This window comes from Phalacrocorax carbo, chromosome 12 (genome assembly GCF_963921805.1).
Source record: "Phalacrocorax carbo chromosome 12, bPhaCar2.1, whole genome shotgun sequence".
In the NCBI taxonomy this organism is placed as follows: Eukaryota; Metazoa; Chordata; class Aves; order Suliformes; family Phalacrocoracidae; genus Phalacrocorax; species Phalacrocorax carbo.
Window position 1 is genome coordinate 2,373,994 of NC_087524.1, and position 137,638 is coordinate 2,511,631.

The 137,638-nt window shown below is 41.2% G+C and overlaps 3 protein-coding genes across 3 annotated transcripts; all 3 read right to left on the bottom strand.

The window, feature by feature from the left end:
- Positions 1-286: 286 nt before the first annotated feature.
- Positions 287-25,493, bottom strand: RBP3 (retinol binding protein 3). Its single transcript, XM_009507916.2, has 4 exons — positions 14,899-25,493; positions 7,196-7,386; positions 4,302-4,444; positions 287-2,431 (listed from the first exon to the last, which is right to left on the bottom strand). The coding sequence occupies exons 1-4, from the start codon at positions 17,944-17,946 to the stop codon at positions 2,103-2,105; spliced, it is 3,711 nt and encodes a 1,236-aa protein (XP_009506211.2). The 5' UTR covers positions 17,947-25,493; the 3' UTR covers positions 287-2,102.
- Positions 25,494-28,322: 2,829 nt separating this feature from the next.
- GDF2 (growth differentiation factor 2) lies at positions 28,323-31,648 on the bottom strand. The gene is made up of 2 exons (XM_009507917.2): positions 31,116-31,648; positions 28,323-29,510 (listed from the first exon to the last, which is right to left on the bottom strand). The coding sequence occupies exons 1-2, from the start codon at positions 31,459-31,461 to the stop codon at positions 28,570-28,572; spliced, it is 1,287 nt and encodes a 428-aa protein (XP_009506212.2). The 5' UTR covers positions 31,462-31,648; the 3' UTR covers positions 28,323-28,569.
- Positions 31,649-36,447: 4,799 nt separating this feature from the next.
- Positions 36,448-50,208, bottom strand: GDF10 (growth differentiation factor 10). The gene is made up of 3 exons (XM_064463721.1): positions 49,505-50,208; positions 43,202-44,109; positions 36,448-37,464 (listed from the first exon to the last, which is right to left on the bottom strand). Exons 1-3 carry the CDS (start codon positions 49,800-49,802, stop codon positions 37,273-37,275), a joined length of 1,398 nt encoding a protein of 465 aa, XP_064319791.1. The 5' UTR covers positions 49,803-50,208; the 3' UTR covers positions 36,448-37,272.
- Positions 50,209-137,638: the final 87,430 nt, after the last annotated feature.

Genomic DNA, 137,638 nt, shown 5'->3' on the forward strand with positions numbered 1-137,638 from the left:
ACCAGCAAATGCATCTTCATTGTTTGTTTTCTCAACTGGATTCCAATTTCTAGACATATTTTTTATTCATAAGTACTTACCATATTACTACAGGAAGAAATCATTCACTATTTGTGCCCATATGGTATATCTTTTGGCCCTTGAATGGACGGCTGAAGTTTTTCAATGTTTGGTTTAACAACTACTATTGTTTGTACATGACGGCACAACTGATTGTGTTTAGGAAAACAAAGCAATATATCTGGATCATTTAGATATTAAAGAGGCTTAAAAGACATCAGAAGAAATACATTAGTGTGTTTACTCATTCACTGACTACTCCACTCTTTTCCATATTAAGCATCTTTAATATTCTTCATATATATATCACTTTACACAAAATTCTGTGTGAGTTTTAATTCATTTAAATATTTTCCACAACATTGAGAAGTTCAACAACTAGCTAGTGCATAAAAATCAGAATATGAAAATCACTCAAAAGAGTCCAGGTTAGTGATCACACTGAGTGTAGTTGGTAAGACAAACAAGCAGTAAAAAAGATGGAAAGTTTATTTCCTTGTTAAAATTATTTTCCTGTAAATACTGAAAGAGATTCTCTGCGGTCAGATGTTCAAACACGATTTATAAAAAACCAGCAGTAACTTACAAATAAGTGAGCAAACAGCAATGTGTAACAAATACAGACTGGCTAAATTCAGGGGGACCATTTTCCTAAGTTGCTTCACAGGTGGCATTTTGTAGAGATGAGAAATTCTGAGATCTAGATTAGAGGTATATGCGTTTCTAAATCATTACAAAGACAGATGGTTAGATAAGAATTGTAAGAAAGACAAGGAATGTTGTTCATTGATTAAGCTCACGTCAGTAACTCTGTTAGTTGCCCTGGAATACACTATTACTTAGTAAGTAGCTGGTTGGTAAGGTGTGTCTTTTGGCCAGGACACACAGCAATCTGTTTTTAGCCTTAAGTTAAAAACATATGATTCTTTTCCCTGACTCTTGATCTGAGCAGTGGGTGAAAGAGTCAACGTACTGCCTTTCTCCTGCTCACTCCCCATCCCTCTGCCAGATACTAGGGGAGAAGCAGGCATGCACCTAAGAAATACCAGGAGTCTCTGCAACCCTGACAGGCTGGGAATGGTTATTTTTGGTACATCTAAATGATGACATGGAGAAGAGACTTAATTTAGCTCTTGCAGTTTGGAAAACAGAATCTCCCAACTACTGTTAATTCTCCTTTAAGACATATGAATAGGAACCTACACAGTTTCCAATGGAGCAGAGGTGCCTTTTCCATCTTTGCAGAAATGCTCTGAGTTGGTTCACATGCCTTCGATATTGACAGCTGGGATTTTCTAAGGGACCGAAGGAAATCTCTGTGATTTGGAGCTAAATCTTAAAGAACAGATGCTGCAACAACTAACATTTACATTTGACCATAGGAGAGGAATCCAGAAGCCCCAGTGAATTATCCAATCATCTACGCCAATCCCAGAAAGAGCTGGCTTCCATACAATGGGCTAAAAACGTCAGCACGTTGCAAATGGGAGTCACGCTGAGCTATGTACAGGGAACCGACCACTGACCGTAGAGATTGAAATGAAGTTCCCACTTCTTTCTAGGGTTTACATCTGGGGAGGTAGCTTGCTTTCCCTAAGAACCTGGTTACTAGAAATCTCACATAAAAGGTGAGACTCCATTGTGAAGCCTCCCTCAGCTGATAGGAACTCAAATCCACTTCTGCTGCCCAGAACAGCACCATTGCTGATGCTTGTGAATTATTCTGGGTAGCAAAAGGGCCTTGCAACTTCTGTTGGAACTGGGCTCTTGTGCAGCAAACAGCCCATGGTTTACTGAGCCAGACGGATAACAAAAGGAGGAACACCTGTAGCATGCCCATACCCTCACATGTACATATGCACACATATACACTCAGTGAGATTTTTGGGGTCCCAATTTTAGATTAGTTACTTAAATTATGGCTATATCCTGCTCTGAGTTCCCAAACCCATTATTGGTTCAGCTCCTGAGAGTTTAAGTCCCTTGGGCTCCTCTGAAAGTTACAGCCTACCTTTTTTCCAGGGCCATGTTCTCCCACTGAGCTATCTAGAACTGTGCAGGTGAGCACTGAGCATCTCTTTTGCTTTCATGAGTGCTGTATCAGCTGGTGTTTCCATGTGAGGAGGCACCCCCTTCCCTTCCCAAGAAGTGCCCTCTGCAGAGATGACTGATCTGGAGGTGGGGATGATGATGTAGAAGCTGGTATTGTCTACTTGATGTGTCTGTGGGGAATGGCAGCCACCACTGGTCTGTTCCCCAATGATGAGAGCTCTGCCCAGTCTCTTCATTATGTATACAAACTCTTCGGCAGCCCCAGCCGTCACAGCACTGGTGAGGATTATTAGCCCCTTCTGAGAGCCATACCTCTCGCCTACCAGAAAGGACAGAAAGCATCAGAAAATGCATCCATTTTCAGAGATTTATTTGCACGATGGAGCATGAGAAGCCAGGGTAAAACATATTTCATTAATTATTTTATTATCACTATTAACAACCAAAGAAGTTTGAAAAATTTACTTTGTACCTATGATAGTATTAAAGCACTTTTTACACTAGCCTAGCCTCTACACTGTAAAAAAGACTCACCCTATGTGATGCTCTTGTGCCATTACTTTCTGGTTATGAGCTCCAGCAGCTGGTTATGAGCTCCAGCAGCTGGCCAGCCAGCTCATGGTTACTACTGCTGGGTCTTCTGTGGCTTTGACTTTTACAGGAGATCTAGATCGCGTCAAAGGAGTGGGATAGGCAGGTGAGGAAAGCAATATTTTCCACTGCCCCAGTAGGAATACTCAAAGCTCAGCCAGCAGCATCTTCAGTTTCACTCTCATCTCTGCTCTGGGAATATGGCTGTCATAGAGCTTGGACTGCAAACTATGCACGCAGCATTTTATGAAATTATAATTTCAGTGGTTTCCCACAGGCTTTTTACAGTCTATAAATGGAAGATGTTTCATGGCTTTTGTCCCAAGCCCTTCAACAAATATCCCTTTATTATTAGGATCTGAGCCAAGTTACCTCATTTTCTTACATAAACCAGCTGACAGAAGTAGGAGGAATTTTGCACCTTATTTTCAATATGTCCGAACACACCAGATACTTTTTTGAGAGTTTAGTTCCTTTGAAAATGTGTCCAGTGCATCATAACTGGGACTCGATAACTTGAAAACTACTCTAAACTGCTCTAAAAATGTCATTCTTTAAGTTACAGTATGACATATAATTCTCACGCTGAACTGTAAGAGAGGGGCCAATAGCATGGTAATTAATTTTCACACTGTCTTTGCTCTTTTCATTTCATTATAGATGTAATATCCATCAGAAGACCCTTTTCACAGTATATATATAAAATATAGGACCAGACCCAGCTCCTTTGAAGTTAATACGAGTCTGGCTGTTCTCTTTGATGGGAACTGGAATATGTCCATAGTAATCATATCCCTTAGCACAGCCCACCTCTGACTGCCTGGGAAAATAGATGGACCCTGAAGCCTGCGACAAAGTTTAACCACCTCAGCATGCTCCAAGCCAATAACTGCAGACACCATTGTGACACCTTTTTTGGTACTGTTCTAGCTTTAAAGGGGAAAAGAATTGAAATGGATGTTTAAGGCTTCTTAGCGCTCTAACTGCACTTTATGAGCATTGAAGAGCCCTGTTTCTGGATGTTGCAGCCCCCCTTCAACTTCTATGAACAGTGGGATGGGGGTGTGTGTGTGACACATTGCCAAATGCTCCAAACTCACTCAGATGTGCAAAATGTAGTGCTTTTTATTCTCTTGCATTGTCTGGACAAATGGGGCTATTGTGGGTGTTTTCTTCTACTGAAATAGTGGCTTACACAGGTAGGAAGTGAGGAGCTACATAGAAAACTATGTGTGAGTATTGGAAGAGATATTACCAGAGTTTTAGGCAGCATGGGATCTATTTTTAATTTTGGCAGCTTTCAAAAGCAACAAGTCACAACTGCTGTACACAGTATTCAGCTAAACTTCTGGGGACCAGTTTACAGACTTCTGTGCCTAACATACACCATTCCTATGAGCGATAAACTGTTATTTATAAACGGCATTGAGGGACATGGCTGAAATGCACATTTTGGTTTTACACTCTCTGCACAGCTTGAGCTAATCATGGCAGGTGCTTTCACCAAATGAGTTGTGATGTCTAACGGCTCACTTTAAAATACACAAGGAAGGACATCTGAAATGAAAAGCTACCCTAAAAATAAATTGTCATTTTACCTTTGAGCTGTGGCTGGGTCCATATTTCCTTTACTGAGTCACTGGGTCTGTCATAAACTTTGTCCAAGAGAATTTGGTGTCCTTCATCAAAGAAGTATGAGCATAGGATTGCTATGGAAGTGGTGGAGCCTCCAATATTGTACCTTTTCAAAAATTAAAAATATTAAGGAAACAATGGAAGATTTGTGGCAGCAGTAAATTTCCCTTCCAAGCATTGTTCCTTAACAACTGAAGGGGCTTATGGCTACATTTTGATACATTTACATTCATTCTTCCCTATCAGCATTTGCACATTTATCAGAGAAACAAAATCCTGTCTAAGAGTCTTGGACTGTTATTGCCCACAACTGACTTCAAAAGCAAACATAAAACCGAATGGTCTATTTTTTTCTTGATTTAACCTGGAAAAAATTCAGAAAGAAAGCAAAGACTTAATCTGCAGAGAAACATCAAATTCTTGTTATTCTTTTACTCTGAATAACCCATGCTGTTAACCGACATAGGCAGCATGAGTAAATACCTAAACCCTGATATATAAATGTAGATCCCAATGTAAACAACATATGTTTGTAGAACCAATGTGTTCTTATTTCCTGCTGCACACAATGAGAATACTTGGTGTTTGGCACCTTATAAGATCATGCCATTTCTTTTTGTGTCTAAAGGTTTTGTTAGCTGCTTCATTTAGGCCAGTCACGTTTGAAAACTTTGGTAGTTTCATTTCATATCGTCCTGTGAAGATTAAATTCACTGAAGAGCCTCGGTGTCATTTGAGAGCCCTGCTATGAATACACACTATGGAACACCATGTTATTTTTTGTCTGTCACTTCTCACTCATACTAGAGCACATACAGCCCTTGAAGTGTTTGTGCCTTGCTCACTAGTAGGAGACAGATACGGTGCTTTCCTGTAGCTGACGTTAGGAGTGCCTGGCACAGACATTCCAGCAAAAACCTGCTAGAAAATGAGTTTTCCTTAGTCCAGCCCATAACTAAGTTTATTTCAGCTCCAGAAAAGGATTAGACAATTCAGGAAGCCTCTGTCCCAAAGAGTGAAGCTGCCTCTTCGTCCTGTGGCACTGGGAGCTGTATGCCGCATTCCCACTGTGACTGGCTAGAATTGAAATAAGCCTCTCTAGTGTGTCCTGGATAGTGCTGTGGTGCCAGGAGGTCCTGCTGCTGCTGCACAGCCCATCAGGCAGCTAGACGCAGCAGAGCTCGGTTTCCTGTGGCTGCCATCATATAGTGAGTGGCAAGCAGGCAGCTAGAGCAATGCCGGAGAGCTCTTCTGGGGACTCTTGCATCTAGGACTGTGAAAGTGCAGAAACTTTAGCCAGTAATAATGACTGAGCAGTTGTTAGAGTTGTAGCTTACTCTTGGAGGCAAGTACTTCCTTCATTACAGACTTCCTGTGTGACATTGGGGAAGCTGTTTAGTTTATCAGTGTCTCCTCTCAATGCTGTGAAGGTTAAAAATATGAAGTTCATGAGTGGTGCAGCTGTTCCAGGGAGGGAAACTTGTCAGATAAGAAACATTATTCATTATGGTTAATCCCATGCAAAACAGAAATTATCAGCCTTGCCTTAAAATCATAAGGTTGGTTTAGGGAGAATTTCAGAAGATAAAACCTTTGGGGTTCTCTTTTATGTACCTTCAGAGACTGAGTCTTGGGTGTGCACTCAAAGGGCTGGAAAGACATTAAATATTAAAAAACCGCAAAGCAACCCAAGGAAAGAACTATAATGAGACCTTTTGGTACCTGTGACATGTTTTATTGCCGCTGACCCCGATCTGAGTTTTAGCTTGGGAAAAAAATGGGGCAAGAAGGAGGGAAGCCCCAGTCCCATCTCAAGTCTGTTGGAAGATGGTGGTGCCTTTGCTGAATTTGAACTCAGGCATGGGTGTGTTTTGTTGGTTGCTGCCCTGCTTCCTCTGCGCTTACATAGTGAAATCTCTCTCTGCTCTCATCACTGTGCTTATCTTTTCCTGCACGCGCCGCAAATACCAGAATAACATTAAGATTACCAAATACAGAGAGCGCCATGACGGCAATGGACACGGCACGTTGTTCTAGCATTAAAAACAAGTTCTTACAAAAGCCTTCTTTTCTTTAGTTGATGTTTGTAATATTCTGGGCTCACAAACATTAGCTCTGGACCAAAACAAGGGGATGATTTATCTAAATATGATCTGGGAAATGAACAGTTGTGATATTCAACTACTTTGATAGCTGGCAACAAATGGATGCCATCTTCTGGCACAAAAGATTTGGAGCATTGTTGACATACTGGAGTGTTCAACAGAACCCTAAGTTAAGAGCAGGCATATGACACTGTAGCTTGCTGTGGCACGGTCTAGGAGCGCTACAGTACCTTTGAACCAACAGTACCTTTAAGCCACCTTTGTGCTCTGTGCACAAGGGTCATTCTGTACAGGCCTGATTGCCTGGGATAATTTAGCACTGCAGATATGACAAACTAGATGTTGTAACACAGCCTTACGCATGGTCTGGTTTTTTGACTGTTCAATCACTTGACCACTGCCTGCAGTAAAAGATTTAATTAAGCCATATATATATAATTAATACAAGGCACACGCAGAGTTAGATCAGAAAGAAATCAGAGAAAGAAAACAGATGTGACATCCAGGATCGCGTTCTGTAACATATTCCCTATATTTGCCTATTTAGTTCTAAACATCTCAAGTGATGGTACAATTTATCTTGAGATATACTTCCAGACTGTTATTGTTTTCCTTGGCTGTTTTCCTTTTCTCATTTAATCCCAGCAATGTTAGCCTGTAAACAGGACAGTAAGCCATGTAAAGCTAATTCACTGTTACAAATAAAATGCTGTTTTGAAAGAGCTTTGGTTATTTGCCATTCAAAGGTTTACCTCATGTCTATGATTAATGCATCTGTGTGAACAATTTTCTTCCAAACAAGCTCTACCAGTAGGTCGGACACCTGGGTTAGAAGTTCACAGTCTCCAAACATATCGAATCTCAGATAGCCGATGTTGTTTTCAAATACATTTGTGTGGAATGAAAATTTAATCAGATCTTCAAATACTTCTGGGGAAGGCATCTGAAAGAGTTTGGAAAAACAAAACAAATCATTTGCTGGCACTGATAGCTTGGCACAAAATAATTATGTGGGTCAAGTTTAGTCCAGGTGGGACATATGTGAGGGATGTGACCAGGTCTGAAGAACATAATGAATTATATTAAGATTTTTGCATATTAAACACAGATTAGCATTTTTCCCAGTATAGGATGCATCAATACCATGCCCAGAATCTGGATCAGGTCCCTGTTTATCAGGGCCCCGTTTATTTTTCAAAAATACAGGAATTTACTTGGACAAAAGAGGCTGAGAAGGCTACAAGAACCATCCCCTGGCCTGCAGCATAGGCCACTATTCCAGGCCTACCACCCAAGCCCACTAGTTTCCTTTAGCAGTTCTTTCTAAATAAGGCACTTGGGACTTTTAAAATCTCTTGATTGGCCTCAGCTGACAAACAGCTGCTGGCTGTAGGTGAGGTTGGCCCCAGCCCCTCTTAATGAGCCAGTCCCTGTGACAATGAGGAATCTGATGTGTTGGGCATGTGCTAGGGTATTCGTGAGGTAGGTGTGTTAAATCTCTTGTATGGTGGCCATGTGCCTGGAGTCTCACATGTTAGGCTGTGATTAATTTCACTTTGTTTATCTTATGTTATTAAACAGCAGAATTTGTTTTAATAGCAATGCGTAGCCAACTAATAAAGCTATCCTAGTAACCCCTACGTGCATTGGAGTCATAGCCTGCTCCTACTGCCAAACTTATGTTTTGCATACATGTGTCTGAAAATGGGAGACTCTCCTTCAGCTTAAGGAGATAAAGCTTTGGGATATATCTGACTTATGTGACCTTCAGCAATTTGGCCTCTTCTCCTCAGGGTTGCTGCGAAAACGATGTTATACTTGCTTTTTAATCAGTTGCCCTGTGCCATAGCTTGGCCCCAGGTAATCCGTACTTTTATACCCAAAAGAACAAGGAGTCAGCAGTGAACTATGTGCTAAAAGGTGCTCTCCCAACCTGCAACGTGCCACAGAATTTAGGAGGCATTTGGGCTTTCTGTAACTGTATAGGAGTCCAACAATCTCCTGCCCTACGTGAAATGCTCTGGCCTGGGGTTGCGCTCCTGCCAAAAGCAGGTCTGCCACAGTAGAAAGAGGCTTTCCAAGGTGTGTGAATGCAGCTGTACTTGACACAGCTCAAGTATATACCTGGGGGAATATTACCCACCGTATCATGCTTCTGGCTGCCCTGGGTTGCTTCATCATTCAGTGCCTTCTGTATGCCAAAATTGCCAAAATTTCAAATATTAATTTAAAGCCCTGTTGGCCAGTAGTTTTTGATCTGATGGTGAGAGAAAACTCTACTGAGTCCTTTTCTGTACACTTTTTTTCTCACTGTACCTTGTGAAAATAACCACTGTATCTGGACTGTAAACATATCATTCCAGCACTACTGAGTTTGTCATTTCCAATCCACTTCCCAGTGACAGCAATGCTACTTGATCTGCCTACTGTACTTTGACTAACAAATCACAGTTTTGAAGAATATATCCAGCATGCATTGCATTGTTCTGACAGAGCTTATATCTAGTCGAGAGGTACTGGTCCCCCCAGGAGAAAAAAATCATCACTCATTTGTAACATCAACAAATAAAATTGATGTGCTACTCTCAGCCGCTTACTAATGATGTTTTAGCTGAACACACATATTTCTTAACTCTGTTTCCAAAAATAATTGATAGATGCATACCCATAAGCATGTTGATTAAGATTTTTTTTTTATACTTGTTCTTTTATTGTTCTGCATCACATCTTTGTTCACTGGGGCCTTCAGTACTTGCTAGCAGTGTTGCTAACTCTTGGAAATTCATTACAGAATCAAAGGGGGGCAGGATGCTCTTAAAGGCTCAGGTATCATGGGGTAAAATTAATATGCAAGGATGTCAAAGAAATTCTTCTTCATCTTCATGGCTGCAGGAAAAGGTATGAAAATGTATCTGTTCGAATGGCTCTAAGACCAGAAGTCAGACGAAAGGCACTCAGAATGTAATTTTGGGGGGTGGAGCCTCCTAATTTTTAAGCAAAAGAGGGGACGAAGCTGGGACAGACAGAAGAGAGAGAGAGAAGAGTTACTGTCCTGGCAAACTGCAGGTTCTTGACACTGGCACATGGGCCATATGCTGCTGGTACCTAAGGAGGTGAGTCTAGCTTCAGAGAACAGCAACACTCTCTCCTTTGCAAGGCAGGGTTCTTTTTGCAGGCCAAGGACAAATTGGGACAGGATGCAGCTGAGAGTAAGATCCTGCTGCTCAGTCAGAAAATGTTTACATAAAAATGACTTGATGGTTAAATATAAACCTTCAGGTGCCTTACTAAGAACACTATAAGCAATGTGGCTAGACTAAAAGACCTCCAAGTTAACACCACTTAAGCCAAGGAAGAATTGTTTTTCTTTAACTATATAGGGTGTCCAGCCCTATTCTGCAGTCTCCTTCCACAAGTGAGCAGCTTAACAGGAGCAAGTAATGTGACACAGAGTGGGACCTAGAATGCTGCCCTGGGACTCATGCATGGAGGCTCATCACTGGTTCTGCTACTGACACATACCCCAACCACGGGCAAACTACCTTTCCAATTGTGCCTCTCTTCCCCCTTCTCTCCCCTTTCACCTACCCTTTAAGTTGGTTTGTTGATTTATATGGAAACTGTATTTCCGTAGCTAGTTTTGTGCTCACCATTGTAATGTAACTCTGATTTCCATTAAGGTTGTTCTGTCAACTGCCAGCTATTAAAATATTATCAGCCAACACCCTTGTGCCATTGCAAATCCTGAGATTGGTTTAAGAACCATGAGATCTTGGGGGCTGGGGTTGCACTTTTCTTTCTTAGAATAACATTTGGGCTCCTTGTGTACCCTCACAGGCTGGAATTGAACTATCCATCCTAGTAGGTCCCCCAGCTCAAGGTCTGAGCAGGATCAGCTATATTGCTGAGAGACGATTCTCACTTGCTCTTAAAAAAGCCCATATCACTGGGTGATTTCCAGGCAATCCAGCCTAGTACGTCACTAGCCTTACTATTACAAAGATGTTTTTAACATCTAGTGTAAACAGCCCAAGTTCACTACTTTCTAGTGTTTAAGTGCATTACTTCTTGGCCTATTCACCATAGACAAGGGAACACATTATTCTCTTCATATTAGAAACAGCCTCTTACATATCTGAAGACTGTTTTCATGTCTCCTCTCAGTTTTCTTCTCTCTGGAATAAACAATTCAAATCTTTTAAACTTTTTCAAGATGACTCTTATTCAGTCTTCTCCTTACTCCTGTTCCTCTTTTCTGCAGTCTCCCTACTTGAGGCACATCCTTCCAGAAAAGCATTGCCCAAGACTGTGCACAGTATACTTTAGCTGAATTTTCCTGAGCTGAATGTAGCAGAAGACTTCACGTCTTACTGATTATATTCCTCCTTATCCATGCCAGCTTGATTATTATTATTTTTTACTGCAGCAACTTGTCTCTATTGACTTGTTTTCAGCTTATGAACTCTGAAGAAGCCATATACTTTTTCGCCAGACTCCCCCTAAACAAGCTGTTTCCTCCCAGAGTTGTGCAGTCAATTACTCTCACCCTAGAAACTGTGTAAGAACCTTCCATGTGTTCTTATTTAATGTCATCCTGCTTTTCACGGATCATTTCTCCAGTTTTTCCAGAACTGTAGCTTTGAATTCTAATCTGCCCTCCATGGCACCAAGACAGCCAGGATGGGAGGGTTACCACAATCAAAAGCTGAAACCCTCTGGGACAGTGCTCTGGAAAGGATTAAAAGAGGTTATTTAAGGCTCTCAGTCCCTATTGAGGGAGTGCAGGGCAGAGCGAGAGCTGTACTCCACAAAGGGTGGCACTCCACAGCAGTGTGTAAGCCTGCTCTGACAATACACAGCTTGTAACATACTCACTGCAAGCCAGTGAGCAGTTATTTTCTAGTCAATGCCCTGGAAGAAGATTACATTTGAAAGGAAAATTTGAAAACACAACTCATGGCTAAATTTTGATTTTCATCGAAGTCCCATTGAAAATCCTTAAAACTAATGGCCAAATCTACTGTAACATTAATGACAATGCAAAAGAAATGAGCACAAATGGATCTCTTTGGTGGGCTTGTAACTGCAAACATAGCTGCATTGACCTTGAGTATCAGGATCAGAAGATGAAAGGTTCTAGAAAAAGAAAAAAAGCAATAAACAAAGTGTCATCTTCTGTCTTGCACCAAATAAAAGAAGCAAGCATGAATTGCAAAAGATGAAGAGTCAATGAGAGTTGAACAGAAGACATTTTTTGGCTTGCATAAACTTGCATAGTTCCACTGACTTTACTGATGTTATGTTGATATAAAACAGCATCATATGGGCCCACAACAACTCTTTTCCACCTGTTAGCAATAGATGTAGCAATTTGATTATCTAGCTTGACAATTTGAGGCTGAGCATTTTGATTTCACTCATTAATAAAGGGACATAAACAAACAATAGTCCTTTCTAGTGAAACGTCTGTAACTGTTGCCTCCTCCAGCAAGGACAATACTTTGCTATAGATGCATATTATTCATCTGGGAAAAGGCAGACTTCAAATGCAAGAACAATTTCCGTTTAGAAAGTATTCCTTTTTGTCTGATAATAATTTTCAGCTACTTATCTAAAACATTAATACAAAAATTCTCTTAGGTGTGAAGACTGCTTTAAAAGTATTTGGGCAATATCAAGGGGCCAAAAGAGTCATTCAGGGAGGCTCCTGTCACTTAAAATTGACACAACACATTGCCAAAATCAGGCAGCAGTTTTTCGATGGATAGTCTACAATACTCAGATACCAATGAACACAAATTTTTCAGCATGGAAAGGAAGGTATGACTGGAGAGGAAGAGAAGCAAACTGAAGAATAAGCAGCAGGCTTTACTGAACTGCACATCAGCAAGTTTACAGAGCTCTGCCTTGCAAGCAAAATGCTATTTTCTGAATCTCAAACAATATATGCAACATTTGCCTCTGGGAAGTCTGACTTTGGAAAGTGGCATTTATGCAGCAGACAACTCCAGCTAGCATTGACCTTGCTGCTGTCATACAAGAGATGCATTCACTATCCTGTATTATGCTTCAGCAGTTATTCTAGTGTAGCAGATGCAAAGGTCTACTTGCATTTCACTTGCCTGTCTCCTATGTCCCATCCCATCCTTCCTGCCGTTATTCATCATCACTTTCATTTAATTGTGTTGGATCTGCTTCACTGTCAAGGTCATTATCAAGAAAATCCCACTGTCAAGGGAAAGGGAGGCTTGGAGGTTAGGTAGCACAAGAGAAAAACTAACTCTTAGGTTTTTGAGGAATAAATGTGATACAGATTAAAAGAGCCACTACATCCAAGTATAGGACTGTAACAAAAAAAAAAAAAAAAATTACAAATGCAATTAGTGGCACCGTATAAGCTTCGCTGTTACCTGAAGGCTCTCTGGGGTATTGGTATGGTGTATTCCTGAAATATTTCCCAGAAAGCATCCCTCCTGGCTCTGCAAAAGCAAGGCAGGAAATGAAGGTACTGTTGCTGCCCAGTGCTCTGTGGAATAGGTGAGTTTTCTTTTACCTCTATCACAAAGCAAAGCCTTTACTTCAGTGACTTCAGCGTCTTCATTCACTCACCCTCTTTTGCCTTAAAATGTCTTAACATTGCTCTCTTGCCTTTCTGCCTCCCAATTTCCTCAAGCACTATAAGGGAACATGTACAGCGTTGGAAACTATTTTAGCCTCGTAAGAGTCCTGTGCTTCTCCTCTGCTATTTAAACATTATTTCCCGTGAAGAAATCTCAGCTTTATCCCAATTTTCATCCACACTGATGTGATTTCCTTCTTATGGATGTATCCCCTGACCTCTTCAATCATTTTGCTTGACAAAGAACTGAGGTAAACAGAGGCGTTAGTTAGTATAATGGCATTTCCTCACTCGCTCTATCAGGATCAGAATTTCATGTCATGTGACAAGTAAGATATTTGTCCTGTACATCCTGTTCTCAACATTCAAGGTAAGTAGGGTTTGAACAAGTAAAAATAGCCAACCATATGCATTAACAGTTTCAGCAGTGACTAATTTGCAAGATGGGCCTACTTTGAAGAATGGAAAGAAATTATGATGTACGACTAATGATATGTTGCTAATAATTTAGCAGGGAGCTCTGTCAAAAACATCTTTAGAGTGAAACTTGCTACACCCAACGAATGCAGGAGGGAAAGAGAGTGATAGAACAGAAAAGTCATTTAATTAGTTATTTCCATTTAAGCTTACAGGCAAGAATGGGGCCAGCATCTCTTGGTTAACAAACCTGAAAAAAATGCCCTCCCCTGGCAATGCTTAGACTTTGTCCTTGACCTTAGTGTTTGAGATAATACCACAGAGGTCATGCCCACTTTAAAACATGCATGCCAAAAGCTTCTCAGGGTGGAAGCCCACAGATTTCCTCCCCCAGGAAACATTTAATAGTTACCTGACACTTGGTATACTCTGGTTCATTGCAAAGGCAAATGCATTCTCTTCAAAAAGTAATTTTATGAGTCCCTGGAGAAAAGCCGTCTCTGGTAGCCATGCTAGAGCAGTAGCCAGAAAGTAACTAACTCCATCCAAGAAGGGGATCAGGTTATCCTAGCCCTCCCTTTAATTTGAAGATGGAATTTTAACAAGTGCTCCTGGGATCTCCCTCCCGCACAACAATGAGCAAGGAAGATTGCCAAGGCAGATGAGTGTATAAATACCCAGGCTCAGAACAAAACACAGACTGTTATGCAAACCACACAGCAAAAGTAGATTATTAAAAATCAGTTTCTCCCTGGGGTCACCTAACTTCTACCCAGATACTTCTTGCAAAGTATTTCTAGGTCACTGGGAAACTGTCTGATGCTGAGCATGAGATACAATCAGAACAACTTTCTGCTGTCACTACCAAAGGAGTTGCTTGTTATTCTGGTGTAACAGAAGTCAGGTACAGCAATTTTATTTAGAAAAATTCATCACAGAGTATGTGGCTGCATGTTTTGCGGGTGTATGCGTTTACTCTGATCCAACCAAATTTTTCTTAAATTACAGAGTCTGTTTGTAACCAGTGGGTTTCTGCATTTATTTATTACAGCTTGAAAAGCCATAGCACTGAAAGAGCGGGGATCACAGAGACAATGAGATATCTTCCCTCTAACCATGAAGCCCTGCATATTTGCTTGTGGCAGATGGCAACTGAAAGAGATTCACAGCCTGAAGGTTGTTCCCAAAATGCATGCAAGCAAAACTACCAGGTACTACCACAAGCTACTACCCTGACTTGCCTCAGCGTCAGAGAGCGCTCAGCCTCCAAAACCCACTATTCCACTAGCACTGGCTTCATTTCTGGGTACAGTTAAATCCTGGAGGGTTTACGATATCGGCTAGAAACAAGATAAGGTATCTGACTCAGTGCTCTCATTCTAGCTGGCATCAGTATAGCTGGGTACAAGAGAACCATACCTGTTTTGGCATGATCCCTGGGATGCTGTCCTTGGCGTGTTCAGGGACGTAGAGTAATTTCAGGTGCTCATCATCAGAAAAAGCCTGTAAGTTGGCAGTCACCTTCCTGGCCAGCTCCTCTTCTGTATTAATCCTTTTATAACTGTCTTTGTTGATGTTCTTGGTGAGGTCGGATGCTATAACAGACCCAATGTCCATAAAGGCATAATTATCTGCCACAAGCTTGCCTACAGTTTGCAGTGTCTGTGGCACCTGGGCACGCAGGTTGGCAATGCGCTGAGCCACAGCCATGGCTTCACTGGCCTGGATGGTGATGTGTGGCTCCACCCCAGACACGCTCCATACTTTGCCAGTGACTGGGCTGAGCACCACTTGGCTGGGGATGGAGGCATACAGGGAACTGTTACCAACACGATAAATGCCCACTGAGAGGGAACCACCTACTGTGGGCTCACCAATAACTGTGGCCCGGTGTAGATCTTTCATAGAACGAGTGAAAGCTTCTGCTGCTGAGCCACTCATATGACTTGTTAGGATGTAGATGTCCTTGAGGGAGCCGTATCTCTTGCCGGTGACTTGGGGGAGAGTCCACACCTCTGTGCTGCGGGAGGTACTACGGTCGAAGACAGTGTAGAGGTGTTGCCGAGGCTCAGGCTCAAAGAAATAGGAACAAAGGATCGGGATGGCAGTGGAGTAGCCACCTGTGTTGTACCTCATGTCAATAATCATGGCATCTGTGTCCACCAGCTTGTTCCAAACCATCTGCACCAGCTGGGGCCCAATGGTCTTCACTGTTTCTGCCTCAGCCATCATATCAAAGCGAAGGTAGCCCAGGTTGCCTGGCAATATCTCAATTTTGAAAAGTGCCTCAATTATGTAGCTCAGTTCCTCAGGGCTGGGAATGATGTTGGGAAAATGTTCTTCTGGTGTTGGTTCCACATGGCTGTGGAAGACATGAAGCCGATGGTCCCCTGAGGCCTCCTGCAAGTCACTGGTAAGCTGGGAAGCCAATGTCTCAAAGTCTACAGCTGACCGATAACCTCCTTGGGCCTGTTTGGTGCTGAGCATAGTACTGACCTTACCAGCCACTTCTGGGATGGCATAGTGAGCCTCTAGGAGTTGCCCAGTACCCTCCAAAAGTACTCCCATATTTTTGTGGAAAGCTAGCACCTCTTCAGCCTTCTCCAGTGCATCCTCAGCCAACACTATGGCATCAGGCACAACTCCTCCGCCCATCCAGCTTTCCCCATGGTTATCAGTAAAGGTGATAACAGGAACTGTGATAGTTAGGCCATGGGTTATTCCCTGCTCAGGCTGCAGCAGAGGGAAGGTGCGGGTGTGTGAGAGGCTTCCTGCTGTGATCTCACCAATCAGTGTGGCACGGCCCAGGGACTGCATGAGGTAAGCAAACTCCTCAGCAGCTGTAGCAGTGTGGTGGCTGGTGAGCAGGTAGATGCCACGCTGAGCCCCATAGGGCTGTCCCAGCAGTTCTGCCTGGCTGTTGTGCTCCTGTGTGTGGTTGGTGCGCCTGTCATAGGTCGTGAAGAGATGGACAGGGCCAGCAGCAGGGTCTTGGAAATAGGAGAGTAGCAGAGGCACAGCAGAGGAGGAAGGGCCCCCAGGGTTGTAACGTAGGTCCATGATCAAGTTCTCTGTATTTTGGAGGGGCTCCCACACTTTGTGGACAATGTAAGGTCCCAGCTTAGCAAGAACAGAGGCATCAGCAAATTCATCAAAACGCATGTAGCCAACATTGCCTGGCAACACTGACACCTTGAAGACAGTATCCACCAAGGCATGCAGCAGTTGCTCATTGTCAGGTAAGTTGGCTGCCACTGCAATTGGCTTCTCAGCAGGGGGGGTGGCAGCTTCACCTGGCATCATGACTTGGACCAAGAGGCGGGGGTCTTCAGATAAGGTCTGCATCTCAGTGTTGAGCTTGGTGGCCAAATCTTCTGCTGACTGCACAGAAGAGAAGTCAGAGGTGCCGAGGTGCCGCAGCAGTGCTGGCACCCGCTCCACTAAGCTGTAATAGTCCTTTAATATGTTTGTGAGGTGGCTTAGGGTGCCAGGTACTGCTCTGCGCACTGCCAGGATGTCCAAGGATTTCTGCAAGGCTTGCTCTGCCTTAGTGGCCACACAGGGCATCACACCACTCACCTCCCAGCTCTGCCCACCCCTGCTCAAGGGGCTCACAGATCGTGACACAGGAACCATCATATAGAAATTGGAGGGGCCAATACGCAGCTTCTGGACATCCAGTGAGCCCCCAGCTGTCTTCTCCCCGACAGTGATAGCCCTGTTCATGTGCTTGAGGATGTAAGCCACATCTTCAGCTACTCCTGTGGTGTGGCGGCTGATCAAAACAATGACATCCTTGTCTTTGCTGTATCTCTCTCCCAACACCTTTGGCAGTGTCCATATCTCTGTGGTGGTGTTGGAGGGCCGATTGTATACAGTCTCAACATGCAGCATCTTGTCCGCTTCATGCAAGTATGAGATGATGAAGGGGAGGCCAGAAATCTGTCCCCCAGTGCTGTGACGAAGATCTATTACCAGGGCAGATGTCTCTATCAGAGTCTTCCACACCTTGTCCACCAGGAAAGCTCCAACTTTCTGCACAACTTCCTGTCCTATGATATAATCAATCCTCAGGTAACCAACATTGCCCTCCAGCTTGTCATACATGACCACATGCTCAATAAGACTCAGGAGTTGTTCACGAGGTGGGGAAGCCTCAGCTTCTTGTTTGGGAGCTGCATGCAGTGATGGCTCATAGGAAATCACCAGTCTTGGGTCATTCAGAGCACCCTGCACTCCAGCCGTCAAGACACTGGCCAGCATTTTTGGATCTGAGATGTCCAGGATCTCCCCGCTCTTGATTGCTTGTTCAATGGCATCTTGCATTCCCACTAGGTTTTCAGGATAACAGTAGTTATCCAGCAGGACTTTAGCCATGTCCAGCACTAGAGTTGGCTGAAAGATTTCCTCAGCAGCTATGCTGCACATGACCACTGCTGAAAACACGAAGAAATGTGTCCCAATCATTTTGTCTTTGTGCAGAATAGAAAAGAAGGAAAGAAGTCAGCAGCTCTTATTGATCAAGATGAACGTAGCTCTCTGATGACTCTCTGTGAACCACACTGCAATCCCTGTGTTGAATCCAGGTGCACTGAACTGAAAAAAATCTTTTATCTGCATTAAACCTTTAATCTCATTAAAATGGAGTGCATCATCTGAAGTGCACCAATAGATGAAGTTCAGCTCCTTACTACTTCACAGCCCTCTTATGAAACAGTAATAAACTTCAGTCATCAAGGAAGATCTTTCTGGCAGCTAATTGTTTTCAAAAGGTAATGCATTTCATGTTATAAACTGGTCCTGGTTTATCCTGACAGTGGATTGCTTAAATGCAAAACTGATTTTAACCACCACTAGAACAGCATTCATTCAGTCTTTTACCATTATTTATGAAAAGCTTATACCAGGAGGATCTTCAGTGACTTAGTTGTATCAATATTTAATATTTTTTCAAAAGTTGTTGACGATACATTGTCTTCGGCATTTTTTAGTCTGAGCTGCAAAGGACTATTCTTACATTCTATGACTAAGGGCTCCAAACAAGGAACTCCAGACATTTAGAACAGCTCATAAAATCCAAGGTAATGACAGCCTGTTAATTTCTGCGCTGAGAATTGCCAGCATTTTAAACAGGACTTTGAAATACATTTGCCTCAACATAATACAGCTAAATCTGAGGTGACTTTAATCTTCATAATTTGCACTCAATTAGGATTTACTTGTAATACCATTGAGTAACATATGGTCATGTCTGATGACAGCTCCCAGCCAATAGACTTTAGGCTCAACATACCAAAATAGAACGTGGGGGGTTGTTTTCTTCTGCTCATAATGTATTCGAGACCCTATTGTATTAAGAGTTTGAAAGAGGACCAGAATATGCGGGATGCAGCTACGGGCTGCACCCATGAGAGTTGTCAACATTTGGAGCTCCAGTATGACATGCCAAAGATGTACAATAACAGATTCTTGTCTTTAAGACTGAAATGAGTTGCTACCCCAGCCATTCTGCTTCATGGAGGTAGCTGCAAGGGCACAGCAGGAAATCCGGGAAGGCTGTGGTTTTGTATTGCTTTCAAAATGTCACTTGTTGCTACATATGAATACATGTGGGGGGAAGAGTCTAAAGATGGTCTGCCCTGGCTGGGTGCACTCTGCTGGTGTCACATGTGAGTGTCAGGAGTGAAGCCCGCCACTCACATATGCAAAGTTTAGTGCAGTCCTTTTTCTGGGTCATTCAGTTGTAGTAATAACAGAGTTTTGTGAAGTTCCTTCCTTTAACGAACTATATACTCTGTACAGGGGTAGCCTTGTCTATATTTCCAGGTACTAGTTCATCCCATGGTTGATTTGTATCTGTGTGTATGTGAATGTACAAATGAAAATCCATCAAAGGGAACAACTAGATTTTTCTAAGAGTCCATTAGAGAAAGGACTGCTCTATGCCAAAAGCTGTAAAACCTAATGTTACAATCACAGGCATCTCTGGCAATCAGGCAGCGCTCTGTCTAAAAACCCCTAGTTTAAAAAATGTTGCCACTTCCCTTGTCAAAGGAGAGGCCTAGGATATAGCTGAAATTTTTGTTCATGCTGTATAAATAAGTAATTAAGCTCTGAGTGTGCCACAGCAATATTCTGTGTGCCTCACTGGTAGAGAAGCAGTGAGATTCAGATCTGTTGTGTCTTCTTAATTTTGGGGGCCCGTTCTATATTGTGACAACGTGTGGCATCCATCATAGACCTAACTCCGGGGCATTATCACCAGTTTGAACTGCTCTTCTTGCTTTCTTCCTGCAAAGAATAATCCAGAACTCCAGGGCAAAGGTAGCTGGCACAAAAACTCTCCAGCATAGCCACAGTTTGTCCAGAAATCGACTTTTGAGCTACAGCATTTATTGACAGAGCTACATTAATTCCTCATGTGGCCAGTTCAGTGGACAAATAGATTTCTGTTGCTTTCCTAACCCATGACCCTTCTGTCTGTCTAGCTTGGAAAGTTTCTGAGGCCAGGATTCTCTTTTGCTACATTAACGTCTACCACATATCCTACCTTTACTTCCAACCTCTGATAGTGTGTCTAAATGCCGTTACCACAGGAATAATTGCACACACTGTACTATATGTTAAGACAATCAATTCAATAGACAAGATATTGTACATCATAAATCCCCAACTTAATTCTTAAGGACCATGTGCTTTGTGCATTGGGTAAGGCAGGGGACGTCTGAAATAAAAATATTATGAGCTGTGATTGTGTAACTAATACGTATGACCAAGAGGGGGATGATGCATAGAAAATCCTAATTCTGACATTTCCCACTTTGGAGTGCTTAACATTTTAATGTTACTTGCAATTTCTGTATGTGCCAACATCTTTCAATTAACTTGAAAGTGAAGATATAGACTAATTTTGTTATAATGGAAACAAAGCATAACAACAAGGAAAACATATGTATGAACTAAAACAACAAAGTAAAAATGAGTAAACATGGTAGGGTTAGATATTTCGCCTGCTGGGCTAGGGGGTTGGGTTGTTCAATGGATCCCATTTTTCTTATTTCTTTCTTCCTTTTACTCCTGCTGGGTGCTGGAGGAGGGCATGCCCAGCAGCCAAGAGCAGGGTTACAAAATGGATCCATTGTGACAGGAATTGGGAAAAAAAGTACAATAATCCATGTCCCTAAGAATATGTCAGGATGTATCTCTATTTCTGTCCGTCTGTACAGTAGCTTTAAGCATGCAGCTTTCTTTATGGTGTGTACATAGTACTTTCTTTTTTAATCCTTCAGTACATAATACTTAACAGACACATATATTTATATGAAGCTATTTACTAAATACAGATAATGGTGGAAATTAGGTTAAATTATTTACCATAAAAATTAGAGAAATAAATATTTTCTGGATTTCTTGAAAGTAATTTCACTGTGCTATTTAAATCACAGAAAATCTTTAAAAAGCCTTATTTTTTAGAAGGGCCTTCTTTTTCACTGTATTCTGCCACTTTCGCCTTTTAGAATAGAAATTAATAGAACTTGAAATGACAAAGCATTACTCAAATTACATTAGTTTCAACTTGCTGTGGAAAGGGTGTTATAGGGTGTTACAGATGTTATAGATGAGGTGTTAACAGTCACCTCATCTTACTCTGAATGTAACAGACATAGATGAATTGCCATGAAGATCATACTCAGAAAGGAGACAGTAACAGACAGTAACTGATTTTTAATCAGGGTATGTGCCAGATAATTACCTTTCATACCTAAATGAGTTCTATATATCTACTGCTAAACTCATGGTAATTTTTTTTCCTAGCATTTAAGGAAGTATTTCCACAGATTCACAATATTCTTCTCTAGCGAGGCCTTATCTAGAGGTTAAAAATAATGAAATGGCCCTTTCCTGCCTGTGATTATTGTAAAATCATCAGATTAGAAAAATAATTTTTCTCTGTTTTTCTAGCATTTATTGTGCATTGTATCATGTTCTAAAGATTTTCATATTAGAAGGGCTGGAAACTGTAGCTGAGGTTTTTATGAAGCTAGGGGTTTGAGAAATATATACAGCATTGTGATTAGTTTTATCCAGTAAAAGCCAAGATATGGCAACACTCCACAGCTCCATTTATTCCTGAAGTTCAGATACATATTATTCCACATACACTTTATCACTAACATGGAGAAACAAACTAGCTTCACAATGTCAAGGTAAAATAAATACTTTTCCCAACATGCACAAGTTAAAAAGCCAGAACAGTGGGAAAAAAGTATTTTTCCACACTGGATCTGTTCAGTGACCTATTTCTCTTGTTCTGAATTCAATTTGACACGTATCGCTCACTGCTACCTTGGTTATTCTTTATAGATGGTGTTAGAAGGTAAGAATCTTTCCTTCTTTGGTGTGGATTCTTCAGGTTTTGGATAATGACTATTTACTTACTAATTTCTTTATACATATAGCTTAAATTTTTATTAAACATGTTGTTTAATGCAAGTCTGTTCACTGAACTCTGAATACCTAGATCCAAACTGTAACTCTACCATCACCTCCAATTTCCAAAATAACCCAAGCCAAATTCCTATTTTGATTTCAGTTTTGAGCTGAACTCAATAGCTCAGGCCTAGCTCTAGCTTTTATAACTCATAAAACTTTATGACCCTTTAAAATCTGTCCACAAGTATTTCATTTTCTGACTTCCTGTGGGCATGAACTTCCCACAAGCTCTGAGAAGAGGTATTTTCTTTTATCTGTCCCAGACTAGTCTGCATGCATGGACTGCATCATGCATATCATGCTAAAAACCTTCCACAAGAGTGACATTAAGTGTTTTGCTATTTATTTTTTGCTTTACAGATTTTGCCCCTATACTCCCTGGTTTTCCTCTGCGGCTGATGTCACCATTCCCTCATCAGGCCCATATAGACCATTTTGTCACTGATAAACCGCAGTAGCAGGAGGCTGATCCGAAGGTGGCAGCAAGAGCAGTTTTTTCACTGACAGAAATGCCAGCAGGGTAAAGGTGACATTTGGAAATAAACTACTTCGGTTTTAGTAGAGCCCTCTAATATGGCCAAATTTTAAATTATATGTATGAATTAGAATTAACGTAAAGGTGATATTGGGCTCCCAAACACTGAGAGGCAAGGTTTATTAGCTCAAGCACAGGACTATGCTAATGAAATATTTAATGCTTTCAGGACTTTGGTAAGCATTTCTAGACAAACCTCCACTGCCTTTTATAGATGTACAAGTCTGGGTCAGTGCTACTTCATGGCTGTCTGCGACAGGCATGACTGGGTTGCATAGGTATGGTCTAAGACTGTCTTTTCTGTTCTGTTCTTGTACTTTTGATACAAAGGGAACCTTGTCCCTCAGTAGGCTTTCTAGGCCCCTTACTAATACAAATAATGAATAATATCACCCTTAGATTCCTTTATATTTCCCATGCCAAAAAAAACAATGTTAGCTTTTTGTCCCTAAGTTTTTCAGTTCTTATGCTGTACAAACCTGTATAGATTAAAATTAGAGCTGTTGGAAGTTTTCTTTCACCTTTTTTTTTTAATATTGAAAGCTTTCAATATTATGAAAATGGAAACAGCACTTCAAGTGAGTTCTTTAATGATTACATTTGTAATAAGAAAAACTTAAATCCAAAATGTGTTGGATCTGGATTTTGATTTTCTTCTGCTAATATTCATTTTCCCTTCCCTTCCCTCTTTTTACAGTGACCAAGAAAGAGAAAAAGAAAAGAAAAAGAGAATGAGAAACAATTTATATTTTATTGAAAGATTGGGGGAGGGTAGAAAATGTATATTCCCATTTTGAAACCTCTCTAATTTCAGCCAGGAGACAGTGGAGAGTCATCACCGCTCACAGAGCACAGCTGTGATAAACTTGAACTGCCATACTCTAGGTAAGCAGAAGATTCAGGAGGGCTTCAGGAAAATGCATTGCAGCTATCCAACCTGAACTAATTCAGGAACATGGTTTTGAATTTTGGCAAGTAATTTTTCAACAAAAAGGGGAAATTGATGTACAGTCCTTGAAGAAATGGTATATTATGTGCTTGCGTTATATTTTCTGTATCCTCTAGATACTACATTTCTGACAGATTTACCCGTTTGGTCAGCACGGTGCACCAGTTAGCTGATAACAAATAGCTAATATTAAACACTGCTTCAAGAGCCCTCCTATCCTGAGGTTATTATTTGAAACAGTGAGAGCTCCAGTCAGCCACGGTAGCCTTTGCTTAGCGGCCAGACCCGATCCAATTCCAACAGACTGTGCTGCTGAGGACCGGACACCTCTGACGGCTGGTGACACGCGTCCCGGCGCTGTTGTCCGCCGTGCTCATGTAGGATGGAAGTGCCCAGCACATCCCAGCAGACCAGCTGTTGGCATCTTAAGCTATCTAGTTTGTTGTAAAGAACTAGGATCGGAAGCTTTGGTTGCTGGCCCAGTACCAAGGCCCGGGCTGCCGAGACATTGCTCGCTCAGCTCTTCTGGTGTGCTGGGCTGATGTCAAGGCTTTTGTGGGGGCTAACGGTGGGTGTGCCAGGCTCCAGCCAAACCATACGCCTAGGTGAGGGGACTGACTCAGAGCTACGCTGAAGCCATGCTCCTATGAGGCTTTTAGCCAAACTATGACCAATGGTCCAAAAGAAGCTTTAAGGGAGAGGACAAAAAAGAAACAGAGGCAGCTCTGAGGCAGCTCAGAGGGACAACATACTCCTGAGGCAGCAGCCAGCACAGACATGGCAGCAGGGCAGCTCGGAGACACGGTGAGGGCAAAAAAAAAAAAGGCAGCGGGCAGTCCAGAGGGAGACGTCAAGAAGCACCTTTAAGCTGAGACATTTTAAGGTACCGTGTGCAGGAAAGTGAGAAAACGTGTGAAGAGCTGAGGCGTAACGAACGGCGCTGGCGCAGAAGCACGGCGCAGCCTGAAGATGGCGCCGGGACAGCACGGAGGCCCCTCACGGCCCGGCGGGGGTGTGGAGGGAGCACGGAGGCAGAGTTCAGAGAAAACCCTGAGGGCTGAAGAGGGGCCAAAGATGGCTCTGGGGCGTTTAGTTGGCCTCGGTCAGCCCTGGGGCAGTACTGAGGAGATTTGTACCTCATGCACCTGCAGTTTGAGCCTCCTACCCTGCAGACGGAGGGGCAGAGCTCTTTGAGCCCATGGCCGTCTAGAGACTTTGGAGGGACCTGCCCTGTTTTCATCCCTGCTAAACACACAAGAAGTGGTACGTTGGGAGTTAGGAGGGGGAGAAGGGAGGTGGTTAGTAGTCAGGTGCAGTGGCCTCTTAGCTGTTCAGAGCAGCCAGAAGCGATGTGGAGCTGTTGTTACACTGTTTGAGGGTGGGGCCTTACCTCACGAACTTTGTTCATTACTGCTTGTTGGCTTTGCCAGCTTGTTCTGTGTTACCATCTGTACCTGTCAGCTCTTCTTTGCAGGAACAAACTTTGATTCAGTGCTGTCTATGAGGAGCTACAGCAAGGTACTGATACCTGCTAAAGCTCACCGTTCATGCCTGGGTGGGCCTATGTGGTGCGTGGCCCTGCATTACCTCTGTGGTAATGGCCAGGCACTGAGGCGGCTGGAGAAGAATCAGCTGTGGTCTGGGAGCAGTATTAATTGTGTTAGAGCATGACTGCATTTGAAATGATAAGCCTCCTTGAGAGGCAGTCTAAAACCTACTATTCCGAATATCAGCAATTGGCAATTCTAGCTTCACATTTCTACATTGTCAGGATCTTTCCAGTGTAAAGGTCTCTGAGCAGATACCAGCTGAACACCTCCAGATTCCCATGAGGCCTCTTCACCTGTGGAAAAGAATAGTGAAAATGGAGACCTTCTTGACGTTTAGTGTTTGCTGGTGGTGTGTTGTTAAGTGATAAGTTGCATCTGCTGTTTTTCTGTGGTGGGACGTGGCACAGAGGAGTAGATGAGATCAGAGGACGTTGTGCCTGCTACATATACAGACAAGGTGGGAACCTATGTAAAAATAGCAACAACTATATCTTAGCAACAACTATATCTCCTGACCAGCTTCCACCAGCTTACCATGTTTAGCTGTTAAGACTGCAGCGCTATAGGGTAGCCTTAAAATTGGCTGTGGAGTCAGCTGGTGATTCTGATGTTCCAGGGCTGTTACATGGGCCTAAGTGTGAGGGCATGCTCCAGCCATGTGTTTGTGTTAAACAAGTAAGTTTTAATTTTAACTGTACATCTGCTGAACAGTGCACAAGCCCCAACCTGCTCCTTAGTAGCAGCAAGCTGCTGGTTGATGTTCAGAAGCCAGTGATGAGAGGGGGTATTCTCAGTGTCTGATGGGGCCCAGCTTGAAGCAGGGGCAAGGTGCTTTGCCTGCTCTTTGCAACCTGTACTCTGTAGCACATCTTGGCCACCTGGCTGATTTGTTGCATCCCAAAGCAATTGAAACATGAGGGAACTCAAGCAACTGTTTAAAAACAGATGTTCAAAACTACATAAATCAAGCTGCTAAATTTACAGTGTAAAACATCAATTTGACACACACTTCAGCCATGCTGTAGGTAGCATCTGTAGCCACTACTGGGTTCTCATTGCTTCTTGACCCCGATCATCACCCTATGGAAAGATTTATATTTTGTTTTACTTCTGTACCAACCGAAATGTTAAGCCTATGGGAATGTGATCATTAAAGCTGGCTGGAAGAGCAATTGATTTTTTTGGTTGAAATACAAAAGCGACTTGTGGTACAGTTTTGGGGCGGGATCTGTAGAGCTTTTCTGGAATTCTGATAGCATAGCTAGGATTGGAGTTTTTGAGCCAAAAATTGCTTTGGGTCTTTTTTTTTTTTTTTTTCTTACCAAGGAAGCTTGGGAAACAAAGATCAAGGTTTGACTTCAGAATGTGGGGAGAGGAAAAAAAAGCAAAACTGATTCTTGAGAATTTCTCTCTGTGAGCATGTGGGGACTGGTCGTCCCCCTTCCCCGCTTTTTCATTTAATTATGGACAAAGTCCTGTATTCAGTGAAGTCAAAATATAACTAGGATCTTGTGTTTGGATAACTTAAGGGCACGCGGCTACAATTACCTTGACATATGGGTGAATAACTTTTCTGATGTGAACACACCAATTGCTTGTTTGGTGGTTTCTTTTACTTGATTAAGAGGAGTTGTGCAAAATGCCATGATCTTAGGAGACATGAACAAAACAGGAAGAGAATACTGGGGGTTCTGAAAGGAGGAAGACATAACGATGATTCTAAGATGACAGAAGCCAGTGGGGAGTGGTAAAATGAGAGGAGTGCCATGGGAAGCTTAAAAGGTTAATGACATGCAGCTATGGATGGATGGATGGAGTTTGCATGGACCCAGATCTCGGATCTTATCCAACTGCAGCCCAGTTCTAAAGGAAAAGGCTATAAATCAGTCCAGGGATTCTGCTGAATTGTGCTTTGTGCTTACGGTGTGTGATGTAACCAGCAGTTCTTGATGGAATTACAACTGCTGTGCTCACGCTCACCTGCTATTTGCTCTGTATTAAGTTAACAATAGTAAATAAACTGTGTATTAGATTTCAGGCTGACCTGTTCATGCCAAATGAATTCGTCTTGCCCACAGGCTACCCTAATTTAAAACATATGTATCCATTTAAATCCAGTTGCTTCCATGCATTAAGCTACTGTTTAGATTTTTGCCTCATCAATATTCTTCACCATTTTGAACAGATGCGTCATCTGCTGTGGGTTTGGATCAAAGAGTTCTCTGATAGTTTTATTTTTTTGTGTGTGTGTGCGCGCACGTGGAAGGTGGTGGAGGAGTAGAAGAGAGGTGGACTGTGGTGGAATTGTACAGCACTTATGCCTATCACCTGAAACCAACAGAAGACACTTTGTCTGTTCTTGTAAAGGCAAAACCCTCATTAGAATCAAAGGAAGTTTAATTGCAGGAAAGATGGGGTCCTTGTTTAGTGAAAATACAAATGAAGTCAGGAGCACTATTGCATGATAGTGTATTTCCCATACAGCAGTGTAAGTCTCACAGAACAAGATAAAAGTTTTATGTTTTTCCCAGGCTTCTAAGGGGTGAAAGAATTTTGCATGTAAAATAGAGTTTCTCCTAAGAAGACAGTTTTAAAAAATGGGAACCTAATGTCAGGCTCCAAAGAACATATTTAAAAGGCCTCTAAATACATAGCCTGGGCTATTTACAAGCTGAGCAGGTTCAGCTCTGCCAATCCCCACTGCTCTTATGCTACAGCTTCTAAGGCTGAATGTTGTCTGACTGCATGTTCTTGCAAAGAAATACTAAGAATATGCAGTAGGTCAAAGTGGTTCCTTATCTTTGTGCAGAGATAAGGGCTGCTGTTCCTCCTAGGAAACAGTGTCTTAGAAGCGGAAGGCTGCACTTCTTATCATTCAAGTATGTGCCATAAAGGAGTAAAAATAGGGATGTTGAGGATAAGAAAGCTGAAACCAAGGCACCTGCTACCCACAGAAGGAAACTTGGGAATGAAATAAGACTGAGAATCTCTTCTGTTTTGAATACTTCAAATCTTCACTTATAAGAGTAAATAATTTGCCTGGGAAAGCCTCTGAGATCACTGATAGGAGAAAAGGCTTGCAGGATTTAGACTCCTGACTTTACCATGCAGACCAAAATCTGTTCACTGAGTTTTACAGAAGTTGAATATGTCAGAGCTGGCTGAGAGAATTAGATTTCAACACCTATTAAACATTTACAGGACATCCTAAATCCCCACTGAACATCCTTTAGTTTGTGACCTAAACAGAATCGATTAAACAGAAAAGTAGAAATAAGGTGTTCAGATTGTATCACTGTTGCCTAATAATGCATAGTTCATTCAATCTCACAATATTTTAATCCAGTATTCACTTTGCCATGATATATAGCGCAGGCTATTTACAGAGATTGCCATTCTTTAAATGCCAGTTTTCCTTTAAAACAAGCAGCAGCAGCAACAACCAGCCCCATACCCTGCTCCAAACCTTGTTTGCAAGGATTCTAATTTTCATCACTAATATACAGATATACACAGAGCAGAAAAAGGGGGTATTCTTATTCTTAGAGATTCTGCCTTGTATACTACCTGCAGCCACATTCTGCCACTTTCATCCCTTCGTAGTTATATATCAAAGTGGGCACACCGGCATCATCCTTATAAAGAATGGAGATTGAGTCCAGCTTGGTTGGAACACAACAGGCCTTGGAAGCTTTCTTTGGGTTTTGGAGATGCACCAGAGTTTGGACAATAGCATGTTTTGTTGGGGTAACGTTATCTGTCAGAGGGAAGAAGCAACCTCCTTTACACTCAAAAGCCTCATAATCTTTCGGTGCAATGATCCAGGAATCCCAGCCAATCTCTTCAAAGTTCACATGGAGGGGAGTTCTCCGGCAGTGGTTGGCTCCGATGCTTCTCTTGCTTCTGGAGGAATGCTGGTGGGGCCCAGTGATGGCCTTTTCCTCTCTTTGTTCTTCCTCTTCAGAGGAAGTATTGTTCTTTCCTAATTTCTTTAGCACACTTTCTTGTTCATGAACGATCATCTCCCGGAGCTCCACTTTGGTCTCTTTTGTCCCATTGCTGCGGTCATTGGAGAACACTATTAACAGGGGCAGATTTTTAGTATCAGGGGTAACACTGATATCAAGCTTCCCACAAGTGAAACCGCCCAGAGCCTTACTCTGTATAACAACTTCTAGCTTGTTTTTAGTCTTCAGTTTGTCTGTCCTGACCCATCTTTTCACAGCGCTGGACACTTCAAACATCTCCCAGCCACACTCCTGGATGTTGTGGGAGACAAGGAAGGATTTGGTACTTTCTGGGTTTTCCCAGTGGTCACCACCTAGAACATCATAAATGACCAGGTTGCCTTCCAGCCTAGAGGGAGACCCAACTTCCTTGTGACAGGAGATATAAATTCTCAGTTCAGCTCTGGTGATTTCCTCATATCGTGGAATAGAGATGTTGAAGAGCAAGATGTGTTTCTGAAATGGATTTTCTTCTGGTGAAGCTAAAGAAACAACATCTGCAATAGGAAATTAAAACATGTGGTTACAGTGCTTCTGACTGTCCAGGTAACTTGCTTTAAAAAGACTCAGGATGTATTTTGGAGGTAAAATATGAGGATGGCTACCTAGCATTAAAAAAAAAAAACAACTACCGTCTTCTGGCCAAGTGCCGAGGGCAGGGAGTGAAAGAGGAGACGGAGGTTCCTGGTGTTGGTAGTATTTTCACCAAGATTGTATCCTCAGGTGAGTGTGTAGAGGGGAGTGTAAAGAATCTGCCTAGAACAAGCCGTAGATGAATTTGCTACTCTTATCATGCAATGGGATGAACTGCCCTCCTAATACAGAGAAATATATTACATATTTAAGTGTCTCTAAGAACTAGCTGTGATGAGGCCTTTGTTGTCTTCAAACAACTTTGAAAGCAGCTTGGATTACTGGGAGTTTGGGCAAACAGAAAGCGTTTTTGAAAGTCCTGAACTGAAGCTTCAGAGTCTGTCTGAATTGGGACTTTGTGATAAACAACCTTTCGTGCCCACGTCCCAGTCTGTTCCAGGCTGGACTCACTGAGCTTGTGCAGGTTTTGTTTGTTTGGGTTTTTTTCTGTGAAGGTATGTACAGTACCAGCAGCTCTGCCTGGGGAGGGGCAGATATTTGGCTGGAAGATCAGATTGGTAGTGTTTAAAAGTAATTGCTGACTGATGTCTGTTTGATGGCTGATGTAAGGTAATTACTGAATCATGATTGGGCTTTAGCCAGGTAAAATTGCCCTAATGTTGTCACTTCTTCACAGTGTTTATCCACTAAAGCAGTCAGAGAGGGGAGTGAGGTATGGAAACTACAATCTAGCTCATACCATTAAGGTTTCTTTCCACTTCAGGACTGGGGGCTGTAATTTGGGAACTTGGAGTTCTCTGTCTTGCTGTTACCTGTGTATGTCTGTTTTTTTCATATAAACAGAAGCTTCGACTCTCCTTGTCTCACTGTTATCACAAAGATTGCATTTACTTCTAACTTTTTTACTGCGTCTTTGATGGAGATTTAAAAGTCTGTGTAATGTTACACAGGTAGGGATCTTGAATTTTTTTAGCAGAGACAAGCTTGACTACCCATTTCCATATAAAGCTTTCCATCTAAACCAGCATTTTGGGGGAGCACTGCTGTTCCTTGCTTGAATCCAGAGACATGTTTCTCAGTTGGCTTGCTGTGGTTTTTAAGTATGAGACGAGCCCACCTGAAAGAAGAGCTCTCTAGCATGGATGTCTCATTTAGAGATGATCAAAAGTTTGCATTTTAAATTAAAATTCAGTTCCAAATCTCTAGCTGTGAGAAACATGATTTGTGTAAAACCTGTTATTCAGTACATCATCTCAGTTGATGCATTTCAGAAGAGAATATTGTACAGTACAAATATAAAAGAAGAAAACTAAAGGTAGTTGTATTTTTTTAAAGATTGAAAGAAACTACAGAGCAAGACTACAATCCAGAATTTCAATCTGTTTTGTTTCTAAAAAATCGGTGGAAATTAGGCACGCAATTCCCTCTGAATTTCAAAAAAATCTGAGTACCTACTGTCCCTGTACTACTTTAAAAATTCTAGTCCACATATTTAGGACTTCTCCTACCTTCAGTACTGAAGCTCCTTACGATATTGGATGCAGGGATGGAGGACTTGTCTGCAGCATATCTGTTGTATAAATCAATCATGAACTGTGGTGGTTCTTCTTTGGTCTTCACTTGTGAGGGAACTTTTGACAAATTCAAACTCCGTAGTAAATCTGTCTTCATATTCTCCAGGAAAGATTTAAAGTTGAAATGAGTCTCATCTTCCACTTCCCCAGGATCATGAAACTGTGCATCAGACTTTCCCATAGCTGACAACTTGTCCCAATCTTCCAAAGGCTTGCCTCTTGTCAAACAGGCAATAATGTTGCAAATAGACAGTGCAGCTAATACTCCAAAATAATGCATTTCTTCTATATTTATTTTCTGATGGAGAGGCAAGAGAAGAATGGTATTTTAGCTGATTAAAAATCTTGTTTCATTACTGACAGAGGAAAGGAGATGGCAGGCAAACAACTGGAATGCCCGTTGCAAATCACTTTCTTGTGTTCTTTTTGCAGTCTGCTTCAAACCCCAGCCTCTTGTCAGTCGTCAAGCAGATTGGTTGTGCACTTGCCCTTATCAGAGTCATTGATGCCATGCTTCAGCTTCTGTTATCTAGCAAAGCTCTTAGTTAATGAAGATTCTATAAACATCTGACAAACACATGTGGCTGGTGGGAAGGACATTGTATATTGTAAAGAATTCACATTTCACTTTAGGGTCATCATTGCTTAATTACACTCTTCTATCATTTCCTTGCCAACACAGAGAGAAGCTTTCTTAGGGACGTAGAAGATTACACTGTTTTCAACAAGACTAGAAAATAGAGATCTAGAACAAAATTACTCTAGTAGCTATTAGTAAATAATATCTCTCAAATATTTATTACAGTCCCTTCACAGGCCATCAGAAAATCCCCGGTCATTTCATGGAGACCTGTGATTCTGCAAGACATGATCTCATGACAATACAAACAACCTTAAAACTTCTTTCCGTTTATCAGCCAAGAGCTGTTGTTTGTACACAGTGAAATATCTGTTTTGTGTCAAGTTTGCTTCATGATGTTTGCAGGGTTGTCCATTTTCCATTTGATTCCTTTGGTGTATGAGAATTTAGTCTTGTTTTTATAGTATCTTATGTAATATATTTCTTAGATCCTTGATGGTCAATCCTGTCCAAGAACAACCAGTCATTATTTCAGTGACCTCAAAATGAAGACAGAACTAGGCTTTCTAGGGCTGCATGGAAGGTAAAAAGTGTCTCTGATGATTCAGATGATTATGAAGATACTGTTATCCAGGGAAGAATAGGCCAAGGCAAAAATACAAGACTGATAGAATTTCTCATGTTACAGAAGAAAAAAACCTTGTTTATTTATAGACAAAAATATCACTTGCTATTTTTCTTAATGAATGCATTATGATTTAATCTCATGATACACAAGTGTTTTATCTGTATATTGATGTATCATTTTTTCTAAGCACAATTCAACCCATACTGTACATGTGCATAAAGTCTGAATAATATGAGCTTTTATATTAAAAAAAAAAAAAACAAAACAAAAAACCACAGAACAACCTCATTGCAAAGATGTGGACAAGATTTTGTCCTTTCTGCCCATACTTCCCATTTTCTAACAATGCATACTCAGTGTTTAAGGTGAGCCCAGACTTCTCAACTACTCATGTGTCTGTTCAAGTGACAGCTGGGATCCAAGATTTTGGTTAATTTTGTTCCTGTGATGTAAAGTCAGAAAGGATTATTTGGTATTGATCCTGGTCTCCTGCATAGCAGGACTGTTCTGCTCAAGGCTTTTGTGTTTCCTACCTGTGTGCAGAGCCCAATTACTTGTGTTTGGCTAAAACGTAACTTTTTAAGGGTCCTCAGAATTTATCTGAAGATGTTAAAGAATCAAGGATTTCAATTTTTGTAGCACTTACTCTAAAAGATTGTCACTTACACTTAAAAAACCATGGTGCTTCATTTATTATTTCATTGTGACTTCACCTTCTAGACAGGAGTTCTTGTAAATTTCCAGCCAGCTTAGGGAGCCCCATAGTGCTGGCACATTCTTGCTGTCGAAGTACTTGTACAGTGTAATCAAGTTACTGCTCAGTTAGCTTTCTGATAAAATAAATAGATTGTGCATTTTAGTCACATGTTATAAGAAATTTTTACTAACTGTTTTTGTTTCTTTTTTGTGCCTCTTTCAGAATTTGAATGTCTTTTGGAAAAGGTGAACACTGGGGCTTTATATAGTTTTCCAGTGACAGTCCACCAGTGCCACATGCAGAAGTAAAATCTCCTTTCCGTGTGTGGTTCACTACACCAGTGTGTATCTTTTCAAAGATTTCATTAGTTCTCTTTACACAGCATCACTCTGGATGCCCATACGGTGCCATAAGTTTGTGATATCCACCAAAATTGTTGTAAGAGTTATGGCTTTCAAGGGTGCCGTCTGTTACTCAGTGGGAGCAGCCTTCATTCCATGTGCCTAGGTACTAAGTTCTGCATCTGCCTACCTTAAAAGGAATTTTGATTACATAAAGTGCAGCTAGATCAAGTGATCTCTATAAATACCTCTCTCCTAAACACTGTCTTCTGCAAAGGCTGTGGGGGTTGTTTTATACAGACTTCTAGTTCATATATGAAGATGTCAAAGAGTGTCAGGCCAAATGTCAGCTTTGCAGAAACTTTACAATGAACGGTTTCATTCAGTGGCAATTCCTTTTGAAAGCTGCTCTTTGAAGTTTGGCAGTGAGACAGTTGTTAATTTATGTGACACACAAATATATTAATATTGTCCAGTGGTTTCTTTTAATTTTGCAGGCTTGTGCAAGTAAATTGAAATACTCCACAAAAACCTAGATACATTCTGGCTGTTGCTGTTACCTCTGGCAATTGAACTGTGGCTTCAAAGAACGAAATCGGATTTGTTTTAGAAAAAAATGTCCTTAACACTTTGCTGGCTAGTATTTTATCTGTCTTTAACCATCCCGTATTAATATAGCTTCAATTCTTGTAGGATTAGTTAGTGAAATTGTCTTGATATGCTATTTTAAGTGTTGTCAATAGTAACTTTCTCTAGAAACTTACACATTGAGTGGAATGGTTTCTAGGATGTTCATAGAAATCAAAAGATCTGTTGGAACCAAGAGAGTAAGGGTATCAGTGTCTTCCAACAGCAGCTGACTGCATTTGTGACATCTCAAATGCAGTGTTTACTTTTCTAGAGGAAGATTAGACACCCAAATACCAAAGACCCAGGGAGTGGTAGCCACTTCTGAACAAATATTGGTTTAAGACCTTGTTCTTATTAGAGAATTGGCAGGTACAGCTAAACTCCAAATGAAATAAACTTTACTTACAAAAGAATTGTATTGCTTGTGTAGGAAGGGTATGCCTTGAGAGCTATGCCACTTACAGGTATAATTGTGTTTTGCCCATGCTAAATAATACAGATATACCAACAAACCTTTAAATGTAGACTAAACCTCTCAGGGTTTTATAGGTCTCCTAATGAGCGTAGAAGTAGCATTTTCCCTTATGTCTTATAGACCTTATAACAGATCGTAGGATGCTATCTGCGTCCTAATTGCTTGCATCAGCACATCTTGGAAAGAAAGTTTGACCCCAAGGACTGATTCAAATATAGAAAAGATTCCTTAAGAAAAACAAAATGCAGTAGATGAGAACATAAGCACACTAGGCTAATATGTCAGTCTGTTCAGAGCTGATGCTAAATGGGAGCAAGACTAGACCTACAGAAAAGGGTAGATTTTCATAGAGAAGAGAAATGACAATGACTTAAGATACTTTGAAAAGTTTTATGCTTATGGCTGTTCTGTAGGAATAAATGATGAATTTCTGAGAACTTTTAAATTTTTCTTTATGCATTAGCATTATTTTGTCAGCTGTGGTTGAGTTTCTCATGATTGATAAAAACACAAATCCCTCAATTTTTAAGGGAGACCTTTAACAGCAACAGTATACAAAGGTTTGTCCCAGTAATTCCAGTGTAAATCACTGTAGTACTTTGGGAGAATAAGAAATGCGTAGCTGGGCCCATGATCTTCTGGCTGTCATAATTGGCAGTCACTGCGAGGTGCCTTAGAACTGTCTACTACTTATTGAGAGCTTTTGAGGAGGAACGAGCAAGAACTGCTGCGAGAGTAACCTTGCAGACACTCCTATGCACAATGAATCTTGCTTTTATGTCGGTTAGCAGGAGGTACCACATTTACACACCTCTGTTGTCTGGGAATCTGCACCACATTAATGTGGAATATTGGTGGCAGGAGTTACCTAGCACCTTAGCAGGATAGGAGCCTTCCAGTTAGTTGTTCATCAGAAGGCAGTGTGTGTAGTATCCTTCCCCTAAACGATACAACTCTTAATAGGGTAAGATAACACAGAAGGTTAGACTGTCTCTTGAGGAGGAAACACTCTGTATCTTGCACTCTGTGCTACCTCACAGACTTCAGAAGTTTGTTTTGCTCCTGGTCTGCCCATGCTATTGTACAGCAGGTAGAATGGAATACATGGCAAGTGTGTCCTGGCCTGCAGGGACACTGAGAAAGAGAATTGACAGGCACAGTCATGGAACATCAGCTCTTAAGGGAGTGCTGCAGTTACAAGGGCTACCATGAACATATCAAGAGAGGATTGTACAGGAGTTAGAGGGATGCAGAGACTTTATTTCTGTCAAGACTTCTAACAGAACCACTGCCAAATATTGTGTCACATTTTGATGTTCATTGTTGGAAAAGAAAGTTAATGAAAGTTCTGGAAAGGGTTCAGAAAAGAACTGTGAGAAATTTTGAGGCTTAGAATAAGAAATCAGAGTATCTATTTAAATCTTAGCCAAAATGTAATTCGATCCCGCTCTATATACTAAAAATACACAGTGGAAGAATTTTGGATAATGGATAAAAGGGATCTAATAAAATAGGTTACAGTAAGATCCAGTGAATTGAAGCTAAAGCTCAACAAATTCAGGCTAGGATTAAGCCACTGTGTTTGAACAAAGAGCGCAAACTTTTGGAACAACTGCTTGTAGTCCGGTAGAGATATTCTATCACATGAAATCTTTAAAGCCAAATTTATGCATGTTTTTCAAAGACATTCCCAAGCTCAAAACAGAAGTTCCATAATGCACGGTGCAGAAATGACTGGACAAGGTTCTTTGATCTGTGCTATGCAGGAGGTCGGTCTAGATGTCAGAGTATTCCCTTCTGTCTGTAATATATTGAGGTGCATTATTACAAGCTTATCATGCATTTACATGTTTCCATCTAATTAACAGAATGTAACAGAGTGCATTTGCAGAAAGACAATTCAACTATTTTTAGATACTATTGTACCTTTAATTTATTAGCTTTTGTTAAAAGCATGTAACAATCTAGAGGATATAAAGTATAATTTACAAAAATATAAATCTTGGTTATTTTATTTTTAGTATTTCAACGTAATACTATATAGTATGTGTTACTCAGAGAATATGTTTAACAACAAGAAATTAAACAGCAAACCAAAAGTGTGGGGTATTACTTATGTCTTTTGTTGAACAAATTATATATTAGGGAAGGGTAACCAAAAATGGCTATATTAACATACTGTTTATATGAAAGCTTATGCAGTGCACTATACTTGCATCCTGAAGAAAATATACATTTTAAGCTCTTTATTACAGCATTTTTCAGTATAAATATGCAGATTAAGAGTATGAGTGTTTTAGGCAAAAAGTTTTGATTTGTGTACAAAAGTGATATTCTAAAATAAGCTTGCCTTTGCAAGTTCACTTCCCATCTTCTTGGTTAACTGAAGAGATAAAATAGTCAGAAAAATAGCATATAAAACCATATTTTAGTCCTTTGATTATGGAAAACTTTACACTTAAATTTCTCACTAAACACCAGATGTCTTGAATACGTGTGTTAGGAAGATATTTGTAATAGTATTGAATTCCTGGAGGATGAATATGAAAGACAAATGACAGTAAGGCATATCCTTCCAGGTAAGCATGTGGATCATTTTAGTCTCCCTGCATGCTTTCTGTAGAGGAATTGTAGGCTTGCGTTCACTCACCAGCACAAGTGGATTCATTTCCCATTTACAGCTTTCCCAGTGTAGTCGAGCAGGATGCGTGGGTCTCATTAAAGATGTGTTTGTATGAATTTATCGGCAAGCGCAAGTTTCAACCGACATATTGGGATATACCTTTAAAACAACGTTTTTGTTCTCATCTAAGAACAGGACACTGAGTGAGCTCATTTTGTCAGGAACGCAGCAGGGTTCCGGGATGCCAGGAATGATTCCTACTGCTTTTACGATGCTCTGGATTGTAGCATGATTTGATGGTCGGACAATCTGAAACAGAGAAGGAAATAGTTATTGCTTCATTTATGAGCAGTTGCTTTCCCAGATGGACTTGGAAAATGACAACAATTTGGGGTTTTTTTGTTTCTCAAAAAAGTGAATATATGTGATTGAGTTACAGGGCCATGCAGCACAGTCAGGCCCTCACATTTCCAGCTTTCCTGTGCTGGGTGTAGCCAACAGATATTTTGTGTTTCTTATGCTGCCTTATAAATACCAGAGGAGGGCACTGGTGGCACAGCCAGCGGTCTGAAGAAAGAATGTCCCTGACTGTACCTACTAGATGCTGGAGGCAGGCGTGCAGGAGAAAAGTACTGAGGTGGGGCACACTTCTCAGTCGTAAGATGTTATCTTTTGTTTTCTTAACCTCTTGTCTGACTTGGAAAATTGGCTACTGTAGGAATTTCCAAAATAACTCTCCCTATGTTCCAGTAGTATTTCTCCTAATGTACGCTAACCCGGAATTAGTTACTTTTTCCTGGAGTAATTACTGCCTTTTAAAATAGCGGAGTGCTCCAGAAGTAATGTCCACAGGGGCGAGTTAGTCTAGAATAATCAACCAACCTGACAGAGCCATTCTGATCATAACCCCATGACAAACAAGTACTTCATACCTGCAGCCTCTGTCGCTTCCCTCTGGCTCCCTCACCAGGCTTCCCCCCGCCCCCGCCCCGAGCTAGCCTCAAAGTGGGAGAAGAAAACAAAAGGCTGTGAAAGCAGTAAAAGCATGAAGTGAGGTTTCACAGCAGCTTTATATCTATATACTGTACAGGGTACTGAGCCACAATTTTATTTCTACTGTGGATTTTCTTGATTCAGTAAACAATACAAGGAAAAATATTTCAGACCAGGAGGCAGACATTAAGTGTAACAGTGGTGAGAATAAGAAAAGGAGAAAGTTAAGATATGTAAATAGTATACTGTTTAATAGTTAAATGTAAACTTTCTTTTTTTTAGCCTTTATTCACAAGCTACACTTGACCCTTGTAGTCTGAGCAACTGAATAGTACTAAACAGTCAAGCTCAGGTTTACTGGTGATGGTGTGGCAGCCTTTCTGTTTCATGGTCTCAGTGTAGCACACAATGCATGTGCTCCGGCTACATGAGGCCATAGTACGGCATGCACCCTAGCACTGAGGCTGAAGCTCCAGTGACTCCTGTTCAGTTGTCATGCTTCAATACTGTCCCAGAAAATAAGTACAGTAACAGTAGGAAAATTAGTTGTATTGGGCTTTTTGCTAGAGTTGCATGTGTTTTATGCACAGATCTGGTATATGTGGCACATGAAATCAAAGAATCACAGAATCCCAGGTTGGAAGGGACCTCAGGGATCATCTAGTCCAACCTTTCTAGGAAGAGCACAGTCTAGACAAGATGGCCCAGCACCCTGTCCAGGCGACTCTTGAAAGTGTCCAACGTGGCCGAGGCAACCCCTTCCCTGGGGAGATTATTCCAGTGGTGACTGTCCTCACTGTGAAAAATTTCCCTCTTGTGTCCAATCAGAATCTCCCCAAGAGCAACTTGTGTCCATCCCCCCTTGTCCTCTCCATGGGACTCTGTGCAAAAAGGGAGTCTCCATTTTCTTTGTAGCTGCCCCTTAAGTGCTGGTACGTGGTGATGAGATCCCCTCTGAGCCTCCTTCATCACTATTGGTACAAAGCTGTATATCGGGTGGAAAATTATATCTATGGGATAACAAATAGGGGCTTTGCACATCTCCACACGGAAGCAGATACTTCAAGTGAGAAGAACTAACATCTACATCTTCTCTGTTTTTCAAATAATAATTGAGTATATGCAAAACATGATTTTTCATTTCAACATGAAAAGTTACGCAGTCCATGGGTATAACAAAGCTACTATTTTTTAGGATAATTCAGTTTTGATACATTTGCTTTAAGTGTAACATATCAGCAAATCACATCCAAATCTTAATTGCTGTTAAGGCTTTCAGATATTCCTTAACTAAAGTGACCTCATTTGAGCCATTACAAGGCAGAACTGTGAAGTCCATCCTTGATCCTTTGGGACTTCAGGGCAGCATCCCCATAGTCGAGTCCCAAGTGACTAATCCTGGAAAGTGCCTTTCTGTAATTAGCATACGTTGGCATAATTAGCAACAGCTTGCTTTCTCATGCCACCCTTCATCTTTAGATTTCAAAGATGTCTGCAAACAAGCAGCAGTGAATTAGTCTCACAGCTGCCATGTGAAGTAGAAATAAGCTGCTACCTGCATTGGTCATGCCAGCAAATCTGGACAGCAAGAGAGAGACAGAAGTAACTTTCATGTGTTTAAGCAACTGCAGTTTAGAAATTAAAAGAACTAGAGCTTCTAGAATCAAGTTCTCTCCTTAACCTTTATGAAAAAATCTCCTGTAGTGTTCCTAGCACCTTTATTATTTCACATTGTTATTTGAAACAGTCACAGATCCTAATGTTCTACTGAAACAGAATTTGTTGACCGCATGGAGTGGAGAACCGTCAGTACCCTCAGTGCCAGTTACTGATTTACAGGGTTCCTGGGTATGAAACTGCAGAAGATCCTACTAGGATCTTCTCCGGCTCTCTGTAATATCTGCAAAGAACAAATAGATGTGAGCAAAGTCTAGTGTGAGCAGCTGTCTACCAAGGCAACAGCACTAATTAGGTTTCTAATGCCTGCAAGTATATACACTATGCACAGAAATGCTCATAAAGAAAAATGCTTATTATAGACTATTACCCTGTACCCAATCTGGCTGCCTGAGCCCCACATCCACAGCAGAGCCAGACAGCACACCCATCGCACATTCAGCCAGGCTCCGAATTTTCCAGCCCTTCTGGAAACCTGGCACCAGTATTCAGTGATCATGGGCTAACCTTCACATTGGCGTTTGTACCGATGTGCTAAAGTGGAAAGCTTGAAATAATGAGTTGAATGCCCAGTAGTGATGGCACTGAGGAAGCGCTAATGTTTTAATTGCTGGCTACCAATTTACATACAGCAGGCCAAATTCTGCTCGCTCTTAACCTCTAGGACAATCCTAGCTCAGGAACATTTTGGGCCTCAGAAAATAGAAGGGTGATGATGTAGCCAAAAAGCAGTTACACAGCAGGTTTGAAATTCTTTAGACTCTCCCCTTCTGCCTGGCTTACACCCTATTTAAAGTCTGTTTTATCGTGAATTTGCCCCTCAAAAACCACCACATTCCCCATGTCTTACTAAGCAATACTTCTTAGCTTTAGGAAAGTTTTGTTTTCAGGTTTGAATTCAGCTCTCGAAATGAAACTCATGAACTGATACACTTAAAAGGATGAAACCAAGAGAATTCTAATTACTGTAGACCGGGGAAAGGATATGTTCCCACCTACTTCTACCACACTTAAGACTAGCATTAATTTGGCAAATGCAGCAGTGCAGCCATTATTAACCATATAACCTAGTCTTCCCCCTCACAGTTCAGGGAATAAGAACTAACAATAAGCATTAAAGTAGGTGAACTTGCTATGACAAGATTTGTACCAGAGCTGTTTTGTATCTAGATTAAGAATTGTAGTTATTCAAGTAGATGTGCAGAGTGATGTACGGATACTTTAAAAAAAAAAACCAACCAGTGTAAAAAGTGATGATTCTCAACATGCCAGGTATATAAGTATAATTCTACCTCCACAGTTCTAAAAGAGTACCTTGGAAGTAAGGCATCTGTTGCCCATCACAAGTTGACTGTGTAGACCAAGACTTCACAAATAGCCTTAATCTGGCCTTTGATTTAGGAGTGCCAAGATCATATGCATGCTTTCCTGACTTAGGGTATAGATGCAAGAACAAAAGCTATTTCTCTCTCCATAATTTTTAGCAGTAAATATGCTCTGACCTGAAGCTTCATTCATGCTGACACCCTAGTTATCTCTGTTCATTTGGAAACAGTTATTTTTAAAAGTTACAACTGTGAATTTGCCTCTATTTTTTCCCCTTTTAAAATTACAAAGCTAATAAAAAGTAGACCCCTTCCAAATCAAACCCAATAAAAGAGTGTGTCAGACCAAAAATCCCAAATCTAGGTAGCTGTGATTTGGTTTTCAATTTCTGTTTGCTTTTTTTGTTTGTTTGCTTTGAGTTTGTTTGGCACCAAGATGCTAGTGCAGCCACATTAATTTATTTAGAAAACAAGTATCAAAATGAGAACTGAAGTGTTTTGGATTCACAAGGGAATCTTTATTATATAGCAAGTAATATTTCTAGATAAGACATTAAATAAGTCTGGAATATAAGCTTATTTAACTATTCCAGATAGAAGCGGATCTACTCTTTCTTGGTTCTTTCAGCTTTTGTGTCGTGCTGTTTTGCTCACAAGGAGCCAGATGTGTTAAATGTATCTTCAGGCTGTGGGTCTATGGCAGAGGACCCATATCCCCGGGCTGTGTTTTGTTTTGGATAAGTTAAATGATGGTTGTGTTGCATGATCTCTTTATACTACAACAAAAAAGTGAAGTTGTATGTGAGCCTGTGCAAGCTTTAATTTTTACCAGCCCATGTATCAATTTATGCATACGTGGTTCGGCATTGGCCAGCTACACAAGAGCACGTGGTCAGATTTGTACACCCTACCATGATGTCTGCATTTCCACCGTTCCTGGACTCAAACTAGCCTGCCTATGTACTCTTCCTGAAATCATACTACTCATTTCAACACAAACATACATCAGTCTCCCTGTACGTAAAGTAGGGCAGATTCCTGTCTCAGAACTTTGAAATTCTCTGCCGTAAAATGCTATCCATTATTTATGTGCTGAGACACCACATGCAAACCTGTCAGTAGAATAAATAATCAGGCCCTTTGTAGGTAGAATTGCAGAATAATTACAGTTTCTAAACATGCAGGTTATGCAGTGCTTCAAATCCTCCCCTCCCCAATTACATGAAAGCCCTATAAAGCACTGATAATTCTCATGCTACATAGGATTGCCAAAATTTCTACTGCTTGCCATAGAGCAAGTGAATGGGAGCGGGCCAAATCGAAATTCCATTGGAGCAGGAGTTCATGCTTGCTTCTCTATTAGCACATTTCACACTGCTTCTCTAGGAGGAATTTGGTACGCTAGCTTTATAGCGTTACAGACAGCTATGTGGCATTTCGAGCCACATCAGGTAAATTGACTTTTTTGTTCCAGCAGGATTATCTTAAGAATTTAGTAAGTTAAAAAAGCCCCAGAGAATTTTAAGACACAAATATCAGCTTAACCAGCATTCTTATTTTCAAAGTGACAAGCAGTTTCTTAAAGTTAAAAATACCCCAGTGTCACTCCTCTGCACTTGTCTCCAAAGGTATTACCAGTGAGATTCAGAAATATTCTGATACCATAACTTGTTTTATTATTAGCATATAATACTTTATACTCCTGCTACCACAACAGAGTAGTTTGATGATTTAGTGTGTGTAACCATATTTTAATAAGCTGCATAAGTCCTTATGCTATGGTTTCAAGATATAAGATAAAAACTGTAAGATAAACCTGAGAAATTTTTCTTATTCTTCAGATTACATTTAAAGATAACTTGGAGTCTTTTTGCACTCTGATGAATAAGTTGATGGAAACGATATTGCTGAAATTATTTAGGCTGAACAAGGCAACAGAACACAGTGGAAAGGGTAGAAATCTAAAGGAAAATCTAACTAAAGTAGTACTTGGATAGGCAGAACCGTAGATCTGCTGTTTGCAAGCTAACAACAACAAAAAGGCATACTACCTTGGGCATTGGAAATTCGCATGCCCCTGCACAGTAGTAGGCATCAAATGATTTGGGAGAAATGATCCATTCATTCCAGCCGATATCGGCAAAGTCAACTTTCATGTATCTTCTTGAACAAATCCTTGGCTCATTCCATTGTTTTCGCCTTGCTTTCTTCATTGTTTTCTCATCAAAATTTAGCACCTGAGACTTTGTAAGTGTTTCTGTATTTTCTTGCCCTTTCCTCCTTCGGTCTTTGCGTGAGGCTTTTGGTTTCAAGGACTTGTAGGCATTCTCCCATATGTTATGTTTGTTATATTTATTGTTGCTATAATTTACTTCTGGCAACTCATTGTTCTGAATAGAGCTGGAGAGGTACGTGTCCCTCCTCACTCGGGTATCGGTAGAAGCATTAGGGGATAGATTTGGGTCCCCGTCATTGGAAGGGAATGGATCATAGCGCTGTAGGGTGACTGCCACGCTGTTAGGTTCAGAGATTGCAAGATCATTGGCATAAACTAGTATATAAGGCAGATGACTGGCGACCTGTTCAGGGAAGCCCTGGTGTTTCTCCCCAGAATCAAGCTCAGCACAGAGAATGAGCTCTCCAGCCTGTTTTGATTCTTTTATGATGTGCGAAATGTCCTTTGCATGCCAAGCCCCTCGCCTTTGAAGAAACACAGTGATGTTCCCTTTCACTAGTGCGTAGGCAGAATTCTGGTGAATGCTTTGGAAAATGAGGTTGAGCCGCAGGATCGGAGGCAGGTGAAGGAGGCGGCAGGATGAGTTCTTGGACCGCTTACAAAACACTTCCCGGTGCCGAGGGCGTTTGTCAGCATAGAAGTGAAAAGTGGCAGCAAGGATCATCTCTGAATCCTGCATGGATGTGAGATTGAAGCAGTACAAGGGCTTCTGGGCCAAGAATTCTGCAAGAGACCAAGGAAAACATGGATAAATATCTGAGCCCAAAAATGGTAGTCAAATCTTTATTCCTATATAAACGGATTAAGAGATTTTGCTTTTCACTTACCCGCTTCAAATCAGTTATAGTGAGCTTGTCACTTCAGCTTAAAACTATGGTGAATAAGAGGAGGAAGAAACCCTAACCATATTTAATAGTAATATTACAATAACATCAGGACTGTCCAACACACCGGGCACCTTTTGTATACATGAGGGATAAAACTCTTCCCAGACACTTGCAGTTTCAGGCTGCCTTTCATTCCAGGCAGGCAAGAAAAGCAATCCTTGCTTTGATTTCATTTACGACAAAGTCAAACTCAGAGAAGCTACCAGATTTGCCTGTGGCAGAGCTCAGAACAGTACCTTACTCAGTATTACTGGCTGAAAACTGGGTTTACAGTTAATATTCAAGATGGTCTAATCTAAAGCTGACTGCAAAGATACCTGAAAGATCTCTGGCTGCTAACTCTGTGGGTGACAGCATATGAAGCTCATCATCCATAAACAGCGCACAAGAGAGATTTCACAAGGGGGCCGGAGAGACAGTGTGACACATTTTGGGGACTGTTACTCTTATGAGCAATCTTCCTTTCCGGTATACATGGTGTAGGAGCATTGTTTAAAGCACTGTGAAATCTACTTGGTTTCTAAGAATTGTGTTTTGATCTTCTTTAGTGACAACTAGTGTTGAATAGGAGCCAACTCTTAAAATTCAAACTACGTTTGATAAAGCTTTTTTTAATCTAGTTAATCTGTGCTCGGGGTACATCTCTACCCTCCTCTCAAGGAAGATGCCCAATTTTACACCAGTAACTGTTTACACCACGTTTGTTTGAACAGTAGAAACCTCTCTTAGTGTGTTAAAATATAATCCCAGAATCAAAAGACCATGCCTTCAGTATGTCATTGTGAAACGTTGCTTTATTTTTTCTCTTTTCCTAGCTCAAGAGTATACAGGAAAGTGGTGGCAGAACCAACAAGTGATTCCTGTTCTCCCAAGCTCAGACTGGTACTTAGAGTCCATCGAAGGACTACAGTGGGTAAGTTTGCATCTTCAGCTAACCCAAGTGGACAAACCCTCTGGCAGCCTTTTTTGACATACCTGGAAATTCTCTGGCAGTAGAGAGGAAGAAACCCCAAACCAAACAAAACCCAACAAACCCAACAGCCAGTCTTCCCAGAAACACTTTAGGTTTCTTTTTCAGTGTGCTGTGAGTGATGAGCCACAGAAATTTTGGCAACAACAGAAAGGCAGTACTGTTAACTGCCACCTGTCAGAATGTTCTTCCTTTTAAGCACAGTTTCATTTGAAAGATGGAAATTAATAGTGCTTCATCTCACTAAATTGGTGCTTGCTGTCTTCCAGTTTATGCTGGATAGAAGAGTCATTTGGACTAAACCACAGCAGGTTAGGGTGTTCATTATCCCCAGGCCCACATAGACAGCGAAAATACAAGTGGTTAAGTATGCAATTTCCACCTATGCCATATGTACTTTTTTCCTGATGCAGTGAAGTGGAACAGCTTGCACTGGTGCCCACGTAATAGTTTCACAATATTCTGTGATGAGAACCTACTTGTTTCTGTCAGTTCAGGCCAGGATTCCTATCAGTAGGACAGGAGCTCATACTATGAAAAACTGAAGAGTTTAGATTCTATTCAAGTCTTTGAAGCATATAAATTTCACAAGGCTGCTAACCCATTTCTCAGACCAAGGAAGAGACTAATCGTAGTACTTCCTTCAGAACACCAGGCTGTTATTAATGTTTGTTCATTTCAGAAGGCATATTTTTTAAAAAAAGAATTCTATCACCGCCTCTCCCCACCTGACCTGTATACAGTTGAAACTTTTAATATTTTTTTAGTAGAAGAATGCTCCTAGCACCATCAGTTCTGTAGATATGACTATGAAGCATATGCATCGCTGGGACAAAGATGTTTCAAACACCAGAGACCCAGGGTTTCAGATGGGAAGGTAACTTGTAATGATAGCTCAGAGAAAGGGAGTTTTGGTTCATCTAACTTAATTCTGCTTTCTAGAGTGAAACAAACCCTTCAAAAGTCAAAATTCTTTGCAGAACAGAATAAGAATCTGTGAATCTACAGCTACTGAAAAGCCAGAAGCCTGACAGTACGGGCTTTTTAGGAATTGAGGAGACTTGAATTTTGGATGGAACATAGTCAAATTTATTAGATTGTGTCAGATTGCTCAGGCTTTTACTAACCTGTCAACCAAGCATTGTTACATTTTCCAGGTCTGCTCTGGAGCTGTACTAGCTGTGTACATTAAAGCTGTTAACATTTTACTGATTGTATCTACATCTGACCACTGTAGATGGCTTCAAGTTAGGAATACAGGCAAGATGTGTGGAGGATACACGCAAGGGATTGGTAGAGAAAAAAAAGGCAAGTGGCCAAGGAGAGAAAATATTAGCCTTTAGTATATAATCCACATCGGAGAATGCTGCATTGTAGTGAGTGAAGAATAGCAACACAGATTTACATGGTATTTCTGATAACACATTTGTGAGAAAGAAATATGCTGAGAACCTAATTTAAGATATTTTAAACTGTGAAATTATGTTAAAGCAAGGCTCTAGAGGCCAGAATCGCCATTCCCTGGGTAATCTTGATTTGGTTTTCTTGCACATATGCATTATGATATAGCCTTAGATAAATGGCTGCTATTTTGTACTACTCACCAAGGCCTTTGCTTCATTTAGCACAGAGGATGAATGGTGTTCATGGAATGAGCCTGAGCTGCAAGAGTCAGTTTGTGGGGAAGTTTCATGGCTTGGGCAGCAGATAGCTGCTGTGAAGGCCAGTTCCCCTCAATCTCAGCAACCTAGGTGAAGTTGGACAGTAACTTAATATTTCACATTTGGTCAAACCACTTACATCTTGACAGTGTAACTAACTTCAGACAGCTGAAAACTGGAAAGCACCTAAAGAAAAAATGAACTTGAGAAGTTACTTCATAGACTGTCTCTCAGCTCCTTATCAGAGAAATAATGTACTCTTGTGAGCACAGGTAGAGATGAGGTGAGCTGAGAGGAGGTGATGAGATGTTTGTGAAGCACTTTTCCCCAAAGTGATAAGTACTGCTAGAGGAACATGAAGTTACATTGGGAACTTGTGCAAATAGCACTTGCATATCTACAGAAAGTACCTCATGTTACATACAGAGAAATACTGCATATTCAGTAACCCTGTCAACCCTATCTCTACCCTGTAAGGGAGGCGTAGGATGGCAGTACAGCTCTGTAGGTGAGGAGACCTCAATAACACATATAACAAAGGAGTAAACTAAGTCTGGACTGACATTATGCACCTCTGGAGCCCTCATCTTGACACCCATAACTACTAACGATGCTTGAGTGTCCCCTAACAACGAACCTTAAGCTGCAGCATAGGAACAGAAGGTTACAGATTTTCGGAAAGGTACATGTTCTTTATTTAAAAGAATGAACTCCATTACTTAGGATAAGGAAGAAGAAATTATTGTCAGTATAGTGTTTTACTTATCTCAATAGGATCAGAATTACCACCCATATTTTATAAAGGACAGACATTCCACATTTCTTATTAGAACATGCCAATTTCTTCTTTCAGAAGAAAACACTAGAATTTATTGGAGGAAATAAAAAAAATAGACTGTCAGGTAAGGTTCCTCTCCCCACCCCCCCATCTTGTGTCATTCTATGGTTATTTCAGACTGTTCATCACTAGGTTGATGAATTACAAAGAAATACAGTTTATTGTCATAACAAAGCAACATTACAGAGGAGTTTCTGCTTTTACTGGGGAGAGATGGATCAGTAGAGAAGGCACACAGATGGGACACAGGAGTTTTGAACAGAGATGTGCTTTATTTCCACTGCATGCATTCCATCCATTCCAGGCATCTCTACCTTGGTTCATGATCTGACAGGTGAGCAAAATAATATTAGTTTGTAACGGTTCAGTACAGTCTATCTGTGGGTGTAAAATGCTGCTATTTCAGTGTTTTAAGCCAGAACTTAAACCACTTAGATGCAAGTAACTTGGTCAGCAGATTCATTGAAAAATGAGTAAACACCATATAGCGCAATCCTTGCATTCTTCCCAAATCACTCTTGTAGTCCAGGGCCTTGGATAGCAGCCAGCATCAGCTGCTCAGTTCACAGAAACTGAAGAGTGATAGCAGGAGGTCATGGAATAGCCATCCCCCGTGGAAGTTCCTTCCTAACCCCTGTCACTTAGCAGCTGCTAGCTAATGATGTTGAGCATGATGATTTATTTCTCACCCAGGTGTCTGTGGTTGTTTGACATCCTAACTCCTAGATTTCTGGACATTTTCATTAGCCCCTTACCCTTCCATGGGATCTCCTCCTTGAATGTGATTACTTTTTAATATTACATTTGACATGGGATAGAAATCCAAGTTGAGGTTCAGTAGCGAACAGGAGTTACTGTGTAATATTATAGTAATCATTCCCTGAAACACTGCATGCTGCATTGTATTCTATACATCAGCCTTTTACATGTAGGAGAAATAGATGAATTCAGAATTTGCTTTTGTGAGTGTCAGTCTATCAGAGGTGCCTATAAAAAAAAAAAGTATTTCTGGCAGTGTAACAGAAATTACATTCTAGAAATTGAGATAATTCTTATTTTAAGAGCTAAGATCTTAGTTATGGTCTGTAAGAGTTAACCAAAGGAGGAAGGCATTTTCCAGAAAAGATATTTTGGGTTTCCTTGGCAAAGGATAACAAATTTAAGGAGTATTAACTACACAAGCCTCCTCTGTATTGTTTTGAGGACTAGGATAACCAAATTGTCATTTGACACAGCGTATGTGCTCTTCCAGCCTCATGATCAAGGCAAGTAAAACCGGGCAGAGGGAGCTCAGACATCTGTCTTCCCAGGTTTAGGCAGCGCCTTGAATGTAAGGTCCCGAGCAGTTTTAGGCGGCCCCGTAGGCGGCACTCTTCCTAAGAGAGTCTTGTGAGCCTGCGGGGAGAGCTGGAGGAGAGGACCTGCGTCTGGGGCGATCCCTACTAGTTTTGTGTTCCAAGTATCTCTGAAAAGACTTTTCGGTCGGTGCGACGAGCGCTGGAAGGGCTCTCCCTTTCCCGATGGCTGGCGGCCCCAGCGGCGGGGGCTTTCCGGAGGGAGCCCCCCGGTGCTGATGCCCGAGGGGAGGGGAGGGGGCCGGGGAAGGTGGGAAGCCGCCCGCGGAGTAGAGGGGAGAGACGCCGTGGTTAGCAACAATCCCCCCAGGGTCCCCCAGCATGACACCCCCCGACAGCCCCGGCCCTTGGACGCCGAAGACGAGCGAGGGGGCTCCGGCGGCGACTCCGCGCCCGACCCTCCTTACCTGGCCTGGCTTTGAAGCTGCGGACCGTGTTGCCGTCGCCGGGCCGGCTCCCTTCCCGGTTGTACTTCTCGTAGAGCTTAAGCATGTGGACAGCTACCATGTCCTGAGGGATGCCGCCCAGCGCGGGGGGCGGCGGGGGGCCCCCGCGGGGGTCGCGGCCGGGGGAGGGCGAGTCGCGGGCGGCCGGCGGCTGGACGGGGCAGGCGGGCTGGCCGCCGGCGCCCTCCCCCGCGGGCGAGCGGCAGCCCCCGGGGCGCAGGGCCCACAGCAGGAGGCAGCAGGTCAGGCGGCCGGCCATCGGCGCGGTGCCGCGGGGCGGGAGGATGCTGCGGGGCGGGATGCTGCGGGGCGGCCGGGCGCGGAGCGGTGGCGGCTCGGTCGCTGCCTGCGTCTGGGTCTCCCGGTTGGCCGTGCCGTACCGCACCGGGGCGAGGGGGCGGCGGGGCCGGGGAGGGAGGAGGGAGGGAGGGAAGGTGGGGGCGGCCCCCCCCCCCGCCGCCGCTGATGCCGCCTCCGCCGGGCCAATCCTCGGAGCTGCGGGCCGGGGGCGGCGGGGAGCGGGGCTGCGGCGGGGGTCCGGGTGCGGGGGGGACCGAGGACCCGCGGGAGGGGACGCTGCATTCCTCCGGCGCGGGGCTTCCCCGCTCTTTAAAGCGTAACGGGGAAGGATCTAAATTAATTAGCGCCCAGCCGCTGATTGGAGACACATGGCACCGCCGGGGCAGCGAGCGCTGCGGCGGGACCGGCACCGCCGCCGCGACCAGCCAGGGCAGGGGGCTTGAAAATAGTGTCTTAAAAGATTGAAGCAAATAGATAACACGCGGGCGGGCAGGCGGTGGGACAGGAGGGGTGGGGGTGGGTGGGTGGGTGGCAGGGACGGCGCGAGAAGGAAAGGGTGCGCACGGGCGTGCGGAAAGAAGTGGAAGGGTCTTTTCTGTTTGGATGGGCAGAGCTGACGGCGCCGTCCTGGAAAGGCAGCGCTGTAAATAGTGTTTGTTTCAAGGATCCCGGAGAAAAGAGAAGTCCCCGGTGGGTCCGCGCTCTGGAAGACCCAGTGTGAACTCGCCAAGAGTGCAACAAGGGTCACTGATAATTCCCAACAGATACTTAAATAGTAGGGGTTAAAGGGGCTGTGCACGGGTAAACTTTCGTCGTCGGGCTATTTCTATATGTGATCTGGAGGAGGAGAATACTAGCGCGAATTTCTGAAGGATTTACATGGCTTAGGTCGGAGGGGGTTGATTTAAAAGTGAATGGTGCATGTTGCGCTTATTCATCATGTGACACAGGTAGTTCTGAATCGTAGTTTATAGTCACCCAGCGGGTATAAATGCTGCTATAATGAATAGCAGTTTTAAAGACAACCTATAAGGAGAGTGGTATGTTTTAAGGGATTTTGTTCATTCTGCCTCCTTTTTTAAAGCTTGCCCTCCAGTAGCCAAGACAGTTACTTTTCTTGGAGAGTACACAATGCAATAATTGAAAAATTGTTGGAAAAAGCTACTGTTGCTCTGTATAACACCACTCTTTTGTGATTTTTTAACCTTGGAGCGTCAAATCTGAGCAGATACTATTGAAAGCCTCTGAACCACAAGTTTGTAGTTTTTGGATCGTGGCAAAGAAAGGTTTGATTCATTTTTAAAATTAACACCAGGCCACATTGCTCTGTGCTCCTTGAATGTATGAAGTGAACAATTTGCAAATACAAATTCGCCTAAGTGTACATTGCTAAAGTATCAAACCTCCTATTAATTAATCTTTGCTTATAAATAAACCAAACCATCCTTTGATGCTTTTTTTTTTTCTCTCTCCATGGTAGCACGCTCATGACCTCCACTGGGGGTGTGAGTGAACCTTTTGTTGTTTGTGGTTTTTGTCTGTACTGTTTCTATACAATCAAGGTCCTGTGAAAAGGAGGAAGAGGCAGCAGGAGGTAGGAACAAGCTGGGCTATTTTGGACCAATGTCCCATTAAAACGTTCTCTCTCTCCTTAACTCACTCCAAAGTCCTATTCAGGAGTACACTTTGTATCAGTCTTTAACCTGCACTAAAACCTGTAGGACACTGATACTTTGACATTGTTGGGAAAGAATTAAGGAATCAACCAGGATGGCTAATATTTCTTGCCTTATTTTATTGCAGAACAGCAGGAATTCAGAGTCTTTAAAGCTCTGGTACTTTGACTCTTTTATGCAGCTGAGATGATGAAATAAAAATGTGTTTGGTAAAGGAATTCAAATTAGCACTGGGTCACATAATTCCCCTGTTCTGAATATGGCCAATCAATGGCATCTCTAAGGCATCTAGAGGCAAGAGCTATGCAATTTCTGCTCATGCAGAATAATATTCCTAGCGTGGAAATTTCTGCTAATTAAAGCTCTTGCCAAGTAGAGTCTTTTTTTTTTCTACTTCTTAAATAGCTCAAGTCAAAGCTTTGCAAGCCAGGGCTTGGAGAAAGTCTATGGTTAGAGCAATGCATTCAAGATTTTAAACTGCAGATCTAAGCTTCCTGCTAAAATAATTGTTATATAAATAGTGTTACATACCCTTAATAACAGTTTTTGTGTGGAAAAAAAAAAACCCAGATAATGTTTTCTTATGGAATTAGAGACATCTCTACAAAGGAACTGTTGTGACCTGTGCTTGTGTTTTGTTGTAGAACGTAATGTAGGAAATACATAGGAAATTTGGAAGAGGGGATATAGGTCACCAGGAATAGTATCTGTTCTTTTTGTTCTATGGTAAAATAACTTATTAATGCCCTTTAGGGTTAGATCTATCTATATTAAAAGAATTTTGCCTGACTCTTTATTTTTAAGAATAAAGTAAGTAGCAGGGATAATGAAGGTTAAAACTCCAGGGGAGTAACTGAAACATAAATTATTACTGAATTTGGGCTTCGGTCCAAATTTATGGTTACTACTTACTGAAGGGATAGTTCATTCATTTTTTGCTCAGAAAAGTACCTTGCTATGTATAATGCTTACACAATTAGCTAGGACCATACCAGACCATTCCTTAAGTGTATAACTTATTAATTAGTAATTAACTGAATGAAAGCAGTGGGCTGCAGGTTTTCATAGAAACTGATGGCAGAACTCTCAAACCCCTTTTCACATTCCATCCCAAATCACATGGTGTGACACGAATGATATACGGCCAGTAAAAAAGGCTTTTGTGTTTTCTTCAGTTTTTCTGAACAATAGTGAAATTATCTTAATACCTGGAAAAGAACAAAGGGTCGTAGTGGTGTTCAGGTGTTAGAGCAAGCAGAATGCTCAGAGCTGATCCAGAGTCCTGCAAGGGGCTAATGTCGAGATAAAAGTTTGGGCTTATCAGGCAGTGTGTATCATTGGCAGGGAAAGCTTTGCCTCTTGAGAAGCAGCACTCACTGTCCCAGTCCATCCCATCAGCTCAAGAGCAAGCTCTCACCTTGGATCTCCATTCTGGACCCACACTCTCTCATAGTCCAGTATGTGGCAAGAATAGCCTTTTTTCCCTGCCAGGTTCGCCATCCTTCATCTTTAGTGACAGAAGTTCATTTTGTCTGTCTTGCTAAGAAGCAAGAATTACCTCTGTTCGCATCCTACCACGCTATTAATGGGGCATAATTACGGGAAGTAAGGAACTAGGAATGAAGATGCGCGCTCAGTTCAATTGTCCCACCCTACTGTAGACGTCCATAACTGTTCATATGGTCTGTGTTCTAGGGGTGCCTGTTGCTTTTAATTGGCTATAAAAGAAGTCTATGTCAGCTAGCTGAGATGTGTGGAAGATGAATTTCACTCTGAAGGGGTGGTTGTGTGGGGTAGAGAGCACCTTCCTCTTCTGTTAGTTTCATTGGCATATGATAGCACATGCACTGTTCAGCCTCACATTTAGTGTTTTGCAAGACTGGATTTAACTTTGGTTTCTCTTTACACACTTGGCATGTCACAGGTATTGGCATATTAATCCCTTATCCCTATCAGTGATGAAAATGTCAGGAGTACCTATCACTTTTGTGGTTTTATCTCACTGAGAGTTCAGGATTTATTCTTCTATATTTGAAGACTTTCAGAATATGTGTTTATGACAGGTCTGTCTATTTGGAGCCAGAGGCTTGTGTTTCTACCTTGAAGTCCGCCATTTATGCTTGTAATGAGGACAGCGTAGACAATTATCAGACAAGCGTCTCCCATTCTGTTGCTACCCAGAAGCTGCAAGCCTCTACTGGAGCATTTTCTCCATGCATAGGTTACTAAGTGCAAAGATGTCAGCCGGTATTAGCAGAAGTAGTAATTCTGTGACGTTACTAGGCACTGGCCTGAAATGAAGACCATATTTTATTTTATTTTTTTTACAGCTGGCACTTTCAACTTCTCAGTGACCCACACACCACAACACAGAGTCATTTAAAAAGAAAAAAGGCTAGTTTTTTTTTTCCCCATTAAGAAAGGGAAGCACACTTTTCTGGTGGAAATTCCAGTTGTTACTCATATTTGTTGTAAACCTGGTTCATCCAGGTTGGTAATGCTGCCTTGGAGCTCACCTGAACTGCAGTAGCTCCTGTTATGGTTTGAGAGATGTCTCCTTAGAGTGAGAGGATGCATCACAAGTGCCTGGCCATTGCACTTCCTGGGATACAGACCCTTTTCTTCCGTGGGAGAGGGAAGCTACAGGAGCATGAGAACACAAGGCAATCAAACCACTCAGATCGTGGCTGAAGCAGAAGTAGACAGCTTTAGGGAGGAAAGGTGTGTGTGTGTTAAATCCAGTTTCCTGTTCAAAAGAAATTTTAAGGAAATATTTCAAGCAGCCCTAGGCACCCTTCTCTAAGTTCCAGCCAGCAACCTATAGGGCTTTGAATTCCCTGTCCTTTTACTCAGTTTGCTTCCTAGGCAGCAAAGACTCTCACTGAGGTCAGTGTTCGGTACAAGTTCAGAGCTCAGCCTGATGCACTTAACAGGCAAGATCAGTACCTGCTGAGCAACGGTTGCCAGTGTAAACACTGCTGCTTTTCAAGAGAACAGCAGTGGGGGTGGGAGATGAGTTAGATAGGCTTGGTGAGACTGCAGTGTACCATGATAGACCCTGCATCAGTGCTAAGATGGCCAGCTGTAATACACATCTTCAGACTCCTGTTTACAAGTGGAATTTGAAGGCTGTGGAAAGAGGGTGGGGGAAAGGCAGCAGCAGCTGGGAACCATCCATGACCACAGCTGGTTTTGCAAAGATCTTCTTGCAAATTGGGTTGGGACCTTTCCAGGATTTTCTTGGTCTGAGTAATGCTGCAGACGAGAGGAGGATGTATTGTGCTGATAGTACAGAAAGGTTTCTGCACGTGGAGGACTAGATTAGACAAATATTGGGGAAATATTTTAGGAGCGTGATGAGCAGCTGCTGACCAGTAGGTGGCAAGCGTGCCCCTAAGTCAAGGCTAACCCATTGCTCCCTTGTGTATGGGACAATGTTGTGGCCTTAGGATGACAGTTGGGATCACTTATGATCCTGTAGCATTTTCCCAGCAAGTAGCTCTGTCAGGTAGCCTCAGTGTTTCCAGCTTGAGTATTCTTAGCCTCTTAAGCCTTATGACAGCTTTGGCTGACCTCCTGCACAGTGCTTGTAGGAGAACCCGGCCCAGTGTTGTATGCTTGGTGGTCACAGCTCTCCCCTGAGATATGCCAGCTGTATGAAGGATCCATGCTTTCTTAAGTGCAAGTGGTAGAGAACTCACAACAAGTATTACATTTTCATTAATATTTAAGATTTACATGTTCTTTTTATTTCAAATTTCTTGGGTTTTGGTTCCCCTGCAGTTTTGGATAGAGCTCTTTTTTTCTTTGAACTGCCGTATGGTTTCTATGCAAGAATAAGTGGTTCTCCTGCCCTTCCCAGAAGGGGCAGCATTGCAGTAAAGGATAAAGGCAACTGTTAATGTACTAAAGCCTGACTCAGATCAGTGGTGTTTCTTCCACAGATGTAATTGGATGTTGGTTTAGGTTCAGAGTATATTAAGTACTGTGGGACAGAAGATGCTCCAGATATTTAAGCAGAGCTGATCCTGCCCTGAGGTAGGGTGAAGAATGAATGGATCTCCTGAACAGCTTTAGTTCCTGAAAATTCTGTAGTTCTATTAATGGAAAGGATGATGATTTATACTAGTAAAAAGAAATTTAATACTAAATATGGCAGAAATGCTAGGGCATTTCCTCCTTGTAAGAACTTATGAAGTGTATGTGTTTGACCCACATCTACTGAGTCTGTATTGCATCTTAAGCTCCTCTCAAGTCTGTACAAGTTGCAGAAGCATTTTTTTGCCTCGGTCTATTTGTCGTCTTTCTGGACCATGTGGTCTTTGTTCCACCATCAGATACATGAGTGTGTGATCTTACAATTTTAATTGTCTGGATCCACGTTGCCATCCTTCCCTCAACCCTGCAAATACTACAAAATACATACTTTCAGATGCATTCTTTCCCTGAGCAGGTGTTCTGAATGTGAAGGTGACTTCTTCAGGATAGATGAAAGCAAAGAGATTGAGAGGTTTTGACAATTTTCCAAGCTTACTTTTTTGTTTGTTTGATTTAAAATTAAACTTCTACAAGAAATGTGCAGCTTCAGGCAAAAGCGTAAATGCGTGTACATGTTCTTTTGACCGTGATTCCACACCCTCCTCGGACTTTTTTTGTAGTAGATCAGAATGCTTTTAGGAGTACAGGATCCTTCTCTGCCTTTGCTCTGAATCACTGGTAGTGAATCATAATGTAGTGGCCATGACAGTCAGAGTCAAGCCAAGATCTGTAGGTAGAGGTAGTATTTTGTATTAGATAACTAGCATAGCGAGGCTGGAACTTCTGCTGGATTTTCCAGTCTTACTTCATGGTCCAATGAGAGCTATTGCCTCTGTCTGCCTTGCTTCTGAACCCATGAAGTCTCTTCTCTTGTTTCTTATTCTCAGTAAGCACTTACATTCCTCTTCAGGCATTTCAACAATCCAGCAGAATTTATTTCTCCAGATACATCCCTTTTTCCATATTTCCTTGATCCATATGTCTCTTTCTCATTTTCTCAGATTCATCATTTCTGAAGGGAGATACCAATGTCTCTCACCTCTTTCTGAGGAAATCCTATTCTGTCCTCCAGCCTTCAGCAGAAATGTGTGTGAGTGCAGAACACTGGTTTTCCTGAGAATTTTGCCGTTCAGCTGTTTCATTTGAAAAAGTCATTTAGGTTATCATCCCATATTATGTTCAATATGCTTAAAAAACCCAACAGCCAACACAGAAGGTGACCAGAACTCAAAGTGGAGTTTTTCTTCTGATTTCCGTAGACAGAATCCCTGGTAGTAAACAGAACTGACACATTTTGTATAAACTAATTCCACAGATCACTGCTGTGTAGTTTGGGTCCACGTGGGTGTTTTGCTTGTTGTAAAAGAATACTAAGGGGATGTTTTCTGTTTTTCTGTTATACTAAGTTGTGGGCCAAAATGTAACGTCACTACATTAACTTTGGAGTTGCACCCAAGATTAATTTGGCCCTGTCAGTTGTTAAATTTTTGCTATGATTGATCTCAGCTTGCTCAGAAAGGGATCATGCCAGACTAGCAACCACAGAAATCATCAGTTGAAACTCCACCAAAATTCTCATTCCCTGTAAATTGAAAAATTAAGCTTTGAAATGAAATGCGTTGTTCTCCAATCTAACACTAACTTTTCAGTAACATTATATAACTCTCAAGCTATTAGGAAGTTGCCAGTTAAACCAGAATGGACTGAAGTATTTGAGTGGAGAAAAATAGAAACATGATTATAAATGAGGTATCGTACTAGTTCTTGGCAACTTGTGGCATCTTATCTCGGATATTTGCAGCTGTAGATTTCATTGCCCTCCACCTCCATTTATTATAGATCTATATAGAAGTAAGTAAATTAAGGCCTATTGTTGGCATATTTATTGTATGAATTCAAAACCACTCATCATCTGTATGAATGACACAATATGAACACTTTCCCAGCTCTTTCTCCCAACTCTAAGCAGAGGGTTTTTTTTTTTTTCACAGAAAGAAGAAATACCAGAAATTCCATAAGGCTCACTTGGAATTGCTTTATAGCAAATTAATGAAAAAAGCTTGTAGATAAATATTGGACCAGAAGAATCATGAGGCTAACACTAGATTTTTTTGGGGGTACTTGGAGGTTGCAGGTGACTTCAGTAAATTTCTACTCTGAAAAGTTGTTCTTCTAACACAACTTTTTAGATTAGCAACACATCAGTGGAACAAAAGTAACAAACAGATGCTAAAAAATCTGCCATCAGTAACTGATGGGTTTGTCAGTATTGAATTAAGAGAACCACTGATCTAATGGCACAGCAATACCTTTATGCACCCATAATGGCATTGTATGTTCATGTCTTTACACGCTAGTGATTTCCGCATCAATTAACTATTTCCACTTCATGCACCAGCACTGGTAAGTTTCTGCAAGCTAACACGAATTCCCTGGGGCGGCTGTACTTGTTCCGGGTGGGGATGGGCAGGCCAGGAAAATGCAGAAATGTGGGTAATGAGCTTGTGATTAGAATAAACTATCATACTGACTCTCAGATAGGCATAAATTCCACATTCCTATTGCATGTAGGCATAAAACCAGTAAATGTTTATTATTTATTCCTAATGTCAGAAAATAAGAAATGCAGGGAATGAGTTATTTTGCTTGAAATCACTACTTTTTAGAAGGGAAAGCTAGGTTGAAGCTACTTGTATGCATTAATAATGTTCAGCATTGTTTTTATATTTTCCCATATTCCAAGTTGTATTACATTTAAAAGAATGCCTGTCCAATTTCATAAATACAACGTTTGAAGAAGCAGTGTGGAATAGCTGTGTCAAATATGCTGGATTTCCTGTCATTGAGAAAGCTAACAGAATCTTTCTACTGAAAGACCCTGAAGCACTAGAGGAGACATATACTCTTAGAGGCAGGAACTTTTTATGGGCATAAAAGACAAGCATGTGATGAATAGTTAGGTGGAATTGAACCTGCTGTGGGAGAGGAGAATGGAATGGATGACCTTCTGATGTTCTTCCCAGCACTATTTCCCATGTCTCATTTGCAAATGGAAAAAATGAGTCTTATCCAGCCTTGTATTTATAAAGCAATGGGGATTAGCAGTCTGGGTAGGGAATTTGGCAAAGCTGTGCGCAAAGAAGTGAATTTGCAAAGTAAATTCCTATTTCAGCATTTATTAATATAATAAGATGGTACCAGTAGCAAGTGTAGATACTAAATGTATGGTGCGATTGTGCCCAACAGAGCCACATAAATGCTTTGTAAACTCTAAATCTTCGGTAAGATCTGTATCTTCTGTTGCAGAGTTATGAGCATCTTAGTTTAAGAAAGATCTCAGCATCTGTGCAGATCAAATAAAATGTTAAATCTGATTTCAGTTCTTCATCTGGCTTGATCTGTTATCATGAGCTTCTTTAGAAAGATTCTAAGTGCAGAACGTGTTGCCCGTGGCTTGCATGAAAAGAAGGAATCTCAAAACTGCTAAATTAGCAGTGCCTAAGAAAATGAAGTACCTTGCTTTAAATATTAGATAAGTAATTGCTGATCGTTAGTCTTATGGACACTTTCCTCACACCTTCCCATCAGATGGAGATCTGACTTGCCTGGTTAGTTCAAAATCAGTTCAATAAAGCATTCAGTTGCAGTTCTTTGGTAACACTTTGCCTTCTGGGGATTTCAGGAGATGGAGGTTTCTTCAGGATTTTAAAAACAGTAGAAAGAACTCCCCGAGTAACTGAAACCCTCACCAGCTTTTGCTATAAATGCAAGATGCATTTCCAAGATATAAATAAAGGACCGCATATATTGGCTTGTTGTTTTTTACATAAAAACTCCAAACAAATAAGAAACTTCCATACCCAGATAAATAATTTCATTTCTTCATTCATGCTGCTTCTCTTGAGGAAATACTGTAAAAAGAAACAGAAGATGCATCTGAGCTCTGTAGCTCAGTATACCATTGGATGGCATTCTGAGGCTAAGCATAACCTGCATAGGTTAGTCCTCCTAGACCTTTGTTGCCAGCATCTTAGTGTCCCCCAGAGCCCCACCAGAGATATGGGCATGATCTAGTAAAGTAGTCCAAGTGAGCTGGGCAAAGGTTGTGTAGTAGACTTATGGCTCCACCAAGGTCTAACCTCCATGGTTCTGCTCAGTGCGACAGCTGTGAAGCAGTGAAGCAATGTGTTCTGAAATTGGAAAAGGCTGCAGCAGGCAGTAAAAGTTTGTAGTCAAACAAAGCTCTAAGCCTCTACTTTGTGTTTTTGGTGGGTCAGGCTCCTTCCATAGGAGCTGAAAGCAGCCGCGGTGCCGCCATGTCCCAGAGCTGGGAGTGAGAGAGCTAGTAAAGTGGCTCAGCAGGGTTGTGCTGGAGCAGAGGCAGCTTCCAGTGGCCTTGTCTTTAGCGAGGAGTGTCAAGCTTTTATGAGCATCGTTACGTTTTTACAGTTTAATGGGTTTGACTATTAAAGCATAACAAAGCATGTTAAAAACTTGCCATGGCTCATTTCCGCACTCAGTAGCAAGTCCTTGCTATGTGCAGTGTGGGTCCCTAGGAAATACTAAATAACAAAGGCCAGCTTAATACAATGCTTTTCACATCTTCCTTATCCACTTTAATCGTCTCGGCCCCTTTCTATTTAAAAACAGTCTTGATCTGAGGTGTGTTTTATTCAGCTTCAAAGCTCTCAGCACAGTGGCTGGTCTGGAATTCACACCTATGGGTTGACTTCTCCAGGAAAAAAATTGGTAGTTTGTGTAAGGACTGCAGATGAGAAATCATTAGAAAACACATTTTGAAAGACACTGTCATAGAAACTAAGAAGCACTGGATTAAAGAATAGGGTGAGGAGTTTTGGTAAAGAAGCAGTAAAGAAAATACAGTAAAGAAAGCAACTGTGACTGGTTGCCAACACTGAAAGTTTGACAGATTGGAGAATGGTGTCTTAGTTTTAAACAGTGGTTCTGGCATCTTCAGTTACAAGAGCATGGAGCTGGATCCAGATTGCAGTCCAAGGGAAGTTTAGTGTAGCAGCAATTCAGAATTCACTCTAGCTATAGCCCATGAGATCTATAAATCACTAAATAGTGTTAAATCGAGATGGCAGTGCTGCAGAGAGCATGGTAGGGCACTGAGGTATCCCAAGGTGGCAGGTACTCCAATACTGGAGCTAGACAGAGGAACAAGTATATCAAAGGCAATGGAAAATATGGTGTAGGATATGAAAAGCAGTTCTCTTGGGTAGGCAAGGGGCAGCACTGACTTTTTGGTTCTTGTGGATATAAGATAGAGTGCTCTGTGGGGTTGTTTCTTTGCATCTCTTACTGCACTTAGAGAGGAAAGTTAGAAAGTATGATACTTCAGTTAAAATCTCATCAGGGGAATTATAAATGTCTTTTATTTCTAACAGGCAGCTTTAGGAAATAGGTGAACAGAATACTTGAAGCTTACATTTGATTTTGGCTTGCTATTTCAATAGGGTCTTTGCAAAATAGAGTTTTAAGGTTTCTATTAAACTGAAACCTATAAGGCAACTTAAATGTAGTGGAGCACCTATGTACTTGTATTGTTTTTAAAAGGGTATTTAGGTGTCTTAAGATGCAGATGTATATGTACCTAATGGCATTTTCAGAAGGAAGCTGGTATCTATATTAGGAATTTTGGAAAAACTAGGTGCTAATTGACATTGTTTCATGCCTAAATATGATTATAATTGGGTTCCTTGTGAGCTTTAGGATCAAAGTGCTTTGGTAATGTAAAGTATTTTATTATTATTTACTGGCTTCACTTAATTTGCTCATATGTTTTATAAGCTCTTGAAAGCCATTGCAGAGTTACGGCAACATGATCCAGACCTGGAATAAACCCGCTGATGATGATACATTCAGAAGAGATGTATTTACCACAAGGCATTCCAGTGCCTGTCAGCAGTGCCCAGTCCTCAAAGATGGTTTGTTACTACATTAATCTTCCTGCTAACAGACTGCATTTAATACCACTTGCACTCATGACTCAGAGAACGCAAGTTCATCATGGGGTTACTTATCATTGCAAAAGAAACTTCAGTAATTCTTTTCTCCTTATTCCCAGAAAAGAAATAAGTATTTTAGCAATCTATTCCAAAGGGAACTGATAAGTTCGGGGATTCTGCTTCATGACCCACATGTTACAGGATCTTTTACAGCAGAAGGGAGTTATAATAAATGTCACTGAAAACATAGTGCAGATCACTGTTAAGTAATCCCTGTTTTATTGCAGTGAAAAGTGATTCAACAGAACGATGATGAGCATGGAAGAAAATCCTTCTAGTGACAGGACATACGGCCTTTTTAAGGTTCTAGAACGGTAGCTGACCTTCCATAGGTCAAGCCCCAGCTTGGACAGGAAGGAGAGGGACCAATTATGCAGTAGGTTTCTCAAAAGGAGGTGTCCCTGCTTGATAGGAAGGAGGAGAAAGTAGCCCATTCTTTTATTTGACAGCAAATAAAAGATCGATCCTGAGATTTCACAGCAGAGTAACAATACTGCTTTGTTATCCCTAGTAGGAGTTATGATCTGCTTAAGTATGTATGTTGGTCAAGTGGCAAAGCTGAATAGACATCACAAGAAGGTAGAGAAAAATCTTACAGAAACATCATTAGCCTAGAGAATAGAAGACCGAGGGGGGATCTTATCAATGCTTATAAATATCTAAAGGGTGGGTGTCAAGAGGATTGGGCTGGACTCTTTTCAGTGGTGCCCAACGACAGGACAAGGAGCGATGGGCCCAAGTTGGAACACAGGGAGTTCCACCTAAATGTGAGAAAAAACTGTGAGGGTGACGGAGCTGTGGAACAGGCTGCCCAGAGAGGTTGTGGAATCTCCTTCCCTGGAGAGCTTCAAACCCGGCCTCGACGGTCCTGTGCCCCCTGCTCTGGGTGTGCCTGCTCAAGTGGGGTGTTGGACGAGATGGTCTCCAGAGGTCCCTTCCAACCCCCGCCATTCTGTGATTCTGTGGTCACCATGTTGTCTGTTCACTTGGTTTATTCAGTGCTTCTGAACAGTTTTGTCTTCCCCCATCCACACAGTAAGTACTGTTAGCTGCTGAAAATATGAACTTTGGTTTTATGAAGAAATGTAGAAAGTAATTCCAACTTGACTATGTATCTTTATATGGGGAGTCTTCAGGTGGCAGTGGATGATTTGTGAATAGGAAAACTGTGAAGTTGCCCTTTCTGACGTTAGCAAAAGTTGATTTGTCAGTGCAAGCACACTCCAGCACAGGAGCTGAGATAAGGAGAGGTAGGAAGTAGTGAGCAGAGAACGCCATGGGATTGAACGGTGAAAGGGATGATGCAGTATGAGATTAGTGCAGTGCAGGGAGAGAAGCTGCTTAGAATGAATATGATAATTACCTCTAACTATCAATAAGGGGGTGAGAAAGTTTGCATACTATGATGTCACAAGCAAAGCAGAAAAATGTTATGGTACTGATGATGTAGTCCTGTTGAAACTGTGGTCATCTAAGTAGAGAGCGAATAGCTTGGAAGGCTTATCTGCTAATGGTGGTGGGTTTTTTGACCTCTCAGCCTCAAACTCTTCGCCAAAAGGTTTCGAAGTCCCATTGAAAATACCTGAATTGTAACAGTGAAAAGAGATTTGAAGTTCCATTGAGATCTAGTTCCCCAAATATTCTTTCCAACGTTTCCACGAGACCTGTGGGGAGAAGAATTGGTGGTTTCTGTTAGATTTGGGTAAAGTTTTTCATGGAGCTGAATTATCTAATGTTTCTCCTTATTTTTAGCATGAAAGGTTTTAATCTTTTCCTGTCATTCGTACAACCAATGTAGAATTGTCCATGCAATATAATCTACTTGGTAGGGTTTACTTCATATGCCTAACAGCAAAGGGCTAACGGGAGTAAGGATTCATTCCTCTTATTGTTGTACTGTGCATGCCAAGCAATTATTTCTGTAAGATTGATTTCTGCAGAATCTGGATGTGGCTGGTGGCAACCCCAACAGATTAAAGCTACAGTTCTCTGGAAAGGTGAGGCATCTGGCTTTTAGACATCCAGCATGATGTGAGATGGATTCCACCACACAGACAGCTAAGTTAGGTGGCTGAAACTGGATCCTGTGAATATCCCTAAGGATGGGTATCTATAGCTGCCTAAACTTCTTGTATTAATGACCATTCCACTTCTATTTTCACTGGCTACATGGCAGCACTGAAAGAGAAATGGAAGCTAAACATGAAGAAAATCATATCCTAACAATGCAAGTACCATCAGGGTATCAGGTATTGCAATCTTCCCATGATGTGTAATGCATGATTTAGTGTGCATTACATCCGTCAGCTGCCTGCAGTCTACTATCACTTGCCAGGCAGCTAGCACATTGATACCTCGTACTGGTTGTGCCCTCTATTAACACACGAACACAGAATTACTCTATAACACAAAATTACTGAGGAGGTTTCATTCACTTATAAAACAAAACTGAATTATTTTCATTTACTATTTCCACCCCTCAGACAGGAAACACTGTTTGCGCTATCTGCGTATATGCGAGGTGTTTTCTCATCTTTCCTGTATCAAAAACTGTTTCAGTACAGAAAATACCCTTGTACACATATACAAACATACTTGCATGCCTGTATCACACATTTTACATAGCAATGTTTGTTAAAAAAAAGTCTCTGTATGTGTTTCTTTTCATATTCACTTTAAAATGAAATGGAAAAAGCTGCCTTTGCAAGGAATTTTTATTGGCGAAGCATATCATTTACTTTGGCTCCATAAATCAAAGTGCAGTCATGCTGCAAAATATGGGTAAGCCCATTTAGAAATATTCCATCAGGAGGTATAGAGGTACAGTATATTATACCTGCTGTTTCAAATAAATAGCATTCTCAATTCCTGTTCATCTGTATATGATATCTTTTATTGCAATGTGGTGCTTTCCATCAAGTTAGTTAATTTTGTTCTTGCAATTCAAGATGTAATTGATCGCTACAGTACTTGCCCTTGGGAGAAAGGATCTTTTTACCCATTGTGTTGTTTCAACTTTTCACCATTCTTTTAAAAATATTCTATATGAAATATTGTAGCCTGTGCAACCAGTTTTATAGCTCCTTGGGTTTTTTCTACCTTCAGCATACGTATGTAGTCTGAAGTATGTACCACATACATCCTTGTGTTCTCTGCCTGCACTTTATTTTGCAAAAAGGTGCATTTCAACATAATTTGCATTAAGCTTGTGGATTATTTCTGTTAGCTTCAAACCACTAGACTTCAGTTCAGCAAATTACTTAATTTTGTGCTTACTCTCTTGATGTTTTTTAGAGCTACTCAAATAGGGAGCAATGCAGAGCTGGGTTTTCAATTTCAAGATATTGTAATTAATTTATAAACTATTACTTTGAAACAATGGCAGTGTTTTTCTATTGGACTTTTAAAACTTTGTGTATTTTTATACATTAAAATGATTTCTGTTTTGAAGGTAATTCAGAATTAAAAATCATGAGAAGGCTGTGTCAGACTTTATAACTAAGATGAGTCTCTAACCCCAAGTAAGGTAAGAAACAGCTCAGGAGGAATAGAGGTGTATACCTATTGGTAAGCTGCTAAAAGAAGTATTGGTGCACTGAAGCTAAAGAAGTCAGAATGCCTGAAGAGTGACGATAGATTTCAGACAAAACCAGAAGTGTAGCTATCTTACACTTCAACTGTAAACAGTCTGAGGCAGGCACTGTACATATAGTGGGTCCTCCAGGGTACTGTTTCAGTACTACCACCACAACCACCACCACTGCTGCTAAACCCTGTGGCGTTAGAGAGGCCCGCAAGCGGTCAGAGGAGACTGAATGCCCAGCACCTGGTGTTAGGAGGTATGCCTGTAAAACGGCAGGTGGGAAGATCTCAATGAGAGCAATTTATGTGGTTAGGTGTGTTCTGTGGATTGAAAATTCTAGATCTATCCATCTAATCTAGTCTGGCTAGAAATTTTTGTAAAAATCAGGTTTTCTAAAAAATTCCATGGAAATTTTAAACAGGCATGAAAAAAATAGAACAACGATGTTTTTTTGGCTACTTTTGAATTCATTTTCTGCAACTGGTTGAGGTAAAATAATTGGAGGGAGTTATATGGGTATATGTTAAAGTTTTCCTGCACGATGCATTTTAACTTGGAGATAATCCAACTTTTTATTGCTGTACCAAACTGAAGAGAAGGGCTTTCTCTTTAAAAAGAAAATGATATAAAAATATTTTAGTACTAGGTTCATAAATTTCCTCAGAAATGTGACTTAACTAACCTTTCTAATGCACATATGCATCACCATTACAGCCAACACGTAATGCTGGAAATTCCAGAAATAGTTTTTAGCGACTTAATTAAGGCATAGTCTGTTTGTTTTTGTGTTTGCCTTTTGTTAGGATTTCTAGCAATTGAGCCTTTGGAAGGAATATTCATAAATCAAGAAGTTAGTTGAAAATAGTTACTTTATATGCATCCAGCTTCTAATTTTGAATGGATAGTGTTTCTGACTGGGGGGGTCAGTCACATTTCTGATTCCCGAAACCTGTGTTTTTAAGCAACTGGAAAGTAATTACTGCAGCATGAATTACAATAACAGATCTTCAGTACAAAGTGAAATCTATTGTTAATAGTAATGAAAACAAAATTATATTACATTCTGAAAAATTCTATTTCCAGTATACTTTCAAGGGTAAAGAAAAGTTACTATGTAGTAGTAGGAAAACTTGTATGGTTTAATAGTAGTATATGAGCAGGAGAAGTTTCTAAAAAATGTTCCAGAGTAAACATAAGTAATTTCCCTTTTGCAAAACCCTGGTAGAATAGCCTGAATGTTTCTTTAAATGTCATTGGTGCAGCTTAGCCAGTAACACTTTCTCCATTGAACCACATACTTAGCACTGGAAGTTTCTTGCCAGTGTAACTGTACTGGCTGGCTATAATTGTCTTGTGAGCTATAATGAATTGCATACGTCCCCGTTCCTTCAGTGAGACTGGCGAGTGGAAGACTTCTGGAAAAGGCTTCTCGTTATCAGGTGACTACAAGTGTGTACTCGGAGCACTAAACTCTAGGTCTGGCATGGTCAAAACTGACATTGATTTTGAAAAGTTACTAGTTATTCAGATAGTACCGAAGTCTCAGACTAGCCCATGGAAGTGTATTCAGTAAAAAGATGTTATGGCACTTATCCATTACCTTTGAGACTCTTTAAGAGTATTTTAATTTATTTGCAACAAATACTGGGTTGGGCTATGTGCTTACAGTCCCTCACAGCACTTGGAGGTCATCACCCAGCTATGTGTACATGGCAAGCTATGGACTGTATTTATGTATTTTTACTTTGGCATTTGATTTTGCTTCTGTAGATAAAATTCATGGGCTACTTTGCTCTGACCTGTCGTATTTTCCTGTCTTTTCACTATGTTTGCAAGGTGAAGCTCTAGTGTTCTCTTCAGGATGTTTTCCTGACTTTTCTGGCTGTGGTTAGAGAACTGAGGATTCCTTTTCACTTTTGTCTTCCTCTTGTCAGGTAGTACACAGTGTGCACCCATAAACGTTGCTTGTTGACTGATGTCACCATTTACCAGCGCCACATATATGTAATTTCCATCATTCAATGAAAATATGTTGCCAGCAAGAATTACAGAATTTAGGACTTGGGAAATAATACTTCATTTTGTAACAAAATGTTTCAGGAGTATACCTTGTTTTTACATGTCCTATACCACTTCATAAACATTCGTTACTCTTTGAATATAGCATCATGTAGTTAGGCTTTTCATTCATTCATTCATTGCTTTTCACATACTCTCTTTGAGTAATTTTTACTTCTGAGCTTCTAAAATGGAGAAGTTCTGTCTGTGCTTCGGGTGTTACAGGAATCTTGAATTGCTTATAATAAGATTAGCAGAAGTCTAGTTTTATTCTTATGTTCTTGACAATTGCCTGTTGTTATGGTTGTCGGACACTGCCCGTTGCAACCACGTTTTGCATATTAACAATGGAGGCAGAACTGACATGAATGGAAAATTGTTTAGATATTTTGGGAAAAAGGAGGGAATAGATAATGTGGGCATGTAACTGAAGGATGCCAAACGCAGAAGGAAATTCCATTAACAGTTCTGGTGCTGACACTGTGGCTAGTTTGGAAAGAGAAGACATGAAGAGTTGGTGAAAGCTGGAAATGGCTGGAAAATGAGTTTGAGATCAGAATAGAGAACTAGGCAAGGTGACTTTGTCCAGGATATAGAGAGACTGCGAAGGGAAGTCTGGAGGGATGAGACATGCTGGCTCAAGGATCCTGAGGACCTTCATTTTGTAATCATCTGCGTCATTCTTTAAAAAGCAACCAGCTTTTGCAATAAATGAGGCAGGAGGCTCCTTTGCCATGCAGCTGTCCTAGAATAGGTCTGCCTTGAGCACTGAATTAATTAGAAATCTATAAATGTGATTTTCTTAGCAGATGTACATACACAGAGTCGTAAGTCAGGATGAGCAAGCAAACTGACTGACAATATTTTCATATATCTGCTGTTTGAGTTTGCAACTTTAATAATACTTTTGAAATATTTTTTTCTGTACATGCTAAAAGGATAGGGTACACAGAAGGACATGTATCCATTCCATTGACAAATATGCATACTCAGGTATACACAGACTGTACAGATGGACACACCAATGGAAGTATATGCACATAGGCACAGACATACTCACAAAATCAAGAGGGCATAGGACCATGCATGCACATGTGCACATACGGTGGGAGGCACGTAGCCATGAACAGCATTGCATGAATACACACATAGATACCTACATGCCACAGTTCCCGTCACAGCTATATAAAGTGACAGAAAGGCCTGGAGCTGTGCAAACATCGTTAAAAGACACCCACGCAGCCATGACTGTCTCAGGCTGAAAAAAAAGGGAGTACTGAAAAATACTGTCTGGGAGAACAAAACAGGAGAGTCAACCCATCAAACGCCTGGAACTAAAATAATGCCAGAGAGTATACCCCGGCCAAAAGCACTGCCAGCAACTAAGTCAGTCACACAGCAAGAGCAGTCATCCACACATACATATGCTGCAAGAAAAATATCCACCACCTGCCAACTGGCTACTAGCAACCATGACCTGTGTGTGTGTGGCCAGTGAGTTGGCACCAGTGCTGGAAGAGGAAGAGGAGTGGAAAGAAAGGAAACAGCAATAGTAAATCAGAAACAACAGAGGTGAAATGGAATCAGTGCTCCCAGTCAAAACATTTGTTTAATAGAAACAGAAGTCTGGAATGTGTACAATTTATGTTATACACAGTGAAAGGTCCTGGTCATGTGTGAAACTTCAGTCTTCTTGAGTAGCAGGAGGTCCTGTATATGTGAAGCACATCGCTCCACTTAGCACACATCAGATGCCTTGAAAATGCCAAACAATAAAACAGGTGGCTAATTGGCTTCCATCCTTTCAATTCCTACAAGAAGGAATTTGGTCAAGTGCTGAGAATAGGATGCCCAGTCAGGTGTCCTGGCTGGTGTTATAGGCTCGCACTCTGAAGTGCTCTGTGATCTTGGGTGACTCATTCATGCTCTTTGTGTCTAAGTCTGCTATGCGTAAAATAAGGATAATAATGCTTCTTTTACCTCTAGGGGTGCAGGAAGACTGAAAGAATGGAGTTAAACTTGGATGTTAAACTCCTTAAGACTCATAAATATATCAAGTAGAGGAAAGCTGAATTACAAATGAAATTCCTGAAATCTGTCTCTGAGTCAGACACAGTGTTGCAGGGTAGATGTGAGTGACACCAGCATTTCATGGCAGTCAAATTCCATTTTCATGCTGATTCCATGACTGTATCTCCTGTATTTTGTTAGGATAGTTTTCAGTATGACACAATAAATTTTTTCCCAGTGTTATACTATTACTATGTGGCATCTCTACACCCAAAATTTACTTCAAAAAAAGCCCAAGTCATTGAGAAAAGCAAATTTGACCTTCTTAATTTCAATATTTTTATACTTGCTTTGAATAGCTAATAGCCATTTCTGCTCTACTGTTCTTACCTATTGCCTTCTGAACACTCTTCTTTACAAGCCTGAATCCTGAAAAAAAATCATCCAATAAGTTAATGGCTCATGTAGTCCTCCCTAGGGGATAAGCTACACCGGGGAGCTCATCTAATCATGTATTCTTATTTAAGGTAGTATGAGTTTCTGCATCAGCTTGATTTAATGCTGTGTTGCCTTCACTCTCAGCTCATAAGGAACTGTTACAAACCACCGTAGTGGGAATCCTTTTAACCATGCCAGGCTGCATGCCTTTGCTTCTCCTTTGCCATGAGACCTAGCTTTGTCGTTCAAGTCACTTATCCATCCAGACATCCACCCGGATGAGTGTGGGTTTGGCCAGAAATTCAATCTAAGATCTAAGAACACAGATAAATTTCTGTTGAAATAATAAGCACAGTAAGTTTTTTTTCCAAGACTTTCACATATTTTTAACAAAAAAACATTTAATCAAAAAGTTCCAGACCAGCAATATACCAATTTTTTACCATCGGAGTTCACCTCATGGAGTAAATGTAGAACTGCTCAGAATTTCTCCATGAGACGTTTTCTCATCAATGAGTGTTCTTCCAGAATACTAAACATACATAGGCTGTTGTTGATTTTGATGATATGCATTTAAGAAAATAAAGAGGATGAGGCACTTTAGTGGGGTGGAAAGTTGTTTGGCATAACTGGATTTTGTATTGAAATGTATGTGTCTTGAATTTTTTGTCATCTTATGATATTTAATCGTAGGGCATCACAACCGATTTGGAAACTGCATGGGAATGATTCCTCTGAGGAGGTGCTTTACTGGGTGAGCAAAGGCAGTTGTGCATCTGCTTTGCCCATGTTTTGAGCCCGCCAGATAGGAGAAGTCCAATTCAGAAGCCATGTGCTGAAAAGCAAGATATATTAGCTCAGGCTCGATGCCATGTTCATATGGTTACATGGCTTTGGATAGTGCTGGCTGCCATCTGGCTTGTGTGAAGTACGGTGGAGTAAAATCCCAACTGTCTGCACCTATTCATCTGGACATACCCAACATCTGGTTAGAGAAACAAGTTGTAATTCACTGCTTGGTAAACTTCATAATTTTTCAGTTTCACTTCTGACTTGTGTTTTAGCAGGTTACATCCTGCATTTACACAGTATCTTCATCACTACAGTGTTTTTCTCATGCCTGTCATTAATGTACCTGAACCACTGTGCAAATAAATAAAAACTGTATGGCTGCTCAAGATCCTTTCATTAAATTCTCAGAATAAAAACTGGCTTTACATCCAGTTGAGAATATTAATGGAAAAATGCTGGTTTGATTAGAAAAGAATTTAAGTGAAGAGTCATAAACCAAAAACTATAACACACCCCTAAATAGTTGGTCAGGAGAAATTGCTCTTTTCTGGAAAAGCTTAGATGTCTGATTTAGTTTTATATATATTTTTATATATATAAATATACATAGTTTTCTACTTGGATTTTCAGCAAAGTAAATAAAATGCCCGGAGGAAACAAAAGTCCTCTAAATTGTTGCTGGTCAAAACCTGCTCACTAAAATAACTATATTAGACAGAAAATGCTTGAAGAAGTTTCAGTTTACTATGAACCTAAATTTTTATCTCTTAATTGGTTTATAATATTTGGGTCTATTTGGGAAGAATGTGTAAAGCTGGACTGAAGTTAAACATTGTAAGTTGCGTTAAGTCCAAGAGCATCTGCATTTTAAGGCATTTGAGCCTGGAAGAATTTATACTGGTTAAATCTTAGATCTTGGTATGCTTTATGAATGATTTGCTTTTGTTCTTAGGTTAGAAACTCCTCAGTACATTCATCAGTTTTTCAAGCAAGCCAGGTAGGATGATCTGGGATCCTGATCATCCTGTTTAACACAGAGGTTTTTACTCTCTTGTACTGAGCCCAGGATCATGGTTTGTCCCTCTGAAGTCAAAACATTTTGTCGTGGATAAAGGGGCTTGCCACAAACAACTTTTTGCAGGAGGAGGTTTCAGACTCCCTGTGGACTTAACCTTCTATTTCTGAAGTTCAAGAACTTAGTATTTGTACAAGTGAAAGGCAAATGGTCCTAGAAATGCAGTATTTAGGAATAAGGCTGTATCACTGGTGCTGGTGGAGGCTGTAATACATTACCACACAAAACTGTGTGCTGCTGAGGAACTAAAGATCAAGTCCTGCAGCATGTTTCCCAAAAGCTCCAGGTCCCTGAAGCTCCCCTGCCAGGTGGTAAAGGCAGTTCCAATCAGTCATCAAAGCTGCTTCCTGCAGAAAATGCCAGAAATACTTGCGTCTGAGTGGAACTGGCAGACAGCAGGAGAGTTGCCAGTTTCACTTTGGAAGTAAACGTCTTGGGCTCAGTTCTGCTTCTGACTTTCAGACATGGCTGCTTCCCAGCTGGAGACATCGCCCATCAATCCTCTGGGCCTGAGTGTACAAGATGACATTTTAAAAGGCTAGTTCAGTGCCACCCATCTTCTTTCCAGAGTGAGTTTGCTGGCAAGACGGGAGAGGGAAACAGAAATAGAGTACCTAGCACGGGCAAGTCGCTGGGGCCCTTATACACTGCTACAGTACAAATAATAGCTGTCTTAGTAGCAGCATAGCTGGTTCAGAGGTATGTATGGGGGAATTAATTATCGACAATTAATCTTGAACCTCCTTCCCATTCCTTGTGAGGACTGTGCTAAGACAGAATACTGACCTGGCACCATATGGTAACAGAAGACTGAAAGATTTTGTTCTCTAACAAATGTCAGATGAGTTCCAGTCCATTCAGTTCCAGATATCACTTCCAGGCTGTCGTAAGCATGTTGGTGGTGAGTTTGAAAAGCAGAAAGGGCTGAGCATCCTTCTTGGAGCTTCCCTGAGGTTTAGAAATCAGCTTGGCTCATAAATTCTAGGATTTTCCAGACTTAAGGTTTCTCCTGTTCATACCATAGACTCAGATAACTGCTTGGTGATGGTTATGCTGGAGAGCCAGTTTAGGGTGAAATAAAGAGCCATTCCCTGGTATTAAAAGCTGCTTCATGTGCTCTGAACTGAATCCGAAATGCAAAAGTGTTCATGCTGAAAAAACGTTGAGATAAGTGTATTTCTTACTGGTGTTCCTTTTTTGTGGGATATGTATCACTGGTCCCTGCAAAAGCTAGAGTTCAGCTGAGGATGTTTATTTCATGCTGTTAAAATGCAGACAGCTTCTTCACATTGCTGTGGATAGTATCTCTAAGGCAGGAGCAACTGAAGCTTGCGTGAAAAAGACTGGCAAGAAAGCACATAAAACTGCCAAGCCCAGGGAGAAAGCTTAGCCTGAGGTTTATATTTCAGTCCGTTTTACCAACAAATCTAAGCTTGGGGAAGCAGGTGAATATTCAAAGTGTACAATTCCATTGGCCTGTGTCCTTTCCTGCAAGTGAATGGGAGATACAGAACCATTAAGTGAAGCATTGTGATTGCCTCCATCTGTGAAGTTCAGCATTTGTTTAAATAGTATGAGGCACTGGGTCTACGCATGCTGGCAGACAAAATAAAGCTGAAGCGATTGTTTCTATTCCTTGAACGAATTGGAAAAATCAAAAGGATCTGATTTAATTCAGAGCAGATGCCTCTTCCTCACACCTAGGGAAAACACATCCTGTGAACAAGATATGAGTGAATGCAGTTTCAGGGGGGAAGGCTGGTCAGTCCCTTCCTTGTTCATGGTATGCTGCATCCTGCCCCGATAAGGATGTCAGACAAGACTGTATTGTTCCAAATTCTGCCATATACTCAATTTGTAACCTCAGGGAAGTAATTTAATATCTTCATCCTTCTGTTCTTCAGGCACTGAATCTTTTCTCTGCTCATTGATATTGCAAACTCTGGAGAATAGCAATAGTTTCTGTTTAGCACCAAATACACCATGCGTTTCTGAGTGCTAGAGTAATAAAATTGTAATCTGTTCTTCTGAACAGCTTGTAGACAGAGGATATTGTTTCATTTGGTGCTCTAACTTATGTCATCACTTTCCCTCTGTAGGCAGCTTTATTCTTCCTTTGGCTATAGAGAGCCTGAGAATGAGTCGACTAATTTAGTCTAAAGTTTGGCTTTGTTCGTACCTCCTGTGGTTCTTACGAATTCTGAAGTCAGTTGTACTCAGTGGATTCTACTCAGTGTTGCAAAGACTTGCCTCTCCACCTATGCTCATTTTTGCTCATACGCTCGTTTCACTTGATCAGTGACCACCCGCCTCTGTCTGAATATTCAAGGTGAATGACTGAATTGAATCTTGCTGTGTAGTCTTTGCAACACTGGACCACCCACTTACCCTGGGTCCTCTAAAACAAACAGACAAAACATCTAAGTTCTTTGTTCACCCTCAGCTTCGCTGGTATTATTTTACAAGCATAATCTTGTTTAATACCTGATAATTAGTGGTAATAGCCTTTTTAACTTCTGCAGCTGTCAAAACCACACATCTCTAGCAAAAACATAAAGAATATTAGGTATCCAGGCAGTAGGCTACATTATTCCTCCGGTTTGTCTCAGCTAAGAAAAATATCTCCATGATGTAACTCACATAACTTTGGTTCTTGTTACTGATCAAATTCATGTTGTGTTTTTTTTTTTAGTGACCTCAGTCCTAGAATTATCTAACAAAGCACCAAGGCTTCATAAAGGGAAAGGACAGTTCTCAGCATTGTGCCCTGTCTTTTAAAGAGGAGCCAAGGAGGGCAGAGGAAAGTATACAGTAGTTCCCATTAGAAACATGACACGTAGCCTTTATTTTACTAACCTGTTTGTCACATGCCAATACTCAGAATGTGGGATGTTATAAAGATCTTGGAGACAGGCTGCAAACCTTACAGCTGTTGTACCATTTTAAATCTCCACCCCCACAGCTGGACCCCAATCATAGAAGAACAAAAGCCCTTTCCACACATTCACCATGCGTCTGCAATACACCTATGTTCTCGTTAATGAGTTTGGAATTGGTATTGTCCATAGTCTGTGCATTGGTACAGGGATTCAGGGGGTTGGCATGGGTGCTAGTCTCAGTTCTGCAGCTCATGTATGGTATAACTAGCTATGGCGTTTATCCTCCAGGTGTTGGACCTTAGCAGAGGATAGCATAACAAGAAGTGTGAGTAAAGACAGCACCTCTAAAGTTTTAGGGTGTCTGTCAAACATAATTCTGTGGCGCTGGATAACATAGGAATAATTAAAGAAACCTATCTTGACAGGAATGCAGTAATCACCCACCTATAATGAGACAAATTTGTGCGAGCCCAGGAAAACATGGGTTGCATGAAGATAGATCTATTTTTGTCCATGTCGACAGATAGATCCATTTTGGCCACATTGCGTATGGACATAAAACATGCTTAGAGCAAAGCTAGTTGGGAACTGGACTGTTAGTGTTAGTGAAGCCAGAAACAAAGGAAAGTTAAAGTGTGTCAACATGTTATTTTAAAGACTATTCCACATCAAGTGTTTTCGAATTAGCATAGCTACTATGTACGGATGTGTTTCATTCCCATGATTAAAGTTTATTACCAATGGTTTTTTTGTGAACAATGTTGAAGAGAGTATAGAGAGACCACAGGATGGCAAACCAAGCAGGTACCAAAAAGACTGGGCCAACAGTGTGTTTTCTTATTTAGTCTTCTATGGTATATACAAGAAAGAGTTTTTCTGTGACCAAAACCCATAGAACATGTCGTAGTAGATAACATCATGCAAGAATTATGTTTGCTTCAAGAAGGGTGGGGGTGACAGATGGTATCATGTCGTGTAACCCCTTGCTATTGGATCACGATTGGATGTTACTGGCAAAGGAACACCGAGTTGGGCCCTCAGTGACTGTATGTTTAGGTGTGTGGCTTTGAACTTACCTTTGACTTAACCTGAGGGTCCTGTTTCCATTTTTCTGTACAGCTATCTGTGTCCAGTTCAATAGGCCTCATGGACTGTGAAATGGGTCGCAATTCAAGGCTTCTCTTAGAGAATTAAATGCGTGTATTTGCCAGTAGTCCAGTTTGTGGATGAAGCTCGGTGGACTAGACTCCAGATCATTTTCATTTCTAGTGCACACACTGCAGTTACAGCTGGGATTTCTGATAGTGTCAGTTGTTTCCACAGTTTAGATTTGATACTTGCTAGACAACTTCTAATTGCTCAAAATTGGAATGCCTACATTTTTTGGCATTCACACAAAGTAGTCATAGGAACGCCATAGGAACTTTTGATTGTTCCTGTGTCAAAGCATTTACTCTGATTCATCGGTCCAAAATTGAATCCGCCCAAGTTAAGGCTATTTCATGGGAAGAATCCATGCTGAATCTAAGAGTAACTTGAGAAATAAATAAGTTTGTGATGTCCTAATTTCCATGTCTGCATAAAAGTGGTTGCCATTTTCAGACTCAGACAAAGGGTAATATCCCTATACAGAGCAGATATGGTTTAGAATCTTTTTGGTGTTGCTATGTAACATAAACTGTAATGGTTTTAGGTAAATATTACCAAAATTTATGAATGTATTGTTACCTAAGGATCTCAAAGCTTCTCACAAATATTAAGCTTATCCTACTCCAGGTTGTAATACCAGGTATGTGGTGGGATGGTTGGCACAAATAAGTAAAGTAAGTAACTAAAGTAAATAACTAAAGCAAATAAACTGTTACTAAATGAGTAAATGAAGGCACAGATCATATAGCTCATCTCTGAACTGTGACAAAAGGAAGCTTATGAAAGATAGAGTAGGAAGTGCCCACTTTTCCCATATTGCTAAGTTTATGTCTGGCTACTTGGAGTCTTCAAAGAATTTAAGGTACTTGCGTAGAAAGTCATTACAAATGTCCCTGCTCCCCTTTACCTCTGGCACAGCACAGAGTGTCCATCAAGCAGGAGTTCCTACAGGCACGTAATGTGTGAAGGCCACCCACAAAAGAGTGAAAGCCCAAAGACTGACTCTCCCTAGTGAAATCTCGCATGCCAGCTGTAGAACTGGGAGCGAACCTCACAGCCTGGTATTGTCAGCTCTTTCAGTGACAACCCATGCTTAGGTTACCTCAGAGTTTGACAAAATTTTTCAGCTGAATAACAAGTAGATTTGTGTTTTGAAAAGAACTTGCTTCAGATTCATCTCTACTCGTTTGTGAAGCTGCATTCCTGTTTTAAAAAAATCAAGTGTTCTTTTTCATTTCCCTAATACGAAGTTTCCATTTTTCAGAATACAATTCCTTTAAACTTTGGAATAGCCCTTGATTTTATTTTTAAATGGAGAAAAAAAATTACTATTTGTCACATCTAGCTACAACATTTTGGTTTGGATCAAAGATGACACTGTTTGGCTTGAAGTGGTGCTTCCTTTCAACCTTACAATGACTGAAAACGTTGGTTTGTGATTGACCTGAGATTAATTTGTTCTTGATATTTTAGAAATACGACCATCACCAAAATATTAGCACAACCTTACTTCTAATCTCCTGCCCTCTCCTGTACGCACTAGCCCATACTTTTCCTCCTGTATTTCAAATCAAAAATTTTTTGATGTTCATCAGATTTCACAATAGCCCTCAATTAGAAAAACATTTTTTCCAGGAGCATAAAGAAAGCATGTAACGTGGAATGTGAAAGCTGCTTTGAAATGTTAGATTTCAAGGCCTGTTATTAAGAGTTTGATTTTGAATCATTAATCTTTCGGGAAGTTTCCTTTTTGCTGGGATCCTGGCAGTTCTCATTCTAGTGCTGTGCTAGAGACTGAGTGCAGCAGCAGATTGATGGCATAGTAGGAGGATTAAGGTTTTGAAAAATTATTTTCCTCTAATGAAAATGCTCATAGGAAGTGATGTCCACTGCTGCCAATGTAAACATTCACCTAGTGTCCATGCCAGCAATAAAAATTTTTCCAGAAAAAGCAAGACACTGAAATGCGTGTAAGGAGCATGATGTGTGGTAAAAGCATGAAGGGCATGTAAGCAAGCTCCAGTTACACAAGAAACTGGAAAAACCTGGAAAAACTTGTTATCAAGGTGTGATATATGGTCACTGCTATTTATAGTGCAGCAGTGTTTAGAGAACTCATCTTAAATCAATACCCCATATGACAATAACTTAAATTCATCACAAGAAACAACCTTAGCCCTCTTGAGTTCACAGTACCAACAGGCTAGACAAGCAAACTAGGAGGCTGAGAGGCATAAAAAAGGGGAACTTACCCACTGTCACAAGGGAGGCAGTTGCAGAGCTGAAAATCATAATCCAGGGCAGTGAGTGGACCTCACTGAAATCATTAGAGTTTTGCCATCTGATGATTAAGTGGTAAGATTTATCGCTGTCTTCTGGCACCCCGTTCAGTGCCATACTCACAGACTCACATGTTTTTCTGACAAATTCCTAACACTGTTTAATTCCTGTGAGTGACAATGAATAAATCTTCCTTTCAGGAGAGTGGAGGCTTAGGGTATCAATAATACGATACAAACCCTCTCATTGCTGGACTGCTCTTCCAGCCACCTTGGCCCTGGCTGGTACTCGCTGTTATAACTACTGAGATAATGGTAATATGGTCTGCTGCAAATAAACATTTTTTCACAAATATTTTAATGAAAAGTTAATTTATTTTTCCATCAAACCGTACAGCTGCAAATATTTGGATTGAAAAAGATGATATTTTATGAAATGTGTCATTAATCTCCTGCCGCATTCTGAATATAGAAGCATCAGCTTCGTCGTGATTTAATATCAGCAACACTGACTTCCTACGTGGTTAAGGCTAATAGGCCTTTCCAAAGGCAATGCAGCTGGCTGCCACTTTGTCCCCATTTGTGCCTTTCCCAGTGGATATCTCAGCTGTTAGTTCATGGGTTTATACCTTTCCCAGATGAATCTTTCCCTTCTTGCACATAAACTACTTCACCCTGAATACCAGCCAGCATGTTGCATAGAGTTTGATTTATGTAGTTCAATACCTGTCATTCTTTCCTCAGGAACTGTATCAGTGAAGGCAAAGCAGCCTGCGTAAAACAGCTCCTTTAACAATAGGAACACTTCATTAGAGGGAAAGAATTTTAAAACACCAAGCAGTTGGCACCCAAATTGCTGTAGTTGCCTTTGTGCTGACACTTGTGCTTATGTGGCTGCACAGGGAGCTGAATCAGGAAACTGGATGAAAACTTCCTTTTGCAGGAGGGGGTTGGTTTTTCAGTTGGATTAGTTCCCTGACCCAAATTACCGTGCAGCCACACAAGTATCCTTCTCAGTGGCAGCCCACACTTAGATCAGCTTAATTTGCTCATTTCACCTCAGCTTAAGTGGTTGGTGAACACTAGAAATAGCATTTTTCAAGTCAGTTTTTCTGTAAACAAATGCTATACATAGATTTTATGTGAAACTTTATATACATGAATCCAAAGTGTTTTTCAAAGGAGAGCAGGAATTTTATGACTACATTATAGGAGGGGAAACAGAGGCAGAAAGAGCTGACAAGAATTATCCATGGTCACCCCGTAGGCAGTTAGCTGAGTGAAAATAGAAAGGGGCCTTGGCCCCAGTCCATTGCTCAAGCTGTAGGGCCGCACTGACCAGCTCCTCCCTCCCCCCCAAACCAAACCACCAAATATAGTAATTTCAGGACTTTCCCTCCTTTGCCATAGGGAAAGAAAGAATTGTTTTGACTTCTGAGAGCCTAATAATGACTCTGCTGGAGTTCCATTATCTTGCAGAACTCAGCTCAGCCCCAGTAACCTTTCTCTGTCATGGCACAAATTTTCAGTGACCACACTGTCAGGACTGGAATTTCACTTGTGAATGTGCACCACTCTCTACTGTTGTCACGCTGTAACTACTCAGCTGTCATAGCGTCCGTGATCTCTTTTCCTACAGCCACTGATGACTGCTTGGAGAGATATATCACAAAACAAAACTGGTGTCACTGGAGCTGCTAAAATACACTTCTTTGGTCACTCTGGTTTGAGATTTTGCCAAATAAATAGAATGATGAAGACATGCTCAGTGGAAAAGGAAGAAGTACTGGTAATGGCTGAGATGCAGGATTTGATAAATCACTGTCTGTATGGTGTATTCTACTGCTTCCAAATGCAGTTGGGGCTTCATTTTGTTAGATGCTGGAGCTAGAAGAAGGGGATCTGTCTTCACGGCATAATAAAGTGCTATGCAGATAAACCTAAACTCTGTCTGAATAGTGTGAGGCTTTCTCCAAGATGGGTTAATTAGTTTGGCACTGTGTGGCACGTGGTATCTGGGCTAGCTTGCATAAGTTCTGCCCTGAGGCTGTGCTATGGGAGAAATGGTCCTCCGAAACACGTAATATTTTCAAGTGTCAAGCAGCACTTCCTCTGCTAAATGTTTCCCATTTCTCTCCATACATACATTTATCATTTCCCATAATTAAGATTCTTCCCTGTGTGTACTCTGTGTTTTAAAGAGGGGAACGTAACAAGCATTCAACTCTAGGCTGCAGAAGTGGATGCAATATGTAAGATTTAAATTTAAATAAATTTTTCTTTCAAAATTTCATTGTCTGGGATCAATACAGAGAAAGTCAAGACTTTTCAAAAGATTTATAAAGTCATAGCTTCAGAAATTTTGAGGCCTGAAGGGACTATATAATTTGACTTGCATTCTAACAAAGGCCAATGAATTTAGTTCAGTTGGTTTGTATTGAATCAGTGGGATTCAACCTCAGGCTACTATAAAAATCCAGGCGTTAACAGAAAGCCATGAAATTCAGACTTGGTCAAAGGATCAGAACTTCCCCAGAGTTTGAGCATGTGTTCAGGCTATAAGAAGATCTGATCTGATCTTGTTTCTACTGGAGCGTAAGAACAGAGTCAGCTCTCTACATGTTTTCCATTATCATTTTCATTTACTTCCTTAATAGAAAATAAAAGTATGACGCCCTTCTGTCCTTAGCTCCAGCTTGTCCCATCTGTAACAACTGTAGAATCAAAAGATGTAAGCATTTGTGAAAACTAAAAGCCACTGGGAAAATATGTCTTTTCTATTGCTCATCACATTTTGTTTAAAAATCTGAGGTTTTGGATGAAAACATTTCTGGCTATAGCCATGCTGTGACAGGCCATCAATATTTATTTAGAAGTGGCATCAAAAAGACAAGGAGAATCAAATGTCACAGTGTATTTGTCACAGATAGCTTGAAACTAAAGTGAAATTTGTTATTTTTCTCTTTCCCTGAAATGAATGCCTGTGAGGGCAAATAATAAAAGACTTTTGTGAGCAAAGGAATTCAACTGCCACTACTCAAAGGAGCAGAGTCTAACAAATGATTATTAGCTAGAGATTCTGATTTTCTCTTGTGAAATGGATTTTGCTGAGGCTTTTTTCCTTTTATTTCTTTTATATGCACTTGGATAAATCACTGTGCTGAACAGAGTTGTAGACACAAACTGATTAAAAATCACTTGATATATGGTGATGTCTAGTGGTCAGAGACATGTGGGTTCCGAGGATATTTCTTTTGCTTACTATGAATAGTGTGTGAACATGAAGGCACTTGAGAGAACCTGAGGCTTTACTTGGCAGGTTCTATGCAGGTGTGATCAATTATGGGTCTAACCTAGAGGAGCAGCTCACGATTAAAGTGCTGCAATACAAGGGGTGGGAACTGAGGAATTAAGAGTTAAGACCCATGACATATTTGGACAATTTCCAGCCCTGCTGTGCCCCATATTGTTATTTAGCAGTTTTCAGCATGCTTTGTACGACAAAACAGTTTTGAAAAGTGATTTGAAATCATTGCATTTACTTTTCTAGATGTAAAGGAGCACATTCCTAGCTTGCCTGCCTATTTACTTTATAGTTTTAGGCATGTCACCTTCTATGCTTTGGTTTCCTCCATTCTATATATCAAGGCGATACTTCTGTAAGGATAATGATGGATATGGTTTCTAGGTCACAGGTGCTTTGTCAGGTTTACTATATTAGCATGCCTGCTAGATTAGTCATGCTTCATGAAACATGCCATGTGGATCTTATGTCTAATTATGAAATGTAATAGTAGAAATTAGGCTGCAGCTAGAATGGCATTTTAAAATTTATAGTATCTTTTAATGGGTGTGATACAGAAATTGTCTTTTAATTTTCTGAATATCCTGTTTTAACAGTAATAGTAAGCCGTAAAAGAACATTATGACATCTTTGAACAACATAAGGCATTGCCAGACATACGTGATTATGAGCCAAGTTCTGATGTCCTGTTTCAGTTCAGTTAAAGCACTTTCCTCCTTATGACTGGTAGTAGAGGCTTTCTGCAAATGAGGAGCAATATGATACCATGCCCAGGTCACAAAAGCAAGGCCCAAGGGACGGTTTTTTTACCTGGCTCTGCTGAAGACACACTAAGTAACCTTGAGTAAATTAGTTTTCTTGTCTGGTTTGAACAGTAAGCTTCTGAGACCACTGTTGTTTTATTTCAGTAGCATCTAATGCAAAGGTTATTCTTACCTTAGCCTTTTTTATGTCTCTCTCAATTACTTAAGCCTTCCTGTCTTTCTATGAATAGTCTGTATGGGGTTCTATGCTCCCTGGACAGTACTTTGCCTGTGTCCAGTCATGTATTTAAAAGCAATAAATTTTATTTCAGCTTGCTTAGGTGGGCAAATAACTGTCATTTTGATCTTTTCCTCCATCCTTAGAGAAAAAAGTAGGCTGCAATTGAGTTTCCCACTTAACATCATATTTTAGGGAGAAACATTGTCTCTCTTGTGTGATTCTTTTATTCCTTACAGTGAGAAGTTAAAATACACAAAATAGTTAGCTAGCAAAGAGCAGATCCAGATGCTGTACTCACGAGGAGGAGGATATTTATGATAGTAATAGACTTAAGTTAGCAGGCAAAGTAAGCCAAACCAGAGAACACGGAGCTAAGGCATGCATTTTTAAAATGTGAAGGTAGTTCATAAATATTAATACTTAACTGGGGTTCTGTTAGGTTTTCTATCTTCTAGGGTAAGGCATGTAAGTGAATACTGGACGTGATTCTGAAAGTTACAGCCTAGTTTATCCAGAAATGACAGTCATCGAGTACCAATCAGTGGTATGAATCTATGGACTGTGTTATGTGGAGGGTCAGGTGAGTTAAACAAGTGATCCTGTGTGCTTCTAAGAATCTAATGTACATTTTAGTGTGATTGGTGCTGTACAGATGTACAGAACAGGTAGTCCCTTCTGAAAAATGTAGAGTTTAATCAAGATATTAGAAAGTAAACAAGTAGGGAGTGAATCAGTATTTATTTTACATCATTATCAAATACTAACTACTTTTCTTCAGGTGTTACAGTAGTGTGATTTATAGGATGAGAGAACTGAAACTTTGTGGACTAGAAAGGAACTTGGGAAACTTTCCAACTTAATTATATTTGCATAAGAAATGTGTTTTATCTCTATAAAGTTACCAGAGCCACTGCTGAGAGAATGGAGATGTCTCTTATGGAACATGCATCCAAATAGTTCCCCTCAAAGCATACCCCAGCTCACTGACTCTGAGGAAGATATTTGGGGAAGGACTCCTCTGCATGTTTCCAGCATTTTATTTGCTGTGTAGATTGCACAGTATGGCAGTATAAACACAAGGGTTTCAGCTACTATGACAAAGAATTGCAATTAGTTCAAAATCTTTGTAAGCAGCAGGTTGCCTTGCAAAGCTTTTCAGAATTGCTAGGTCAAACAAATGCTCTGCTTCCAAATCCTTCTCACTCTTTGTCTATCGACGTACCTGGGAGGCCATGGCAGGTATGCATACACTTCTCTGCCAAAGAGCTGAATAATGGTTCCCCTTCTACCTTAGCCCAGTGGAGCACTTTGCAGAACTTGTATTAGATCTTCCAGGGGGTACCAAGGTATCCCTCAGGATGCGAGAAAGCAGTTGTGATGAGGAATAGTTAGTTAGGGACTTGATCCAGAGAAGAAAATGGGCATCTATCCAAAATGAGGCAATTGCGCTAGAGCATCTGTATCGCTCCACATGTCCAAAACAAATAACTGGTATTTTGGCCTAATTATTTATATTTTGATTTTTTTTTCCACAAAAGTGCAATTTGTTTTTTTGCAGAAAGGATCTGCTTTTGGGATTATACTACATTGAGTAAAAAGCTTAGGTTTCTTTAAAAAAATTGTTATTTTTATTAGGGGACTTTTCATATAAAAGAATCAAATAAACAAAAAGGTATAGACACAGTAATTAATGCTTTTATATTAGGTAGAAAGTACAGGAGTACTACACCTGCCAAATTCTAAAATCAGCACTAGCTGACGAAAACACTACAATTTCCTCTTCATCACCTGTTACGAGTTAAGAGATCAAAACAAGGACACTTACAGTTCTCTTGATGCAAAACTGGCTACAGAATGATAATGGCAGAATATTTATTATCCCTGATATAAACAAATGAGGTTGGTTCCCAAACCTGCAGCCAACAATCTGATGGAAAAAATAAGACCTTTATGGACAACTTTTTACTTTGGAAATGAAAACCGTCATAAATGCCTAGCAGGGGTGCTGCTTAAACAAAGCAGATTTCCAAAGGGAGCACAGGTGATGCTAATATCACTTCTTATAGTCAGATACAAGACAATTGCCTTAAAAAAACTTAACACACAACCGAGGTGGCTGTTAACAGTTCAGTCGATAAGCTGTCAGCTGGTATAGAGACTTGGAACTGTAGGAACAAGGCATTTTTGCTGTTATGGAGAATATAGGCCGTATCTTAGTATATGGAAGATAAATTTCATATATATCTGTGAAGTCTAACACATGCACCTTAATAAACTAGGTAGAAAACAGCATTACTCAGAAATATTCTATGCACTCAGCCACACTAGGGTACAGTAAAAACAGAAATAATCTGCATGTGGTAAGTACTCAGGACAGAATATAAACTTTTTCCTTCCATCTGGCCAACAAGTACCACATCTGTATTTAATAACTCTAATCACCCTGTATGTAACTTAAATAAATCTGCATTACCATGTAAATGAATTACCATTAAAATATGACCTGGCCATAAATCTTCCATAGAAGAGGAAGTTTCCCATGGCGAATTCTGTTCATTCTCACTAATTCAATCTAATTGCTCTCTGAGATAAGAATTAACATCTTCTGTTTTGTTTTCACCTGGTGGTTACCTAATGACTAGGAATCTTTCACTGCTTCCTAAAGGCACAGTTGTTCTAGGTGAGGATGATATTGTGCTGGGAGTTTTGGTAACCTACAAGCCTGAGACTCCATACTTGGGTAAAGTGATAATGGTTTTGTGGCTTTTGCTAAATAGGTGCCCATCAAAATGTGAGCAAGGAAAAAACAACTGCAAATTACATGGACAAGAAAGCATATGGGGAAATTCAGTAAGCTGTGCTGCGCAGGACTTCAGGCTGGTTTAAAATCCGTCTGAAGCATCTCTGCATTGTGCTGGGTTTTGCAGCAGGACATTTATGGTGTGGAAGCACTTGAATCGTACTCTGCCAAACCTGTTTCCCCCTTCATCTTTTCTGATACTGGTCTCTCAGGATATTTCATGTAAACAAAATGGCAAAAGGCCATTCTCTGGGCCCTGTATCAAAAGGCATGGCATAGCTCATGCCCACACCACTTTACTCTCTTCCACCCACAGCAAAGCGTCTTGCTTCAGAGTGTCAGCCAGAAACAGTCCCTGACTTGAAGCGTTTCCATGCCATGCCCAGGCATTGCCTGGGAGAGTGTCAGCTGACACGAGCCAAAATTACACCAGGGAGCACGTAAATAATTCAGCAGTAGGAATGGTTGTATGCTAGAGTGTTCCTGAGCCTATGTGCTAGCCGTGATTAGTTTGCTAGCACAGAGATAGCTCCATTATGTACATGTGTAAATCAGGTAAATATGTGTTCTGACAGTATGGTGATGGTGTCCAAAGCATCCATTTTCATTTTCACTCCTCTCTAAAGCTATATGTAGTCTGGTTGGCTACAAATGTGAAGCAAAAGTCTTAGGTAAGTTCATGAAGGCAATGGAATAAAATAATAAATATTTGGATCTGTATCAGAACCACAGCAGAAGGCACTAGGAAAGCACACTGTGTTACCAGTGTTCAGAGATTAACTTGGTTTTGCAAGGAATGGCAAAAGGAATGTCTACTAATGCCATGATTCAAAGTTATCAGTGTATTCTAAGGGCTGGGTAACTCCAACAGGAGCCTGATTTCTGTGCTTAGTTCACAAGATAACCATGGGCAAGTCACTTTACCTCTCAGCTGGTAGAGTTGATGATATTTGAAAACCATTTTAAATTTTGCCAGTGAGAAGCCTGTAAAGTGCTAACCAGTGTTAGCTGCTGTCAGTGTCTGCAGAGTACTCCCTTTGCCTCTGTAATCACTGATTTTAGTTGCAAGAGAAAGAACTGGCTGCTGGATAAAGATACGAACCGTACTGAAAAAGAAAGAGTCATTGCGGCTGCAGGCATTTGTAAAACATTAAGGGACACAATTTCAATGGATTGCAGAGGGCTTTTCACCACATAAGTCCCTTTGACTGCAATGGGAACTGACTACTTTTGAAGGCTAAGTGGTGTTGGCATAGCACCATGATGAGGTTTTCATCTCACAGTCATTTGCATGGCAATGATTTGTTCCTTCCATCAAGTCTTCTAAATTATGCAAAAACTGAATAATAGACTACAATAAAAAATATACCCAGGGACATAATACATACTTTTCAGTAAGCAGGCAATGAAAAAAGGCATGTGCATTAACTCTGCAGACAAAAATTTCTTCCCGACAGCCTGACTCTCAAGGATGGGAACCTAATGAAATGGCATGTCATAGATGATGACTCTGTAAAACCTCCTGCTGCCTCATATTTGAGAAGCAAATATTATTGCGTTGATAATCAGCCCTAACTCTTAGACTGCAGAGAAACTAGAAGTTAATTGTGTTTTCAGATCCATTATTCTTAGGCACAAAACCGGTCAGTCAATTTCTGATGCAAGGAAAGAGGAAGAAGAGTCTATCTGGGTCGGGTACTGTGGAGTAGCTGGCACTTCACAAGCTCAGTGGAAGTAAAAGCCCCGGAACCATGCCACCGTACCTCTGCTCTTCAAAATGGTCCACTCCCAGTATGTCTTAGGAATGAGGGTTTGGCTGCAGTACTCCAATGTAACTTGTTGCTACTGGGTGCTCAGTGCCTTTGGATTTGTACGCAGCAGGTGCATACAGCACAATACTCTGCCAAAACAACTTTGGCCTTCTGTGAAACCGTAGGCTTTAAACAGCTGAAATTCAGATGCTGATGGTCAGTCTGACCTTATGTAGGAAATCCCACGGGTCTGCATCACTTTGGCTTTGTTGCTTAAGTCTTGCTCTGGGGATAGGTGGGACCTGGCTGCTGATTGGATTTATATTACTGGGTGAGTGGTAGAGTCGGGGCACAATTGTAATCAAATTACTTCCCTTCAGTTTTAATTTGAGCATATTTCTCTCTGATTATGTTTCTTTTGTGTGCCATGTGTTTAGACAGTAACACTATGGGGACAGAAACTCTTCTTGGTATCTGTACAGTGCTCGGGCTAATAGAGTTCTTTGATCACAGAACATGGAGGTGCTGAGGCCGCAGAAATGTAGATAGGTATATGGATACCTCTTTAATATTGGTAAAGTTACACTGCTAGAAAAAAATAACTGATTCCAAACAAAAGTTATCATGGCATTTTTTACCGCTAGCCATTTATTTTGGGCTGTGCTGGTGGGTTTGGTGCATCCTTTCCACAGGTCTGGCTCACTGTCACACAGGTGCTAGTTATGATCTCCATTATTACAACATAAAAGTCAGGTATGACTATTAAAAATGACAAAGCAGGAAGCAAAATCAAAGACAAAACTATAAAACTAACATGAAGGAAGAAACATTCAGTCTGTCTTTTCCACATTTTCAAATTGGGACCCTACTTTTTTCTTCTTTTTTCTTTTTTTTTTTTTTTGTGGGAGACTGGACAAATACATTACTTGTATTACATAAGCAATCACAGAATGCTTATGTAGCTTACTGCCTGAATGGTCCTTATCATCTTGTGCATGGGAATGGCCTTTACAGAGTTCATTACATTAATTATTTTCTCATCGCTATAATTTTTTCCTTATAAATTTGTGATTTCTGCATGAAAGTCAGTTTATTTTTTATGTGTGATTATGTTTCAAAATAATTTCTGTTGTGGCACAGATGTGGCAGTCAATTTTCTGCTGGCCAGTTCCATTTTTATTATTTCAGTCCTTTGATCAGAATTCATTTATATTTTAAAATCTGCATTCAGTTACTTTTCTGTTAGGCAAAAGAAGGCTGCTAATATTTTAAAATATTGCCTTATTTTTTAAAAATCTCTATTTTTTCAACCTCATCTTTGCTGTGCTTAAAGTTTTGTTAAAGCAATATTCCAGACTCTTCAGCATCCTCTTAAATTTGGAAACTAATTTTTGCTGGCATGTTCTCTTCCATACTATGGGGCTCCTCCACCACTCTTTCGGAATGTGTAATGTATCCATTCTCAGCTAAGAGGATATACAGCTTGATCTGACCAGTCTGGTGTGATTGTTAACTAGAGGAGGTAGATAGAATCCAGTGATATTAGTGACCTTGATGATGAAGTCAGTGGAGTATATCCCTGATTTATGGACATTGTCTTAATTTCACTGAAGATGGTGTTATGCTTATTTTTACCAGCTGACCTGATACAACGGCATTCTGCTGATGTGGAAATGTGAATTACATGATGTGAAGCTGCTCTGTGGTCATAGGCAGGCTCATAGCACATTCAAAACCAGACTCAGGTCTTCAGGTGTGGAATCTGTAGGGTACGCGATACCATGGGAGTGCCTCATGAATTTCGACTGTGTACAAAGAGAAACTCATGTTTCTGTCAAATTTGTTTGTCTTTAAGTGAATTTTGCATGGACTTGACAGCACTGTTTATCCACAGAAGATGTACAGCAAGGCATTGAGAGGACAAACTCTTTCTCCCAACAGGTACACACTCTGCCTCGTCAGTCTACCTTCACTTCTGTCAATGTGTTTCCCAAAGAAAGAATTCTGCTTGGGGGCCTGATAGGAAGAAGGGATCAGATGCCAGAAACTCCATGTTTTGCTCCTGCTTCTTAATCCTGAGGCTTTCGTGTGTGCCAGCACTCGACCTCTTCTATGTGGGACTCTGATAGGAAAACCTCTTAATCCTTGTTATCCCAAAGCAATAGCCCTAAGTGCGACATAAGTAACTATAGACTAGGAGTCCCAGACCAATAGAGCTCTATTCCTAGCTATGTAGACATTGAGAAATCCATCAATTAATCGACATCTTCAGTCATTGCTGGTCCAAGCCCTCACTTTTAATCCAAACTGTATTCAATGCTGGTGTGGCCTCACCTTGAATACTGTGTGCAGTTCTAGCCCCCATAATTTAAGAAGGATGTTAAGGTCTTCAAATGTGTCCAGAGGAGCGCAACAAAGCTGGTGAAAGGGCTGGAAGGAATGTACTGTGAGGAGCAGCTGAGGACTTTTGGCTTGTCTAATTTGGAGAAAAGGAGGCTGAGGGGTGACCTCATTGCTCTCTACAGCTTCCTGAGGAGGGGAAGTGGAAATGAAGATGCTCATCTCTTCTCCCTGGTATCCAGGGACAGGACACATGGGAATGGTTCAAAGATGTGCCAGGGGAGATTTAGACTGGTCATTAGGAAGCATTTCTTTACCAAGATGGTGGTCAAATGCTGGAACAGGCCTCCTAAAGAGGTGGTCGATGCCCCAAGCCTGTCAGTGTTTAAAAGACGTTTGGACAGTGCCCTTAATAACATGCTTTAACTTGGTCAGCCCTGAATTGGTCAGGCAGTTGGACTAGATGATCATTGCAGGTCCCTTCCAACTGACATAGTCTATTCCATTCTAGCTAGGCTCTCATCAAATGACTGAAATCTGCTACATAAAATAGTGAAAACCATTCCCCCTAGCAGCACACTAGTGTTCATCTTTTCAACCTTTCAGGTCCAGGGACTGGCTTTTAAGCCTTTGTTGCCCTTAATCCTAACTTAACCTCAGCCCTAACCCAATCTTTAAGAATAGCCCGAAAGCTCATAGTTCCTTCAGGAATAAAACTAAGTCATTTGCTCCACAGATGCCAGCATGTCCACCTTGTTTCCTTAGCATTGTGAGAAAAAGAAGTTTGTTTTTTGCTCCTGTAGTCCTGAATTGTAAGTCTAACTCTAACCCTAACCTTAGACCAGTGGTGATGACCTCTTTGATGTTCAGTGACAAATTTATTTAAAAAATGCTTTAGCTTGTCGTAAACACTCTTAACTCATTTTTAAGAGCTTTAATCTCCATTCATGCTAAATTTAGCATCTGTGCCAATGATTAATCATTCCTTGTCTAAAAAGACCATAGGTGATAGGGGAACATAGGGGAACAGAGCCGAGAAAAGCAAGGCATCAGAAACAGGACTAGGAACTGCCTCCTGTCATTCCCACTCTGAGGCACAAACTCAGAGCCCATCACTGCTCATCAGGACACACAACTGCAGCTCAGGTTGAACAGCATTTTGGCAGAGTAATTGCCCTCTGGACCTGAGCAAGACTTGGTAGAAGGGTTGGCTATTCATGTGGACAGTAAGATTTCAAGTGATATTAGCTAGTCAAAGAGCTTCAAGGAATCTGCTTCTCAGAGGTGCATGCTGATCCTCAGAGACAGATGGAGTTTAACTCCGCTGCCCTCATTCCCAGTCATGTACAGTCTTGTACAACTGGCTATGACCAAGACTTTTCTGCTGCCTTCTAAAGCATTTGGCATATGCCACAGCTGAATGTAGAGTTCAGGGCCAGATGGGCCAGTGACCTCCCTCACTGTGGCCAGCTGCTGTTTATAAAAGACGAGCGGTGGGAATGGCAATGGGCAGACTGTCAGCCTGGCACGTGGCTGTCCTGTTACGGTGACACGCTCTCCAGCCAGGGGACTGCAGGGTAAATCAGCATTGGAAGAATGCTGAAGTTTTGAAGTGAAGGTTGAGAAGGGCTGTTCTAAGATAAAATTTTATTAGAATATTGACATCTGGAAGTTTCCAACACACCATTTAAACAAGAACAGAACAAGGCAAAATCAAAAGCTGGTCAGTTTAGCTTGGAGGGAAGCATTCAAAGCAGAAATTAAAGTAACCACAGGACAGAGAATTGCCAGTATTCAAAAAGAGAAAAAAGGAGAGAGAAATGAGATACTGCACTATTAAAAGAAAGTGTCCAAATGTTATGTAGCAGAGTACTATTTTCAACTCTCTTTTCCAGAGTAAGATGGTCAGATCTAATGGCTTGCATTATCAAATTTGGATTCTAGTACTAAAAGAAGTTATAGTTAGGAACTTTTGTACCAGTGTGTAGGGATATATACTGAACAGCTTGAATGGAAATAAGAACATGGATTTGAATAGATAGTACATATTATTTGCAGAAAGGAGCTACCTTAGATGCTATGACTGCTATTGCTTTGAACTTGCAAAGGCCACTAAGTGCAGATCAGATGTGCTGTAGTGTTGATCTCTTTCATTTTGCATATGTTTCAGAATGTGCCCGTCTGTTATTCTATCCAACCATTAAGGGCAAAATTATGTTTCCGTTAAAGTCAGTAAGGGATATTCTATGAATTCAGTGTACCATGACTCTGAACAGTGAAGCAGCTGCAGAATTTACTGGAATACTTACCTTTCCACTATGAAGAAAGGGGGGATTTCACACATCTCTCTGAGCTGTTTTTTATGAATTCTCAGACAGACACCTTTTTTCAGGGTATCTTTTCAGAGTATATGTCCAGCTGTGAAAGATCAGATCTTTTTAAAATGAAACTGTAGGAAAATGTCATGCCACAAGAGAAGATTTGTTGTCATGTGGAACATGTTGTTGCCTCAGTCTAGTCTCTGTCTTGTGAGTTGCCAATGGGACGGTCTGCAGCTACCCCAAAGCCTGTCTCTGCTAAAGAATTCCACAACTGCAGTCTTAAGTAGAAAAAGTAACTCCAGTGTACAGAGGGGTCCCGATCTCAGGATTAGCAGGACAGAATAATTCAGTCAAAGTGACTCCCATAAAAACATAGAGATTACTGTCTGGGTACACACTATATTAATTGAGTGGGAAACAGTCACTGAATTCCAGTTAAGGGAGCCTTGATTTTTAACCCAAGGGCTTCCCTTGCTAGGTTTTTGGTCTGGATGTTTTTGGCCTGAGTTCTTCACAGTGGTGAATTCTATAGGTTATGCTACTAGTAGCCACAGCATGCTTGTCAATGTAACTGTGATTATTTTGTGTTTCTTGGGATAACAATAAAAATTGACTTGCCAAATTAAAATGACAGAACACAAAGGAACACAAATTAATTTCATATTTTCCTCACTTGCTTTGGAAAAAAATGTTTGCAAGGTTGCCCCAAAAGTAGAAGGGATTTCACTGCTTCACACTTTACAGCGTTAATAAGTGGATTAAAAAAACCTGTGCTTTTTACATCTCAGTAACTCTTTCAAGTTGAAAAAACAGTGCAGGCAAGACACTTCTTGTTTTAGTATAAGATGCTCATAAAAGTCAGACTTTTCTTTGAAGGGACTAATGTTCCTTTTTTTCCATGATGCTTTTAGAACAGATAGCTGATGATTATTAACACCATTTTTATCACTGAATTCAATAAAGGGAAGCCAAATCACCCTAATCGCTGCTCAACACTTAGTACAGCTGAAAGGAAAGGAGAAAACACAATTCCTTCTACCATAAGGTGGCAGAGGGACCATAATTCAACAGTGAAAACAGACAATTAGAGCTCGAGCAAACTGTAGATAGCCAGTTTGGATTTCTGCTCAGCTTTGTGTGACTTGGGTGTAGAACTGAATGTCCTTGTGGCTTAGTTGCTATTCAAGCACTTATATGACTTTGGTTGCCTGTGTCTGATTTATGTGTTTTCAATACAACATGCTATGATTTAGATGTTTCTTAATTTTACAGATGTTGTTGGGAAGCAGAAACAGAGAGGAATAACCTTTTTAAAGTAACTAGAACTTTGGCTTTGGCTGCCTTCCTGGGTAGTTCTGATTAGAGATGTCTGTTTAGGGACTGATTTGCTAAGGATCAATGCTAGTTACCTTCTGAAAAAAGTATTTTAGGTGCTTCAGGATCTCTTTCCCACAGAACTGAGGGGTTGGTACTTCTGACAACATAGGCCTAAGTGACTTTGCAAGGGCACGTGGAGTTTGCAGCAGCAGTAAACAAACGTGCTTCACAGGCCCTAGATCAAACTTGCCCTCTTTATCGTTTTGTAAAATAGGATAACAATTCCTGCCCGTGTGAAGTCTCAGAACTCTACCTGTATTTCTTTGCACCCAGATCAGAAGGTCCTAAAGAACAGCAAAGCATTAATTTTCAAGCTTATGGGTGCAGGAGCAACAGAAGAACTTTGACTTTATGTTTGGGTATAAATTTGTTATAATGGGTGACTTCAAATTCCAGGAGAAAAGAGTTGTCAAAGCCATGGTGTTAGTATCAAAAGTAGAAAAGATGCTTCTGTTACAGACTGCTGGAATAGGAGCATTAACTTACAGGTTTCACAGAGTCTTGGCGAAAACATGTAAAATTTAGATTCCTTAGCTGGCTGCATGAAGTTTCATAGAATTGGACAATTTTTACTGTGGAAGTTACACAGAGTTGCTGGGAAGTGCGAGTCAAGCTGCCATTTGGGCACTGTGAAAGACCATCACTGAGCCTCAGCTGTACAGGAATAGTCCTTAATATTTGTGCCTTCTGTTTCCGTAATCCCAATGTGTTATAAAATACAAAGAAAATTCTGCTTTGCTGAATACAGACTCTCACTAGAGGCCCTAATGCTGTGGCTGCTTCTGTTGGTCTTAATAAAAATATCTTTCATGTCATGCCTTCTCAGGTCCCTGAGGTTAAACATCCTTCAGGCTAATGTCTAGTTCCACCGGTTTCAAGCTATCCAAGAATTTATTACCTACCTTTTGAAAAATATTTCAGAACTTCTTGCCTGAGAAATATTCAGCAATACCTTTACACCTGCGGTACTGGGAAAAAGAGGCCCTAGTCTAGCTGTGATAAAGTTTGTGGTGTGACTAAACAACAGCTGTTTGCTTAAATAATAGAAATATTGCCAGCGGTTTCAGAGTCCATTTTACTGAACTGATTGGGTCTTGCTTAGCTGTATTTCAGGGAACTAAGTGAGTAAATCTATATGTGTGTGGGTGCTCTCTTTGTCATATCATTTACTTTTTGGGGGCCTATAAAAATCCATTTTCTTTTTCCTGCCTCTGTGACAGGAAGTGCCAGAAGAATAGCAAGCTCTGAAATGCCATCTGAGAAATTTTAACTGTAAACAATTGTGCACATTTTCCCTCAAACTGGAAAGAAGTTAATGTTACTGTTTATATTTCATTTAGAATCTGTAGTCTTTTGTTATTGTTTTGTTTTAATAAACATTTTGAGGGAGGGTTCTTCCACATCTTCTTATTTCTTCCTCCCAGAAAACCTCCCAGGAGGCAAAGGACTGGGGAAAAAAAGAAAAAAGAAAAAAGAAAAAAGGAAGTGAGATTTTCTGTTAAGCTAACAAACATTTTAAAACTAACAGCATGGTCCTTCTACCTTCACTGTGGCTGCAATGAGAGGTCCTTCAGAGCACTATGCCTATGGATATGAGCTTGACAGGAACATCACATTCTCCCAGAACCATTGAGCCTGAAATAATGATGCCCTGTTGATGGTATATTGTTTAGGGAGCTTTCATTTGTTAAGGTGCATTAAGTTAAATTTGTTGTGATGCACTGAAATGGAATGGGTGCCTGGTAAGTCTAGACAGTGGCAGTGCAGGTCTTTTACAAAATAACAACCTCATTCCTTTTTTCAGTGTGTGTAAAGGGCTTTGTGTGCTGATGTAGCTCATCTACGCATCGGGTTTTCAAAGGCCCCTGGGAACCATGTGCACCCTAACATGGCACAGGAAGAATCAACAAAGTTCTGTGGCTGCAGCTTTTTTGTTGTTGTTATTTGTTTATAATGGGAAGAGCTTTAGATGCATCCGGACAAGCCAGGGATGGGTTTGCAAAATTCCTACAGGGAGGGAAAAAGCACAGAGAGGTCTCCACTCTGCACACTGTGTGTATTGATCGTGTAGTGCTGGTGGAGAAGAGTGGCAGCATTCAGAAACAGAGTGGCAGGATAAGAGGAGAAAACATACATGTCCTGACTGGGAGTTTACTGGTAGACACAGACAGGCAGGGAACTGATAGTTGCATGTGTATTTCATTGCCCTTCTTGTACACATTAGCCATATGCCAAGTCCAGGCTTTTTAGACTGTATAAACTAAAGGAGAGTTTCTTATTTTTGAGCTGGAGCAATCAGGTTTGATCTTCTGCTCTTGGAACCACAGTGTCTGTGCTTCCATGGCCAACTGTGTATCTTTCATCACTTTCTTATATTGGTTTGGGTCCAGTAGAGATGAACCCAGACCAAAACCAAAGAGGCAGAACCTCTGCAGTGAGCTTGGAACCCAGGGTCCTGGCCCAGCTGCTGCTACAGGCTCAGCCCTAACACTGGAATTGTGTGAGGCTTAGATCCTTGGCCAATCCCAAATCCAGGGCTCTATGGTTTTACCTCAGCTACCCTTTTAAAACAAGAAATTCTTCTGAACTAGCTGGTCCCAGTAGCTGTACTATCTCACCAATGTGGAGTCTCTTGTGCTTTCATCCCCAGCAACAGAACAGTATTATTATCTCAATTTCATTACTGGGGAAACTGAGGCATAAAGTAAACTTACACATGCCTGTGCATGCAGGAAAGCAAGGAATTTTCTAACACTTGATGACCTATTGTTGTATCTAGTGGAATTAATGCTTCGTGACTTTTAAATGCATATGTAATGGTACCAGGATGCATGTACCAGGCCAAGAATGTTTTAAAGTTTGAAATGGAACGGTGCGCCTAATAACCACAGTGAATAAAAGCTGCCTGAACAAGCAACTATCTGACTCAGGAGGGCTCAGGAAGACTGCAGAGATCAACTCTCATAGCTCTTTTTTCCCATTTGCAGTGAACATTTATTTAAACTAAGTTACTGATACCAATTCAAGTTAAAATTATATGAAAGCTGATACCATCAACTGATGGTTTGTCTTTGTCTGTTTTTTCTTTCTTTTCTCTTTCAAATGTGACTCAAATGTGATTCAGTGCAGCTAGGCAAACCAAAAAAATTGCTATTTCTTGTGATTGTCATAAATCTCACAGTCAGGTTTTTTTTTGCTTTTCAGTCCTGCAGAAATCTCACTTCTAACTTCTTGGGTACAAAGAGAAGCTGGAAGATAGCTGAGAAAGCATAAATGTGCATTTGTCCAAAATCTTCCCAAAACTGACACTTTGTGTGGGAACGGCAGCAGGTGCATGGCTGGGAGCCACCATCTGTAGCAGGAACTCAGTGCACGCAGGTGGGAAGTAGAGACAGACACGTTAGGAAATGCTGAGAGGGCACCATACTCTATCATTGCCATGCCTTCTTGTGTCAGTCATCAAACAGCAGCTCACATTCCTGCAGCTTACCTTTGGGCTGAAATGAGAAAGAAGAAAACAATAATGAGGCAGCAGAAAGGCACATGAGAAAGCCTGGCAGAGGATAGTCAAGGCCTTACATTTTAACAGTTTTTATTATAAGAGATTTAGGATGAAAGCATCTTTTGGGAACATGTGTCATTGACTGCTGTTAGAGAGAGCCTATTGGACTAGTTTGACCCCAGGCTGCTCCAGTGTGTCAGTGCCAGTGCTCACTTGAAAAAACAGAGAAGGAAATTTGAAGATGCGAGGAAGGCATCATTTGAGATAGTCCTGGACAAGGGCGCTGGACTGGATGTCAAGAAATAAGGCGCTATTCCCACCTCTGCTATTCACCTTCCTGACCTCACAAAAACTTCTTTGGTACAAGGAGTCTTGTTATGTGTCTGTGCAATTCTTAGTATTACTGGGCTCCCATATAATTTGGCAACACCATGAACTAATATGTTTTTATTTCAACCTGACATTCGCTCTTGGGCCAATTCCCGGCTCTTTTTTGTCACAGTAACTTTCAGTGAAAGAGTTAGAGAATAAAACTTAAACCAAAAAGTGATGATGTGGCTCCAAGAACAACTTACAAGATTTCATAAAAATGTTTATCCTGTAATCAAAATTCAAGTAACAAAACAATCTTCTTGCTATCCCGTATCATCAGAGCTTATTATAAAAATAATTCAGTCATTTAAAAAAACACCAAAAACCTTCTGGGCTCACATATTTCAGCTCTCTGCCAGAAAGGAAACTATGGAATTGTATTTAAAAAAAAATAAACCAAACCAAACCAAAACAAAGACAAAACACTACAATGATATCAAAACTTTCTTATTTTTTCATCCAGAGCCATAGAAAATTTGTGGAAAATTTACAGGGACATTTTCTGCTATGGTCAACAATTTATATGTGGTTGCATATTATGGGATGTTTGAAATATCTTCTATGACTAAGTAGCCTGTTATTTTCCATTTGCTGTGCTGTTTACTCGTACCAAGCTGGATGAGCAAGGGAGTATTGTAAGGTAAAGCAACACAAGCCAAAACTGCAGCATCCCATTATGGGCCCAGAAGGAAATAGTGGACCAGGATGAGGACCTATCTTACCAAATATTTCTTCAATTTTCTAGAAACATTTTTTTTCCCTTTTCTGGCTCTTATGTCCCAATTCTTTGCTCAGGATTAAGTGCTAGCCCTACGTAAGGGACTGAGTTATGGCATAGATGTAGGGGCAATGACTTCACCATAACTATGGCCAACTTTGGCCTCTTCAAAGACCTGCTTGGAGGAATCCCATGGGCTAGGGCTCTAGAAGGCAGGGGGGTCCAAGAGACCTGGTCAACACTCAAGGACCACTTCTTTGAGCTCAAGATTGGTGCATCTGAGGGAGGAAGAAGTCAGGCAGAGGAGCCAGGAGACCCGCATGGATGAGCAAAGAGCTTCTAGTGAAATTCAAATGGAAGAGGGAGATTTACAGTATGTGGAAAAAGGGACTGGCCACTTGGGAGGGATATAGGAATGTTGGCAGGGTAGGCAGAGGTGCGATGAGGAAGGCCAAGGCCCACTTGCAATGAAATCTGGCGAGGGATGTCAAAGATTCAAGAAGAGCTTCTTTAAATACCTCAGCAGTAAAAGGAAGACTGGGGATACAGTGGGCCCACTGCTGAACAAGGAAGGAGCCCTGGTGACGCAGGATGCAGAGAAGGCGGAGTTACTGAATGCCTTCTTTGCCTTGGTTTTTACTGCTAAGCCTGGCCCTCAGGCATCTCAGCCCCCAGAGGTGAGAGAGAAAATCTGGAGAAAGGAGGACTTCCTGTTGGTTGAGGAGGATTGGGTCAGAGATCACCTAGGCAAACTGGATCCTCGCAAATCCATGGGCCCCGATGGGATGCACCCGCGAGTGCTGAGGGAGCTGGCGGATGTTCTTGCTGAGCCACTCTCCATCACCTTTGAAAGGTCGTGGAGGACAGGAGAGGTGCCCGAGGACTGGAGGGTAGCCAATGTCACTCCAATCTTCAAAAAGGGCAAGAAGGAGGACCTGGGGAACTATAGGCCAGTGAGCCTCACCTCCGTCCCCAGAAAGGTGACGGAGCAGTTCATCCTGGAGGTCATCTCCAGGCATGTAGAGGACAAGGAGCTTATCAGAAACAGTCAGCGTGGATTCACCAAGGGAAGATCATGCTTGGCCAACCTGATAGCCTTCTGTGATGTCATGACTGGCTGGGTCGATGAAGGGAGAGCAGTGGATGTTGTCTATCTTGACTTCAGTAAGGCATTCGATACTGTCTCCCATAGCATCCTCACAGCCAAGCTAAGGAAGTGTGGGTTGGATGAGAGGACAGTGAGGTGGCCAGAGACCTGGCTCAACAACAGAACTCAGAGGGTCGTGATCAATGGGGCAGAGTCTGGACGGAGGTCTGTCACTAGTGGTGTTCACCAGGGGTCTGTGCTGGGTCCAGTCCTGTTCAACATATTCATCGATGACCTGGATGATGGGACAGAGTGTAACCTCAGCAAGTTCGCTGGTGATACCAAGCTGGGAGGGGCGGCTGATACACCAGCAGGCTGTGCTGGCATCCAGCGAGGCCTGGCCAGGCTGGAGAGCTGGGCCCAGGGGAACCTCATGGAATTCAGCAAGAGCAAGTGCAGGGTCCTGCTCCTGGGGAGGAACGACCCCCCGCACCAGTACAGGCTGGGGGCTGAGCTACTGGAAAGGGGCTCTGTTGAGATGACCCTGGGAGTGCTGGTGGACAACAAGGTGACCCTGAGCCAGCACTGTGCCCTTGGGGCCACGATGGCCAACAGTGTCCTGGGGTGCATTAAAAGGAGTGTGGCCAGCAGGGTGAGAGAGGTTATCCTCCCCCTCTACTCTGCCCTGGTGAGACCACATTTGGGGTGCTGTGTCCAGTTCTGGGCCACCCGGTTTAAGAAGGACAGGGAACTGCTTGAGCAACTCCAGCAGAGAGCTACGAAGATGCTCAGGGGACGGGAGCATCTCCCTTGTGAGGAAAGGCTGAGAGACTTGGGTTTGTTCAGCCTGGAGAAGAGAAGACTGAAGGGGGATCTTATCAATACCTATAAATATCTAAAGGGCGGGTCTCAGGATGATGGGACTGGACTTTTTTCAATAGTGACCAACGCCAGGCCAAGGGGCAACGGGCACAAGCTGGAACACAAGAAGTTCCACCTGAACATGAGGACAAACCCCTTCCCTGTGCGGGTGCCAGAGCAGGGGCACAGGCTGCCCAGAGAGGCTGTGGGGTCCCTTCCCTGGAGACATTCACCCCCCGCCTGGACGCGGCCCTGTGCCCCTGCTCTGGGGGTGCCTGCTCCAGCAGGGGTGGGACGGGGTGAGCTCCCCAGGTCCCTGCCAACCCCTGCCAGTCTGGGATTCTGTGATTCTGTGATAACACTGCTATGCAGAGAGCAAAAGTCTGGCACATGGAAACATATTTACATTTTCATTAATATGCAAATACAGCTAAATATTCAAGATATCCCCAGAAAATGCTGAGAAGCTGCAATGAAATTAGGCATAATATATGGAGTATTATGACTGCTAAAGCAAAAGTAGATAAAACTGGGACAGCTTGTAATTTGGCACCATCTAAATAATCACAGAATGTTTCAGCTTCATCCTAACAATTATTTTAAACAGAAAACAATCTTTTTGAGCAGGTGTGACATCTAGTTAGCTGCCAGTGGAACACTGGAGTAAGGCCACAAATGCCAATTTTAAAAATAAACAATTGCAAGATAATTGTCTGAGATGTGCAAGTATGGAATTGAAAACCAAGAGGATCTCATATACAGCAATGTCGTGTGTGACATTGATTTCCAGTAGGCAAGTCATCTAATGAACAATTTATTCATCAGTTCAGTAGGCAAACAGTCATCATGTTAAACCATTCTGCCCCTGTTTCCCTACAATAAAAGACAGAAAATAACTACTGACAAGGATTTTCTTGTAAAACTGTCATAGACTGATCAACAGCCCAGAGCTCTGATTTAAACAGGATCTTTACCTACTCAAGATGACACAGTGACTGTTCCAATTCACGTTAGCGGAGGAATTGAGATCAAGACTTTTTATGCTAGCAAATTCTAGAGACATGTGGATTCTATTTGCCCAGCAATTGTGAATAATAAATAAACTAAGTCACAATTTGTTGGGAGAACATTTATGGTCAAAAAAAAAAGATGAGTGAGATTTGCCAAAACTATTATTCTCATAGTTTAAGTCCACAGATAGTTTAGCTGCTATTTCCTAGCTTTTCTGTGATGCTTTAGGCCAGCAATTCCTAAACTGTGGTTTATGGACCAGTGGTGGTCCATAAAACAATGATAAATGGGTCTGTAGCTGGTTTCTATAACTACATCACCTTTGTTGTGTTTCCAGTGAAAACTTGGATGGGAAGGGTGGGGCAGAGAGAAACTCTGAGAACTGACAGTGACAAAAATTCTGGAGTCTACTATACTGGAAAATATAATGTAACCTTTTACAAGACTGTGATATATTTGTTTCAAAGGTTACATGTGTTGCAAACCGCATTCAGGATTCAAGTGTGTTCTGGGCTGAGCTGTTTTCCAACCTCCACAGGTCCTGCCGGTGCATTGTCTTAGTGTCACGCTGGAAAGTCTCAACTGCAGAAACCACACATTCTGAAGAAATTGGGGCCAGTGTTTCTGGCACTGACAACGGGTGCCCACCACTGGAGAAAGAACTGGATGACAGTCAATGTAGAAGGCTAATTGTTCAAAACTTTATGAGATGGGAGAGAGGGAAAGAGAAAGAATCCTATTTGGCAAGTAATCTGTGGCAGATACAGCCCACAGACAGCCAGTTTATGCCCTGAAGCTTGGTCTGATTAGTGCAATCATTACCTCTGCCTAGCATGGCTGAAGATGCGAATGATCCAAACCTTTCATTAGTACCCAGCCACAGTTAATCTCACTCTGTGACCTTCTGGGGCGGTGAGTTTTAACAGGTCAGTTTCAAGCTGTTCAGAAATCTTTCCATTTCTTGCTTCTAAGATTTCCTGCCCTTTAGTGTCAGCAACTGTCTTCATGTTAGGGATTAAAAGGGAGGATCAGTCTGCTGGAAAGCAATTGGTTTCAAAATGTAAACCACTAATATTTAGAGGAGTGCAATTGCTGAGTCTCAGTGTTGCTGAAAACACAGAACATCTTCATTGCGTTATTTGAAAATAAAGCACTAGGATAGTAAAATAAGATGCCCCTTGGCTCTCACAAAGCTCTGTCAATTGACCTATGGAACTCTTTTTCTACTTGTTTTCTAGGTACTGTACATTTAAGTTTATAAGACTTTGTTCAAAAGCCAACACAGTATGTTTCGAAGGTGACATGCTGTCTTCTTAGAGACTGTATTTTTCTTTACTGCTTCTGTTAATCTAAAGGAAAATAGAGTAACACTGAAAAAATACATAGTTTCTTGTATTTGGATGAAAAAAACATTCTTTAAGGACATTCTCCTACAGGTTCATTAATAGCATGGGGAAGGAAATAGTATTTCTTTTCAGATGTACAGATCAGTTGTCTAATGTATTCACCACATTTTTAACTAGAAAGAGAAGAGGTGGGAAAGAAGGCCATTACTGTGACAAGATTGTAGAAACTATTTAGCCTGGAAACCAAGGCAAAATGGAATTACATTGTCTGAGAAGAACGTGTGTAACACCACATCTCTGGTGCTGGCTGTTAGCAGCAGTGACTGACCTCAGAATTTTGGTACTAAAAAATCTTAAGAGCCTTGCTGAGCTGAAAGACCCAGATTTTTTCAAATACTCTTCATCAGCTTCTACATATGGCACTGAAGGGACAGAGTACATACACTGCTGCAGCCACGTGTACCATTTAACATATGAAGAGTAGTGTTGGATAGCACAACTTCCCACAACTTAGCTGGTCTTGTCCCCTCTAGAAAACAGCATAGGAAAAAATGGGGTAAGTTTCATTCCACTAGGACTTTGTGTAGGTTTGCACGTGGGAAGAAAGGCAGGCAGGCAGGAAGGATGGAAGGAAGGAAGGAAGGAAGGACGGAAGGAAGGATGGAAGGAGGGAGGGAGGAAGGGTGGTCCTTGCTCAGGGACTTCTCTTGAAAGTCTGTGCAGGAATAGAATTTATCTGTGTGACCTACTGTCTTCTCTAAGTTACTTCATCATTGCCTGTTGCCATTTATCACTTAGTTTTTAGACATTCGGAATCTGCAGGACCTATAAACATAAAATTAGACTGCGTAATAGTGATGTTATTTTGGACTCTATATTTTACTGCTAGATCCTTTTTAACAATGGCAGGTAAAATCAGTAACTTATGTTGTCAGTTTTCAAAACTCTTTAAAATTGGAAGCCACCTCTGAATTCTGACCAAACGCAGCAGAGGAACGACACTGTACAACAGCTTAAGCAATGAAATGAAGAACAAAGTTCTGTCTCATGAAAAAGAGGAAAGGGAGATACACCGAATTAATGATTATTCACTGTTATAGTATCTATGTGTCCATCATAGACCAGGCCTCCCTTGTGCCAAGAGCATTAAAATAACAAAGGACAGTGTCTCTTTTGAATTCATAATTTCAAATTTGTTTTCATGGAATCATTTCTGAATAAGATGTAAATGTAAAGTTTAGTAGCTATTGCAGAAAAATTTCTGTGTGGAATTCCTTTTTCTGAGTGCAGATAGATCATTCATATAAATTTGATTCTTACTATGCTATCAGGTCGGCAGGAAAAAGAGCCATCCGTTTTCCTTTTCTCTAGCTTGCTGCTCACAGGTTAGTAGATAACAAAAGTTTTCTCTTTCTCCACTTGTTCAGTAGAGTGGTTCCTCCAGTCATCTCCTTTTACTTATTATTTTCAGTTGCCTGATAGCATGTCAGCTGTTGCAAATGCTCTGGCTTCGCTTACAACACGTCCTAGATATTTCCATTTTCTTCGTAGAATAACTTTAGAAATAAAAGGTTGCTGAACTTGGACTGATCTAAGAATTTGATTTAAATTCATTCCATTTAATCCCTTGTACGTTTCTAGGGCATTTATTTTCAAAAGCATTTAGACATCTGTCAGTACTTTTGTTAATCTCCAGCTGTTACGTGTTACATCCCCGTAAGAAGATAGAAATTACATAGTTTTGTAATTGAATTATAGATTTGGGGTAACCAAATTGTGTTTAAATTATGAAGTTGCTGCCTTTTCAGCTTTGACTTTAATCTTTTAGAGGTATTTCATGGCTTGAGTGTTACTGCCAGTGCATGTTAGCTGAGACTCTTCTCTCCCCTCTTCATTCCCCTTTTCACTCAATAAAGAACCCAGGAAGCCTTTGTCTCCAAAAACGATTTGAAATGGCTGTGTGTCCACAAAAAGCTCAACATATTTTCAAAATGGTGTTTGTCAAAAATTCCCCAAGATCCCTGATTTTCTACACAATCACCAGAAGTAGCATGTATTCCTCCCATTAATGGATTTAAGGCAAGCTGAATTAAAGAAGCTGAAGGCAGTTACCAAAAATGATGAGGACTGGCTGCATTGTACAGAAATGCAGGGGTTCACAGGGAATCAATGAGATGATATTGGTCAATAATTTAGATAATGGTCTCAGTAATACCAACTGGCTAGCTTTTGCAGAGATTCTTACAAGCATCCTCAGACGACCCAACTGTAAACTGATATCTAGTCATTCAGTCTGATGATTCAAAGACAGAGTACTGGCAGCTACATAATTCCTTTGTGCACCATTGGGTATGGAAATGGATATATTTTAATCCCATTAGCTGATTAAATTGTCTAAGCTTGGAGCAAATTTAAATGCTTTCTGACCATGTCAGGTATATGAAAATGTTTGAAAATTTAATTGAACATTGTATTAGTAATTTGACTCTTGTCTAAGAACTGCATCAATAACTTTTGGCCACAGTTTACAATTTCCTCTGACGTACAACTTCTCTAGCAGTAGAGTGATAGTACTGAGGAGAATCAAAGGGAAAAAGTCATGGTTTGGATCCCAGGTGCACTTATAGAGCAGCTCAATCCACTTTAGCCTCTGAAATTAGGTACAGTCTCTTTTTCTGTATAGATTTGGATAGGTGAGACACTGATAACATTGCAAGTCCTGTTATGGGATCAGCACATGAATACCCTTCTACTGGTAAGTCTTTTGCAAGCATTTTTCGATGGTGAGCCATCACTTGTGCTAGGTCTGTTATTGTCTTTGAACACCTTCAGAGCAAAAGTTACCAGGAGCATACGCACTCATCTTTTACTCCAAAGAGGGTGCTGCGAAGGTAGCTTGGAAGACTGCAAAACAACTGTACTTTGGGCTGAGCGCGCATGTATCATTGTATTTTTGAGCGAACAGGCCAGATACATGAGCGAGCATTTTTTCAGTGTTGTTTACGGCCAACGGATGATATTAGTGGTCTGCAGCTTGTGCTGAAACTCTATTTCTTAGAATATTTGTAGGCCTGGTACTGATCAGTTATGCCTTTAAATGGTTAAGCCTAGGCAATCTGAAAAAAATCTTATAAGGGCTGAGGCACTATGGCTTCAGGAAAACATTTTGCAAAGCATTAAAGCAGTAAGAAGACTGGCAATGCCTTTCTAAGATTCTGTGCACTTACCTTTTTATCCACCTTTGAGTGGGGGAGCAGGAAAAGAATGAAGAAATAAAGATCATTCTCTGATTATATGCTGACCAGATCCTGAACTGCTGTAAGTCATATTGCTATGATTATTTGAATCATTTGGGAGTCTGAAACTGTATATTGCAGATTAGGTGGTAAAGCAGAATTAGTAGAGTTTGAGTGTATGCGGAATACAATACAGAACTGCAGATGAATTTAGGGTTACAGGTCACGTTGGTTCAAATTTCAATCTGAAAGCTCTTCAGCCTGCTGAAAACACTGGCCAAATTAAAATAAAATGTAAAATAGTGCATTGAATTTATGACTTCCAATTTTTCCTCCAGTTTTCCATAATTTGTGGTATTGTAATATGAACAAAAACAACAGAGCAGCCTCAGAATGAGAAGCTTACTCTGTGCTTCTGCCTTTGCCTGCCTGAAAATTTCTTGGATTTTCATCTGGATTCTGATAACAGTACTTTCAAAAGTTCATTCCGTTTGTGGGTGAGATGAGAGCCATTCTTTATACTTTGCTTGATAACTCTTCAAATGACAAATTCTAATACATTTTGTATATTTCTGAAGGTTTCAGCTTTGAAAAATAAACTCAGGAGAACTTGCCTACAGCATGAGAAAGCAAAATGCAAAGCTTGAAATCGTTCTTCCCATTCTGGTGTCAATCAACACTAACTCATCGGAATTACGTGGTGGAGTCAAATTTACTTGTAGAGGTTAGAGCTGGCAGTGTAATGGAAGGAATAGCTGCTTCTCCTCTCCTAATCATTGCATCGGTGAGGTGCAGGGGCGGTAGTTTTGCTTTTATGAATATAAAAAAAGCAGAGCAAGCATCAGGTAAACATTAACTTTTTCCCTCATCCCAGCTTCCAGTCATCAGGAGTTTAAAGATCTCCTGAGTGAAAGATTGCACCCAGACGGACTTGTTTATTGCCTGATACATGATCTATCTTCCATTAATGTGTATGTATTTTTTCCTTCTCAGTAGTGCTCCTCACCTCTGCAGATCTTGCAGTAGTATGTTTCAACTACTGAGTTATGTACTATGTGGTTCTATGTATGTACTATGTACGTCCTTAGACATAGACTTAAATAAGTCCTCAAAAGACTTATAATTTAATTGAGGGGGGTCTAATTTTTATTCTATAAAAGAATACGAATCCCTTGTTTGACTTCTCCACATTATTCATAATTGTACAGACTTCTAGTGTATCTCTCCTCAGTCATAACTTTTCCAACCTGAACAGTCCTGATCTATTTATTCTCTTCTCCTGTGGGAGTTGCGTGATGCCTCTCACGGTCCTTGTCAACCTCTCTGTGCCTGTTACTGATGTACTCTCCTCTAATCCCTTCGTAGGTCATCCACCATTGGCATGTCTTAAAGCTTTAAGCCTGGATCCTAAAATCCTCAGAAAGAGCCTGGGAAGTGTTGTGACATTTTTTCACTTAACTAGGCAGTGGATTAGTATCAGAGATCCAGATCCTCAGCAGTATTAAAATGGGCATTCTTATTAAACTATCTTATCCTGACCTTTGTGGGAACGTAGCATGACTCTCCTGGGAGATCTGGGTTGTTGTACTAAAAAAGACTTCGCAGCTAATATTATGTCAAGTTTTAAAGATATGTAGGATAGAAAATGAATTTAGCTATGTACATGATTGCTGAAAATTTTGTGTTGCTAACCACTTGCTTTTGCTTCCTATTAATGGATTTTCTTTCTTATCCTAAAAAAAACCCTCTCTCATTTAAACACATATGTTGTTCCAAATATATTGAATCGCTTGTCTTTCAGCACTTTCAAAAGATATTATTTTTCTCCTTGTCTTTTATTGCCTGAATTCAGCCCTTGTTAATATTAAAACAAATATCTTGGCACCGAATGGAGTCTCCCTGATCCCTGTTTTTTGTTAGCCACTGTTTGAAAACCTTGTTAGCTTAGTGTCGGGCACTCATTAAACTTTCAACTTACACAAGCTGCCTCCCAGCTCTGACAGATTGTCTGTGCCGCAGTGCGTATATGCGTGAGCATGTGTTTGTGTGCGTGTGTTTGAGTGTGTGACTTCCTGACCTGTACGCAAGGCCAATAAAACTGTAAAAGAAATGCATATGCCCCCTACCCCCCCAGTCCAGGGTGTAATTCCTCCCTTCCATCTGCGGTGTACAGAATCCAGCAGTGATCCCATACAGGGCTCCATTCTGCTCTCAAACAATGGGCTGCTGTTCAGTCCATATTATCATGTATTACCTTAGCTGTGGAAACTCCTCATTACTAAGTTAATAAAATATTTTTCTTCCTTCCCCCAAAATTTTTCACAACAAAAAGATGCATGTCTCTGCATTCAGAATGATCAATATCTCTATTGATACTCAGGTGGTCGCATGTTCTTTGTTTTATTTTGTTTTGATTTCTTGTAGTTTTGTTTTGGTTTTGTGTTTTGTTTTTTTTTTTTAACAGGGCTGCAGGCAGCACAGGAGATGAGGGGGATTCTGTTTTTCCAAAGGTCGGGCTTCGATATGCCAATGATTGCCTGGCTTGCATGTGTGGAAAAACACCGTCAAACAGCACAGCGGCTCTTTATTTTTTAATTGCTACGTGACGTTTTAATGTTTTACTTTAATTACATACCCCTTCTCCCAACACTTGCCTGCTGTTCTGAAAAAAAAAAGAAAAAAGAAAAAAGAGAAGTCCTTAGAGATCAATAAAACAAATAGAGACACTTCTGTACAGTGCATGAGAACAAAAGGGAGAGCTTAAAATGCTTTCCTCCATCTCTGTTCTCCATGATCCTGCAACCAAACAGATTTCATTTTAGTAAAAGGAAAACACCAGGAATTTGAAATATGTACATGCAGGTCCTCCATTTCAGTGTAAATCGTCAGTGATGTCAGTGCTGCCACGCTGATTTACACCAGCTGGGAATGTTACCCACTGCTTTGGTGGGGTCATACCCATGTACACCTGCTGGGGAGACAGGCTGTGAGACATCCAGGATATTAGTTCAGGCTTAGAGCTCTGTTCTGATTCTGCTATATCTGTTATGAATTAGGAATTAGTGCCATGAAATTGAGGGAGCTTGTAACAATGTAAGGGAGGGTTAAATCAGGCCCCTTCGATGTCTGCTAACTTGCTTGGCCTCTGAATTTGTTCCCCTTGCTATTCCTCTCTCAATGGCTACTTGTACTGCAAAATATCAATATTTACATTGGGATATGTTGCCTTTAAGCCCAATGGCTGATTATTTTTTGTGGTTTGTTCCTGAGTGAGATTCAAGGTAATGAGGGCTTCTCCCTGCCTCTTACTCACTCACCTCCTCCTCATGGTGAGGAGGTTCAGATGGTTTCAGCTGCAAAAAAACCCCTAAAACCAAAAAGCTTTTGATGGATAAGTTTAAGAAGATTTTGGCAATAGTTTATGAAATACACAGGACTCAGTCTGTCCTTTCCAGAGTAACTCTGTCTCCAAAATAATCCTAGTTCTGTCTTTCCAGAGAACATTTCAAACCAGTGGCAGGAAGGTGGCAGGTCAACAGTCTCTGCCCAGACTGTGGCCAGCCAGGCTATGAGGCCTGAGCATCAGTAAGGGTTTCCTTTGACAGAGGACCTCCACCACAGCATATGGCAGGTCAGGCCCGGATCTACAGTGGAAATTGGAGGCCTCAGGGTCTGAATGGTTGTAGGCCCTAAGTGGCAATCCCTGATCATTTGTAAAGTCTAGCTCGGGGCAGGGAGTTGAATACAGTTGCTACCACTCGCAAGCCTGCAGACTCAAGTCAGAGAATGCTTTGACCCCTGTGGTTCTTTCATCCCTCCTTTTCAGCCCAGTTCTTTTTGTCCATTGCCTTCCTTTTTCACTCTATGTTTGCCTCATATTTGGAGGTAGGAACCTCTGTAGAGCTGGATCCCTCTCTTGCTGTCTGTATGTGTGGAGCCTAGCACAGTAGAGTCGAAGCCTACTTAGGCGTTCCAGGTAATACCTGCATGTTACTATGGGCACCTCTGAGCAGGAAGTATGGCATAGCTATAGTATGTGAAGTGGCAAGAACAGCAGCAAGAATGCAAGAAGTCTGAGGCAGCTGCTTTGCCCTGGGTCTGTCTCTGGGCATACCACCAGCACGTGGCTCTTCCTGACCCCTATGAGGTGTGAGAATCTGTTGCTTCAGACTCATTGAACTGGCTCACGAGGCAGATATGGCTCCCAGGCCACAGCCTAGCATCAATGTCTTTTAAAATCAGCCTTGTTTTCTGCCAGCATTACTCCAGATGTGTGTACTGGCTTGCCTGCTTTTTGGAACCCCATACTTTAATTCTGCAGTCACCTAAATCAATTGCTGTGTCAAAGGATGACACAGATCAATAACAAGACCGTACTTTAAATGTTACTATGCAATCTTGACTAAGCAGTCGTTCCAGGAAAGCATTAATGAGTCAGGATGTGGCCAGATCTTACATGAAAGAAATTCTCTTTCTGTGTGCTGACACGGCTGCATATTTGGCCCCCACAATTTTTGAGAGAGACAGGCATCCAGATGGGTCAAATCTTAAATCCTCTAGCAAGAAGAGCGGATGTGAACTCTAGTTAAAGTAAAGGATGCCCTGCTTTTTTTCTGAGGGGCATTATTTTTATTCTTCATAGCTTTTTTGTTTAAAAGCTTATACGGGCTGATCTTGCACAGCTGTCTGGATGCATCTTATTTCCGTGGAATTGAATAGCTTCAGTATTTTTTTCATGTTTGTCAAGGTGTCCCTTTAGCTCCCACAGTCATATGAAATTTAATCTGTATTTATTTTAAATAGCATCCTGCTTTTCTGGGTGCAAAAACTGTATAACACAGCTTGACACCATTGAAGCCTGATAGCTCAAAGCTCAAAGCCAAATCAATTAAGAATGAGTTTTGCATTTAATCTCATTTTTTAAGACTCTCAGAATTCAGTTTTAGGGTTACAAATTCCTGACTCATGATTTTAGCATGCTCGATTTGCCAGCAATAAAGCTGGCTCTGAAATTGAATTTTACTTCTGGGAAATAATTTTGAGTCTTCAGACACTATTGTCCCAAAGTAACAGGAAACTTTCAGAGATTGGGAATAAGGCTGTTTATACAGAATATTTTAATTTGACTAAATCGGCAAGTTCAGAGGAAAAATGCTTTGTTGGAGTACTTCTGGTCAGTTCTACTTTGCAGTACTGCTCTTGACTTGAAATCCATCACTTTCTGGAACATCAGTCACTTTTGGAAAAATCTCCCTTTCTGCCTTCTTCATTAATCTTCCCACTTTTGCAAGGTGCTTCTTTTCCTTCCTGTGGAGCTACTGTCTGTAGAGTGGAGTAAAGAGGACGTTTGCCTCACCAGCTGAGATCCACATTGCTGCCACAGAAATTCAAGGGCAGCATTGCCATTGATGGCAGTGATACCTGGTTGTAAATGGGTGAGTTTGCTGTCCTCACTATCTGCTTTCTCCATTTGTTATGCTAGCAGAAATCATTCCACTGCTTGCCACCAGCAGGGAAAAAGTGGTGTTTATAGACCTCTTGCAAGCTGGACTGTTTTCCAAACAGGACGGTGAGAGGAAAATGAGGTAAGAGGAAAAAAGGGATGGGGCAGGGATTTCCTCTTTCCTGTTTCAGCCATGACACAGAACAAAGCATAATCCATCATCAGTGCACCTCAGGTGCACATATTTGTTGTCACAGGAGAAGAGTGAAGGGGGGGGCACCTGTGACCTGACCTGACCTGGTGGTAGCACCCTGCCTCACAGGAATGGGGCACACATATTGAATATGCTGAAAGTTTGTTAGCAAAACAAACCACCTCCACAGGCCGCCTCAGAGAAACTAAGATGGAGACTTTCAGAAGAGGTCTTCGGGGTGTCTGTATGCATGCAGATTGGGATTCCTGTGTCTTGTTTTCAGTGGTGTTGAGAGATTGCAGAGTCTTTCTAACCCAAATGCACAATGCTTTCAGAACTTTCAACATGGATTTTATTGTCTTTTGTCCACATTGTAGCAAATTATTGTATGGTAATAATACAAGTATAGAGAAATACCGTACACATTCCAGTCAGAGAAGTTCACACCTTGGAGACTAAAATAGAGGTTTGTGTAGCTCCGTGTTAGTATGGAGGTGAGTTAGATAACTCAGTAAGTTTTCCTATATCCAGTTTCTACTTTTCTTCCCAGAAATCCTGTAACACTGCTGGAAGATGCCTCTCTTATTTGAGTCCAGGGCAAATTCTGTGTCCTATACTTGGGTTTCAGAAAAGAACACTAAGAAGGAGAAACCGTCATTGTGTTTCTCTTTTATTTCTTTGACATACCTAAGACTAACTTAAGATAGTAAATTGCTGTTGATACAAAAGTTGCAGCATCAGTTTACAAAACAAAACAAACAATAAAAAAGAGTCTGATTGTCTCTCTCTCACTCTTTAATGCCTCCCAACACTGGTTTACCATCCTCTGTCTTTTCTGTTGGAAACGGAAGAGATAAAAATTAAGTATGGATTTTGCTCTGATTTCAGCAGTTCAGTGCTTTTGTCCCATGGGATTTAGCTTGAAGTGCTTTGTTGCATGTCTTTTCCCCACTCATGCTGGTTCAATATCTTGTCAAATTTTAATTAATTAATTAAAAAGTATGTTCATTCTTGCAGCATCCGAGCCAGATGTTTTTGAGACTGAAGAGGAGATTTTTAGTGGAGTTTGGTCAGAGGAGTTTCTGTCATCCCCCACAGTGGTTAGTAAGGACAAATAAATAACCAGAACATCAAAGTGGAGAAGGACCAGGCATTTTTAGTCCTGTAACTTCCAGCAGCGGTCCCCAGAACACTTCCTTAGCTTGTTCCTTTGCTTCATCTGCTGTCGTATTAACTGGACTGGCAGGCCCACCTTCTGCAAGAGCACACGATCCTTTGTTGCACATGCTGGTTGCAGCGGCAGTTGACCAGAGAAGAATATAAGATATTGGTTCCTTGGATAGCACAGCTTGTTTCCCTCTTGTAGCCAGAAAGCAGGAATAGAAGGGCCCAGTCTCCTCTCTTCTTTTGAAAGATGAGAATTTCCAGGTGTGCGCCGGTGAAATCGCCACTGAGCTCTGTCAGTTCAGGGACTGTTCTTGCCCTCAAATAGGAGATGCAGAAATAGGAGATATCCTCTGCCTCTCTTGCTTTCCTCTTACTCTTGCCTCCTTCATCTTTCAAGCCCTTCTCAGGTACAGGTATTTTCCAGGTGCACCTGCGGTGTAAGCCTTTAGCTTCCAAGATCCGTCCCAACAGTAACTTCTGTTGCTAGAAGAGTCAGCTGAAAAAGGCAAGTTTATTTTGTGTGAGAACCTGAAAGTGAGAAAATACTTCTGTTTTATTTTCAAATAGCTGACATTTGTATTCTTAAAAAAAAATCTAAGTAAGAATGTGTTACAGTGAAATAATTACACTGTCTTTTTCCTCTCTTTAAATGGGAGAAAGGTAATCAAGAAAATCAGAAAATATGAAATGAAAAATATTGACAACGACTTAAGTTCCACGGAGAAAATATATATTCAGTTGAAGTAATTGTCCATCAGTAAAAACTTTGAAGCCAAACGTGCCAGCCAGCCTTCACAGCGCATTCCCCTTTCCAGCAGTAATCCAACTGAGGGTGACATGATTGCAGGCCACGGGGAGGGTGTGCACCAGCCCGGTGCCTCAACCTGCATTACCATTTTTCGAACAGTATTTAAATATTAGAAGCAGCTCTTACAAGATCATTTGATGAAACCTGATGTTCTGTCTGATCCTCTCAGAACATAGCACTTTGGTAATTGTGCTATTGTTTTATTTTATTGAATAAGGGAATGTTTGTAGTTCATAAATATGTTATCATCTTGACCTTTTAATCTGCCACTCATATACTCCCTCGAGTGGTCTACGATATGAATTGCATTTACTCACTTGGGCTCTTCAGCTTGTTTGAATATAATTTAGCTGGTATTTTTAAGCACCTCGATACAGCCTGAATGAGCAGTTTTGCTTTGAAATACTGAATGTTGAAGTTGTCTTTAGCTGAAAAGTTACAGGGTAGAAGCAGCAGGAATGAAGAGGGCTGTCACCTTGTTTCACTCTCCCTGGAATTGCTGGCTTGATTACGTGTCACTCATGGATCGGGTTATGTGACACCTCCTAACCAGCATTACATAACAAGGTGCTATAATTTCCATAACCCTATTATTTGAGGTTAAAACTGAGGTAAAATATTTCATTTTTAGAGGTTGGTGCCAATTCCATTTAGAGCTCTGACTTTCTGTACTTATATGTTGATTACCAAATTATCAGCATGACAACTGTGAGGATGTCCTCTCTGGTCCTTTACAGCTGCAGTGGGAAGTAAGTCAACAAGGTTTGGGGATGTTCTTGGCTGACTTTCCTACAGGGGAAGACACAGAGGAGCATTCCAGCCATTACTGCTTTTCTTTTTCAAAGTGCTAAAAGTACTAAATCTTTGTGGCGTGCTGTTCACTGATGGAAATGTCCTAAGTATTGCTCTTCTGGACATCTATGACAAGTATCACGTGTTGTCTCTCCTTTTCATGTTCTCTCTAAAGCTATTTTAAGGGGCCAGATATTTGTGCTATTAGTGAATAATGTCTAAAGTAGTGATTTTTGTGGTATGATCCTGTTTCTTCTAAATCAGCTGGGTGCTTGATTTTCTAGCTTCCACCAGGCTGTCCAATTGTAGGAGGAGGTTTGAAAGTGTCGTTGTCCGAATCTGGCCCTCAAGACCATGTTATTGGCCACAGGTGTCTCAATGATGGGTACTAGCTCCTTGGTTTTCTCTAAATAACTGCTGTCAGATGACCGCTGTTATTATTGTTTGTACTGCGGTAGCATTTAGAACTATCCATCATGAACCAGCCTGCAGTGCTCCACAGAGCAAAAAGACTTCAGCTCTGAGAGCTTAAAACCTATAACCATCCTCCTAAACGCAGGGAAGTTAAGCTTTCAGCTGGATGATTTGTTATCTGTGTAGCTCTTAATGCAGTAGCTGAAACATAGGGAGAGGAAGTGACATCTCCAAGATTATTTAAAGCCCCAGAGTCTAGGAAAAAAACCCAAACTACTGAGTTTCTCTATAATGCTCTGCCTACCAGGCTGCATACATACTATCTGCTAATTCTACTAGGGCCAGATGCTTCAGTGATAAACACATAAGCCCAACAGCTTTTGACAAGGGTATTTCCCCTATGTGGCATCCAAAGAATAGAAAATCCTAGCAGGGAGACACCATTGGCACTGGGGGAGTTGTTGATCTGCAGTCAACAGGCTTCTAGCATAATTCCTGATAACTGGCCCATGTCTGAAAGTGGCAAGACATACTAATATTTACCAGAACCAAAGGGAGTGATGGATGTTGTGGACCTTCTATCTATCAATAATATCCTCTGTTCTTCATGTGTCAGAAGAAGACAAAGGCTTGGTGTTCCCTGGGGTTTCTCACATGGTGGAGGGAATGCCTGGAAGTTTTACATGGACTCATTCAGCAGTGGAAGCCGTGACCATGAGCTGGCTTCATCTGGTTTCAATCACCCGCTTCTCTCAATCTCTCTCCCTCTTGCTCTGCTGAATGTTCCTATGTTCATGGGATATTTTTCCAACGGCCAAATGTGTTTCTTTGGCATTACCTTTCCAGCCCGCAGCAGAAGGATTGCAGGAAAAAATAGAAGTGGCTTCATCAAAGTGGCTCTTTGAATCAATAAGGTGTTATCAACATTATGGATAGCTTTTTTGGCTGCCCTGGCAGTAAACTTGTTCTACTTTTCTTGCAGGGAAGTGGATCTTAACCTTTCCCAGCTCTAGCCTCAATGTAATTTAAAACGATCTGATCAGTATCTTTAGGGTCCTTAGCTAGCTAATATGATTCTATCTTGCTGGTGTGGAGTTAAAGGGTGTTTGAACAAAGAATGGAGTAGTGTTCTTCCAAGATATCACGTTATAACTTTGCTTTGGGGAAGACTTTTTTAAGCAAGTAACAGTTGTGATGGAAAATAATGTCTCCTTTATCCTTCTTACACTTTTGTCACCAAGAATTTAAGCAAATCTGTTCTTCATCCCATCCAGATAAAGTCACAAGCAGATTTCGGAATCACTGCATGTGTCAATAATCAAACAATATAGAGGCCGGGGGGCTGGTTTAACTTTAGCAGTTTTGTGCTGGGATTATTAAAATGCATAGTGATGTGTTTCACGAACGGGAATATCAAAGCTCCCTCTTTTATGTGGAGGAAGCAATGGCACATGTGAGAACACTCTAACCAAAAACTGCATTTTAAATAGAAACATTTCCAATATAAAGGCAGTTTAATCTGTTTGTGTCTGCTGCGGGGTCCCTTACCGACTCCAAGAAATAAATGTGCTAAGTGGGTCACTTTTAACTTAGGAACAGAAGAGCAAGATGATGTCAGTGTCTTCTGGCAGATCCAAATTGAAACATAGTTATTTCAAGGAAATTAAATGAGGACCTGAGTATCCAAGTATGTGTACATCTATTCCTTTAGGTGAAGGCTACTTTTATTCCTTTGAAGAAATGGCATTCAAGAGCTGTTCCATGTGGACTGATCGCTAGAGAGGGCCAAAGACTTGCATTATATTAATGGCATTCCACCAGCAAGATGCAAAGGGACTTATAATTTAAATGGGTCGTTTTCCACAGGAGGCCAGATGGACCACTGTATTGAGGAGGCTAAGACAGCCCGAGGGAGCAACAGCAAAATACCTTCTGTGTCTATCTCAGTGATTTTTACAAAAGCCTTCTTAGTCTGGCTGGATTATTTAGATCAGCTTTACAAGCATTTTTCATTACTTAAGACAGCCATGACACAGAATATTGTCTCTTTAAGGTGTAAGCACCTCACACTAAGGGTTAGAGGGAGGCTCTTAATTTTTGGTGGTTGCTATACTTGGCGAAAAGGAACTACACATACAACTGAGCAAAATTCTAGCAAATTTGAGTATTGCGAGATAGATCAACAAAGACATTAGGTTTCAAAGGCACTGCACCTTGTAGAATAAAGAATCCCCAGGTAAGAGCACCCTCAGTTTGTAATCTCATGGGTATCTATCTATTCAAACCTCATCACCAGTATTGCAAGGAGTATAGCTAGAATAATTTACAGCTGAGAGGCAAAATCACAGATTTAGCTCCATGCCCTTAAATAGGGAGGTCTCTAAAACTAAGTTAGAAGAAAGCAAAAAATACAGTAGAAGACAGCTGGAATAAAATGAATAGCTGGAAAGCTAGGGTGGCAGTTAAAAGTAGTATCAGCTACAAGCGCTGGCATGCAGCTGCACCCAAATAATGGCTGAGGAAGGCCTCTTCCTGACATCAAACAGCTTGTTCTGTCTCACGGAGAACAGGGCCATGTGGAGATCAGTGTCAGGTGGAATAAAACAGAACAGAAAGTACTTTCCTTAAAACACAGGTGGCAAAAGCATCATTCAGAGCTTGCTGAGCACAAGCCAAAAGCCTACTTTGTTTTATGGAACAGATATTTCAGCTTATCAAGGCTTTGTTGAAAATGCATGTACAGGCACTTGCACCAACTGGAGTATGTCACTGCTACAGAGTTAGCTGGGATGATGAGCATCTCCGTCATGTCTCTAGCAGTGAACAACAGCTATTTTGCCAAGCCATAGCTACAAAATTATTCGTTCTTTCCATCCTTACTTCCTTGCTTCCACACTCCCTGTTGTGCTAGCAAGTTTTCTGGGAATGTCTTACGGTTCTTGGTATGTCAGTAAGCTGAACATGTGTACGATTCTTTCTGCTTGAGGTCTTCAGAAAGTTTTCTGTGACCAGGTTACAGTTGAGAATGAACATGCTGTCTGGTCCCTAGCCTATAACCTGGGGGAGCCAACTATCCTGATGGGAAAACATCATCAATGTAAAAGAGAAAGTTTTGGTGTGGTTTATAGCAAAACTTTAAGAAGCATGGATCACATGAGAAATGAGAAATACCATGGATTTGTACATTACATAAGGTTTTGGTTGTCTCCTGCACAGGAGCTAAGTTATGTCTGCGGTACACTGCAGTCAGCTGGACTAGGGCACAGGCCAGAGCTCAACAGCCTCCCCAGTCCACACCACCTAGATATAGAGTGCCTATAGCTCTGCAGATTTGCCGTCATTCCCATGGGAGCACAGACTGTGTGCAAATACTGATCTTTTCTGAAAGACAGTTTTAAGTTTCCTTTAGGAAGGATACTATGACAGGTTATCTGCACACATTGGCTGAGCAATAAGAACAGATCTATAATGGGGTTACCATGTCTCCTCCCCACTGCACCTGGGAGCTTGCCCAGTGAGGCAGTGTAGACCCGAATTCTCTGTCAGAAAACATTTGTTCTCACAGAGGATGTAAGACAAGTTTGGGCTTAACCATAGTTCCAGTCCTGCTGTAGCAACCTTAGTAATGTTCTGAGTGTTACTGTATGCAGAGAGTGGGGAGTGAGAAAGTCCCATCTTTCTCTCCCCTGTGCCTTGGCTTGCGTTGGAGGGTTCTCTTTATGTTGCAAAGGATAATGTGTCTTTACGATCCTTTCTCCCTTTTTATCTCAATAAAGATTTCATACAAAGTGCCCTTATGTGATGTAGGGAAGACTTGGCTTTTTGAGGGGAAGTATGATACTTTCTGCTCCAAATACTCTGCCAGTCTCATCTCTATGCTACTTAGGCCAATAAAGTCAGTGACTTGGCTCTTGTATATGTACAGTTTTCCCGTCCCAATGGCATCTGCTGGTGCTTGTCTGGAGCATTTTAAAGCTGCCTGTGATTCCTGGGACTAAGCGAAAACGCTTTAGTTTGGGTGGGATTCTAGCTCGCATACTGCTCACTAACCAAACATAAGAAGGTCTTTGGTCATTTGAGTATAATTTCGATAGCAGATAAGTATTTGGCCCAATATCTTCTCAGAGTACAAATCTGTCACTGTTAAAAGGTATCATTCCCCCTTTTTACTTAAGCTCATGAATATCAGCTTGAGATCGTATTCACTAGGGGCTTTTTAGGTAACAAGGGCATAGAAACCTTGTAAAACGTATCTAAGATTGCAGGGTTAATTTTTAACCTGCTGTAGAATAAAGCAGTATAAAATCAATTTGGCCAAAGCCTGCGTAAGTGGGTAATTAAGGTCACAATCAAGCAAAATGGCTTCTGAAACCATTGCAGCTATAGATCATTACACTTCTCTTCCAGCACAATGCAAAAAGACAGGCCCCAGCTAATGCTTTCATCTGGCTATCAATCATCATTACATTGTAAACTGCCAGGGTGAGAGAGGGCAAAGCTTTGAATTCAGAGCTGATGGAAGTTCTATGACCTGGGGGCTTTCTTAAGCTAAAGGCTAATTAACCATAAAGGAGTCAAAGGTCTGCAAGTCTAACACATTAAACGATGTGCCTGCCTCTTTAGGTCCCATTGTATCAGTAAACATTAATTCCGTTAAGTATGAACACGTCTAAGGCAATCATTGCCGTCTCCCACCCCTCCTCCTGCCTGCTTAATTTTATATCTTGGGATTTTCTCCATCTCTGTGAAATTAGGCGGAGCTTGGGAACCGTGCTCCTGTAGAGAAAGTTCTGAGTGATGCAGGCTACATCTGGAAGAGGAATTCCTGACATTCTTCTTTCCTAATCAGCTTGGCCAAGCTAATCACATTAGCTTCAGGGAGTGTATTTGCTCATCGTAGTCCAGAATAAACAAGTTCCTAGTCTAAACAAGTGTGCTTGAGATTTCATAGACTGTGTGAGGCAGCTGTAAAACCACATGAATCTCTGTAATAAATCTATGGATGGCAGTATAAAATTGAGAGGTAAAGGTAAAAATTGAAATTTAAAGGTAGAAATGGCACAATATGGGGCAACGAAAATAGCAATGGTTAGACAGATCCACATTCTGGAGAGTTTGAATGTTTTCTAAATAGTGTTTTGTTTCTTTAACAAAATCTTTTAGCCAGAAGGGAATAAAACTGTTATTGCACAGTACCTGCTTTTGGGGCCTGGCTCAGAGGCCATTGAGCTCAGGGGAAATTTATCCGTGAACTCCCAGGAAAGTTGGATCAGATCATAGAATGGTATCAAACAGTGTACCGAAGCTCAGAGACGGGTGTTTGCCATTGTTATAGTTACGTTGTTCAGATACCCACACCGCCCCCTCCCTTCATCCTAGCCCGTCTGTCTCTTCCTGTGGTGTCATGCTCCAACCTTCACTTAGATCACAACAGTTTGTGGAGCCACTTTACAAACCAGAACTAAGTAGGGTTAAAAGTTTTCATTTTAATCTGACACATTTCAGTGATACAATTGGCACTGCTGGAGGGAGAGAAAAAGAGTTAGCAGGTGCAGGGGAGGGCAGGAACTTCTTAAGTCAGCTTTGGCACCAGAGAAAGTGTTTATCTAAGAACATCCTGAGTCTCTCATTGATTTGTCATTAGCGTTTAGCAAGTTCAAGTTCCTGAGGTTGCAGCTCCATTTTACAAATCCTTTCACAGCTGAGTGTAAGGGGTTCCTGTTCCTGTCCCTGCCAAGCCTGCCTACATCCGTCAGCTGCTTGTTCTTGCCACCTGCTAGACATCACAGCCCTGTGGCCATATCAGTGAAATTGTTTGTCTAACTGCAATCTAAAGAGGTCTAAGAAATGACCTGCATAAAAAAAGCACAACACAGAAAAATCTCCAATCTTCCCCCCAAAAAATGGGATAAAAGAATCTCATATCACTTCAGGTATCTTGGCTTTGCTAGATTTTTCCCTGGTGACAATGAGAGGGGAAAATACTTTATAAATGCTACTTAATAAAGGATCTTCACAATATGCAAGTAGGGGTTCCTTTCCTGTCATCTGCCTTGATCGCTTACCTAAGCCAGTTCAGAGTATTTTAGAGTATTTCACCCTGTAACACCAGTTTTGTGGCTCTTACAGTAAATTTAAGTGTTCTAAACATCTACCTTTAAGTGAGGGTGAATATATTATAGGTCAAGCACATAATTTTGCCCACAATGCTGACTTTTTTTTTAACTGCAGAATATAGTGAGCATATGCATTAGTTATCAATAAAGTTCAGCAGAACGCAGTCGGAGTACTACAGCAGAATGCAGACTACATGAGTAGTGGTTGTAGTGATGAAGACATAATGATACGACAGGCGTAGCTTGTAGGGAGAAGTAATGTCCTTTATTAGTTTAAGAGAGTTGAAAAAATGGAGAAGTTTGGCATTCGTTTTCATTATCAGGTCTCTGTATACCAGCAGTCGTGCTATGCTGTAGCACAACAGTCTCACAAAGTAAGCGTAAAGGGTATTAGCACTTGGTCTGAGGTTTTGTTAGAAAGGTTCTTCCTGTGCTAGGAGGAAATGCTGATGCCTCGGATGCCAGAGCTTTATGGGCTTTGGGCTGCTACAGGTAATGTCTTTGAACAAGACCTAAGATTATATCCTGATCATTTAGTGTCAATTAGAGATGCCGTAATGCCATTTTTAGGGATGTTAGTGCTGCGCCTTTGCTTCAATTCCACAGTGGCTTACCACATTGTGGCTTTCATCAAAAGAATTGTTCCTTTTTGCTCCTCCAAAAGTGTATCTTTGCTGGCACTGAATAAGAATGTATCCAGGCTATACAGTGCTGTTGGATGGGTATTTAACAAATCTTGGAAAACTGAGGAATTCCAGGGGACTGGAGGTTTGCCAGTGTAGTTCCACTATTTAAAAGTGATTAAGAGGAAAGTTAGAAAATTACAAAGCAGTGTAGCCTCACGTCAGTTGTATTTAATGTCATGGCTCGGTTAATTCGGAACTCTACCAACAATAAACTGAAAAATAGAATTCATGCTTGTAGTATTGCTTCATGTAAAGTATGCCATGTTAAGTCAAAATATTACCTCTTTCTGATGGGATTGTTCATCTAGTTGATAAGAGGAGTATTTTGATACAGCATAGATGGCTTTCTCCACTGCTTTTGACTTAGTACTGATGGGCTTTGGCTGCATTCCAGGTAGGTGCTCTTGTAATGTCCCATCACCTGGCCCCATCCAGTCCTAATCCTCTGATCATCAAATCAGAACACCAAGTGGAGTGCATGGAAGTTCCCTCCCTGTTCATGTATCTTTCTTTCCACAAGATGCAGGCGGAGACCAGGGCTGAAGGGTCATTTTTCAGATTGTTGTTTTTTGGAATTAAAAGGTTGTATTAAAAGGTGTATCACCAACAAATCTCATTTATTTGTTAAGAGATGCTAGGAGGGATCCCCACAGACCGCTTTTTGCTCCAATACCATTTCACATTTTGTTCAACAAAATAAAAAAAAATAAAATAGAGGTTTGAATTATAGTTCTGTAACAAAGATTAATGAAATTGTAAATAATGAAGGCAAGTTTCTATCACGGAGCGATCGGAATCATCTGGGCCTGTACTCTTCCAACAAACTGAGTTTTAAGACTGCTGACTAAGAAGGCAAGGTTTCCCACATGCTGTGAGACTCTGTCTTGGAAATTCAGAGGAGTGAGTTGTTATAAATAACCATCCCAGCAAGAGCTCTTAGAGTAGTGCTGAAAGTAAGCGGGACAATGTGGTCTTGCAAGAGGGTAAAAAGGGTAGAAAGGCCATGAAATGGAAATATCAAACAGTCATAGAGAAATCATTTTGCTTCTGTACATGGAATTGATGAGATCAGTTCTGGCGTCCCTATTTCCAGGAAGAATTTGTAAGGGAGAGCTTATTGGGAGACAAGCTTAGATGCGAGGTTTGAGAGTTGCAATGCTCAGACATGTAAGGTATTCCTGCTCAGACATGTAAAGAAAGATGCCAGATCCTCTGCCTGTTTTCCAGAGATGTCCTAAGTAATATAAAATGTCAGATTACATGATCCAGTGGCTTCTTAAAGACTCAGGTCCCGTGAAACCTGTGAAACAACTGCTACTTCCCCTTCACTCTTTGTATATGTAAGACTGAACTAGTCGCATTCTAACTCCAGCATGCTGGTGCTGCGACTCAGCTGACTTAGAAGAGTCACACTGGTGTCAGCCTGGAGTAATGCAGTGGCAGGCTATACAGTTCGTACAGAATTCTTGGGATACCTCAGGATGAAAGGCGCTATATAAATGTAGGTTACTTTTATTAAATGCCTTGCAAATCGTTTATAATGCCTTTAAATATCAGAACAGCCATACCACATCAATAACCCCTGCACATGTGTTTACCTTATTTTAGAGTTTGCCACAGTTCACTATAAATGGCTTAGATATGTTCAGTAATTCAGTTATAATGAAATGTGCAAGCCTTCAATAAACGTATGTGTTACAGCTGGCCTCTGATGTAAATGCTTTGCCAATTATATGTACATTAGTGATGACTGTAGCAGGCTTATAAATAGTCTTTGTAATTCTTTGGCCTTTATTCTTCCATCCCTTACATAAGTTTTATAGTGGTGTGTAATTCTAGATTCACAGATTTTAAGGCCAGGAGGGACCATTAGATCTTCTAGCCTGACTATCGGTGTAACAGGCCAGAGAATCTGATCCGGTACCTTAAGCAATGAGTCCAAGAAACTTTGCTTGACTAAAGCATATCTTCCACTCTGCATGTCTGCAAGTCTTCAGGTGAAGATCTTGAGACATGAAAAATCGATCAGTGGCCTCAGAAGTTTGCTCCAGTTGTTAACCATCCTCACAGTGTGTCTTGTCTTCTTCCCCTACTGTATCCTACATTACTTCTTTGAACACAGCAGAAGATCGAGTGAGGAGAGCATCTCCTTAGTGTTGAGCCTCAGCCCAGATCTTTTCATACTCTAACCTACATGAAATTTTGGGGAGGGAAAAACCTTGAATTAATTCTTGCTAACCTTTTTTCAACAGACCTCCAGACGTTCTTTCCGTTTTCTTTCCCATAATGGATAAATTCTTTGCAGAGAAGCTGTGTGAGAGCCATATGCCATTTCAAATTCATTTTCAGCCTTTGAGCACATTACTGAAAGAGCTCCTCTCAGAATTTTAAGGCTTATACATCCAGAAAGGATGCCAGATTTTCAAGGACCAGGCACCTCTGTAGGTATAAATCAATGCAGTGTTGAGTTTTTCCAAGAATCTAAGTGTGTGTAAAGGTTGGTAAATAGGAGCTGAACACCTTGAAAAATCTTCTCGCTTTGTGTGGATGTATCTTTTGGAAAATACAGCTCTCTTCTGATTCATGTGATGCTTGGCAATTCTTTGTTCAGACTCACTGGAAAGGAGTAAAAGTTGCCCCTTTCCGCCCACCACCATGCAGCTTTCTCACAGTCATCATGTGCATTTCTCTCGACGCTTTACCTTATTGCTGGCCCAAGTCTCTTTATGCTCTCATGGTCTATTCAGCACTGTCAGAAAGTCTACAAATTTCTAACAGGATGGTTTTATTATCTGCGAAATGTACAGACACTTTCATTGTACAGGGGTGGAGGAGGAAGAGGGTGGAGAGTCTGGATCTAAATGTGGTTTCATGTTTTGGGAAATCTTATTTTACTCAGATTGATTCTGCAGCCTGTAAGGATAATTAAAAGTACAGGATATATGTTAGAGGCAGGCAGAGGAACAAGCAAGCGGCAGGCGGGAGAGGTCAATAGATGGTTCCTTGGAGTTTTGTGCCAGAGCAAGGCACAGTGTGAGGGAATTGCAATCTGAGAATTTAAACAGAAACTCGTCATGGCAGAGAACCCGTAATAGGTAATTATTATGTTAATGAAAGCACAAAGGCAGGAGAGGTCTGTATTCTCCTGACAGATAGAGATGTGCAGATCAGGCCTGAATCCACAGCAAAACATTGAAACTTCTTTAGAATAGAAACACAAAGTTGAGACAGTGTGCATTTTTAATTGCTCTATTAGCACAAAATAAAAATGCACATAAACTTTAGTGCTTTTAATATTACACTTAGGACTGTTTACTTACTGAAGGTAAAATGCTTTGAGAAGGAAAGCATACTTCCTCACAGGGGCTGCTTCCCATAATTAGTTGGAGTATGACTGTTTAAATTGTAGCTCAGCAGAAATGTTTTGATTCTGTGGGGCACCAGCAGCTCAGCAACAGTGCTGCCTTTCACATCCACTTCTTAAGTGTAACAGATCGTTTAGACCCTGGGTTGGCTAGGCTCACATAAACCAGGTTTACAAAGAGTTATAAAAGCTTGGCTTTCCTCCTCCCTTCTCCCCCACATTCCAATTTTCCCCCTTATAATTTTACCACAAGGCAATGCAGTCAAGCTTTTCTTGGATCACATGAATCTAGATCAATAAATATCAGTTGCAGAATGGGAATCTATGCACAGGCATGTGCTAGAAGGATGAAATGGTTGAGTTAGTTTAAAGGAACCTCAAAGTTTGTTTTGTTCTCTATTTGCAGAGCACAATGCCTATGTTATATAGGTACCAAGGTGAAGCTGGAGTGGAAGAAGAAAGTTCCTTCTGAAAAAGCAGCAATGCTGGAACGTGCTGTGGAGACTCAGATTGTTTTTCAGCTCTAGAGGCATGTACGGTAAGCAAAATGATGTTATCTCTGGCTGGGTAAGGGTACTGCACATCATGAAATAACCTGCATTTCAGCTGCGTTCAGATGCTAACGCTGAGCCATTTTCATCTACCTACCTTATCTCAAACACAGGAACTAAGTTCAGTGAGCTTTAGATCAAGTCTGTGCTCCATGTAGTATATGAAGCAGCCAGGCTCAAGTCGTGATTGTGCCACTAAACTGAACATCACTGTATTCCAGAACAGTATTCCTAATCAGAATTTCACTTTCTTCAAAATCGCTTTGGATCTTTGCATGGAAGCTCCTGTGGAAGTACAGCATAATTAGTTGCCCTCTTGACTGTATAATCATACAGAAATTGCCACAATGAGACCAAAGGCAGAGGGTACAGTCAAAGGCATTGCACCTTTCCAATTACAGTTATCTCCTATGAAGATACAGTCTTTCTGAACATAACTGATGCAAAAAGTTGAACTGGAATTGTATACAAGTGTGCTGAAGCAGCAATGATGACGGCAGCCTGTGAAACTCGCTAAGTGAAGAAAAGCAAGCATATAACTTAGCAGGAACTGCTGTAAAGGCAGTTGTTCTCTGTATGACATAGTGTTAGTTCTGTCATGTTTTGCTTTGAGCAAACCAAGGTGCAAGATTTGTCGGACAGGAATCATGACAACAAGGTTTTACTTAGCCATCTGCTGCAGGCCTGTTACATGATTCTAAGCAGTCACTTCCCTCCTTTGTGCGGCCATCTCTTAATTTAGAAACTGAGAATTACTGATTCCCAGGGTGGGTTTTTTTTAAAGTTAGAAGGGATCATTATACTTATCTCACCCAACTTCCTGCATAAAGCAACTGTAGAATTCCAGCTAGGACTTATCACTCTCTTACAAAGTACTGTGCAATCCCTGGCCAGATGCAGCTGTATTCATGACGGAGTGAGTGGGCTGCACACTGATACAGCTTCTTTTCATTTGTATGGCAAGGAGCAACACACCATGTATGCTTAGAGAGAAAGGGATGAGTAGGGGTTTTTAGCTTCCCTGAGATATCGCTCCCACAAAGTGTGACACACAAAAGTAATTGTATGATTTTTTTCTTGCAGAAAAGCAATATCTAATTTGTCAGGAATAACTTTTTCATGAAAAGGCTCTTCTTTTCATTAATTAACAAGCTTTAGTCATATAAAAATACCATCAAAAAGTACATATTTTCTCCCTTCTTCATTAGCTTCATTGGGAGTAAGAGTACTTTTGCTTGAACTTCGCATAAATAATACATATATAGTAATGTAATCCAAGTATTTATATGCAGACATTCATAGCTTTCTATGTGCATAATCATATATACCTGTATCAGAATACCAGGTCATGTCAATCAGAGGTAAGTGTCTCTCGGTCTGTCTCATGCACACATTTTCAAAAACCGGGAGTTTTGCACTGCACAGTAAAACTAACTAAAACAGACTTCATCCTAACCAAGGCCAGATTAGATCTTTAGAACTCAATCCTTATCATTTGCGTGAGGCCTTCCACATGCAGATACCTGACTGTGTGTTAATTAGCACTTAGATGCGCAGCCGGAGTAGGTGACTTCAATAAAGCTCCTAGTTCTGTCGCATTAATAATGACCCTTAGTATATTAATGTCAGGTTCCCCGCGTTCTGGGACACAGTACCTTGATGAAGCAGAGTTGAGCAATTGTGTGCCACAGCAGTGCAGCGCATCTAGTTTTCAGCTCCATAGGCACATGACAATATGTTGTTAATAGAGAAGTCAACAGAAAGGGAAGTGTGTGTTCTCTCCATCAGATCAAAAGAATGGTGCCAGGAGAATGGGATTAGAGTATCCTACTCCTCAGCTCTGTCAGGCAAGGTAGTGCTTGGTAAAAGGCACAGAAAAAGTAAGTAAGATACCATGAACAAGAAATGCATGCTCAGGTTTGACAGTGTAAGTGTCAGAACACGGGGATTTGTGCTAAGCGCAGTCTCTTTACACAAGTTGGTAACTAGAAGAGCCATGGTAGGGAAAATTGCAAAAGAAACGTAGTTGCTTTGCCTTCTTTGCATCTGACTTGAGATTCAGTGGGAAGGACGGTCTGTGCACGGTTCTGTGTTGAGATGTACAAAACCTCTCAGGAGCGTGTACGAGGTGAGATCAAGGTAAGAAACCAGGGCAAAGGTAAGTCAAGAGACCACAGACAAGTCAAAGGCTGAACATTCACGTTTTTGCCCTTTGTAATCCGGCACTGCTTACTGACAGAACCTGTAGTTGCTGCATTTGCAAGCCCATAGGTGGCAGCAGCAGGGACTGAGGGTGCTCCATGTTTTCAGCAGAAGGCAAATTTTAGAAACATCATCACCCTATGTCAGGCTTTCCTGCCATTTTGTTGCAAGAAGTGTGTCTGTTTATACCAACACATACATGGACATTCCTGCAGTCCCTGAAGAAGACATTTTGCTGGATAAAGTCCTCATTAAATGTAAATTGATCTAGTTCCATGGACCAATTGTTAGCAAGTGAGGCTCTGGTTAAGATTGATCCAAAGAACCTGATCCACCTGATCAAAACAGGCCATTTCTAACAGTCTAGTCGCGCTGAATCAGAGGTTTGGGGATTACTGTGGACGTCACTAAGTGGAATGCCTGGCTTGTGCTACGAGTCTATAGATTTAACGTTGCTGGTTTGTATTTAGTGAAATACGACAATTTGGCAAGTGCGTTTAAGTCAGAAGATGTAACCCAAATAGAGGTTTGGATATTTTTCACTCAGATTTGTCAATGAATATTCTTTCAGCAGTGTGCATTTCACAGGTAAATATATGGTCGGGAAATCCAGAAACAGGGATATAACCACATTTTCTTGTTTTAATTCACTGAGTAGCACTTTCTGTACTGCCATGAATTAAAAACCAATAAAATTTAAGAATGGTGAATCTGAAAACTGGATGAGGGTGAGCTGGGACCCAGGAACAGTGAAATGACTTAATTTGAACTACATGGCAGTTCATTGGCTGGCGTCAGAATGGTGTGACGATCAGGCTGTTGGGATACTGCGGCTTTCTGTTTTCATCTTTTAATACATCTATATGTCTATGCAGATGTGATGCTCTGTTACAGTAGCACTGTAGGAGCCACAGTTAAAACTCAGACCCTAGTGATAAGAAGTATTTTAGAAAATGAAAAGAATAAAACCAGTCCATGCTCTGCAGAGCTTACTGTCTGTAACCCCAGTTGTACAGCCTGCGGTAACCTCCAACACTCTACTGACATCACTGGGAAAATTAAAAACGTGCTAGCTCTCATTGCAGTCCATCTTACCTAACCCTTGTGTAAGTTAAATGGAGGGGCCACGTATTTTGCTGAGTAGAGACAGCGGGCTGAATTAGGACCCCAGAGATGGTTACATTGATTGCTTGTTCAGGGTTGTACCAAGCCCTTTTCCTGCCCCATCATGATCAAGTAACGTTCTTGTGGCAACCACAATAATTCCCTGCAGGGGGCAGGGATATTAAAAAAGTATGTTTAGAGACTCTTAATGTAATTTAGCAGCAGGAAACTAGGAAGGAGTGCCAGAACCATGTGAATAGCCAGTTCTGTGTGCGGCACTTGCAAATGCTCCACGTAGGCCACGACAGAGCAATTGCTGCTTCGTTTTAATTTATTGCTAAGAAGTGTTTGTCTACAATTATGTTCCACACCTGATTCAAGGCTTTTTGTTTACATGTGACTTACATAACAGTAAATTTACAGTTTAAGTGTGGTTAAGGAAAATTGGTATTTTATTCACTGGAAACTCTTGTTGGACTTTCCAATTATTTGCATATTTAAGCTCTGTAACAATTCCAAGCCAAAAATGTTTCTCTCCTAAGGCCAAGTAAGTCTGCTAGGTGACAGTAATGTCAACACCTCTTAGCACTGAACGTAGTACGCAGCAGCTTTTTGCACCTGAATACTGTGTAAGTTGTAGTTCTGTGGTAAGCCAGCCGTAAAGATATTTCATTGTAATAAACATTCACTCAGACCAAGTCAGTGAGCAGAAACCTCTAATAACTACTTAAGCGTAGTGAAAAGATGGCATCTGTATTGAAGAGCTTGTGTTAAGGATCTAGGCCGAGGATATCCAAAGGCACAGCGAGCAAAAGTGACTTGTCTCAGGTCATGGCGCTATTTAGTGGCTGATTCACTCCTTAGTGACAGTAACTCAGCCATTTCCACTCTCTCTCATACCGGCTACATAAATCTAATAACAATATTTAGTTACAGGAAATTATTGAAGTAGTTTAGGTAGCAAGTACCGAATGACCGCATGGTTAAAAAAACCCCAAACCAAAAGAACAAAAACCCCAATCCTCACTTGTGTCCTTAAAAAACAGTTAAAAATATCACGACAAATTAATTCCTCTGTTGCCCTCAAAGAAAGGACATCAGGGATGAATTTGGCCCCATTTTATTCAATTTGTCCTCAATTTGCTAAGCTCATTAATTTTCTCTTGTTTTACTCTCTGTTAATTGAGAAACAACAGCCCCTTTGCAATAGGCATTAGAAGCAGGAAATCTCAGGGTATGTTTCTAATTGCCAGACTTACTTTCCCTCTTTCTGCTGTTCCTGTTCTTAAGGAAGCAGGAGGGAGTGGAGTGAGCATGAGGTGCCACTAGGAAACAGAAGAGAGTATCAAGGTCAGGGTGAAAACCGCACAAGAAGCAGGAAGAGATGCTTGCAGTTAGGTTCATGACCTTTGTATTTTTTTCTGATTGTCCAGGAGGGGGAGGAAGGGGGGTAGAGAAGGATAGATAGGAAGTTAACATTAGAGTGCTTGTGTGCATGACCCGTGCTAGAAAACATCAGAGAGTTATGAAGGTTGCACTGAAGCTGCTAAAAATTGTAGGGTTCTTACTGCTGAACATCGGTGAAAACCAGAGGTGTGTCTGGTCTTTGTTCCCAGGCAGCTGAGGTAGGTCCAACAGGTAAAGGTCAAAGCCTGGGTTTCAAAAGGAGAGCTGAACCACAGAAAAGACTTAAAACATGTTTAGTTATTAAAAAAAATACATTGAAAATATTTTAAAAGCAAACAATATCATTCGTAATTGGTAAAAATGAAGTTATTGCCAAATACAGTAATTTAAGATGTTCATAAAAGCTGGCAGGTACTAGCCTTAGTGAGAGTCTTTAAATTCTCATGAAGATAGTTGCATTCTTCACCAGTTCTCTCTGCATTCTGACTTGGGTGTAGTAATGCACATGTCCTGCTCCACAAATATGCAAATGGAAAGCTGCCACCAGGCCGGAGTGCCGGTTAGTTTTGTCTGGGCTTGCTGAGGTCTCCAACATTTCATTTTAGGCACATTCCTGAAGAAGATAAAAACTTTCTTTCCAGTGCCTTGGGGAACAATTTTAGTGCATCACCACAAACCGAGAGGGTAAAAATCTGTTACAAAATTCAAGCACAATCTTTGCCCTATTTCACTACGTATGGAACTGCGTAGAATTTTTTAATATTCTTGTCTCCAGGCAAGACTATAAAACTCAGTGGCTTTGAGGCAGTGAGTGATGGATCCCTGCAATTGAAAGATGCTTGGTCGAATGAATACCCTATAAAACCTCTGATGGTTTTCTACAAGGTTGGAAAGCATGACAAGTCTTTTGGAGTGGTGCACCAGTTAATAAAGGTTGGTACACTCCATGTGTAGGTAATCTTCTCCACCTCCACGTAGCACTGCCCATTACATTGTCACCTGCATTATACTCTGAGACACACTTCCTGATTCAGCAAAAAATGCACAGAAGCTACAAAGCAGTCTTCACCCAAGTGTAAAATCAACTCTGGAAATTGTAGTAACTTAATTTTTCCAGCCACAAATAGCAGAAAATGAGCGTGTAAAATGATGAGTGGAAAGAATAGTTAAAATATTGATGTTCTGACTGTAAGTAGCTGTTCACCTACCAGCTTATTGTACACGCAGTCAAGATGCTCCAGAACTTAAATGGCTTTTCAGACTATGTGTGTGATATCCTCTGGTGTTTCACACACACAAAAGAGTTTAGAGGTCTTGTTTCCAAGACTTTGTACCTTGTGAAATCCAAGCTGATGACTCTTCTGTGTGTCAGGGAGCTCACAATAGTCATCTATTGATAGAGAGAAGGAACCGAGTTCTTGGGTATTACAGGTTGTGTCTGGATGGGACCCTGTCACCATCTCTGGGGAGTCAGGCAGTTAGACCAGGCTTCATTTGCCTTTCTGCTATGTGACATTGGAGGCATATGAGTGAAAATCTGTTCAGCTTCCTGTGTTCATGGTTTAGCCGGGACTGTTGTGGTTTAGCCCCGGTCAGCAACCAAGCCCCACACAGGCGCTGGCTCACTCCCCCCTGGTGGGACGGGGAGAGAATCAGGAGAGTGAAAGTGAGAAAACTCATGGGTTGAGGTAAAGACAGTTTAACAGGTAAAGCAAAAGTTGCACGTGGAAGCAAAGCAAAGCAAGGAATTCATTCACTCCTTCCCACGGGCAGGCAGGTGTTCAGCCGTCTCCAGGAAGGCAGGGCTCCATCACACATAATGGCTACTTGGGAAGACAAATGCCATCACTCCAAACGTTCCCCCCCTTCCTCCTTCTTCCCCCAGCTCTATATGCTGAGCACGATGCCATATGGTGTGGGACATCCCTGGGGCCAGTTGGGGTCAGCTGTCCCAGCCGTGTCCCCTCCCAGCTCCTTGTGGACCCGGCAGAGCCTGGGGAGCTGAAAAAGTCCTTGAGCAGAGTAAGCGCTACTTAGCAACAACTAAAACATCTCCACATTATCAACACTGCTTTCAGCACAAATCCAAAACATAGCCCCGTACTAGCTGCTGCGAAGAAAATTAATTCTATCCCAGCCGAAACCAGGACACATATACCAGTAATAAGGCATTATTGTCTCTACTGGATGATTAGAAAACATGAGAATATCAGCAAATGTGCCTGCAGTGAACGGTTACCAGGACTAACTGAAGTTTGGTGTGATTGGATGCTGAAAACAGGAAAAAATTGTTTTACTGAATGGAAATAAAATAAAATGGAAAAAATACTTTTCTTTTTGGTAAGCATTCATGAAGGTAGTGATTCTGCTTGGGATATTGCATGGTGTTCAGCTTTCTAGACACCTTTTGTAAACCAAGCAGATGATGTCCAGGTGTTTTTCTGTTGACATCAGAGAAGCCAGCAGCCTAACTGATGGATTTCTGTGAGCTCCCCATTCAGTCATCAGAGCAATAATTGACGCAGCTGGACTTGCAGAACAAATTACGAAGCACTCACCAAAATAGGAGTTCACCTGAATTCTGGGCTTTACCAGCTCTGAAGATCAAAATGGGATCTGCAAGCAGAGGGGAGCGAACCAGATATTGCAGTGTATTGTCATATTAGATACTCACTTAGAGAAGGGCCAAGATTAAGACAATTGCAGGAGGAACTGTCTTACTCTGTGAAGCCTTGCTTAATATCTACAAATATTGATAATCCATTATTGCGTCCTTTGCAAGTTTATTCTTTGCCCATTTTCCAGCTCCCACCAATGTCATTTGTTTACGCAGCTGGCTTAGTGCTTCCATTTGCTGTACACCTTTGAATATTTTTAATTTTGTTCCAATGCAGAATATAAATAAAGTTGTGAAATATTGGAAGTGATCTCAAAATAGGATTTTTGTTGCCTCATTAGAAGTCTGTTTTCATGCTTCCTGTTCTAAACTGCTGCCTTCAACTTGCGTTCAGAAATCCCATCAACGTTCATACAGATTCAGGGAAGAATATGTCAGCTGAAAAATTAAGTCCTGTAATTATCAGCTGAGAGGAGCTTAATTCATTTTTAATGATAAAAGTTTAGGATCTGTGAAAACAGAGGTTACCTATGAGCACCTGCATAAAGCTGGTAAGTCGTGAACCGAAGACACAAGGATGGGGATAAAGACCTGGTTGTTTCTTTTGACTCTAGCCTGAAAATTATTATATTTGTGAGAATCAGAGGAGGAAATGATATCTTCTAGGAATCTCTGTTGACAGTAAAGGGAAAATGTTCAAGTGCTCAGGAGCCATGTCTACAGTTGGAAAACTTTCACATATTGCCATTTTTGCTAATGGTGCCTGAGCCCAGCATAGCTGGCAATAAAAAGTGTCCCTGTAGGCTTCAATCTACTCTAAAGCAAACAGTGCCAGGAAGCGTTCCTCAGCACTGGAACTCACTTCTCTGTGCTGTTAGATTGTTGGAAAAGTTCCTGGCACAGCTGCACTTCCATTACCTGGAAATATCCTACACAATTCATGGACGTGGTTCAGGAGTTAGCAGTTTGCAATAAACATTAGGATGTGGCCACCCCATTACAGGGTAAGTGGAATTAATAGCGTGGAAGAGGACTGTTCCATGCTAGTTGACATTAGTACCAAAGAACATGCTCAAGTACATATTAGCTCTCTTAGACAAGCCACATGCTGGCTTAAATCAATCTCAATAGCAGCAAACCATAGCTTGTTTACCTGAATGCTTCTGGGGAAATGAACTGTGGCTAGAGACCAGGCTGGCAAAGCAGCCTTAAAAAAGAGGACCATGATCTGAGTCACTGTGAGGTCCCCACGGACAGCTTTCAGGCTTGTTACCTGACCTTGCCTATGTCCTTCAGGGCCTGTAAGATGATTGCCTTGTGATGCGAACACTGCTGAGATATTCTGGATTCACAGTCCTAAAGACCAAATTTGTTGTTTACCCACCCAGCACTTGCAGTATAGGTAATGCCAGTGTTTTCTCTACAGACCCTTGCTAGCATGACTTAGTCTTAAACTGGAGTGGCTGCTTCTAGAGTAATAAAGCCTAATTTAGTTTCCATGACTAATTCACTGGCAGGCATCTTGATGGAGAACTATCAGTTATGCTACCTAAAATGATGATGGTTTTTCAGACAGTTGAAAATTCAGCATCCTGTGCAGGAGTTCATCTAAGATAAGGCCACCTACAGCCAGAACCTGATCCTGGCTTGTGATAACCCTTAGTCAGGACTGAACTCTATTCCATTGCCAACCTTGTAAGTCATCATGTCACTCAGAGTGCTGGAATTTGACATGAAACGAAAGTCCATAGCGTCCTTTCTGGCACTGTAACAAATCACTGGATCAAGTGGGAGAAAGGAGTTAACAGGGTATCTTCTCCTTTACTCAGCATCACACAAAGCAGGTGCTTGGGAGGGAGCCCACTTGCTGTCCACCGTTAGAGGCTTCGCACTGCGGAGGCCACAGCAATGTAATCAACTGTTGCTGCAGAGAGTCAGGAGGCAGCGTGTAGTGGGGAAAGGAATTAGAAGTTTTGACATTCAAAATGTACAGTTAGAAATATGCGGGCATGGGATTCACTGGAGAAGACGGAGGGTGTTGGTCAGCTGTTAACAGCTCAAAGCCAAGAGAGTCCTCACTGCCCTGCTGGGATTCCCCTGGAGTGAATGGCGACACTGGAAGATAAGCAAAGTGCCAACAGAGAAGGAAAAGGGACAAAGATTCCAATATGAAGGAGACAGACAGCAAGTGAGCTTTCTGGGGAGGATAAAACAGTGTTGGGATTGTTTTGGAAGACCCCTTGATTCAGAGCAGGATGGCGGGGGGATTGGTGGAGGTAGATGAAGAAGGAGGACAGGGATTCAAAACTAACAGAATAACTAAGAATAGCAATTGGTTGAACGACCCGTACGGTAGATACCAGTAATGACATGCCTTACGCTCTGAAGAGTAGTTGCCAGTAGCACCTGGTAGAAAATGGTGCTAAAAGAACTGTTAACTTCAGGCTGGTGGCAAGTGCTCAGAATCCAGAGTGACTGAAACTTGCTCTGGCAGAGGGTACTGATTGGCTCCCAGGCTGCTGCTGCTGTCAGTAAGGAGGCCAGGGACCGAACGCTCCTTTCCCTCTTGGGGTGGTCTTGCTGGTCTGAGAGCTCTGTGTGTGGCAGAGACCCTCTCCCTGCCACTGCCTGTCGTATTCTGCAGACAGAAGGCCTCTGTCTGCAGACTTGTTAAACTGGCATCTTCTATCAGCAGTAGATTCACTAAAAGGAACATGTAGGAAGGGTGAGTTTATTTTGCCGATGCTCTTTATTTTAATCATACAAAGAAAATGACAATTTTTATATAGAAGCCATTAGGGATGCAAGAAGCATCCCTAGCTCTGGGGTTCTTTCTTTTAACCAGACTGTGGCAATGCAAATACAGCCCATCATGATATTTATATCTTTAATTCTTGCATTCACCACATTACTAACACACTGATGGGCTCCTTGTTCTTCATTTGTCTGTTTCCTTAAACTTTTTGCCCCCTTTTTTATTATTATTATTTTTTCTGTCATGTGTGCAGTTCTCGAAGGTCAATCAGACGTCACGGATAGAGCCATTCTGTTCAGGGGATCGCAAGCAGCTTGTTTATGAATGAAGAAGGCTTTGTGAACTTCCAGGGACCTGCTGAGCTTTTTTATAAAACTACCAGTGGGACAAGGAGTTTGGGAAAGTAAAGGCCTCTTACGGAAACAGAAAACTGAGGCACGCTGCCAGAAAACCTGGGCTGACATTCCGGTTTGTTAGAATCATGTCCAAGCAACAAGTTTCTAGAAAACAGATCGAGTATCTACTTACCCAGGGTTCGAGCCTACCGTATGTGAGCACAGGGCAGTACGGATGCTGGGAGACTGCCTCAGCAGGTGGTTAAGTCAAGATTTGACCATAAAGATGTCATAAAATGAACAGACCAGGAAGACCAGAGCTTTGTGGAACAGAAAACAGAAGGATAAACACAGCTTAAAGAAAAAACAGTAAAGGACTATGTCTGCAGTGCGGGCAATAGCAGATGCATATTGATCTAATACTGATTGTTACAACTTCTTAACCAAATTTTCCCTATCTTAATATCAGTGCTTCAGGCAACTGAAAAGCCATTCTTTAGTTAGAGGCAGGCACAAACTCTTCTAAAAAAAATGAAAGATGTAGAAATCACAAAGTAAGCACAGAAAAAGACAAACAAGCAATTTTGGCTCCAGTGCAGTATCTAGCCCATGCAGATAATTTTGAAGTGAATATTTTCTTCATCCTGATACCCTGAATATCCTGTGGAGTTATAAAACACTTCTCTTGGAATTCTACGCTGAGATTTTGGTAGTTTTGATGAGATCTTTTCAGGTGCTACCATCTCTATAGAGCTTCATGATTTTCAAAACATCCAAGAAGCTGAAAGTTTAGTTTGAGAAATTACCAGAGAGTTTTGGGTAGGTGGGGATTAGTGTCAGGCAGGTGAAGACTGGGGGAGGGATCAGAAGTTAAGAAATTATAAAATTGGTTAATTTTTTACAGTGTTATTTCTGTTGCAAAATTAGCAGCATCCCAGTTGCCATTGTTGGGATGATAGCAGCAAGGAACAGAGAAATCTAAAGGAAGTGGCTCAGCCCATTCACTTTTCCACATCTCTCATTTTGTTTGGTTTGGCGTTGCATTGCTAAGTGTTTCCTAGGGGAGCGAGTTAATACCAGATATGATACAACCTGTTCTGTAATAACCCTTGGAAGTGTAACACTACTTCTGTCAAACCAAAGCGTGCAACTCATTCTTACATATTTTAGGCATCAGTAGAGCAATTAGAAACAGTCTGTGTGAATCTCTTGGATTCTGTGGGCGTCTTCTGTATGTAACAGCCCTACTGCATTTAGCTGGAGAAAGAGTAGAGGAACTAGCAGAATCTTTTAACTGGCCTGAATTTCCTTTACTCTGATTGAAAATTTATTTGCCAACACAGTGAATGTTATTTACTGGAACTTTCATTGTTATCCTCATTGTTCCAGTTCCTTCAGCGACATGCCGATATCCTTCTTGAAAGCAGATTCAGGAGCACGCAGCACACAGCAATGTAACACAGAGGTAGGCAAGCAGAGGTCTAAGCCAGGCTGCGTGTTCTTCCCTGGCATTTGGCTGCGTAGCCCCTAGGTACTACATGTAGTCTTTCTCTGAATGTCTTTGGTATTTAATGAAACAATGGTAACAAGGACAAAACCTGAAGAAAATAAATCAGTGGGCCCCAAAGCTCCATGACACCATATAGCCACTGCAGTTGGAGAAGGAAGAGTGAGTTACGGAAACCTTTGGTTACAGGTACTTCTTTCTTGTTTATCACTCCAAGAGTGAGATTTTCTCTGACTCACTTTCCATCTCTTGCCTTCCCATCTCTGCATCATCACCACCATAATTCCTTTTCTCCTTCTTGCTCCTGATCACCTTACCTATATGACCTTGTCTCCTGGGGTATTTCTAGTTCCATGCAGTCATGCTTTCCTCTTCTTCCTCTTATTTGAGTCAGGCTGCTTTCATGTGTAAATGTGGCACTTAGGGACATGGTTTAGTGGTGGACTAGGCACCATGTCAGGTTTATGGCTGGACTTGGTCATCTTAAAGGTCTTTTCCAACCTAAATGATTCTATGATTCTATGATTCTTTCTCCTCTAACACCTGGGGCACAATTAAGCCCTGCGGACAAAAGAGAAACATTTCCCTTAATCTCAGATTTGATGTCTGTGAGCAGACTGAAAACAGCAATTGCAGGGAAAACCCTCATCAGCCCCTGAATCCCTCATTTGAAATATATTCACTGTAGAATTTAACTGTCAAGCTCTACCACACTATTGCATCTATGCAGACATTCCTTTTTTCCGCCAATAACTTAGGGTTTGGCCATCTTTGAATCATTTTTAGTGGGGAAGGCAAAAGGCTCATCTCTGACATAAGAGAAGCTCATTTAAATTTCAAATCTCTTTTTCAGCAGAACCTTCTGAAAAAAAGTTGTGAGAAAATATTTAACATGTACAAAACAACATCTCCTGCCTAATTTCATTGTTGGAAACAGCTAATCATTTTCAGCACAGTGTGCAAAATAAAAGAATAACAATTCTCTCGCAGACATTTAGCGTGTGAAATTTCAGTTCTAACAGCTAATTTTGGCAAAGTCTTGTAAGCATCCTAAAAAACGTAAGCTGTTAATATGCCTAATGGCTGTAAGATGAATACTGGTGCCCTTGTACAGCTTAGGGTGAAAAATCACTTTAAAATATGGTCTTTGTTTTGATATTTCAGAATTCTTTAGAAATGCCCATTAAATCTCCCATGCTCCAGCTGTAGTCAGTGTGGGTGTGGTTTTTCCTCTATGTATCTATTCTGTATTATACCCCATATTATAGGGTTAACTTAGAGATGAGCAGTTTCCTCAGCAGGGATTGCAGGCCTT

Bases quoted from the DNA above. Each gene is read 5' to 3' on its own strand.
- RBP3 (XM_009507916.2), bottom strand. From the start codon at position 17,946: ATGATTGGGACACATTTCTTCGTGTTTTCAGCAGTGGTCATGTGCAGC. The intron at 7,387-14,898 runs GTATGGTTCTCT...AAACTCTTTCAG, and splicing joins CAGGGATCATGCCAAAACAG to ATGCCTTCCCCAGAAGTATT. The intron at 2,432-4,301 runs GTAAAATGACAA...CCTTTCTGGTAG, and splicing joins GACCCAGCCACAGCTCAAAG to GCGAGAGGTATGGCTCTCAG.
- GDF2 (XM_009507917.2), bottom strand. From the start codon at position 31,461: ATGCATTATTTTGGAGTATTAGCTGCACTGTCTATTTGCAACATTATT. The intron at 29,511-31,115 runs GTAGGAGAAGTC...TTCCTATTGCAG, and splicing joins AAGGAGCTTCAGTACTGAAG to ATGTTGTTTCTTTAGCTTCA.
- GDF10 (XM_064463721.1), bottom strand. From the start codon at position 49,802: ATGGCCGGCCGCCTGACCTGCTGCCTCCTGCTGTGGGCCCTGCGCCCC. The intron at 44,110-49,504 runs GTAAGGAGGGTC...GGTCTCTTGCAG, and splicing joins CAGCTTCAAAGCCAGGCCAG to AATTCTTGGCCCAGAAGCCC. The intron at 37,465-43,201 runs GTAGTATGCCTT...TCTCTGTTTCAG, and splicing joins GCGAATTTCCAATGCCCAAG to ATTGTCCGACCATCAAATCA.